Source organism: Oryx dammah, unplaced genomic scaffold (genome assembly GCF_014754425.2).
Source record: "Oryx dammah isolate SB20612 unplaced genomic scaffold, SCBI_Odam_1.1 HiC_scaffold_21, whole genome shotgun sequence".
NCBI classification, from domain to species: domain Eukaryota; kingdom Metazoa; phylum Chordata; class Mammalia; order Artiodactyla; family Bovidae; genus Oryx; species Oryx dammah.
Window position 1 is genome coordinate 4,492,529 of NW_024070205.1, and position 144,179 is coordinate 4,636,707.

General features: G+C 44.3%; 1 protein-coding gene and 1 long non-coding RNA gene across 2 annotated transcripts in view; one reads left to right on the forward strand and one right to left on the reverse strand.

Annotated features, from left to right (window-relative positions):
* Positions 1 to 32,019: 32,019 nt before the first annotated feature.
* On the reverse strand, positions 32,020 to 85,765 carry CRB1 (crumbs cell polarity complex component 1). The gene is made up of 8 exons (XM_040263780.1): positions 85,729 to 85,765; positions 84,367 to 85,326; positions 77,591 to 78,138; positions 76,208 to 76,373; positions 68,473 to 69,382; positions 65,872 to 66,000; positions 61,655 to 61,781; positions 32,020 to 32,797 (listed from the first exon to the last, which is right to left on the reverse strand). Exons 1-8 carry the CDS (start codon positions 85,763 to 85,765, stop codon positions 32,582 to 32,584), a joined length of 3,093 nt encoding a protein of 1,030 aa, XP_040119714.1. The 3' UTR covers positions 32,020 to 32,581.
* A 45,499-nt stretch (positions 85,766 to 131,264) lies between these two features.
* Positions 131,265 to 144,179, forward strand: part of LOC120880385 — a 21,984-nt gene continuing 9,069 nt past the window's right edge. Inside the window, exons 1-2 of the long non-coding RNA XR_005725026.1 lie at positions 131,265 to 131,352; positions 134,858 to 134,860. This is a non-coding gene — a long non-coding RNA (uncharacterized LOC120880385). The remainder of the gene's footprint in view (positions 131,353 to 134,857; positions 134,861 to 144,179) is intronic.

Here is a 144,179-nt window from a genome sequence, read left to right on the forward strand (position 1 = left end):
TAATAAACAAGATGAAAATAGACAACAGGAAAAGAGAGAGACTGACAACAGTCTCAAGAGCAGAAACAATCTTTCCAAATGATTGCCTCTGCAATCAGAGACACCCATCAGAATAAAACTTAGCTGAGGACTTCCCTGGTGGAAAAAAAAAAAAAAAAAAAAAGCCCACCAGTGCAGGGGAGATGGGTTCGATCCCTGGTCTGGGAAGATCCCGCATGCCTTGGCGTAACTGAGTCTGTGCAACACAGCTACTGAGCCTGTGCTCTGGAGCCTGAGAGCGGCAAAGCTGCAACGACTGAAGCTCCAAGGCCCTAGAGAGCGCTCCACAAGGAAGCTGCTGGAGTAAGCTGCCTGCACATCCCAACGAGAGGGTGTACCCCACTCCCCATGGCTAGAGAAAGCCCTCACAGCAGCAAAGATCCAGCACTGCCAAAAATTAATCAGCAAAAAGACTTAGCCAAGGTCCCCCAACCAACAAAAAGGGAAACAGCGAGGGGGGCCCAGCACTGGTTTCTGCTGCAGCTGCAAACAACGAGGGCACTGGAGTCAAGAATGCTGCAGGAAAAGGCTACCCCCTGAACAGTGCCCACTTGGTAAACTAACAGGGCACAGGAAGTGGGACTGTTCTCCCCTCGATTAAAGGGCACAAAGCCCCCTTCTGGAACCAGGGAACGCTCCTGCTAGGACCTCCTCCACCCCCAAGGGCTTCTACAGTCTTCAGATTGACAGGTCCCAACGCTGGACCTGGCTCTATGACATGAGACTGACATGGCCAAGCCACACGTAACTCTATCCTTAGCAGATAAAAAACCAGTCTAATTGATGTTGGAGTCACTCACTCTGCTCTTCCTGAATTTTCAGGTCCCTTGATTCCCTCACCATCATCAGAGGAGAAGGCAAACGTCAACGTGCTCTCCAAACCTCTGACTCACCATGCTCACTGGGAAACCAAGTCTTCTCACATTCCTTGCTCACCCTTCCCAACTGTCCCACCACCTCCAAGGCAGGGACTTTATGACCCGACTAAGGACTCCACTAATTCTCCAGTCAGAATTCTCCACTAATTCTTCCCTGGAATCTGAGGAGACTCTCCCTCTGATGCTTGGCCCTTCCCTCTCCCATCAGAAATACACAGTTTCTCTCAATTGCGTGGGACATTAACATCCCCGGAGGACCTCTCACCTGACTCCTGTCACTATCCCCAGGAGGGACCCCTCTCACTTTCCCCACGGCTCTCAACATCCTATAAAACGGGAAGATCTCAGAAGACACAAACCGCTCACTAAAAAATGTCTGAACGCTGGGCTCCTTAGATCCACCAACTCCCCTCATATCACCTCCTTCTACCCACGACAAAGGCAGGTGGCACCGACTGTCGAGTAGAGGCCCTGTGCCCGTTAACAAGGCAGTGGTCCCACCCCCCTCCAGCTGCAAATCCTGATACCACCCTCAGCTCTCCTCCTCCTACTCAGCTCTTCACTGTTCTGGATCTAAAAGATACTTTCTCCACTACCCCTCTCTCATGAGATTCGTAAGACACACTTGACTTTTACATGGGTGGACCCTGATGCTCACTGCTCCCAACAACTCACCTGGACCTCCCTCTCCCAGCGATTTAGAGATGGCCCCCACCTCTGTGGTCAAGCCCTACCTCTCATCTATCCACTCTAGTCACTCCTTATGCAATATGCTGATGACCTCCTCTGAAGCCAGGACCACAACACTTCCCTTACCAACACCACCGCCCCTCCTCATTTACTTTGCTTCATGAGGATACACAGTTTCTCCTTCCAAACCACAAATTAGTAAGATCATAGTTAAATAACCAGGATTTCTCTTGTCCCCAGTACAAGGATCAATTGCTACTCAAGATACCTTGCATGTGTACCTGCTAAGTCACTTCAGTCATGTCTGACTCTGCGACCCATGGACTATATCCCACCAGACTCCGTTGTCCATGGGATTCTCCAGGCAAGAATACTGGAGTGGGTTGCCATGGACTCTTCCAGTGGATCTTATACCTTGAGAAAACCATAGTTCAAAAAGACACCTGTACCCCAAAGTTCATTGCAGCACTACTTACAATGCCAGGACATGGAAGCAACCTATATGTCCCCTGACTGATGAATGGATAAAGAAGCTGTGGTACATACATACAGTGGAATACTGCTCAGCCATAAAGGTGAACTAATGTGTCAGCTGAACTGAGCTGGAGGAACCTAGAGCCTGTTATACAGAGTGAAGCAAGTCACAAAGAGAAAAATAAATAAATATGAATGCATATGTATGGAATCCGAAAAAACAGTACAGATGAACCTATCTGCAGGGCAGGAATGGAGATGCACATATAGAGAACAGATTACGCGGAAATCAACAGAGAACAGCGGAAATCACCACAACGTTATGAAGTGATTATCCTCCAATTGAAAAACAACCCAAAAACCCAGACAAACAGAACCAATTTTGGTCTCTCTCCTTCCATCTCATAGAAAAAAGGAATTTAGGGCCTCACTGGTTACTTTCACATCTGGATCCCCCACTGTGGGCTTACAACAAACCTCCTCATGAGGTTCTCCAGGGACCCAAAAACGAACCCCTGGAATGGAACTCCTCTCTGCGGTCGGCCTTCACCTTACTCCAGACAGCCCTCACCTCTGCTCTGGCCCAGCCTTCCCAAATGTAGATAAGCCCTTTGTATTATACCATATATTCATGAGTGACGAGGGATGGCTCTGGGACCCTTAGGAAAAAAATATGGCCCAGATTTCACCCCTCAAATTACCCAACAGGTGTCTCAAGCTTTAGACATTAAATACAGACTATATGCAGCTTGGCATACCCAGTCTTCAAGAAAAGTAAAAAGGCTCATTCGTCCCTTAAAACAGGGGTCCCTGACCTTCAGGGCCTCCAGTAGCCCTGCAGTAGCTTTAGATTAAAGTGCACAATAAATGCAACGTGCTTGAATCATCCCGAAAGCCCCAACACCCCACCCCTAATCCGTGGAAAAACTGTTTTCCGAGAAATCGGCACTGGTGCCGAGAAGGTTGGGTCCCAGGGCCTTAAGAGACACCGAGAGCGGCCTAGAACTCCTCTGTCCCTCTTCTGACTCAGAGCTGCCTGCAGATTACTCAGGAGGTCCCTTACACCTCAGTCCCTTTGAACTCATGAAGGACATCCAGCAATTCTTACTCCCTTTCTACCAGGAAACCTCCTCCTCTGGGCCATACGATCTCAGTCTCAGAACTAACGGCCAGCCTTTTACGGTCCCGTGCTAACAGGTACCCACCCCAAACTCAGGACTTGCTCCTATCTATAGTCCTACAACCTGGGGAGCAGGTTCTACTAAGGGACCTGCTTGGACATACCAAACCCCTCCCACCCCTCGGAAGGGCCCATTACAGCTCCGACAGCGATCAAGCACTCAGCACATCCACCCTGGAGCCACCTGTGCTGATGCTCATCTAGTGATCCCCTGCCGTATCCTCGACACAGTCCTCTCCCTACACCTGTCAACTGTCATCCGACACCAGCCTATGGATCCACTGGAACCCAGAGACCATCAGAGCCGTGAGCACAACTCAAGATGACTATGCCCTGGTGGGCTTACATGTGTCTTGCTCTCTGATTTCCCCTTCTCTTCTTTATTTTATAACTACAAACATAACCCTTCTTCCATCCCTGGAATGAAGTTCCTAGCCCCTTGCTGGACCAGCCCCAAAGACAGCTAACACAGAACGCTTGGTCTCTTTCTTACCTTGTACTTAATCACGTTCTTTCATACCAGCCACCCCTCCTTAAGTGCCACCCATCAACCCCATTTCCACACAGTAAAACAAACCACAGCCCTCCTTCAAAAGGCTAGCGGCTGACAACATCACAACCGCTGTTTATGTGCTAATATTGCCAGGACAGGCTTCTCAGGTTCCTAGAACCGCCTCTGGCATGCACAACCTTGTCCCTACTCACGGCTGCCTGGTTCGGGTCCCAACCCCCCAGGGTAGTATTTCTGGCCTCAGGCTGTCTCATGCGTCCAAAAGAATCTCTCTGACCCACTTATACCCACTTCCCCATCCATGGACCCATCTTCCAGGAGGTTTCCTCAGCCTCCCATCTGTGTTATGGCCAACATTAACTCCTGCGCAGTCCCCTGGCCTCACCACGTTTCGGTTCAGCTCATTTCAGTCACTCAGTTGTGTCTGGCTCTTTGAGACCCCATCGACTGAAGCATGCCAGGCTTCCCTGCCCATCACCAACTCCTGGAGCTTGCTCAAACTCATGTCCATCGAGTCAGTGATGCCTTCCAACCATCTCATCCTCTGTTGTCCCCTTCTCCTCCCACCTTCAATCTTTCCCAGCATCAGGGTGTTTTCCAGTGAGTCAGATCTTTGCATCAGGTGGCCAATGGATTGGAACTTCAGCTTCAGCATCAGTCCTTCCAGTGAATATTAAGGACTGATTTCCTTTAGGATGGACTGGTTGGATCTCCTTGCAGTCCAAGGGACTCTCAAGAATCTTCTCCAACATCACAGTTCAAAAGCATCAATTCTTTGGTGCTCAGCTTTCTTTATAGTCCAACTCTCACATACGTACATGACAACTGGGAAAACCATAGCTTTGACTAGATGGACCTTTGTTGACAAAGTAATGTCTCTGCTTTTTAATAAGCTGTCTAGCTTGGTCATAGCTTTACTTCCAAGGAACAAACATCTTTCGATTTCATGGCTGCAGTCACCATCTGCAGTGATTTTGGAGCCCAAGAAAATAAAGTCTCTCACTGTTTCCATTGTTTCCCCATATATTTGCCATGAAGTGATGAGACTGGATGCCATGATCTTAGTTTTCTGAATGTTGAGTTTTCAGTCAACTTTTTCACTCTCCTCTTTCACTTTCATCAAGAGGCTCTTTAATTCACTTTCTGCCATAAGGGTGATGTCATCTGCATATTTGAGGTTGTTGATATTTCTCCCAGCAATCTTGATTCCAGCTTGTGCTTCATCTAGCCCAGCATTTCTCATGCTGTACTCTGCATAGAAGTTAAATAAGCAGGGTGACAATGTACAGCCTTGACATGCTCTTTTGGAACCAGTCTGCTGTTCCATATTCAGTTCTAACTGTTGCTATTTGACTGGCTTACAGATTTCTCAGGAGGCAGGTCAGGTGGTCTGGTGTTCCCACCTCTTTCAGAATTTTCCACAGTTTATTGTGACCCACATAGTCAAAGGCTTTGGTGTAGTCAATAAAGCAGAAGTTGATGTTTTTCTGGAACTCACTTGCTTTTTCAATGATCCAGCGGATGTTGGCAATTTGATCTCTGGTTCCTCTGCCTTTTCTAAAACCAGCTTGAACATCTGGAAGTCCATGGTTCACGTACTGTTGAGGCCTGACTTGAAGAATTTTGAGCATTACCTTACTAGTGTGTGAGATGAGTGCAATTGTGTGGTAGTTTGAACCTTCTTTGTTATTGCCTTTCTTTAGGATTGGAATGAAAACTGACCTTTTCCAGTGCTGTGGCCACTGCCGAGTTTTCCAAATTTGCTGGCATATTGAGTGAAGCACTTTCACAGCATCATCCTTTATGATTTTAAATAGCTCAACTAACTGGAAGTCCGTCACCTCCAGTACCCCAACTTATGGTGACCTCTATCAGCTGGAAGTGTAGCTCCTTCCAACTGCAAGCAAATCTATACTTAAACCCCTCCTGACAGTGGGACAGACCAAGAAATGAACTATTATTCAAATAAATAATTTCCCCAACAACCAAATGTACCTTCCCAAATCAGGCAACAGCTCACTCCCATCCTCTCTTAGTGAACGGTCCTTTCATGGGACTGTGTGTCCTCTTGTCAGTTCCACTGACTGCGGCCTGGCCTCATCGATAGGAAACATCTGGCACCTGTCCTACACAGGTTAAAACAGGACCTGTCACAGAGACACCAGCTCTTTCCACAAAATGTGTGAGGCTTTGACTTTCAACAACAGTTTCTCACCTGGAAAATGACACCTCCAGCTGCCCAAAAGCTCCTGCCTGCTTAAACCCATTGGTGGAACTTGCTCCAGCTGGTACCTATCCCTTTACTAGGAGGGTCCAGATACAAACTTCCTCTTTTATTTTTTAAAGTTTTTAACTGGAAGATAATTGCTTTATAGTATTGTGTTGGTTTCTGCCATATGTCAACATGAATCAGCCATAAGTATAGATATGTCCCCTCTTTCTTGAACCTTCTGCCCACCTCATCCTACCCCTCTAGGTTGTCACAGAGCACCAGGTTTGAGCTCCCTACATCATACAGCAAATTCCCACTGGCTATCTATTTCACAGATGGTAATGCATATGTTTCCATGCCACTCCCTCAATTCGTCCCACCCTCTCCTTCGTCCACTGTGTTCGCAAGTCTTTCCTCTCTGTCTGCATTTCCATTGCTCCCCTACAAACAGGCTCATCAGTACCATTTTTCTAGATGGAGTCTGTGTTAATATATGATATTTGCTTTCTGTTTCTGACTGACTTCACTCGTATAACAGGCTCTAGGTTCATTCACCTCATTAGAACTGTCTCAAATGCATTCCTTTTTATAGCTGAGTAATATTCCATTGTGTACATGTACCACAACTTCTTTATCCATTCAGCTGCTGTTGGACATCTAGGTTGTTTCCATGTCCTAGCTATTGTAAACAGTGCTGCAATGAACACTGGGGTACATGTGCGTTTTTCATTTATGGTTTCCTCTGGGTACATGCCCAGTAGTGGATTGCTGGGTCATAGGTGCAACCCTCCTCTTTAACATGACTTAAGGCCTGCCTTCTCCCTACAGCTGGACTGCACTTTCTCTGTGGGACCTCAGCGTCGTCTCTGTACGTCGCCTAACCAGACTGGAACCTACACCACGGTACTCCTTTTACTCCAGCTGAGCATCTGCACTGGGCCCACGCTTCTCCCCCATCTTTTCAGCAAGAGCCTCTATCAGTCCTAGTAACTGGGCCACAGCTCTGGCTTCAGGCACCGGGACTGGGTTTATCACAGATTCTTCCACAACCACCATGCTCTGTTTCCTCCTTTTTGGCCTCTGTCTTATCTGGCTTCTCCCCTTCTTTCTCAAACGTCTACTGCCCTTAGCAAATTTTGCTCCTCTATCACGGGTCTTACCTTTCAGACCATTCAATTCCAAGACAGCCCACACACCCCTCCGCCCCCACCAGGTAGGGACAGCCCTGTGCAGCTCAGCAAGACATTATGAGAGAAGAGACTTCCACTCCAGTTTTTAAAAAGGGGCCGACTGGGCTCCATGTAACACTCAAGAAGAAGTTATACTCAGCGGGAGGAAGTGTGAACCCACTGAACACTGTTCACAGCAGAGTAGCACCTGTCAAGGGCCACTATCAAGTCTCTTTCCGACACCTAAGGACTGAGAAATTACTGAAGACGGCAAGTCTGTTCTCCAAAAAACCACACCCTGCACAGACACAGCCAGCCCAGATCCTGCCGTGGACCAGAACAGATGTGAACCCACCCCTTTTCCTGCACATTGCCCTTTGAAACTCAATATAAGACTCAAACCCTCACCCTTTGGTGCCAACACCATTCTACATGCCTGGCCCCTTTCCTCCTTTAGAAAGTGAACGAAAACTCTCTTCTCCTCCTCCTAATCTCTCTGAATTCTTTCATAACCTGTGTCGGCTAACCTACCACCACGACTGGGCATGTATCTGGAGAAAACAAATTTGCAAAGATGCATGCCATCCAGTGCTCACTGCAGCAATAAACACGACAGCCCAGACGGGAAAAGCAACCTAAGTGCCCATCAACAAAGGAACGGTAAAGAAGACGTGGCATGCATAGACAATGGAATATTACTCAGCCATGAAAAGAATGGAAGAATACCATTTGCCGCAATATGGATGGACCCAGCAATTGTCATACTCAGTCAGTCAAACAAATCTAAGAAATGTGAAATCTAAAAAGACGACGCAAAGGAATGTATTTATAAAACAGAAACAGACTCACAGACTTTGAAAACAAACTTGCAGTTCCAAAAGGAAATGTAGGGAAGGGAGTGATAAGTTAGGAGTTTGGGACAAAAATTTACCCACTTCTATATATAAAACAGATAAACAACAAGGACCTACTGTGGAGCACAAAGAACTCTACTCAATACTCTGTAATAACCTATGTGGAAAAAGAGTCTAAAAAAGAGCAGTCATGTGTGTGTGTATAATTGAATCACTTTGCTATATACCTGAAACTAACACAACACTGTACCTAAACTATATTCCAATATAAAATAAAAACTAAACTAAAAAAAAGGAAAAAAATAGTTAAGGACCTTGAGATGAGACTATCCTGTGTTACCTGAGAAACCCCAATATAACCTCACAAATCCTTAATGGAGGAGAACTTTTTCTGGCTGTTGTGGGAGAGTGATGTGATTATTGAAGATGGTGCTGGCTTTGAAGAGGAAGGACAGTGTCCTTGACCCAAGGCATGGGGTGGCCTCTAGAAGCTGGAAGGTCAAGGAAATACATTTTTCCTTCGAGCCTTCAGAAAAGAAGGCATTTTTGCTGATACCTTGATTTCAGCCCAGGGAGACCCATGTGGGACATGTGACCTAGAGAATTCTAAGATGATAAATTTGTGTTGCTTTATGTTATGTTTGTGGTATTTTATTAAAGCAGTAATAAAAACCACAATGAAAACACTTAATAAAATCACCAGACCTTAAAAATTGTAAGCAAAAAATAAATTCAGATTGCAGTTAGACTTTCCAATGACAATGCCCCCGAGGGCAGAAATGACAGGAGACAATGGGGTAACTTTAAAAAGATGCTCTGAACTTCCTGATGTTCAAGCTGGTTTTAGAAAAGGCAGAGGAACCAGAGATCAAATCGCCAACATCCGCTGGATCATGGAAAAAGCAAGAGAGTTCCAGAGAAACATCTATTTCTGCTTTATTGACTATGCCAAAGCCTTTGACTATGTGGATCACAATCAACTGTGGAAAATTCGGAAAGAGATGGGAATACCAGACCACCTAACCTGCCTCTTGAGAAATCTGTATGCAGGCCAGGAAGCAACAGTTAGAACTGGACATGGAACAACAGACTGGTTCCAAATAGGAAAAGGAGTACGTCAAGGCTGTATATTGTCACCCTGCTTATTTAACTTATATGCAGAGTACATCATGAGAAACGCTGGACTGGAAGAAACACAAGCTGGAATCAAGATTGCTGGGAGAAATATCAATAACCTCAGGTATGCAGATGACACCACCCTTATGGCAAAAAGTGAAGAGGAACTAAAAAGCCTCTTGATAAAAGAGGAGAGTGAAAAAGTCGGCTTAAAGCTCAACATTCAGAAAACGATCATGGCAACCAGTCCCATCACTCTATGGAAATAGATGGAGAAACAGTGGAAACAGTGTCAGACTTTATTTTTAGGGGGCTCCAAAATCACTGCAGATGGTGACTGCAGCCATGAAATTAAAAGATGCTTACTCCTTGGAAGAAAAGTTATGACCAACCTAGATAGCATGTTGAAAAGCAGAGAGATTACTTTGCCAACTAAGGTCCATCTAGTCAAGGCTATGGTTTTTCCAGTAGTCATGTATGGATGTGAGAGTTGGACTGTGAAGAAGGCTGAGTGCCAAAGAATTGATGCTTTTGAACTGTGGTGTTGGAGAAGACTCTTGAGAGTCCCTTGGACTGCAAGGAGATCCAACCAGTCCGTTCTGAAGGAGATCAGCCCTGGGATTTCTTTGGAAGGGATGATGCTAAAGCTGAAACTCCAGTACTTTGGCCACCTCATGCGAAGAGCTGACTCACTGGAAAAGACTTTGATGCTGGGAGGGATTGGGGGCAGGAGAAGAAGGGGACAACTGAGGATGAGATGGCTGGATGGCATCACGGACTCGATGGACATGAGTCCGAGTGGACTGTGGGAGTTAGTGATGGACAGGGAGGCCTGGCGTGCTGCGATTCATGGGATCACAAAGAGTCAGACACGACTGAGCGACTGAACTGAAGGAACAAAGTGTGAGACAGGATTTTATATCGTTACCAACACATGGTTAACAGCATACAAGTCCATGGTGAACACCCTTAAACCTTTCCTGAGGAGCTCTCCAGACAGTGAGCTTCAAAGAACAAAAATGACTAGAGACGCTGGCATGAAAACCCCTATGTCCTTAAAATTGAGACTGATAGCACGGGAGGAAAAAATGCAAATGTAAAATCTGAATATTAAAAGCAAGCTTGAGATAAGGCATGAAATATTTTCTCTTTAAAAAAAACAAGGAGTGTTACCTACTTCTCTCTAGTGAAAAGGAAAACAATGCCCAACCCAGGCGTGGCATATGCAAGTAGGACCCACACCCCAGCTGTGTCCTCGACCATTTCCTGTGGAGCAGAACCCCAGCATCTTCAGCAAAAAGGCTGTCCAGGCCCGGCGAGAAGTCTACAAGATGCCTGAAAGCTGCCGTGACCAGCGAGAAGTCTACAAGATGCCTGAAAGCTGCCATGATACAAAACAGCCATGTAGCTATCAAGACATCCAAGTACTTTCAGAAGATCTCAAGAGCCACATTGAAGAGCTTCCCAGAGGCTACAAAGATTTAATTTGAACACCAATGAAAATAACAGATGCATTGTATTGACAGACATTTATTCCCATGAATTTATTATAATACTCAAAAAAGAGTTAATTGATCATTAGAATAGACTAGGAACTAAACTCATTATTTTGGAAATGGGAACATGAAGAGCATCAAATATCTATCCTGCCTTTACTCCACTAACACACCACTGGATAACATATGAGTTTATCAGAGGAAGTTTCACTTTACAATAGTATTTCCACTAATAAATAAGGAAGAAAGAACAGAGCTAGACTATCGCCATGTTCTTCCCTAATGAACTACCTGAACTAAGATTTGAGCGTTAATTCCTGCTAACATCGCAGAAGAGAAAATCAGACATTTTTTGCCTTCTGATAGAATACCCCTCCACCCATGAAATTGTCTTGGAAACATATCTACTCCAAATCTGATCAAAACTCTAGATCCAACTATCAGTGTTCAGGATATATATTAATAGAAAAGACAGAAGGAGCTGTTCAAGAACATAAAACCATCTCTGTTTCTTTAACCACATAACCAAAGCAAGACATAAAAGAGGGTGAAAGACGTAGAGACAGAGATGAAAACCAACAATTAAAATAACCTTAACTGTTGGTGGGAATGTAAATTGGTACAGGAACTATGGAAAACAGGATGGAGGTTTCTTCAAAAGCTAAGAAGTTATCATATGACCTGCCAATCCCAGTCCTCAGCACAGACTTGCAGAAAACTCTGTCTGAAAAGATACACATGTCCCAGTGTTCACTGCAGCACTATCTACAACAGCCAAGCCACAGAGACAACCCAAATGTCTACTGGTGATGTGCCCGAGCACGTGGGTGGCTCAGCTGGTAAAAGAACCCACCAGCAATGCGTGAGACCTGGGTTCGATCCCTAGGTTGGGAAGATCCCCTGGAGAAAGGGATGGCAACTCACTCCAATATTCTTTCCTGGAGAATCCCCATGAACAGAGGAGCCTGGCAGGCAATAGTCCATGGGGTCTGAGAGTCAGACACAACTGAGTGACTAAGTACAGCATGTATGTGTATATATACACACACACATATACAATGGAATACTACTATTCCATTCACAAGATGGAAAAAGTAGATACATTGTAGGCAATAGAGTACAGTGGTGCATTGGCCAAAAAGTCTGTTTGGGTTTTTCCTAACAGGTTATGGTAAAACCTAAATAAACTTTTTGGCCAACCCAATAGCTACATTATAGGCAATGGGGTCTAGTACAGGAGTGGATAATTGCTGATGCTGTGTAACACGTTTAAGGGATTTTGTTATATTATTCTATCTTCAAATATGTTTGAAATTTTCAACAATAAAAAGGTATTTAAAAAATTCAAATAGTGATTGCATTTCTCCAGCTTTCTGATGACCATCTCATTCTTCGAGATTACTCTAAGAATAATGATGAATACTGAAATAGCATCATGAAGCACTTTAAGGTCTTTAAGAAGTTTGGAATATAATGTATATGGAACTGGCGACCTGCATACATGTAAAGTTCACTCTTCACCATGTTTCTTTCACCCCTTCCAGACTGAAGATTAGTCTATGGATGAAGAAGACAGAAACACAGGTTAGACGGGACCAGCTTATCCTGGTGCGCTTAGTCACTCAGTCGTGTCCAGCTCTTTGTGACCCCATCAGCCGTTGCCCGCCAGGCTCTTCTACCATGGGATTCTCCAGGCAAGAATACTGGAGTGGGTTGCCATTTCCTCCTCCTGCTTAGCCTTAGCCAAGGGTCAAAGGGAAGAGCTGTCATAACCCACCAGACCTCCAGGAATTTCACTTTTATGACAGGATACCCTTGAACCTAAATCCGAAATAGACATGGTTGATTTTCTTTCTACTTTAAGTAAACCCAACTTTCATTTGGGCCAAGAGGGAAGCTACATATAGATGCTGCAAATATTATAGTTTTAGAGTTCTTTTGCTGAGTCTGTTGCTTTGTTAGGATTGTGAAAGGGAAGTAGTGTTGGGCTCTTTGAAACACCGTAGTATGTAGCCTGCTCCTCCATCCATGGGAATTCCTAGGCAAGAATACTGGAGTGGGTTGCCATTTCCTTCCTCAAGGGATCTTCCTGACCCAGGAATCGAACCAGGGTCTCCCGTATTGCAAGCAGACTCTTTACTGTCTGAGCTACCAGGAGACTTGTTAGGATTAGGGATCCTTTATTTTGAATTTTAAAACCTGCAATGCTAGCTTTTCCCATTTTCATTAATATTATCTCATAATAAGTTTAAAGACATTTGACAGTTTTCTATACTCTCCAAAGTTCTGTGAATAATATTCCTTACGTGATTTTTGTGAAGAGAGAAAATGTTAAAAGGTATGCAAAGTTAGGTTCTGCTATCCCCTAGCTTGAATTGAAGAGTCTGCTATGAATATGAACTGTCTGAATCCCCAGGTCCTCCCCTCCTGGTGTAGCGGGAGCATACATCCAGCTGCAGGATAACACCGGCAAACACAGCGATGGTTTTCACTGGGAACCCCAAACACTGAATGCCTCGTTTTTCTTTTCAAAAAATCCCCTATCCTAGGAGATATGTGATGCCATTTGTGCCAGCTGCTTTGCATAATAACGGTCCCCTTCAGTTTTCCAGGCTCACACAGAAGAATCACTCAGGAAACTAGCAGTAACATCAACAAAAAAGAAAACTGCCCATTTTTTCACCAAAAGTGCTCTTATTTTGCTAGTGTTTTAAATCAATTTTATTTTTTTAATGTCAATTCTTGTAAGAATTCAGAAAAGATATGCAATTATTAACATTTCAGGTAAAATTATTACTCTTCATAATCTCTACCTTTTCCACGGAGCAGTCTTCTTTAAAAGAAATGTTATTACCTCCCTACTCAAGTGGGCCCTCAGTTCAGTTCAGTTATTCAAGATTCTGCAACCCCATGAACCGCAGCATGCCAGGCTTCCCTGTCCATCACCAATTCCCAGAGCTTACTCAAACTCTTGTTCATTGAGTCGGTGATGCCATCCAACCATCTTCTAATAAATGTCTACAGGTGGGACTCTGATTATAAAGGCAGAGTGAAATTAATGTTATTAATGTACCAAGGTGTGAAGTATGAACTTCAGCTGGGTTTCCATAAAGAACTGTTGATTACATGTTTGAAGCTAGAGATCTGTCTCAAATGTTGCTATTGAAGCCTTTTACGAGCTCTCATGCTAATCAGCGAGGAGAGCCTGCAGCTTTTCCATGTAACGTGGAGTCCGTGCTGACGAGCAGCTTATCAGCGCTAAGGATAACCACTGTGTTTTAGCAGCGGCATCAGAAGACACTCTCCACATTTGCCTTCTTCAGAACTGAGTACTTAAGAAAGTACCAGAATGTTGCCAGGAGCCTTGCCTACAAGCTGCTGCCTTTGAGAATGTTTGCAAGCATTTACAAGAGTAACCAGAATGCATTCCATCCCTTATGAATTTCTTAGTTTATGGGAAGGACAGACTTGTTAGGCGTCCTCCTAGGGACTGTTAGACATGTCTAATAGTCTAATAATTTTCTCCATATTTCTTAAGATTGTTACTCAGATTTTGAAGCATTACAAAAGACGCAGCTTTCAGGGCGCTGATGTCAAGCTACACTTGATCTTGACAAGAGGTGTTCTCAGTTAAAACTTTATAGCCCTCCTAATCCTCCAGTTCATTAATCCTTGCTAAATTTAGAAATCCTGACTTGGTGAGACATCATCAACCCCCAGATGTGGTCCCACTTATGAATCATCTGTCAATTCACTTACTCATTTAAGTCATGGGTCAGTATTATTTACTGAAATCTACTTTGTGCTATAAGCACTGGATTGCATTCCAGTCATGTACAAGTAGTCTGTGGAGGATACAAACACAGAAACTTTGATCAAGTACCTCCGGCAGCAGGGAGTAGTAGTAACGTTAGTTGCTCAGTCGTTTCCAACTTTCTGTGACCCCACGGATTGTAGCCTGTCAGGGTCCTGTTCGTGGGATTCTCCAGGCAACAAAACTGGAGAGGGTTGCCACTTCCTTCTCCAGAGGATCTTCCTCACCCAGGGATTGAACCCGGGTCTCCTGTGTTGCAGGCAGATTCTTTACCATCTGAGTTACAGGAAAGTCCAAGAAGAAAGAAAGCTCCTTGGGGCAGGCTTCCCCAGAGAATCCAGGCCTTAAACAATGAGGAGTCTATGAAAAGGAATACTGATACCTTTTACACTGAGTTCTTTGTCCTGCCAACCAGACATCTCCCTTGTCCTCAGGAAAACAAGTTAATTAAAATCATGACTGGTAACAATGCTTTGATCTTGGGTGTCAAGCAATTCCATCCCCAAAACACATACCCCAAAGTTCACTGCAGCGCTGTTTACAATAGGTAATACACGGATGCAACCTAAATGTCCATTGACAGAAGAAATGAATGAAGAAGATGCAGTATACATACACAATGGAATATTACTCAGTCATCAAAGAGTGAAACAAGGCCATGGGCAGCAACATTGAGGAATATTTATTACTCAGTCATCAAAGAGAGTGAAACAAGGCCATGGGCAGCAACCTGGATGGACCTGGAGACTGTCACATTGAGTGAAGGAAGTCAGAGAAGCAGAAACAAAAAGACATACAATTGAACTTATTTACAAAACAGAGACTCACAGAGGATGAACTTAGGGTAGACAGGAGGGAAGGATGGAGGAAGAGATAGCTAGGGAGTTTGGGGTGTTCAGGTACCCAATGTTATATTCAAAGTGGATAACCTAAAAGGACCTACTGTGTAGCACAGGGAACTTGCTCAATGTTACGTGGCAGCCTGGATGGGAGGGGAGTTTGGGAGAGAATGGGGACATGCATATGTATGACTGACTCCTCTTGCTGTCCACCTGAAACTATCACAACATTGTTCACTGGCCATCCTCCAATACAAAACAAAGAAAATTAATTACAAACAATAAAAATAAAGAAATCCCATCTCCAGAGAGTCCCTGTTAAAATGTGAAGGAGGTTGGCTCATTAACTCATTTGCCAGACTTGTAGTAACTGTTATATCACACAAGTGATACAAGGTTCAGCTGAGATGATATTTGGGAAATCCCATTCTTTGTCAATTGTAAAATATAGATCCCAGCAGTCGTGTATGGCTGTGAGAGTTGGACTATAAAGAAAGCTGAGTGCTGAAGAATTGATGCTTTTGAACTGTGGTGTTGGAGAAGACTCTTGAGAGTCCCTTGGACTGCAAGGAGATATAACCAGTCCATCCCAAAGGAAGTCAGGCCTGAATAGTCATTGGAAGGACTGATGCTGAAGCTGAAACTCCAATACTTTGGCCACCTGAAGCAAAGAACTGACCCCAATGCTGAGAAAGACTGAAGGCAGGAGGAGAAGGGGATGAAAGAGGATGAGATGGTTGTATGGCATCACTGACTCGATGGACATGAATTTGAGTAAACTCCAGGAGTTGGTGATGGACAGGGAAGCCTGGCGTGCTGCAGTCCAGGGGTCTCAAAAAGTTGGACGCGACTGAACTGAAAGTACACAGCAAGTGTTAGATATTTGTGATACACCACTGTTGTTCTAGTAAAACCATTCTTACTGTAATAAGGATTATTTTATCAGTTCTCTGGACTTTGGAAATATAACCTGGAATAAGTTGAGAAATACAAATAGATTTGAAATATTTTAATGTTCTGTCATAGTGGGTACTTCCAAGAAGACTTATCAGGGAAAATTTTGTCTTAAGTTTTGTGCTTAAGACAAGCTTGTGTCTCTCTTTTGTGCTACCAGAGAGAAAATAACAAATGGGCTAGAAATTAGATCTAGTTTAGAAATTACAACGACCTCCACCTGGGTTGGCCCATGCTGGCTCGGCCATGCTCCCGTGTTTCCGCACTGAGACTTTACCCTTTCTATGTCTCCACCCACATGGCACCTGCCACTCAAAAACTTTACCCAACAGCTGAGTGTAGACCCAGACCTAGGGTGCTGACAAATTGGGGGTTCCCAGACTATTTCTGAAGGATGACGTTTGATATTTCAATTAGAATCAAAATTAAATATTAAGACAAATACTCCGTCGCATTACCTTAGTCTTCATTTAGGAACTAAGGATCGTTTTATTGTTCCCATGTTTAAGGCTCCTGAAAGGTCTTCGACGCCCTACCTGGGAGTTTCAAAGCGCCTTCAGTTCCCCACGGTCCTAGACGCCCGGACAGGCCGGGGACGCTGTAGACCGAGGGCAGGGTGGACGGCTTGTTCTCTGAGCGTCTCCTGTGCCCTGAGGGTGACACGTGGGACTGGACCGACAGGAAAGGGTATTTGCAAACCCGAGGCCGCTCCTGGGCGTCGTATCCAGGAGCTTCCTGCCGGTTAGACCTCTCCTGTCTTCAAACAAACGTCCCGCATTGAAAACGGGCCCAGCCTGCAGCCCTCCCGTCTTCCCCACACCACGCGCAGGACCTATCCAGGGTACCCAGAGTGCTGAAAGACCCCGTTTCCTACCTTTCTCCTGGTCCGAAGCCGCTCCCGCCGAGATCCGGGGAGACGGGGCATCAGCCGCGCCTCGGATCGCCTAAATAAAGGGCCCACGTGCAGGTGAGCGGGCTCCGCCCCTCAGACGCACCTGCGCAGAGCGGGCAGGGGGTGGGGTTTGATGCTGGGCTGGAGGCGTCCTGAAATGCACACACTGGCCAATAGTTCAAAGGAGGGGTTTCCCCCTTTACGTTTCTAAGCTCATTGCAGCTTTTCTTAAAAAAAAAAAACCCACTTTCCTCGGGAGTTTCCCCCCGCCCGCCGCTGTTTTGCACCCACAACTGCTCCTCACCTTCCCTGGCACAATTCTCCCAATTCCGGCCGTGACTCGTGCCTCTCTGCCTGGTGTTTGCTCACTCGCTAAGTCGTGTCTCACATTTTGCAACCCCATGGACTGTAGCCCATCAGGCTCCTCTGTCCTTGGGAGTCTCCAGGCAAGAATACTGAAGTGGGTTGCCATTTCCTCCTCCAGCGGGGCTTCCTAACCTAGGCATTGAACCCATATTTCATATATATTCTGCATTGGCTGGCGGGTTCTTTACCACTAGGGTCACTTCCATTTGGTCTGTTATTTAAGTACAATGTATCTTTATTGATGGGGCCTCCGTTGTGGCTCCGGCAGATAAAGAGTCTGCCTGCAATGCGGGAGACGTGGGTTCGATCCCTGGGTCCGGAAAATCCCCTGGAGAAGGCGATGGCACCCCACTCCAGTATTCTTGCCTGGAAATTCCCATGGATGGAGGAGCCTAGTGTGCTACAGTCCATGGGTTGCAAAGAGTCGGACGCGACTGAGCGACTTCGCTTTCACACCATCATTATCTGTCTGGATGATCTGTGCATTGATGTTAGTGGGAGGTTAAAGTCTGCCACTATTACTGTGTTACTGTCAACTTCTCCTTTTACGTCTCTTAAGATTTGCCGATGAACGGAGGCGCTCCTCTGCTGGGTGCATGTTTGCTGCAATTGTTATATCTTCTTGGATTAACCGCTGGATCATTATGTCGTGTCCACGGCTCTCCAGCCCGCTTGCCTTCACAGCCAGACACTCTGCAGGCTCATTTCTTGGTGTAGGATTCCCAGCCCATGTGGGACTCAGACCCCTCGCCCCTTTGGAGGAAGCTCTGCAATCCTGATTGTCCCCGAGTTTGTGGGAAGCCTGCCTGAGTACATGGGTCTTGACCACACGGCGTCTCTGCCCCTTCCTACTTATCTTGCTGTGGTCCCTTCTTTATATCTTCAGCTGTAGGAGATCTCTTCTGCTAGTCTTTAGGTCATGCTCACCAACAGCTGTTGTGTAAACAGCTATAATTTTGGTGCACCCATGGGAGAAGGTGATCTCAGGGTCTTCCTACGCTATCGTGGCTACCTCCTGCTTTGTTCACCTTTGAATCTCCACTTCTTAGCATGACATCTGTCTCACTGTCAGTGCTTAATACCTTTGTGTTGAATGAAACTGAATAGAATTTCACTAATCAAGATGGCAGAATTTGGGAAAGACCTGATACCTCTCTGTTAACTCTCAAATGAGTCTGATAAATTACCTATCTCTTTCTTTGGAGATGGGCTATCCACTACATACTCGTACCAGGCATGCAAAACTGAAAATAGAAGGAACTGGTGTTGAGTTTAGTAATAATAAAACTAAAAGTCTCTAATTCTGAAGTTATGAAGTGGGATGGAATGAAGCATGTAGTCAGGAATATTTTTTTAAAACTCAAAGCCCAGGAGGAAGTTAATCCTGTAGTCATTTCTGCATGAATTTTGGGTAAAGGTTCTCAAATTACAGTAACAATTCAATTAAATCACTCAGTAGTGTCCAGCTCTGTGACCCCATGGACTGCAGCATGCCAGGCCTCCCTGTCCACCACCAACCCCCTGAGTTTACTCAAGCTCATGTCCATTGAGTTGGTGATGCCATCCAACCATCTCATCCTCTGTCATCCCCTTCTCCCACCTTCAATCTTTTACAGCACCAGGGTCTTTTCAAATGAGTCAGCTCTTCGCATCAGGTGGCCAAATTATTGTAGTTTCAGCTTCAACATCAGTCTTTCCAATGAGTATTCAGGACTGATTTCCTTTAGGATGGACTGGTTGGATCTCCTTGCAGTCCAAGGGACTCTCAAGAGTTTTCTCCAACACCACAGTTCAAAAGCATCAATTCTTCGGTGCTCAGCTTTCTTTATATTCCAACTCTCAAATTACAGTGTAGAAGGGTATTATTATATGTTCTTTGGAAAGATACACAAGCTAAAGGCTATTTTAACTATTTAGGTTGCCTCTCTTGGTTCAATGTCTGGGTAAATGTAAATTTTTTATTAAGCATATTGTCTTTCTTTACATATTTTTTGTCCATTAATGAATTGTTAACAGTAAAGATTATAGTGTATTTTCAGATTTGTACTGAATAATATACAAAGCAACTGACATTTGGTTTATTCTAACAATTGTTCCACACATTTCTTTAATGATTTTGAAACTGTTGGCATAATAGAAAAGAATTTAGAAGTCATTTAAAGCTTAAAGCTTATTTGTGCTTAATTATTTAATAGAATCCTGGCCATAGTCAATCCTTGGCACATTGTAAAGTAGGTTATGTTCTCATTTTTTGATATCATTAATACTTTAAATGATGTGGTCAGCAACATCAGAATTTCATCCTAATTAGTTGCATCTTATTTTGTGATTTGTCTTGGGTGCCCTTGATTGCAGGATGAACATTTTTTGCCAACCTTTCCCCTCCTGCCACATTTTCAATGTCACCAAGCCAATATTTATATAATTGGCGTCTCCCTTTCCACCCTTCTCTGTCCATTATACCTCCCCTCCCCCATATGAGCACACCTCTTTTGGAGCTCTGAGGCTCTTTTGTCCTGGACAACGAAACAGTCTCCTTTCAGAAATCTCTGTTATGTTCTCTGCAATCTTCTCTTCCACCACCATTTCTTCTCCCACATAAGATTTCAGATGCTATGTCAGATGTTAGTTAATTATGTTGTACTTGGCACCAGGTGCAAGATATTTGTTTTTTTTTTTTTTTTCCATTAAATGAGCAAGGTGAATAATTCTGTTTAGAATGAATGTGAGGAAGTGTTGTTACATGTACTGGATTTAAAGTCATATTTGTATGTTCCAGATATATTTGAATGATTCAGAAAACATGCATCGTGAGCAGCCTCACTGTGGACTGGGAGGGTGCCGACAGCCTCGGCCCCGTGTGCCGCTGTCCGTGAGATCACGAAGAGTCGGACGCAACTCAGCGACCACAACAACCCAAGCCTCGGAGGTCTAGACATCCATGAAACTCCCAACAAAAGAATGGCGTGGGCTATGGGGAGAGGAGGGAGAAACCCTCCAGGGAACATCAAATTTATATATTTAACTTCACTGAATCAGTACTTAGAAGGTGAGAGTTGTGGACTTTACTGGCGATCCAGGAATCACCAGCTAATCCAGTTTGACTCCTTATTTTCGGTGGAAGAAGAAACAAGAAAAAAACCAAGGATTGGATTTTAAGCTCAGAACAGAGGAACTGAGTTGAAAAGTCCTTAGTACCAAGGAAGAAAAAAGTCAGACATGTCCTGTCACAGGTTACAAAAGAGAATCCTGCTGATAAAGGAGAAAGTTAACTGGGACCCGGCAGTTTGGGGTAGAAATAGCTACCTCTTCCTAGGATGTTTATACTGCCTCGGCAGCTTCTTGCTAGACAGTTTCACCAGCCACACGACTATACAGGCCGTCAGAGGCAAGTGTGCGAGTCTATCTCGGAGAATCCTGGGCAGCCAGGCTCTTGCCCCCGTGTCCTGAGGCTTGGCCTTTGGGGCACGAGATGCTAGAGCTCTTGGACGGAGCTGCGACGTGTGCTTGGGAAGGGGCTTCTGGAACAGACCAGAGGACCATGAAGACAGCAGAAGGTGGCAGCGGGAGGGTCTCACCCCTCAGTGAACCGAACACAGTGGGACTTGCTGAGCACGGTGGGGGCTGGGTCGCGCTGTCCTTGCTGCGGAGGACGTGGGGTGGCAGAGTCCCCTGTGAGCTCCAGGTCGGGCTGAGGGGACAGTGCTTCTGCCCAGGGACATCGAGGGGCCACCACGCACGTCCCGCCGCTTCCTCCAGCAGCGGCCTCTGGGGGTCGGGGCTGCCCTGCAGGAGGGGCTGCAGCCTGCACACCACTCCTGACCAAGAGGAGACGCCTGGGAGGGCAACGCAGCCTGGGGAACCACGCGGACCCCAGCCCCCTCTCTCCTCCAAAGCGACATCCTCCAGGGAGGTGGGGGTGCTGCCGTTTATCTCAGCCTAAGAGGAGAGAGTCCAGATGACTGATGGGTATTTCTCCTTAAGATGGGAAAAAGCAGCTTTGCACCAAGAACAAGGTAGGGATTGGAGCTGCAGAGGTTCTCCATAGGGCTTGGAGCCGATGACTCTTTTCCTAATAACCAGGAGAATATGACCCAGAAAAGTAAAGTACCCTCTGACTGTGAGGGTAATCCCTCAGAAATCTAGTGAGAAACAGAAGTTACAACACACAGTTGGATTAAACAGTCGGCCAGAAAGTTCATACTTATGTCCAGGGATGCACTTCTTCAGTTATTGCTTTAAATAGTTAATGATCACAAATACTCTTTTTTTTAAAAAAAATAAGAAGAGCTGTTTCCAGAGAGAAATGACTGGCTGGCTGATGTCTTATCGGGCAGCTGAGCGCCGACACTTGGCCATCCTCCCATGCCTCCTGACTGGTGTCTGACAGCAGCAAAGAGAAATTGTTATGGTCTTAAGGAGCAAATAAACTGACTTCAGAACTGAATTTTGTATACCTAACTTGTAACAGTGATGAAAAATCCTGCAACATCCCAGTAATCTGTTTTTACTTTTCTGTGTAATCAATTCAATCATGTGAAGTCCGTTCCGTCTCTTGTCAGCAATGGCTTCCATGCAAGGTGACTGTTTGATCAGATTTATTCCTAAACACAGATTTATTCCTATCGGGATCTAGCTTGAATTTTGACCTAAGGATTGATCTACCATCTTGAAACATTTTCCACCTAGTTTTAGCGTCTCTAATTTTAATTTCAGGGTCGAAGGACACAAAAAGAAATATCCTCTGAGAATAATCCTCTTTAAAACAATAGCTCTCATTAAAACAAACTGAGAATATTTGTTATACAGGTTTTAAGATGAACTGGAGAAGGCAATGGCAACCCACTCCAGTAGTCTTGCCTGGAAAATCCCATAGACGGAGGAGCTTGGTAGGCGGCAGTCCATGGGGTCGCTAAGAGTCGGACAAAACTGAGGGACTTCACTTTCACTTTTCACTTTCATGCTTTGGAGAAGGAAATGGCAACCCACTCCAGTGTTCTTGCCTGGAGAATCCCAGGGACAGGGGAGCCTGGTGGGCTGCCGTCTATGGGGTCACACAGAGTCGGACACGACTGAAGCAACTTAGCAGCAGCAGCAGCAGCAGCAGCAAGACCAGCTACGCATGGCAACAGTGTGTTCGTTTTTACAGCCCTTCTGGGTCTTCATCTGAGACCCAGATAACCTGAGATCAAACAGTTGTCTCATTGCTGGACTGGGCTTCCCAGGTGGCGCTAGTGGTAAAGAACCCGCCTGCTAATGCAGGAGACATGAGCGACATGGATTCGATCTCTGTGTCGGGAAAACCCCCTGGAGGAGGGCATGGCAACCCACTCCAGTGTTCTTGCCTGGAGAATCCCACAGACAGACAGTCCATGGGGCTGCAAAGAGCTGCACTCAACGGAAGCGACCAAGCACACGTGCTCGCATCTTTGAAGTAGTAACCCTTGAGGGCCGGTGTTAGATCTACTGAAATGCATTTACTAGGCCAACACACTATTCATGTAAGTTACAAAACTCCATTTAACCCAAATAAATGTAATTTTATCACATGGATGTGTTTGGCTAGTTTCTTCAAGAGAGAGGGACTGGAATTAATTTGTATTTCATTTCAAATGATTTAAAGTGGCTTTCACCAATTCAGATGACAATATCATATTTTACTTTCTAATTGAAAACAATATTGTCTTTATTCTTTTTTTTTTTTTTTCCCATGACAAGGCCTCCCATTCTACCAAATGCTAAATAAGTTGACATAATTGGAATCTCCTCTAATCAGTGATTCTGGTCATTAAATGCTTCAGATACTTAATTATTAAATTGATCATCCTTATCCCTCTTCAATTCAGAACATTTAAGTCCTATTACTGCAGATTCAGTAATTGAACCGAATGAGCACTCAGCAGTGAAGGGGTATCGAACTGAAATCCATGTTCGGTTCAGATGTCCAGGCAAGAGGACTTTTTGACTTCTGTCAAAGAATTAAATAACAACGCATTCAAAAGTAGCAAAGACTTTTAGAAAAACCTGAGTTTGAGTTCACATGGAGACATCTATATCCTGTATCTCAGAGACTTAACCATTTTGGGAACCTCATGAAAGAAACCTTAAGAGTTAGATGTAGTCAAACTTTTTCATGTGACAAAGTATTTTCAAATTAAACCTCCTCTTGGTGGTTAGTATTTAGTTATTTACCTTTGTGCAAAATTAAGCATCCCCAAATTATTCAAATGAAGTGCAATTTTTTGGTTTTGCTTTTTTGGAAATAGGACTGGCCTGGCCAAATAAGCTTTCTGAATGATCTCTGGGGAAGCTCACCTGGCAGGTACCTGTGGATATGTGGCCTGATGGTGAAAGGCTTTCACTGTTGATTGGGTCACTGGATAAGCTAACCTATGACATCTCTAAATCCATGACTTGAGGCTCTGAGTCACAACAGGCTCTGGGAGCACCTATGCTTTTGGGACTTTTACCAACATATATACCTGTTTCCATTTGGTGTTTACTTTATTTCAGCCTGAATAAACTTCAGTTTTGGGGCCTGGAGCTCCAAACCATGAACCCCTCCAAGAAGTGCCTCTCAGAACTGGAAGAGGTGGATTTGAGAGCAGTTTTCAAGAAGTTGTCACCCAGCATATCAGGAGACCCTGTGGTTGGTTCCTGAAGTGGCTTCCCCAGGCAGGACTACCAAAGAGATTTGATGGATGTTCCCAGGTTCCTGGAACCACATAAAGCAGAGCCTGGGCACCAGATCACAGAAGCACGGGCTTAAATTGAAAACATGCATTTTTGTCATCGCTTTTCAGTGGATACACAGCAATAAAAGCTGCACTTTTGCTGGGAGCGAGTTGAAATGTGAAAGGTCAGATTCACTCCAGAATCAAGGAAAGTTTCATGCTTTGAATCATACCCCTGTCGAGCATAAAACCAGGGAAAACTGGCTAGCCATTTATCATCAAAAGGATGATTTAAACGAAGACATGAGGGGCAGTCTTTCTGGATGTGACGATCATGGGTGATTGTGATTCCTTAAGAAAAGTGGTTTAGGGATAATCCGAAAAGACTGGGTTAAAAAAGTCATCGCTGCAAAGCAAACCTTTTTTTTTTTCCCATTCTTATCGTCAGCTGTTTGGGGGACTGAGGCTTTTGATTTATTTTCTGACAATTTTATTGAGAACATATAGGTCGTCTGTCCAGTTTGTGTCAGTCTTACAGACGAAGTGATTTTTCCAGCTGGATGGGGCTGCCATCTCAGGGGTGATTCAGAGATATGACAACACGAAAAGGTAGTCTTTCTTTGTACAAAATCTGCTTATTTTAGAGACACAGCACAAGATGGGTGGGAAGGGGGTTGGGGGGCAGTTATCCCCGGGGCTGGTTTGGCAGATAGAGTAGGAGATGGGAGGAAACGGCACCCGTGCGTGTCCCCTTGACACTCTGCCTTCTCTGAGTGATTGTGCTCACTTGCAGTTAGTGTTTTCATGAGTAACTATTACAATACACCTGTGAGTCAGAGGGACGAGTACTGTTTTCTAGGCTAAGTTCATGTCATCTGGGCGGGGCAGACGAGGAACAAACCTCTCAGTATGCTTCCTGCTCTCCAAAGGCTCTTACTGCTGCTGCTGAGTCGCTTCATTCGTGTCCGACCCTGTGCGACCCCATAGGCGGCAGCCCACCAGGCTCCCCCGTCCCTGGGATTCTCCAGGCAAGAACACTGGAGTGGGTTGCCATTTCCTTCTCCAATGCATGAAAGTGAAAAGTGAAAGTGAAGTCACTCAGTTGTATCCAACTCTTAGCAACCCCATGGACTGCAGCCTACTAGGCTCCTCCATCCAAGGGATTTTCCAGGCAAGAGTGCTGGAGTGGGGTGCCATTGCCTTAAGGTAAGGATAAAAGTTCCTCTTTCAAAGAGCTGTCTTAAGGTTTCAGTGAGACGTGATGCACAGAATGTAGCTAACTGGAGTCCTGCTCCTTACCAAGAGCCTCCCCTTCCACACCAAAAGGATGCCTCGTTATCATTGTAATAACAGAAATGCTCATTACCGTAATGCCTTTCAGTTCTGCCTCTAGGTACTGGGACAATTTCTCTTCCGTGACTGCAGCTAATACTGGTCGGTAATGATAATAATTATGGTACCCAGGGCCAGACTCTGGGTCCACACCGTCCTCTGTCTCAGATGCCGGCCTGTTAAGCAGTGGTCACTTAGGAAGTAAACTAGGGCAGGCGCCACGGCCGGTTAAGTTACGGTTGTCATTTCCTGCTTCCCTTTGCACTGCGCCTCCGGGAGCAGCGTGAGAGGCCCTTTGCAGGAGCCTTCCTGTCCCTCCTCGTAAACACGCCCCAGATGTGGCCCTGGCTACCCGGTCAGGGTTCGCCCAGGGCAGGAAGCAGGAGGGCTGTGTCCACTCTGCACCCAGGCCCCCAGGGCTGCAGGTGGCTGTGCTGGGGGGGGTGGGCACCCTCAGCCGGTCCGGGGGCTGGGATCCAATGGACCCTCATCACATCTCCCACTCTGAGGGGACTCAGCATCCACGTGTCATCTTTTTTCATATTGGACTAATGACTGTCACTCTGCAGATGAATACTAAATGGCTCACCTGTTCCCGGGCAGTAGTTTCAGAAGCAGAGGAGTCCCTCCTCCTGCCACATTCCTGGTTTGTCTTGTTGGTGTGGACAGGTGTGTCTCAGTCATCAACCACTGTGTAGCAAATCAACCTGAAACTTAGTGACTTCAAACAATGACTTATGATTTCTCTTTGATTCTGTGGCTTGATGGGGTGGTTGCTCTGCTGGTCTCACAGGGTCACCATGTGGCTGTATCCAGCAGGCAGGGTGGCTGGGAGCCTGGCAGAACCAAGCCTCTGTTTCCAGGCGGTACGTTCACTCCAGATTTCACAGCATGGAAGTCTCAGTACCACCATCTAAGAGAAGGGGAAAAAAACCCTTGCAAACCTCTTGAACCTAGAATCATTTCCATGAGACCTCAGATGCTGTTGGTCAAAGGAAACCAAAAGGCCAGCCCTGACCCAGGGGATGGCAAGCAGACCCACCTCTTGAGGGGAGCAGTGGCAATGTTATAATGCAAACAAGGTCAACAGGAACTGTCTACACCATCACTAAACCAAACACACACAAATTGCAAAAGTACACGGGATGTGAAAGTTGCATCTTTTGCAAATATTTTCTCTCATTCCATATATATATATTTTTATTTTGTTTATGGTTTGCTTTGCTTTCCAAAAGCTTTTAGGTTTAATTATGTCCCATTTTTGTTTTTATTTTGTTAAGCTAGGATGTGGATCCAAAAAATATTGCTATGATTTATGTGAAAGAGAGTTTTCTGTATGTTTTCTTCTAAGAGTTTATAGTATACAGCCTTACATTAGGTCTTTAATCCATTTTGAGCTTATCTTTTTGTATGGTGTCGCAGGATGTTCTAATTTTATTCTTTTACATGTAGCTGTCCAGTTTTCCCAGCAGCACTATGGACTGTCTTTTCTCCACTATATATCCTTGCCTTCTTTGTTGTAGATTAATTGACCATAGGTGCGTGGGTTTATTTCTGGGCTTTCTAGTCTATTCCATTGACCTATGTTTCTGTTTTTGTGGCAGCACCATACTGTTTTGATGCCTGTAGCTTTGTAGTATAGTCTGAAGTCAGGGAGTGTGATTGCTCCAGCTGTTCTTCTTTCTCAAGATTGTTTTGAGTATTCAGTGTTTTTTTTTGTTTCCATACAAATTTTAAAATTATTTGTTCTAGTTCTGGGATTAATTTACAAAACAAAAAATTGCTCATACAGCTTAATTAAAAAAAAAAAAAAACACAAGAAACCCAATTTAAAAAGTGGACAGAAGACCTAAACAGACATTCCTCCAAAGAAGACACACAGATGGCCGACAGGCACGTGAAAAGATGCTCAGTGCTGCTAGTTATCAGACAGATGCAAACTGAAATGGCAGTGAGGCATCACTCCACAGCAGCCAGAATGGCCATCGTTACAGAGCTCGCAGACATTACAGAGCTCGCAGATAGCAGATCCCGGGTAGGGCGTGGGGCAAAGGGAGCCCTCATACACTGCTGGCAGGACGGTAAACTGGTGCCTTGCTGTGGAGAACAGTGTAGAGGTTAATTCAAAAGCTAAAAACAGAGTCGCCACATGATCCAGAAATCCCACTCCTGGGCATACATCAGAAGATAACTCTAATTCAAAAAGATGCATGCACACCAATGTTCATTACAGCACTATGTACAATAACCAAGACATGGAAGCCACCTAAATGTCCATGACAGATGAATGGATAAAGAAAATATGCTGCATATATATAATGAAATACTACTCAGCTATAAAAACAAGGAAATAGTACCATTTGCAGCAACAGGGATGGACATAGAAGTTATCACACTAAGAAGTCAGAGAAAGAGCAACATCATATGATGTCGCTTATGTGTAGAATCTTAAAAAAAATCACACAAATTAACTTATTTACAAAACAGAAATAGACCCACCTATGTAGAAACCAAATCTGTGGTCACCAAAGGAGACAGAGCTGGGGGAAAGATAAACTAGGGGACTGGGATTAACATACACACACTACTATATATAGAATAAACAGTAGGGCATAGTCTATAGTACTGGGAACTATATTTGCTGCTAAGTCGCTTCAGTCGTGTCCAACTCTGTGTGACCCCATAGATGGCAGCCCACCAGGCTCCCCCGTCCCTGGGATTCTCCAGGCAAGAACACTGGAGTGGGTTGCCATTGCCTTCTCCAATGCATGAAAGTGAAAAGTGAGAGTGAAGTAGCTCAGTCGTATCCGACTCTTATCGACCCCATGGACTGCAGCCTACCAGGCTCCTCCATCCATGGGATTCTCCAGGCAAGAGTGCTGGAGTGGGGTGCCACTGCCTTCTCTGGGGAACTATATTTAATATCTTATAATAACCCATAGTGGAAAAGAATCTGAAAAACTACATACATATATACACAGTGGCTCAGCAGTAGAGAAATCTGCCTGCCAGTGCAGGAGATGTGGGTTTGATCCCTGGGTCCTGGAGCAGGAAATGGCAGCCCACTCCAGTGTTCTTGTCTGGAGAATCCCAGGGACGGGGGAGCCTGGTGGGCTATAGTCCGTGAGGTCACAAAAGAGCCAGACACGACTTAGTGACTAAACAACAACAATATATATATGCACACACATGCATATATACATATGTGTGTATATATATTATGTATGTATGTATACATAATATCTGAATCACTTTGCTGTATACCTGAAACAACACTGTAAATTAACTATACTTCTATTTTAAAAAGTTAATTAAAGAAAAAGTTGCACCAACATTGGTGATGCAGATGCTAGACTTTTCTTTTTAAGATGGGGTTTTGCTGATGTATGACAGAAATCAAACCAATATTGTACAGCAATTATCCTTCAATTAGAAATAAATAAAATTTAAAAAAAAACATAAAAAGGCAAAAGAAAAAAACAAAAAAAAAGATAGGATTGATCTTGTTAGAGAGAGTTCAGTACAAATACTCCCCAGGGCTAACATGGCAGCATCCTCACATAAGACACTGTATGTACAGCTTGCTCAGATGCAGATCTGACTTCTAGGCTGGTCAGTAAGTAACTTCCTGTGTGTTTGGTGCATCCACATGGAATTATTTATTTATTCATGCCTGCATTCACATATGTGTATATATATGAGAGCATATTCCAATGGAAAGCCCTGGACTAGGCTCTGGAAGAGAGTGAACAGCCAGATTACTTAGACGTCTTTTCCAAACTTGAAATATTACCATCAAATGTCACCATTTTCTTCTTACCTGTCCAGCTTCTCCTCTGTGATTTTTTTCAGTTTGTAGTTTTTTTAAGTGAAAGTGAAAGTTGCTCTTTCATGTCTGACCCTTTGCGACCCCATGGACTGTAGCCTGTCAGCCTCTCTGTCCATGGGAATCTCCAGGCAGGAATACTGAAATAGGAGTCACCCCTTTTCCAGGGGATCTTCCCTCCCAGGGATCAAACCCAAGTGTCCTGCATTGTAGGCGGATTCTTTACCATTTGAGCCACCAGGGAAGCCTGTAGCATTTTAAAGTCAGCTATACTTTTTCCTTTAAGCAAGAGCTCTTTCTGTCCTTCCCACATAAGCCTCTGTTGAGAAGTTGTAGCTCTGATGGCATGTAAACATAAAGAGAATATCTTCTGGAAAACTCCAAACGCAGATACCCAGAGACACCATCTTCTGGGACAAACACTTAAAACAATATTAAAAACAGAGGGAAAGCCAAAGATTAAAACATTAATAGCTACAGAGCTATGACAGTTTAGTCGCTGGGATGTCCAATGACAAGTCACATAAATCTTGGGCACTTTGGGATTTTGCTGGTGGCAGGTACAGACAATACTCATTATTTGTTCACTTATGCAGAAAATATTGTGATTTTATTGTACGCTAGGCCTGTTCTAGGTGAGAAATTTTTCAGTGAAATAAAAAAGAGAGCAAAGTTCTTGTCCCATGTCCTCAGAGACCATGTGACTTGTCAGGGAAGGATAAATGGTACGGAAAAAACAAAGCAGAAGCTGGGAAGATGAGGGGAAGATAGCGAAGAGACGGAAATGGCTGAAACAGCAGGATGAGAGGGAAGTCAAGATGGGATGCTGTCCCACTGGGTGGCAAGGGTTTCAAGAAAGGAGTGACAGTTATTTCAGAGGTGGTAAAGTCTGAGGATGGGCTGCTGTGTTTGGCAATGTGGTCACTGGTGACCCTGACATGAGCTCATCCATGGGGTGGGGCAGGGAAAGGCCAGATCAGTTTGATTTCAAAGGAATGGGAAGAGAGGAAGGAGAGGAAGAGAAATATTAACCCCCTTTATGGGTGTGTTGCTGAAAGGTGTACTAAGGAATGGGATGGTAATTAGAGGGAGATGGGGCCACAGCGGGTAATTCTATATGGTGCTGTTGGAGAGGATCTGGTACGGGGGAAAGTTGATGGTGCTCAAGGGGGGAGGGCAGTGATGGCCTTGAACAGCTGGGGAGCATGGCTTGCTGCCAAACATATATAAGAAGTCATGTTATTAATTTCTTGAGCATATATCCAAATATATAAGCATATATTTAAAATTTGTATTTGTATGCTACTTTATTTTTTTTTACATTATACAAAAGATTTTATTTATTTATTTAATTGGAGGGTAATCACTTTACAATGCATTGGTTTCTGCCACACATCAACATGACCCGGTTATAGGTATGTCTCCTCCCTCTTGAACCTCCCTCCTTCCCCCTCAACCCCATCCCACCCTCTAGGTTGAGCTCCAGGTTGAGCACCTTGCATCATACAGGCAGTTTCTGCCGGCTGTCTATTTTGCATATGGTAATGTATATGTTTCAATGCTACTCTCTAAATTTGCCCTGCCCTCTCCTTCCCCTGCTGTGTCCATAAGTCTTTTCTCTATGTCTGAGCCCCTATTCCTGCCCTGCAAATAGGTTCCTCAGTACCATTTTTCTAGATTCCTTATATATGCATTAATATATGACACTTGTCTCTTTTTGACTTAGTTCAATCCGTAAGGCTTTAGGTCCATTCACCTCACTAGAACTGACTCAAATTCATTTCTTTTTATGGCTGAGTAATATTCCACTATATATGTACCACAACTTCTTTATCCATTAATCTGTCAGTGGAGATCTAGGTTGCTTCCATGTCCTGGCTATCGTAGCTAGTGCTGCAATGAACACCGGGGTGCATGTGTCTTTTTCAATTATGGTTTCCTCAGGGCATATGCCCAGTAGTGGGATTATGGTAGTTTTATTCCTACTTTTTAAAGAAATCTCCATACTGTTCTCCATAGAGTTTGTATCAATTTACATTTCCACCAACAGGGCAAGAGAGTTCCCTTTTCTCCACATCCTCTCTAGCATATATACATTTCACAACATGTAAAATTCTAATTAAATCTTCAGAGGAAAAAAAATACATAAATATAAGGCTATTTTCTCTCCATACCCCACAGACAGTCTTACACACATGCTCCTTTTTTAAATGTTCTTAAATTCTTTTATTTCATGTATTTATATACCTTACTTGTAGATTTCTATTCCATTTTGTTCCACACAGTCATTTTAAAACTACTTAACCTAATTTCATTCTCACTGACATTTCCCCCATACATTCTCAAGTTTATTTTAAAATGTATCTTTCTATATTATGCACACAAACATACCACCTATGCTCCTTGAAGTGTGTGTACAGTACTTGAAGGTTCTTACCTTCAGACAAGGTCACGTCTGACACTGATTTATCAAAAAGCAGTTGAAAGGAAAGAGCTTGGTCTTTTAGGTCAGAGAATCCCAGTGTTCCTTTTATCTTGCTCTTCTGTCTCAGGAAGTGTTTTGACCTTAAGCAGCACCTTATAAAGAGCAAGGACTTCAAATGTAACGCTAGAGGTGAGTTAGTTCAAAGGTTCTTCAAATGCTCCTGGAGGTTACCTTTGTTACATGTAATGTCACATACGCAAAAAATACTCAGAAAGAGGAACAGCCACATTTCAATTTTTATTAGTGGACGTTGGATTGCTTTTTAACCACAGGTTATTCCCATGACTTTCTCGAATCCATGACTGAAGGACAAACCATGTGCATCTTTGCATTGGTACAAACTAAAACCCTTCATCACCTGATAGGAAGAGTGAGGAAGGTACCTACTTTTTCTGTAGTTTTTGTATGAAACGATGCAGTTTCCAGTGAATGGGCAAACTAAAAACATGTCCCCAGGTTGCAAAGAGTAAAGATTGTAGACATCAGGCACTGGAGCTTTTCCCAGAAGACACGTCCTTTGGCAGGCATTTTTGCTAAATTATGAGGCTGAAACTATTGGCACAAGAAACATCATTCTGTGATTGGCTAATATAATACAACAAAAAAATGATTTCAACTTGGACCACTATGAACATCCGTATGGTGGTCAAGGGAGTTCTTCCTTCAGTTTCAACGTGGTCCTGGTGGTGAAGTGATGTTTCCAGCTGCGTCAGAAGAACTCTCGGGGGCAAGCGTCTCGTTCACAGGGCACGGGTCTCTTCCTCCAGGGGCAGAGTGGTCCTAGATCAGCCTCTCTGCTGCAGGGGCATCCATCACGCTCCACATCTCCACACGAGAGCCGTCCTTTTCCTGACGGCTCGGGCTGTAGGAGCCCTGGGTTGCCCTTTTGTTGGAGGCGAGAACAGAAGCCACCACTGCCAGAAAGAGGATCAGCAACAAGGCTAACATCACTGAACCAACGGCGGCGAACACGTCCGACAGCAAGTCATCCGCCAGCTGTGAGGGTGGAGATAATTGTGATGTGAGTTACAGAGCAAAGGAGAATGGCCAGGACAAGCAACTACTCTGGAATGAAAGTCAAGCAGAGCACAAGTGCCACCCTGTGCCTGAGAAAGACTAGATATGGAGGGACATTCAGGGGTTCTTATTCCCAGATCACGAGAATGGGACCATGTCTCTAGTGTTTAAGGTCTGGAGTCAGGAAGTAAGGCACAACATCTACTGTGTTTACCTTGTGTCTTAGTCTTGGTGACTGAGATCATTCATCTGACATCAAGGCCACAGGAGGAAGCCACACGTACCCATGCATGCACGCTCAGTAGTCCTGTCGGACTCTTTGCTGTCTCATGGACTGTAGCCCGCCAGACTCCTCTGTCCGTGGGATTTCCCAGGCAAGGAGACTGGAGTGGGTTGCCCTCTCCTCCTCCAGGAGATCTTTGCCACTCAGGGATCAAACCTGTGTCTCCTGCATTGCAGGCGGATTCTTTGCCACTGCACCACCTGGGAAGCCCAAACCCACATGTATATTTGTAAAATAGTTTTCCAACTATAGGATCCAACTGTTTACAGTCTTTTGATTCCTGTGCAAAAAGTTCTGATTTTGCACGGAAAGAATGGTTGTTTTACGGCCCTTCTTGGGAAATGAAGAAAATTAAATCAGTTGGGCCTCATGGGAAAGATCCAAGACAAAGGATGGGCTGCAAGGATGGGCTCTGGTTTCCACACTCACCACTTTGATTTGGATTCGATGTGACAACTGAACGGCTGTGGATACAGTCGTGCTCCGTGTGGAGCCAGACCTCGAGAAACAGGAAACTGGAGGAAGAGCCCCTCTTGGAGGAGCTGGGTCCGGGACTCTCAAGGGTAGGCCTTGGACAGAGGGGTCTCTCTGATGTTGACTGCATTGTGTTTGCCAAGCACTTTTTGTCAATGGATAAAAGACACTGATTGGGTTGCACAGAAATATTAAAGACAAGACATACTTGCTATTTAAATTTTTAACAGGCTTGCAAAGAAATATTTCTGTCAGGGTAAACAAAGCAGAAGTAGACCACCTTCTCATTTAGCTTTCCCTAGGACCTATCACCTGTCACCTAACCAAGTTACTATCATAAATATAATCTCTGTTACTGTAATATCCTAGGGAGTTTTTAACACTTTGGCTTTCCTTTGTGCGTACGTGTGTGTGTGTGTGTGTGTGTGTTGTTGTTCTTCACTGTGCTTTGGCTTAAATCATTATATGGTCAATATATTCCTATGATACTGTGTCTCTGCATAACTGTCTTGTATTCACTATGTCTTGTATTCACTTGTTCAAATGTGGTTCATTAGTTTCTTCAATCAACAATATTTATTGACTGTCTGCTATAAACATTGAACTGAGCTAGGAAATAAAAATCAAAGGTAAGCCAAAGTTTGATATCTGGAGCTGAGATTGTGGACGTGGGCAAATGGAGGACACACACATGCACACACACATAGATAATCATCGTATATCTTAAACACGTGTTACGGTAACGTCATAAATATCTACATGGGCTGTAGGTAGAATAATAGTGGAGTGATGCACGTGATTAACTTTGGAAGGATAAATGAGCATTCAAATATTTCAAGCAGGAAATTCTACTTGGATGAAACAACTTGAAATAAAAAGGGCAAGAGTATACAAAAGTCCTTAAGAGTATGGAGAAATAGGAAGAAATCTGACATGACCAAATGTATTGTCCATGAATGTGTACATTGGAGCGGTAAAGGATTTAAAGCGTTGGTGAGAGATGGGACTCTAAAGTAGATGAATCTTAACCAGAAATCTGAAAGCCACACTAAAATTCAGTCTTGGTCCTGAGGTCACTGAGAGCCTGGGAAGGTGTTTGAGTAAGGACATAATATGATCAGATCTGTGTTTTATTAACTTGGCTAGGGTAACAGGGTGGAGGGTGATGGGCGTGAAGGTGGGGCTGGAGATAGAGGAAACAGGAGTTTATTGTATTTGTCAAGATGAGATGATTTGGGTCTAAGTTTACCAGTGGAGTGAGACTCTCTCCAGGCAAGAATACTGGAGTGGGTTGCCATTCCCTTCTCCAGGGGATCTTCCCAACCCAGGGACTGAACCCAAGTTTCCTGCATTTCAGGCATTCTTTACCCTCTGAGCCACCAGGAAATCCCACATTGACTGGGAGAAGATACACAGGAGCAGAAACAGGGAGACTTTGGTTCAGGTTGGGACAGGCGAGTGTCAGTTTCCTGGACAGAGCTCAGGTGCACAGTGCTATTAGAGAGAAAGAAATAACTGCTCCCTTCTCTCCACATTATTGTCTAAAATTCTGGGTCTCAGCAGCTTTCCCAGTTACTGGAGAAAAGCAAGTAGAGTTTGACCGAAATCAGTTCCTCTTGAGAAAAATCATTCACCTCAACTCGAGGGCCCATCCTCTGGCCACCGGATGTGGCGGTGACATCCTTTATCAGGGACAATGACCGTGGACTTGAAGAGAACTGCAGACATGGCCTTGAAAGCTCAAGAGTCTGGGACTCAGAAGGGCAGATGGAGCCTCTGGTGTTCTCTGGGGACCTCTCCATCTTGCAACACTCGTTCCTAACTGCTGAATTCTCCTAATCTAGCCGGTAAGTGGCATGGTCTCTGGGAGTAAATGGCTGTTCTGCTGGTGAGGGAGTTGGGAGCGGCCACACCTACACGGAGAAGGGAGAAATCACTGGGTTTGCCTCTGTTTCCTCAACTTCTCTGGCTTCATCCCATTTGGCCTGAGAAGGACGGCATGCGGGAAGCTGATGCCTCCCTGCAGCCAGAGAGAGGGGACGTGGCAGGTGTAGGCGCTGAGCTCTCTCTGGAACCCCAGTTCTGAAAGAACCAGAGGACTGGTCCGCTCTACTCATCTCAGTACCTGCGGGGAACCAAGGCTCTTCTCCGCAGAGGCTCTGGGCTCTCAGCAACATGGACAGTGCAAGGGCCAGCTCTGGGCTGGGAGCAGCCCCCGGCCAGCCCACCAGCAATGTGCGGAGTGGGAAGGCTCAGCCTGTCCCCACAGGGCCCTGCGCTTGATCCAGCGCCCTGCGCCCCGCCAGTGTGATCAGCATGTCCTTCCCCACTGGAGACTCAGGTTTATCACTTGCAATGCTGGATCCGAGTGTTGACACCTAGGGACCAGGGTCAGGAGACACGATGGATGCAAAAGCCAAAAAAGAGTCCCTGAAGAGGTGCTCAGCACATGAGGACGTGAACCGCAGTGAAGGCGCTGTGTGCCCCCTCCCTGACTTTACTTCACTCTGAAAGATGAACGGGAACTCCCTTGATGCCTTGGGGTGCGACCCGGGAGCTGACCTACAAACCTAAGATTGCAATTCCGAGCTCCAGATAAAGCGCTGGCTGAAATGGCTGGCCTAACCAAATTAGCTAAGACTCATCACTAAACTCTGGAGGGGAGCTGAGGGCGTCGGGGTTTGAAACCACCTCTAAGAGGCCCTTTGCTTTTGAATTCCCATGGTGGAAAGGCCTTATTAGCTCTGCTATTCTTCAGCTGGGCTTAAAATACACAGCCCCGGAATGGATCCTTTGATAACGGAAACTGCTGGGACACAGGAACTGACAAGGCTGCCAAGTGCGGACCGTCCTGGAAAACAGCGGGAGTGCCAGGCCAGGCCTGTTTCGGTGGGTTGTGCTTCTAACGCTGCGCTTTTGAATAACCTTTCTCAGAAAAGACAGATTCCAAGCTAATTAAACTTTCATGTAAAATTACTTTTTACATGGCTTACGCTGCAACCTGTACTGACTGTTATGCTAACATCCTGTTTATGAAATGTACAACCTCATTATGAAATGTATGGAATGTACATCTTTATATGAAATGTACATTTTATATGTGATCAAATTAAATGGTGACGAGCTGAACTTCCTATCTGCAGAATAAAATAAATCAGTGTTTCATTTTTTTCCCCTGTAGAAGACTCGTTCTGAATTCCTGACTGGTTGTGGCTGAATGAGACCCAAGAAGGGGTGCACGCTGGCATTCTGAGAGAAACGGCCAAAACTTCCTTTGAACTGTCTTGCCTGGGGCTAGGCTGAAACACACTGGAAACATCTGAAGCTTTTCCCCTGAAATTCCAAAAGAGGAATTCTAACTGTGACTCTTCTGAGGGGAGGCTGCAAACAGAATGTGCTCGCTAAACAACCAGAAGTGGGTTTGAATCCAGTTTTGCCCTTGTATCCTTTGCGCGTCTCTGCTGTCTGCCCACCTGTGAAGCAGGGGTGACAGTTGTGTGTCTGAGACTCGCTCCGTGGCATAGAAAACATCCAGGTGTGCAGAGCTTCTCCGAGGGCAGGCCCAGAAGGGAGCTCAGTCCTGTGGTCACCCGTTTCTCACTCCCTGGACGGAACCTTCCCAGCTGATTTCCCCGGGTGTCGGATCACCCATCAGATGCCTCCACTCTGGTGCCGTGTCAGGACGCAGTGCCCAGCCTAGGAGCCAGGGGTGGGGCGGGCGCTGCCCTGGAGCTGGCCGGGGCCCAAGCCTTCCGGCCAGCGGGGCCCACCGCCCCCTGGCTAGCTGACTGCCGGACAGTTCATCTGTCTCTGAAAACACAGGATGAACTGGCTTGTCTGGAAAGGAAAAGAAACAAGACCGCTTCTGTCCTCAGCCCCAGAATCCGCCTGTCATAATATTTAGGGCCAATACGGAAAAATGTGAAAACAATAAACACAGAGGAAGGAGATGCTGTGGAAAAAAACGGGATATTTTCAGAAACTTGACCTTCTATTTCCAAGTGAAAGGTGGTGAAGATGTTAGAGCTTTGACTTGAAGTGAGGAAATTCTAGGACTAAGGTGGGGGCTACCCACCTAGGTGCATGTTTTTCTCAAGTACGTTTGTGGTTGAAAAAAGGAGAAATGATGGGACATAGAAATCGGCTCCTGAAAAACTCTAGGGTAGAGTGCATTCCCCAAATCCTTCTTAGAATTCAGTCTCTATGTCAGCTATGTGGAAATACATGGAAAATGACGAGTAAAAATGTTCAGATGCTTATGGGCTACATTCCAGCTTCCTTGTGCGAGTTTCTGAAATGTGTGTGTGTGTGTGTATAGTGTCACACAAGTACATAATGGTACATCAGGTGCTATTATGACCGTTATTAATTAATGCGAAAAACACTTTAGGGATGCTATGTTTTTTACAAAGCCGGTTATAATATTTACCTTCCATCTGGGTATCTAAAGTGAAACAAGGACATCTCCTTAATTCTCACAGTTCAAATTTCAGAAAACACAAAGAGAGAGTGCAGTGCTTGTGAATTACTATTGTGACCAGTAGGTCTTCTATTTGGTGGACTGTGAAACCCTCCCACAGAGACCTGGGTCCTTGAACTATCTCTTATCAGTGAATTGCTAGAAACAGCCGTTTCCATAGTAATATTGAATATGTGCCAGAACTCTGTTTTTAAAATGAATATTGCTGCAGTGGCCAATTTTCAACCACAAATACACTGTCCACTTTACAGTTATAAGGGCAGGGGGAACAGGGGACTGAGAGGCCAAAAGAGGGGCCTGGGCAGTGTCCAGGCCCAGGGAGTGGACCACCCAGCAGGGCTCCCGTCACCTCGTAATAGGCTCACGACTGGGGAAGGTGGCGGCCACACGGCGGGGGGACCCCCTCCAGGCAGCCCCCAGCCACCGGCTCCAGGGGGCTCTCAGGGGCACCTGAGCTGAAGCCCAAGGGCATCTTCTCCTTGGCGCCCCCATCTTCATCTGCTGCTTCTCCCAGAAAACACACAGGCTCTCGGAGGAATCAGTAGAGTCTTCCAAATCAATTCTTACCAAGTAGTTACAGTCCCTCACACCTCCACGGGGTGGGGCGGGGCGGCCTCTCGACAGCCTGGGACAGGCACACGGAGCTACAAGAGGAGGTTCAGGGCACCACCGCCCTGGGGGAGCTGTCCTGGGGAACTTCAGACGCGACTTCCACACCAGGCCCTGTTGCGGATGCTGGAATAGCTCCTGTGGAAGTCTGGCGTGGGTCCATGGCTGGCGGGGGGCTTCCCAGATGGCGTTAGTGGTGAAGAGCACGCCTGCCGATGCAGCAGACGGGAGAGACACAGGTTCAGTCCCTGGGTCGGGAAGGTCCCCTGGAGGAGGGCACGGCAACCCACTCCAGTATCCTTGTCTGGAGCATCCCATGGGCAGAGGAGCCTGGCGGGCCACAGTCCGCAGGGTCGCACAGAGTCGGCTGCGATTGAGCGTCTAAGCACAGCACACCTTACGCTGAGAGCTGAGGGGTGCTGAGACAGTGGTCCTAAAGGGACACGGTTCCTCCTGCCTTCAGCAAACGGTCCTTGAACACATCCTCTGAGTGAGCCCAGAGGCACCTGGGGTTTGGTGGGGAGCTGGCAGGCCCTGCCCCGTCCATCCAGAGCTGGGTCTGGAATCCTCCTGATGTCCCACGGGCTCATTCCGACGAGGATGCCAGATTTCCAGCAGAAGGACTGATGCAGCTAGGAGCCTGGAGACCTTTGCTTTCATAGCTCTCTCTCCTTGAGCAGGCGGTCTCAGTGACAGAATTACGCAAGGCCTTGTGAGTAAAACTTCTCTCTCTCTTTGCCTCATACAAGAACCGAATCCCAGTGGCCCCAACTCGGGTTTCATGATGTTGCCACAAACTTGCTGCGTGCAGATAATCGCGGCCCTTTCTCCGGTCGGGGAAAGGGGTCACCAGATGCTGTAGGCAAGGAAACGTCTAGCTGGTAGGTGGGGATCGTCGCTTCCTGTTGCCTTCACTGGTTGCCCTCGTTGACTGCTGCCAGCTTCGTCTCTCCCTGGCACGTCATGCCCCGTGACACCTACACAGGTCAGGGGTGTCCGCCCTCCAAGCGTGGAAGCTCCATCAAGGGGCAGCCCCATCCTTCTGCCTCCCCGGCACCTGAACTGGCCTGGGTCCCCCCCTGGGACCCCATGGCGAGCACCACTGGGAAGAAGGGCTTGCCCAGCACACAGAGCTTCCCTCCCGGGATTCCTGCAGGAGGATATCCTCAGCCTGCGTCCCGCGGAGGACGAGGCAGCCTCTCTCTGATTCTGCTGAAGGGTGGGTGAACCTCGGAGGGGCTGCGGGCAGACCCGAGGGGGCAGATCGGGAACCACATGGTCAAGGGGCGAAGGGGCCATGAAGACACTTGCTGACTCTTCCTTTCTGCGGAATCACCACAAACGACTCGTCTGTTTCCAGCTTCTCCTGTCCCTGGAGCCCAGACAGGAAAGTCATCAGGCAGAGTAACTAAGTCCAGGCACCAGTCTGAACTGTGCTCTGGAGTCCGTGTTCCATGACGAGAGCGGCCACCGCAACGAGACGCCCTCATACCGTGAGGAAGAGTAGCCTCCGCTCCTTGCAATTGGAGGAAGCCCACGTGCAACAGCGAGCACGCCCAGCCAAAAATAAATAAATAAATGTTTTTTATAAACCTCTTTTTTTAAAAAATTTGCTTCCATTTCCTGGTCAAGATCATCAGCTGCAGCCTCACTAGCACCTTGCTCTCCAGCAAAGTGACCTTCCTGACCAGCCCTTTTTTGAATAGGAACCTCCTCCCTGACCCCTTCTGCAGACCCCTCCTCTATTCAGAGCACCCTTGAGCTTGGCTGCCCTCTGCATGGCCCCTGAGGACCCTTCGGGGCCCCCTTCCTGGGGTCTGTGTCTCTGTCAGCAGAGCCTGGGGCTTCAGCAGCGTTGAGAAGACCTGCAACCCTGCCTGCCCGGCATGACCGGGCCCGTGCACTTGAACGTGTCGCCCTGATCACGAAGGGTTAGGCCCCCTCCACCCCTCCCCTCCGAACTGCAAGGATGGGAGTCCGTTTCCTCTGGAACTTTCCAACATGCGGAAGTGCAGTGCTTCGCACAGAGCGGCCGATGAATCGTTCCCGACTCACCCACTTGTAGTGTTCGTGGCTCTATTTAACGCGGCGATTCCATCCTTTCCAGTGGTGGGGAGCGTTCTCTACAGCGCGGAGCTCTGCTGGTGGGGACCTTGGTGCACGCAGCTGCTCGTGCACTCATTCACGCACTCCTGTGTGGTTACTGAATGCTTTCACCGTCGCAGGCGGTTCACGGGGTCCTGGACACACGGAACCCAAAGGTGCGGGCGCCGTCTTGCTAGAGCAGACCGTGGAGTGGTGGTACCAGGCGGGGCGGCCACAGGGACCACCGCAGTTCCCGGGGGGCTGGGGGCTCCGGTAGAGGCCGGCGCCAAGGAAAGGGAAAGGGGGGAGAAGGTTGACTTCCTGACATCTCCCAGTTTTCTTAAGGGGAGCTGCGAGGAGAAGAGGTAAGGAAAGGCGCCGGAAGCAGAAGGAAAGAGAGATCCTTCGAGAGAGGGGGAGCAGGTGCCAGCCTCTCCTGCTTGCCCGGGAGGCTGCTGGGGGGCGTGCTTCTTGCTTCTGTAGAGCCCCGCGTGAGAGAAGCAGCAGTCACGTGGCAGGAAGATGTCACCCAGCCTGGGCGTGGAACCCAGCCCGAGTCTGCTCCAGGAAGCTTCTCTCCCCTCCCTGGGCGAAGTGGAAGCCAGAATCTCAAGAGCAATTTCTGTATATTCTCTGTGGGTTCTTTCCCAGCACATCTGACCTACACCTCTTATCAGAATCGCATCAGCCTCACATGCCAGGGGTCCTCTACTGACCAGGGTTTTGTAGGACCCAGAAGGACTTAAATTTCTTTCTACCCCTTCTTTTTGCTATGGTCTATAGATTTTTAGAAGGTGACTGATAAGTATGCCAGTTGATTTTACACAGCATTTCAAAAGCAAGAGAATATCCAAGTTAAAAGGGCCTGGGGACTTTCGATATTAATTGATACTAAAATGACAACTAACAACTAAATGCAATGGACTGTATCCTGGATCAAAATAAATAAATAAATCTCAAGGACAACTGGGGCCAATTAGAGAAATCTGAACATGGGTAGAATACGAGATGGTCAATTTCACGAACGCTTCCTAGTATATGGACTTCTCAGACGGCACAGTGGTAAAGAATCCACCAGCCAATGCAGGAGACTCAAGAGATTCGGGTTCAACCCCTGTGTCAGGAAGGTACGCTGGAGGAAGAAATGGCAGCCCACTCCAGTATTCTTGCCTAAAAAGTTCCAGGGACTGAGGAGCCTGGCGGGCTACAGCCCACGGGGTCACAAAGAGTCAGGCACGACTGAGCGACAAAGCATTCATATTTAGTATGCAGTTGCAGAAGGAAGTCCTATTTCTTTGGAGACATTTGCTGAAATATTTAGTGGCAAACATAGGGTCACAAAGAGTTGGAGATGACTGAAATGACAGCATGCAAGCAAAATGTTATAGCATCTGCACCCTACATTCTAAAGAAGGACGTATCCAGAGGCAAGAAAGGGAACAAAATACTAAAATAGTTGCTGAAACTGGGTGAAGGGCATGCATGTGTTCACTGCATTTTTTTTTCTGAGTTTCTTTAACTTTCATTTTTTCCCCCCAAAATCATGGAAAAGTAATATTTTAAAAAATGATGGTTATGGTGAAAGTAATTCTCCTAAACCCCCAGTTTGCAGACCTTGCTTCTTTCACTGTTTGTTCCTCTGCTACTTCAGGTCTTGTTGATTTCTCTCTCTGCTATAATTTTACTTCCCAGTAAATCTTGTTCCCGTCAATGGTTTTATCTCCCCTGCCAGACACTGAGACACTCATGGATCACATCACACACCAGTTTCATCACAGAACTGGCCTTAACCACCCCCTGCTGGAACCTAACACGGTGCCAGGCACATGGTGGGCATTCATGGTCTTTCTCACCATCTCCTGGCACCGTCCTTCTTGACCTAAAAGCTGTTGTTGTTCAGTCACTAAGTCACATTTGACTCTTTACAACCCCATGGACTGCAGCACGCCGGGCTCCCGTGTCCTCCACCATCTCGCAGAGTTTGCTCAGATTCGTGTCCATTGAGTTGGTGATGCTATCTAAAAGCTGTACCTTGGCCATTTCCTCACACAGATTATGTCCTTCTTACCAACTTTCTTCAGTTGGTGAAAAGCTACTATTGATTCATTCTCACATTAGGCAGGAAAAGAGAGTGCTGAACCCCCTACATGCTTATGGCTTATCACATGTCCTTTCTTTCTCGGCAGAGGTAATCTAGTCTATGTCACCATATTTATTGCCCGCAAATCAAAACCAGTTGCTAGAGTAATGAAGGTCTATTGGTTTGTGTCGGCTTAATCCATGTCAGGGGGGCTTTAGGGGCGTATAAGGATAATTTGACCAGCAAAAGGAAAGCCATAAAAATGATCAAAAAGCTAACAGATATGCTGAGAACACCAAGCTTATTTTGCTGAGGATTTATGGCCAACTTATCAGAAAACTATTTGGTCCAAGTCGACATTCAAATCGCTCCCTCTGTAATTCAGCAAAGATTCCAGCCTCCGAAAAAAAAAAAAAAAAACCAGCCTCTATAATGAGATACCCTGGAAACCCCTAACTTGCAGCACATGGAGTTTAATTTTCAACAGTTGTGAGATGGCAGTAAATTCAGCTTTGGAATAACCAGCTCCACTGATGCCTCAGACCTGCATTAAATTAACGGAGCGCAGAGATGGACTGCCACGCCTCCTCTGACATACCCACATCCGCATTTATTCATCAAGTGGAGCTTAAATGTCCGGCCTCCCCCAGATGGCACCGGGGCCAGGGCCTGCGGGGTCCTGGCAGAAGTGGGTGCCAAGTCACTGGGCTCTGCCACACGACATCAGCTGTGCCCCGGGCCCAGCCCTGGAGGCTGTATTTTATTGACCAGACTCAAATTGGCTTCCCCTTGTGTAGGTGATAAAGAGTGGCGTCAAGTCACCCGTGTGAAATACATCACTTTAACTCTGACAGCTTGTCACTGAAGGCCTTGTTTATATAATCTATTGTGCCATTTACTCTATTCTTATTTTAAAAAGCAGACATAGAAATAAAAACCCTACCTTCCAGTGTTTCGTGGATGGATGTCCTGTACCTTCTCTTAAATAATCTCAGAAGTAGCTATTTCTATTGTCACCATTGGTTTACATCAACTGATCAGACTTTCAGAGTTGGCCTCACAGAAGATGAAAGCTGGATCTCGTGCTTTAATGAGAAGTCTCTGGGGGCATAGCTTCTCCCTTCAAAATCATTTGAGAATTGCTATGTCTAAACAGGCAAGAAGCCTGCCATGCTGAGGTTGGCCAGATCTGAAGCAAGCATTCTTAAATCTGTGAGCTTGTCACCGCTTAAAACACCAGGGTGTCTTACCACCAGCAAAGATAGAAATCTTCATATTGGGAAGGGTGGTTCAAGTAGTATTTAGTTTCAGAACACAGAGTTCTTTCAGAAGTCAAGAGTTCAGATTCCAAATAAGCCTTTTGGTAAAGTTCTATAGGTTTTACTGTGGGCAGAATTAAAACACAAGCATGAACACAAGAACCTTATGTCTGATGTTGCTAATAGTCTACCTAAATGCCTCTAAATGCATCTGGAGATAATGATCTGTTTACATTAGTATTGAGGCATGGACAGTCTTCCTTCTTGGAGAGACAAAAATAAAGTCTAACAGCATTTAACTCTTAGTCTAAAAACCCTGGCTTCCTCGGTGGCTCAGTGGTAAAGAAGCAACCTGTCAATGCAAGAGTCCCAAGTTTGATCCCTGAGTTGGGAAGATCCCCTGGAGTAGGGCATGGCAACCCACTCTAGTATCCTTGCCTGGGGAATACTGTGGACAGACGAACCTGGCGGGCTATCGTCCATGAGGTCACAAACAGTCAGACATGACTGAGCACCTAAACAACAGCTAAAAACCTTGCTGAACTACAGGACCCTATCTCTATGGACTAATATAGTATAGAATTTAAGAGCCCATTATAGAATGAGATCAGACTCTAGCTGTGATGGTTACTTTACATTTTTGGAGCTCTAAGTGTCTGGACACCTGATGCAAAGAGCCAACTCATTGGAAAAGACCCTGATGCTGGGAAAGATTGAAGGCAGGAGGAGAAGGGGGTGGCAGAGGACGAGATGGTTAGATAGCATCACTGACTCAATGGACATGGGTTTGAGCAAACTTCAGGAGATGGTGAAGGACAGGGAAGCCTGGAGTGCTGCAGTCCATGGGGTCACAAAGAGCGATGGAACAACAAGAGCAAAGTGTCTGGACACAGTAATTATGGCGTTCGACTAGCCTGCGCCACCTTTTGAAAAAACAGTCGAGGAGATCCTTGCCTGAGAAGCTCTCTGCCTTCCCTACAGAGGGCTCAAAGGACAGGCCACTCCCTTCCCTCCTGTTGCCACTGACTAATTTCTAGTCATGTCATGAAGGTAGCTCAGTCATGTCCGACTCTTTGCAACCCCATGGACTGTAGCCTACCATGCTCCTCCGTCCATGGGATTCTCCAGGCAAGAATACTGGAGTGGGTTGCCATTTCCTTCTCCAGGAGATCTTCCCAACCCAGGGATTGAACCTGGGTCTCCCACATTGCAGGCAGATGCTTTACCATCTGAGCCACCAGTGAAGCTTGACTAATTTCTAGTGATGTTTTAATAAAATGGAGATCAGATTCTCTGCTGCCTACCCAGTTCAGAGAGCTTTTAAAGAAGAAATAAGATAGCCCAGCTAATTTATTTAATTGCATTCTGGTTCAATAATTAGCTGTTAATATTCCAAGAGTGTAAAGCTCTTCTCTGGATTGTCTTTGCTGATCACTGTATTTTCTCATATTCTATGTCATATTGAAATTTTAATTATTTACATTCATTCCCCCCCCTCCGAAGTTTAGAGTAATTGCCCAAAGAATATCCCCCTTACTAACTGGAATAATCTGAAACATACGGAAATCTTGTTTGCTAAACCCCCAAAGAGACTGAGAACTGAGAATTCGGACTGTAAACTAAGCCTCTTCAGTCTGCTTGCTTCTTTTTCCCAGACCCTAGACTAACACTCCTCTCCCTCCCTGTAAAGGCTATTTCCCTTGAGTCTATAACTTTTCTGTTCCACCACCATTTAGATGACTTGTCCTCAGGGACGTGGCTGTGTTAAGAGCCCCAGGAAGCAAACCGTGATTAGTCGCCAGGCTTGTGAAATCCTCCCCGGTTCTGTTTACGAGCACGGCTGCCAACCCTCCGAAGGCTGGCTCCGCACCCATGTTCTTTTCAGGGTCACTCTGCCTGCAGAGCGCAGATTAAACACACAGCCTCGGGACTCTCATTGCTGTGAGGAGAAACATTTACATTCCACTGACAGCACGGGGTGTAAAAGGAAGCCATCTGCTCTGATTTAACGACTTCAGGAGTAGCTACGACTCCAAGATGAGAAAAAGTCATAGCACGGCTCACCCTCAGCCCAGGGCTCTTCTGTGAGGCAGACCTGGGGAGGAATCACCTCCTTGTTAGGAGGCATTTTCATCCTGAGAGATTCTCAGAGGTTGGCCCTCTACCCAATGGTTTCATTGTTCTCTTTTATTAATGGTTCTTTGCTACAGTTTTGTAGGGCTCTTTCCCTGGTCTTAGGAACCTGGAATAAATCTATTATTTCTAACATAAAGGTGACAATTAGGTCATTGATTATTTGTGCATGCCACCCAGGCAATTCACCTGTTTGATATCCAGTCCATTTTCTACAATGAGATCAGCTGTAAAATATTGATACTTCGGAAGGAAAAGGTGGGGTGTGTGTGCTCAGGCGCTCAGTCACGTCTGACTCTTTGCGACCCTACGGACTGTAGCCTGCCAGGCTCCTCTGTCCATGGGATTCTCCAGAAAGAATACTGGAGTGGGTTGCCATTTCCTTCTCCAGCTAAAAGGTTGTAAACAGGGGAAAAAGGAAAAGTAATTTAAACCTGAGGATTTAATATGTCCCTGGCCTCTGCCATGCCGTCTCAGTTTAATCTTCATGATTGTCTAAGGATACAGAGATCATTGCTCTTAATTAAAAGATCTTTTAAGCAATTTGTCCCAAGTAATGAATTGCTTAAGCAGCAGATCTGGTATCCAAATCGTCTGGGTTTGTTCACTTATACACAGATGCATCCTGGGTAGAGCACTAGGTAGATATAACCCTAAGTTTACCCTGAATTTCAACCAAGTTCCCCTTATTCGACATATTTACCCACTGAGAGATGAGTAATAATAGTTATTTTATATTCGGATCTCTTGCTATGGACAGTGCTTACATAATCAGCAGTGCTTCTCTGCTTACCGGTGTTGGTCTAATTGTTTAGGACTTTGCACGACAGAAAAAGCTCCGACAAAAGTAGGCTGATGGGTAGAAGCGTTTTGTCTGTGAGTTCTAGGAAGGTGCCTGGCACACAGCAGTTATCTGGGAGCAAAGCTGTCTCTCTAAATTCAGCAGAAGAACAAAGAAAGGGACCCCTAATTCACAACTTTCAGTCCTATGCTTTTAACAGCCCAGCATGTCTACCAAGAAACAAAGCAACGCAGAAAAATCTCCCAGGGTTGTTGCTTGTATGAAACAGCCCTGTGCTACCCTCCAGTTTTAACACAATGTTATCAGGCGATGATTAAGAAGGTAGCTGTTTTCTCGCTTTGCAGTGTCAGAAAACAAGGTATCAAGCCAACAACTGCCTTTGGAGGTGCAGCACTCAGATCGCAGCCAGGTATTGCTTCCAAGTGTAAATATTAACAGCGAAGGAGAGGAGGCGATCTCCTCTGGCTCTGGGCTGCCTGAGCTCAGCAGATTAACGTGACACTCCGGCCTGATTTGCTGAGATGCAGATAATTGAGCTTCTTGTTAACGAGTTTCTATGGTTGTTTTTTTTGTTTGTTTTTTTTTACTCCATCAGCAGGTTCTTGAATCAATGCCTGGATTAGGTTTGACTAACATCAGCACAGTTGACTCTGATGGAAAGTTTAAAATTTATAATTAAAAATTGCACATCCATTTGCTGGTTTCCAAGTAAAAGGAGTTAATACTTCTGGAAGCATTTATACCTAGTTTCCCAGAACATATTATTTCTTCTGCCTCTGCTTGAATGAAGGAGTCTGTGATGTTTTCAGGACACTGGGTAATGCTTAGGGGCAAGCTGAAGGAGGCCTCTCACGTTTCACCCATTGCCAAAGGATTTAAGGTCTTCATGAGTTTGGGTGAATGACAGTGGTTTTCATACTCCTTTTGAGGTGCTGGTAAAGAATCTGCCTGCAATGCAGGAGACGTGGGTTCAGTCCCTGGGTTAGGAAGCTCCCCTGGAGAAGGGCATGGCAACCCACTCCAGTACTCTTGCCTGGAGAATCCTATGGGCAGAGGAGCCTGGCAGGCTACAGTCCACAGTGCCGCAAAGAGTTGGACATGACTGACTCACATTTTTGAGACACTAAGTTTCAAAACTATTATATAGGAGCTCTTATTTTCCTGTAGATTTTTTAAAAATGGCCTCAGCATTGTTTACATGAAAACGTGCTTGCATCCTTCTCTCTATATAAAGTACATAAGCATGGCTTACAGTTCCTGTATTTAATAAATGGCTGTTGATGAGGAGGATGATCCCGGAGTCCCTCAAATGCACTTAAGCTGTCTCGCTGCAATGGCACGTTACTACCCATAAAAATCTGACACAAAATGTGTCCAGATGTGTCTCTTTGCAGCTCCATGGACTGTAGCCCTCCAGGCTCCTCCGTCCATGGGATTCTCCAGGCAAGAATACTGGAGTGGGCTCCCGTTTCCTCCTCCAGGGGAGCTTCCCGACTCACAGATGGAACCAGAGTCTCCTACATCACCTGTGCTGGTGGGCAGATTCTGTACCACTGAGCCACCTGGGAACCTTGTCCTACACTACCATGTACAAAATCAAGGATGGCAGCATTGCCCAAATACCAAATAGTCTACCTACTTTTGTTTATAAGAACGTACTCTGAATTTATGTGGCAAAAATTCTAATTGGCATATTCTTGGCTATGGACTCCTATGGTTCATCACACACTGTCTTAATGTGTGGTTTCAAGATCTATACTTTTGTATATTTAGAAAGCTGTATTCAAACAGAATATAGCATGTTCTTTTCTGTCAACTTCAAAGTTCATAACACATTGTAGTTGCTCAAATTCTTTTTGGCTGAGTCGACAAATTAGATAGCACTGTAAAACAAATGCAGAAGCGAACTCGACATAGGTGACGGGTAGTGCCTGATCTATCCAGGTGACACTCGGCTTACTTCTCAGGAAGAGAGCATGGCCTGGTTGGTCTGTGCATCAAGACTGACCTGGACCTTACTTTGAACTTGGAGAACTCAGCAGGAGCTGGTCATTGTGGCTGCAATCCATGACCACTGGGATATGGACAGTTCAGTTCAGTGGCTCAGTCATGTCCAACTCTTTGCCACCCGTGGACTGCAGCATGCCAGGCTTCTCTATCCATCACCAACTCCTGGAACTTGCTCAAAGTTATGTCCATCGGGTTGGTGATGCCATCCAACCATCTCATCCTCTGCTTCTCCCTTCTCCTCCCGCCTTCAATCTCTGCCAGCATCTGGGTCTTTTCCAATGAGTTGGCTCTTTGCATCATGTGGCTAAAGTATCGGCGCTTCAGCTTCAGCATCAGTCCTTCCAGTGAAAAGTCAGGGTTGATTTCCTTTAGGGGGAGCTGGTTTGAGGAGGACATCAGTGAACAAATCCTGAAAAGGGAACTGGACCAAGGACGGTGTCCTTGTCATATCCGCTTCAGCCCTCAAGGCCGTGTGAGTCAACACACAGGACCCAGCCAGCTCTTCCCTCCCCCAATATTTTACTTGAACAGGGAGCCACTCAAACGCGTTGCCCTCTGGAAAGGCACATGCCTGTGTGATGCTCACGAAGGGCCTCCCAGGCTCCTTACATCCCGGAACGCCTCGGTACAAAGGGGCTCATGGTAAGAGCCTACCCCCTGCCAGCCACACAGCCACTGTTACTGTCTCAAGGCAGAAGACAAATGGCACGCAGTGACACAGAACCTGGACCTCCTGAGCTCACCCCGTGAGGTGACTGGGAAGCTTAAATGCATCACTTAGGGCTCTGCAAATACAGTATCAAACAGGGATGCTTATATTGGTTACTACAATTCAAGAGCATCTATTGTGGTAACTTAAGTGGTAATTTAATGTGCATCTGTGCATGCTAAGTTGCTTCAGTTGTGTCTCACTCTTTGCAACCCCACAGACTATAGCCTCCCAGGCTCCTCTCTCCATGGGATTCTCCAGGCAAGATGCTTATCTTGGTTACTATAATTCAAGGATATTTATTTTGGTAATTTAAGCAGCGATGGAATTATCCCAGTTCAAACATATAGGACCATTACCCTCAGGAAGCTGCAAATTAGAATAATTTACATACTGCCCACTGTGAATATCTTTAGCATTCACAGGACTTAATCGTAAAAAACAAATAGGTTATTCTGGATTCCACGGGGGCCCCAGAGCAGATACTACAATCTTTGTTTACAAGATTTACATTTTTCATATTCTCCCTGGAAATGTTCAAAAAATTCCAGAGTTACCTGGGTAGCGTCTGTCTCGTGAAAAACTTGTGTTTCCGTAAGTTATATCTGTGCATGTGTGTGTGTGCTAAGTCGCTTCAGTCGTGTCTGACTCTTTGTGACTCCATGGACTGTAGCCTGCCAGGCTCCTCTGTCCATGGGATTCTCCAGGCAAGAATACTGGAGAGGGTCTATATATAATAACATCTGTTTCAAACCCCTATTTTATAATTAAGAAACGCTAACATCTCTAAACTATTCAGGTAGGGTAGTCTGCTGAAAACCAATCTCCAGATGTTGTGTTTATAAATTAGGACACTGAAACCCGAGGCAGTGTTTTGAAGGAAAACCAGTGACGAGTCTGAGTAAATCATTTAACTCGTCTGGGCCTTAGTTCTTGCATCTGTCAAGCATCAGTAACCTTCCTACTGATGTCAGGATTAAATGAGGTGCTGCCCACGGCACGCTTGGGGTCCTCAAGACAGCTCAACGTCAGAGAAGGCCCAGATCTCGGTGAAAGAGGTACGAGAGGGCTCTGGTCAGCTGGCGCCTGAGCCAGTGGGCTGCCCATGGCCCGAACTGCTAACTCTCCCTGGGCAGTTAACGGTCCTCTCTCAGAAATGTCTTCCACAGCTCTGAAGACAAACTACACCAAAGACATGCTCAAACCGCCTCCGTCTCGGGGCTGCCCTGGTGGCTCAGATGGGAGAGACCATCTGCAATGCACGAGACCCGGGTTCCATCCCTGGGTCAGGAAGATTTCCTGGGGAAGGGAAAGGCAAGCCACTCCAGTATTCTTGTCTGGAGAATTCCACAGACAGAGAGGGCTACAGTCCATGGGGTCACAAAGAGCTGGACACAACTGAGAGATGGGCATACCAGATCACCTGACCTGCCTCTTGAGAAACCTGTATGCAGGTCAGGAAGCAACAGTTAGAACTGGACATGGAACAACAGACTGGTTCCAAATAGGAAAAGGAGTATGTCAAAGCTGTATATCATCACCCTGCTTATTTAACTTCTATGCAGAGTACATCATGAGAAAAGCTGGGCTGGAAGAAGCACAAGCTGGAATCAAGATTGCCAGGAGAAATGTCAATAACCTCAGATATGCAGATGACACCACCCTCATGGCAGAAAGTGAAGAAGAACTAAAAAGACTCTTGATGAAGGTGAAAGAGGAGAGTGAAAAAGCTGGCTTAAAGCTCAACATTCAAAAAACAAAGATCATGGCATCTGGTCCCATCACTTCATGGCAAATAGATGGGGAAACAGTGTCAGACTTTATTTTTCTGGGCTCCCAAATCACTGCAGATGGTGACTGCAGCCATGAAATTAAAAGACGCTTATTCCTTGGAAGGAAAGTTATGACCAACCTAGACAGCATATTAAAAAGCAGAGACATTACTTTGTCAACAAAGGTCCATCTAGTCAAGGCTCTGGTTCTTCCAGTGGTCATGTATGGATGTGAGAGTTGGACTATAAAGAAAGCTGAGCACTGAAGAATTGATGCTTTTGAACTGTAGTGTTGGAGAAGACTCTTGAGAGTCCCTTGGATGGCAAGGAGATCCAACCAGTCCAACCAAAGGACATCAGTCCTGGGTGTTCATTGGTAGGACTAATTTTGAAGCTGAAACTCCAATACTTTGGCCACCTGATGCAAATAACTGACTCATTGGAAAAGACCCTGATGCTGGAAAAGATTGAGGGCAGGAGGAGTAGGGGACGACAGAGGATGAGATGGTTGGATGGCATCACCAACTCAATGGACATGGGTTTGGGTGGACTCCAGGAGTTCGTGATGGACAGGAAGGCCTGGTGTGCTGCGGTTCATGGGGTTGCAAAGAGTTGGACACGACTGAGCAACTGAACTGAACTGAAACTGAGCAACTAACACTTTTCATTTCCATCTTGGTCTATTTTATAAGGATTTCCATAGCTGGGACATTTTAAAAAGTGAGCAAATGCCTTTCTTAATTTTACATACTTCAAGATGATGAATGGTAGCCTTATTAGTCTATTGCCTCAAAGAATCTTTTCCGTGGTGCTGATCCAGGGAATTTGCTCAGTTTTTAGAGAAGGGAGACTTAATCTGATTAAACTTGAACCTCCTTAGACCAAAACATGCCTTTGGTCCTTTGAGAAAAAAGGGGGAGAGCATCACAGGCCTGAAAAATCCTCAATTAATGAAAAAGAACTTTAGAAAGATTTAAATGAAGTTTTTTTTGGGAAAAAAAAAGATGCTTAAAGCAAAACTTAGTAACCCAGAACTATGTCTAGAGAAATCTTTAATTAGCAGAAATCAGGTTAAAGAATATGTGCCTTTAATAAGTTAGAGAAAAACCAACCCCCCAACCAGACCTATTCAACAAAATTTTCTGCCCAAACAGCATACTTTAAAGAAAAAAAAAAAGGATATCTAGAACAAGGAGCAAATTCTATCAGTTTGAGTTCCAGTAGGAAAGAATAAGTCGGAGAATATCATTGAGGTGTTTCCATCAGTCAAATAAAACCATCATTAAAGAAAGGTGCTACTATTTTTGGTGGAAGGGAACCCTTTTAATCAGAGTGAGGGGCAGCCCATGGAAAATCACAACCTATTGAAAATAATTTAGAGGACGGCGTGGTGCCGGCCCAAATCGGGTTATTATGAAATGACTCTTTCCTGCTCCAGCTGGGTTTCAGACAGAAGCTGGACGATCTAATCTGTAATCTAGCCCTCGCTTGAATTTATCCGATTTTACACCCCACCACTTCCAGCATCCTTCGGCACCCCAGCCAGGGCTGGTCCCTCTCTATACCTCACGTCGTCCAGACTCGGTTCCCACCATCGCATCTTTACTCCTGACCTTTCTTCTCTCTTGAACGCTCTCCCATTTTCTGTTCTGCAAATAATCTTTCTCGTGTTTTATGGCCTAGTCGAATTCCCATAACCTCCTTGGAAACTCCCCCTCTTGGAATAACTCGCTGTGACCAAACTTCTGTAATTCATCCTGTGCTTTCACTCAGCGCCGTAAATCAGGGGCTGTTTTCAACATGCCTTGTGGCTTCTCCTTCCCCTCCAGAACCAGACTGCTCTTTTATTGGCACTCTCGGAGTAGGGGTTATACATCTCCCTGATGCCCTGTCCCCTCCCTCCCTCCCTGTGTCCTGTCCACTCTCAGGCACGGTGCAGAAACGCCTGTTTGACGCTGTGGTCACCTCCTTGACTCTCAGCGGGCAGAGACAGCAGCCACTCAGCAGTGCCCGGCCTCGAGGTGGGACTCGTGAAGCGACAGGACTCTGGGCTTCCTGCTAGGAGGCCCGGCTCATCAGCTCAGCCTGCAGGAGCAGCCTTGGAAGACGGAGGTGGCTCAGAGGCAGGGTGACCTAGTGGGGAGGAGAAGCTGGTGGATGGCTCAGCCCCTCAGGCTCAGCTGAACTCGGAAAGCAGGGAACAAGTGGAAATCTCTTCAAGAAGCTTTTCTGACAACCAGTGCTGTGAAAAACAATAAGCGTTGGTCTTGCTAATGGTGCTCTTAGGGCAAGTACAGGCCATTTCATCCATGTCCGTGCCCTCGTGGGGCAGCTGTCGAGCACCCTTCCTCTTGGGAACAGCTCTAACTCCTTGCTGGGTCCTCCTGGTCTCCTGCAACTGCCTGAATTTCATCCGCCCCTTTTCCTCTTTCACTGCTTGGGGCTCTTCAACAAGCTGTCCAGTGTTTTATCATCTTGTAGGGTCAGTGCCGTAAATCTCCTTGCCTCTCTCAGACCTCTAACCCTCCTCCCATGACCCCAAAGGAACTCGGTGCTCTGACGCTTGGTCTTCAGGGTTCCTTTCTCAGACTCTTGCAAATATCAAGACGCCGTTACACAAAGACAAACGCCTAATCATCTAGGCCAGGAGTATTTATAAACACATCGCAGCACATCTCACTGCAGAATCCTGGTGAGAACCTGGGGTTCTGAGCTCTCTGCTAACAGCACACAACTTTATTTGTGAAAATTTCTTCTATGAGAACCAATTTATTCAGCCCTTTGGCAACAAACAGTCAAACAAAACAAAAAAGGCGTCTGGGGAAAATGTGCTTTTTTGTGTTGCTAAGAAAATTCCTGCCCATTCTGTAAGACCTGGTCAAGGATCTTCTGGGAGAAACTATCCCTGCCCTCCCCTCCTCTGTGCAAACCACGTGCCACCCACCATTCCTTCGTCCATCCATTCATCCTTTCAGTAAGGAGTGAAGCACCTGCTCTGTCAGGCAGGGCTGCCAGGCCCAGACCTTACAGAGTTAAACAGCCTTCCAGGAGCTCACAGGCCGGAGGACTCGGCAGACAAATCAAGGTGTCTTCACTATTGCTCCCACATATGTGGGGCACGTGCCCCAGAACCTGAGCACGGGTCCTGCACCTTCTGAACTGGATCTGCTCGAAGGCACTTAACCGCGGACTTTGTGTTCTCATCAGTAACGTGGGAAAATTAATATCATGTAAGTCTTGGGACATTTGTGACAAATAGTCAACATAATGTGTGAGAAGCCCTTAGGCATAGTGGCTGGCTCCCAGGAAGGACTCTACAATTAATAACCTTCATCAGTGTTGTTATCATTATATGTTACAATGGAGGTGTATTTAGGAAGGTGTGGGAGCTTGAAGGCCCCCTAGTGTTGATGCGGGAGGGCAGAAGAGAAAGGAAGACTTGAGTGGAAGCTTTGAGAATATGCATACTGGACTTGGCAAAGAAGGATTACATGAGAATTCAAAGAGCAAAGAATTATATTTTCTTTAAAATGTCTTCTTTCAAAGTTGCAACTGTGGTCAGCTTGTTCTGGGTTTAGAAGAGGTGAAGGCACGGATTTTAACGATTCGACACACCCATATTTGAAGAGAAGAGAACTTACACTCCTCTCCAGAGTCACTGGTTTTGAGGGGCCCTGTCCAGCCTGCTGTAAAGGGAATGCTTTCCTAAAAGCAAGTGAGTGAGGGAGGGAGGGAAGGAGGGAGGTCGCTCAGTCGTGTCCGACTCTTTGCAACCCCATGGACTGTAGCCTACCAGGCCCCTCAGTCCATGGAATTTTCCAGGCAAGAGTACTAGAGTGGGTTGCCATTGCCTTCTCCAGCTGATCTTCCCAACCCAGCGATCGTACCTGGGTCTCCTGAACTGCAGGCAGACGCTTTACCGTCTGAGCCACCAGGGAAGCCTCCTAAAAGCAAAGAGGAAGTCAAATTAGATACAACCCGGAGGGCTGCCCTGAGACTGTGTTACAGGTGAGCGCCCATGTCTTTGTAAAGCTAAGCTTCCTCTGGGATAATGGTTCAGGAAAGAGCCAATTTATATCAAATTTCACTTCAACATGAGTAATAGGGTTTCTGTGCATTTGGTTCTTGGATGGAAATAATGTTCCTCTGTGGGAGAGTGTGGGCTTCCCCAGGGGCTCAGTGGTAAATAATCTGCCCGCAGTTCAGGAGATATGGGAGACTCAGGTTTGATCCCTGGCTCAGGAACACCCCCTGGAGGAGACCAGGGCACACACTCCAGGAATCCTGTCTGGGGAATCCCATGGACAGAGGAGCCTGGACAGACATCAGGCTACAGTCCGTGGTGTCGCAGAGTCAGATTTGACTGAAGTGACTGAGCACGGTGGAAAGAGTGGATCACTGATCCTCAAGAGCCTTCCACCACCAAAGAGGCTACTAACGACCAGCACTAGGCTTTTCCATTCTGCGAATCTAGTAGGAAAGCTGGACAGATTTTCGGTACTTAAACCATCATTTATATCTTAATAACTGTGGGACAGGCTTAATACACACACACACACACACACACACACACACACACATGGTTCTCAAAGTTAGAAAATGCCACTCTGAACTCATCTTAAAAACAAATCATTCGTTATATCAGTAGGTTCTTTAATATTCATTACCTACTATACATGATATATATAATGCTGGCTATTGAAAACTTCAAAGGAATATATGAGCTTTAAAATAAATGTTTTCTTGAGTTTTTTTTTTCAGCTTCCTAGGTGGGACAGTTGGTAAAGAACTTGCCTGTCAATGCAGGAGACTCAAGAGATCAGGTTCGATCCCTGGGTTGGCAAAGTCCCCTGGAGGAGGAAATGGCAACCCACTCCAATATTCTTCCCTGGAGAATCCCATGAACAGAGGAGCCTGGTGGGCTACAGTCCCTGGAGTTGCACAGAGTTGCACATGACTGAGCACACATTGAACTAGAGTGATTTCACTCATTCATCAAAAATTAATATGCAATTTGCCACTTTGAATAACAAGTATGTGGATACCTCAAATCTCCATAACACAGTCTTGCTATTCAGCATAGGGTTATCAAAAAATGTTAGGGGGATTGAGTTAAAATAACATTATTCAGAGTTTTATGTACAACTAAAGTCAGGCAGACAATAAAATGATCATATTCCAAATGACTAAATATGTTTCATTGCAAATAGCCTATTTGTTTTCAGAGGAGCTATATTTAGTATGTTACTTTCCTCTGTACAATTAGTTTCCACTAGATTTCCATACTACATGAAACAATCTGTGACTCAGTAATTACAAAGTGAGAAGAAGATAAGACCCATGATATTTTTATGTCCTTTCAGAAGGAAAGAATTCTTTCTATCAAGCTTAGGAAAATAATACTTGTATAATACATATATGAATCATGAAAGTTTAAAGTAGAAAATTTCAAGTCAGTTTTCTTGATATTTAAATTTGGTCAAATATAAAGTCCCCTGGAGTGGGCCTGGTTTTCTACATTTACTTTCACAAAAAAGATCAGCAATGGATTCAATGAGCTGCACCCTCTTTTCCCAAACCCAATGTAAGTCAGTCAAGAAGAAAATCCATATAAGAATCTATACATTCAATTCTTGAAAAAAATTGGGAGAAACTAAATTCATGTTATATTCAACTAGACAACATCGTGATATTCACTTGCATACTAACTGTTTTGTTTCATTAATCACAACTCTATTTTTAATAGATGAACCAATGTTAAAAGTTCTTCTTGAGTAAAAACCAACAGGAATAACTCAAGAAAATAATAGTTAACATGGTGTGATAAGCTTCATTATTCACCTTGAGTCTTTCGTTAAGTTAACTAGACTGTAACAGAGACTTGCTTTCTAAAGTGATCTGTGGGGACTTTCTTGACAGTCCAGTGGTTGAAAATCACCAGGCAATGCAGGGAGCGTAGGTTCAATTCCTGCTCAGGGAACTAAGATCCCACATGCTGAGCAGCTACTAAGCCTGTGCCCCACAGCCAGAGTCCATGCACCTCAGCAAGAGACCTCACACAAAGCCAAGAAGATCCCTTGTGCAATAACAACTAAGTCAACAGAATGAATGGGATCCTGCTATTTGCAACAGCCTGGATGGACTTTGAGGGTGGTGTTATTGTTGTTGTTCAGTCGCTCAGTCATGTCTGACTCTTTTGAGACCCCATGGACTGCAGCACGCCAGGATCCCTTTCCTTCACTGTCTCCCGGAGTTGCTCAGATTCACGTCCACTGAGTCAGTCACGCCATTCAACCATCTCATCCTCCCACCTTCAATCTTTCCCAGCATCAGGGTCTCTTCCAGTGAGTCAGTCCTTCCCATCAGGAGGCCAAAGTATTGGAGTTTCAGCTTCAGTACCAGTCCTTCCAATGAATATTCATGGCTGATCTCCTTTAGGATGGACTGGTTGGATCTCCTTGCAGTCCAAGGGACTCTCAAGAGTCTTCTCCAACACCACAGTTCAAAAGCATCAATTCTTCGTCATTTAACCTTCCTTATGGTCCAACTCTCATATCTGTACATAACTACTGGAAAAACCAAAGCTTTGACTATGTAGATCTTTGTCAGTAAAGTGATGTCTCTGCTTTTTAAAATGCTGTCTAAGTTTGTCACAGATTTTCCTTCCAAGGAACAAGCATCGTTTGTGGCTACAGTCACTGTCTGCAGTGATTTTAGAGCCCCCCAAAATAAAATCTGTCACTGCTTCTACTTCTGTCCTCTTCTGTACTCCTCTAGAGCTGGCACTGAGTTCCATCCTAACACTGACCCAGGAGTTCTTCTCCTCTGCCAGTCTACATCCTCAATGAGACCCTCAGCTTGTGGGCATGTGCTGTGTCTAATCTACAGTTGAATTCTCTAGTCCAGGGCATAGCACATAGAAGGTATTTATCAGCATTGGTTGAATAAATCAAAAAATAAAGTTGAGAAATGAAGTAGTCTATATTACTAGTGATTTTGGTAGTTGAGAATAATTTTCATAGTTTCTTCACTGGTATTCTTCCTAAATCACTAAACTCAAACTTTATGTATCACCATTCCCAGAAAAGACTCCATTTAAATTTTGCAAAATTAAAGCTGAACAACTTCTGCTGTAATGCTCAGATATGGTAAAGGGATCTTTAAACACAATTTAGTGAACAATTTGGAAGGTGAGAGATGTTGGTTGCCCTTACACTGAAAAATATGTATTTATGGAAGGCTTATCACAATCCCTGGCCCAGAGAAGTTTCTTGGAAGTGTTAAATTCGTCTTTCTATGCTGTCAAAACACTGATTTCTCCAAACCTCCCTATTTTCTCAACTTTCCCTGTTCTCCAAAAGGAAGGGTGATAAAAACCACATCCTCATACAGGAGAAAATGGCATGGCCAAAAATACACAGAGCCTTGTTTAGTTCAAATGCTGAACCTTAAAAATGAGCAAAATGAAACATTTCTAACTCAACCACTACAGGTTATGTTTCAGAGGCGGAGTCTAGAGGAGCCTGTGTAGATTTCTGTCACTCAGGTGAGATGGCCCCTTCTCAAGAGCCAGGTTAACCGGGGACACTGCATGTCCCCAGTAAGAACCATTAAGGATGTCATCAACTTGAGAATCCCAACTAGAGGAGTGTCTGGACATAGAGGGGATGTACATGGAGCTTTGACCTAGACGGGCACAGGCGTCTACCTGCAGGAAATGTCTGGGGGAAGAGACCACCATTCAGGGTATCAGCACAGGTTCTTCTGTGTGTGTGTGTGTGTGTGTCTGTGTGTGTGTGTGTGTCTGTGTGTGTGTGTGTGTCTGTGTGTGTGTGTCTGTGTGTGTGTGTGTGTGTGTCTGTGTGTGTGTGTGTCTGTGTGTGTGTGTGTGTACCTGCGCACGCACCAGACTTGTGGCCATCTTAGCATGCAAGACACAGTCTAGGCAAATGAAGACAGATATCAGAAGATGAGGAGTACAGACACAGAAACAATGGTTTTATTTTTCCGTGCAAATGTGCACAAGCTATAGTCACACACAATGCAACTGAAAATACAGAAGAAGACAGAGAAGAAGGACAGGGTTTTTAGGTCACATATGACAAGACGTGGGGAAATGGAAAAGCAACTGACAAGAGAACTGCATGGAGAAAGAAATGGTGAGTGACTCAGAAAGATATCTGGAAGGAAACGTGTTATATTTGGAATGACCTGTAAGTACATAATTACAGATATGCCCAAGAGGGAGTAGATGTGAAAACTGTATGTGTGGTCTTTGGCTATAATCCATTTTATGGTTACTTCAGATAATTTGGGAAAGCAAATATTGATAGGAAGGGTTTCTCCAGGTCTCTTGTCAGGAAATCTAACTTTGCAGCAGATCAGCTGAGATGGTGGGTTAGCACATGCTGTCGGGGGGTGAGGGGGTGGGGAGTAGAAAGGAAAGAAAACTTCAGCATGACTTTCTCCAGTTTAGTGCCTGCCAGCACTCCACAGCATAGAAATTTGCTGCATAAAAGCCTCTATAACTATTGAAAAATAAGATTGAGTTTACTTCCTTTGCTTTTATAGTATACTTTGTAGGTTTGATGTCATGCTATATTTAAATTTAGCTTGTAATTTCCACAGGAAAACAATTTTCTTAACAAAAAAAAAAAAAGAAGAAGGAACTAAATGAGTATTGGATACCACCCAATGGATAAAACACCCTCACATTTTCAAACCAGGGCAACTCCTAAAGACACGAATGTATTTACAAAATGATATTTGGCAGGCCTTTGCTATTATAGTTGCTGTCTGAATTAATTCATAAGATCAACCCATTTTCCCTTTAAATGAACACTAATCATGGCTCCTTGGGAAGGTATGTCCACACACAGACACTTAGCATAAACGACAGCAAGTCAGTGGAAGCAATAATAATACTAGTAAATAAAGTTACTTTCTAATTAATATATTATATACTGTACTAAAGCTAAGCAAGAATATATATTAATCTTTGCATACCTTATTAATTTACTTGGTAAATCCATCACTTCATGTACTTATTTATCAAAAAATCATAGTGCCAAATATATTTTGATTATAATATAGGTCTATGGGGTCGCACAGAGTCAGACACGACTGAAGCAACTCAGCAGCTGCAGTATGTTTTCTCTTCAGAAATATAGTTGAGAGGATAAATTTACTTGCAGATTTTAGAAAAATAGGCCTCCAGGAAATTCAAGTTTTATAAATTATATTTTTAGTATATACCTATAGAATAGCATTTCTTTCTTTTTAAAATATGTAAAGCAATTGCGATTAGTTCATTTGATAGGAAAGTCAATAAGCTCATAAATTTATAAGCAATTAACAAAAAGTTATTCATATAGAAAGTATTGCAGGAAAAAAGAAATGGAAAAAAGTTTTATCTGTCATTTTTTCTGAAGAAGAAAGGTTTTGTGGAATTATAAATTACACTGGTAAGGAGTAACTTGAGAACTGATACCAATTATATCAGAAAAGATTCCTTCTACATTTTGAGGGACTTCATGGGATTCTCCACTTTATACATATTTTTAACTTACCGGAGAACTGGCAACACAGCATAGATGGATAAAAATTTTTTTTTTTAAATCTAATTTTCAAACTGTTGTGTCCTGAATAATAGATGGGAATGAAAGGACAAGACTGACCGAGGATGAAGGTGAGGGAGAGTGACTTACACTATGAAGGTGCCCACAAGAGCCGGTGTGGGAGAAAGCCCCCTCTCACGGCAAGGGTCCTTCAGATACAGATGCGCTTAGAATGATGGCATGTTTGTGCTCAATATTCTCGTCAAGGAGACGTTTCTGCTTGTATTGAGAACAATATTGCTTTGCATTTAGAGCCAGAATAAGTAAATATTTGCTATACTCGTAAAGTGCTTTGCAATATGCTTAAAATAGGCCTTGAATTTAGTTTTCAAGGTGATTAAATTTCAGGGCATATCCTGAAAGTCGTGGTTTCAGGTTTGGGAGCGCTCAGACGCAGTCAGTAATCGTCCTGGTCTCCCCATTCGACCACGGGCTCATCATTCAGGCGCAGGATGAGGTAGGAGAGGAGCTGGAAGAGGTTCTGCCAGAGCAGCAGCGAGACGTAGAAGGAGAGGCCGCTTACGTCCAGCTCGCAGCGCGGCCCGGCGAAGGCCAGCGCGCACGTGCACCGGAACCCGTTCAGCAGGTCGTGACACCGGCCGCCGTGCAGGCAGGGGTCGGACGCGCACTCGTCGATGTCCTTGTCACACCTTCAAGACAGAAACAGCAGAGACCGGCCCCGGCTCAGCACACTGGCCGTGACACCACCAGGGAGGGAGCGCTTCGGCCTCACCCAGCGCAGTGGGACCGGCCAATCCCCAGGCCCTTCCTGTGTGTCCGACAGCTGGGAGACAGCCCTCCACATGTCTTTCACGGATTTTGGTTTTAATGAAAATAATGTGTATACACACACACACTGTTAATTAGAATGAGAAAACTGGTGCAAATCTTTAGAAACTAAAGCAAAATGGAGCCATGCACAGGTCAATTTCAGTTTCCCCCTCAAGAGTTAGTGTGGTTGCCACCTTGTAAAAGTTCGGTTCACTGGGGTACGTGGGGACCAGGAGAGGGAGCTGTTTTTTCAACCCAGCGTCCACAGAGCAGACCTCCACTGGGGCTGTGAGGGTTCTAAAGCATCGGTGTACCATGCGAAGGGGAGAAGCCCATAAGAAGCAGGAAAATGTATTTGGTGTATTCTGGGGGCTTTTGGATTATTTTCCTTGGGAATTCCATTTTACATATATACATGTATATATGTAAAATGCATGAGTGCTAAGCCACTTCAGTCATGTCCAACTCTTTGCGGCCCTGTGGACTATAGCCAACCAGGCTCCTCTCTCTGTGGGATTCTCCAGGCAGGTATACTGGAGTGGGTTGCCATTTCCTCCTCCAGAGGATCTTTCCAACCCAAGATCGAACCCGCATCTCTCGCATCTCCTGCATTGCAGGCAGGCTCTTTACCACTCATTCATTTGGCTGCACCAGATCCCAGCTGCGGCACATGGCTTCTTCGCTGTGGTTAGCAGGATCCTTAGTTGCAGCTGTGGGATCTTTCTGCTGCCTGTGAACTCCTAGCTGCAGCACATAGGATCTAGTTCCCTGACCAGGGATCAAACCCCAGGCGCCCTGCATCGGGAGTGCGGAGTCCCAGTCACTGGACCACCAGGGAAGTCCTGGAGATTCCATTTTTCACAAAAAGCCAAAGTACATAATCAGAAGATTGCACTTGCTAATAAATTGGTTTCGTAGCTAGATTGTAATCTTTCCAAGTCCAGGTAGAATGATTTTCAAAAGCCAAAATTTTCCAAAAACAAGTGATGCCAATTCTAAGGTGACTGAAACTGTCCTCTTCCCTGGAGCACTGTCACTTTTCACCTGATTTTCCATCTACCGAAATTGCTTTTCTGTGCATTCACTGATTAACTGCCCAGTCCCTTACTGAGTAGATATTGAGCACATGCCAAAACCTCTACTGGGCCTCAGGATAGAGCAGTAACTGAGGCATCTCCCTGACTTCAGGAAATTCATACAAAATCATAGCTTCAAAAGTCTCTGCAGAGCAGCTCATTGAGGTGAAGTCCACTCCAAGCAGTTTTTCATTCCCCACCTCTGAAGAGGTAAGCATGTGCGCCTGGGTCATCCACTAATCCCCAGGCTCAAGAAATGAAGAGAGGAGGCAGTGGGTGGGGCAAGGCCTCCGCAAGGCATAAAGAAAAAAGATTTCATCCCAGAAAAACAGCTCCTTATCCCGCTGGATACCAAGCCTAGCTGGGACGTTTTGTTTCCCTGCTTTGGCTCAGGCTCCCAGGCTGGAGGAGGCCTCTCTGGTTGGAGCAGAGCAGAGCTCAATGACTGGAGGGAGCTTGCCAAGTCCCCCCTGCCCTGGGTGGGCCGGAGCGCTCAGAGCATCCACCACGCACAGCCTGCCGGGGTGACGGCACAGAGCTGGAGGTCGGACCCCACGGCAGAGGAGGCGGTCTGTTACATGACAGCTTTCCAACATCTCTGGGCTTTGTGGAAGCCTCACGCCCTGGTCCTTGGGAGGCTGCCCAGTGCTTTCTGCTTTTCCCCTAGTTATCTTTCTCTGTTGCTTACCTACTTCTCTTTCGAACTGAACAGTACACAGCATACACACAGCAATCATTACTGGAGCTTTCGTTAGAAGCTATTAATGGGCAGGAAATTAAAAAAAATAAATCCATTGCCATCCAGTGAAATGACTAATGATAGAGAAGGACTTTGAAAGCATGGAATCCGTGGAACACCTGGGGACTATTTCAGAAATTCATTTTCAGTGGAGAAATTTATCTTGGTGAAATGATTCCTGGGAGAAGAAGGAGAATGTTGAGCTTGCTTTTCTTACCATATTTGAAATCAACAATTTGGAGGTTAAATGTCAGATACTCTTTTTTTAAAAAAAAGACAAACCATGTTGGAGGAAAGGGAGACGTTTACTGTAAACAGGGATAACGTGCAAGCAGCAGAGAAAAATAATCGAAAACTCTCTGGATGAGGTCTAAGCTGTCATCATTAAACATCAGTTAATCAACTGAATAATAACAGTACACATTAAACTGTGCCATCGAGGCAGAAGGGAACCAGCACTGAAATATACAAAGCATTGTTCAAATTTCTGGACAAGAAAATCTTTGCAGTATTTTGGAGATGGAATCAGAGGCCAACCAAATGGTCTCTGGGTTAACAATATTATTATGGTGCATGCACGGAAAAAACCGGTGCCGTGAAAAGCAGAATGTGACTTCAGATCACACCCCTCCATACACACAGATTCTCCAACCGCCTGTGCTGCGTAGAGCCAGCCACTGAGAGCAGACCAAGAAAGCAAGGACCAGCCTTGTCACTGAATGTTGGAGGGGAAAAATGCAGGTGTGGCCACACTGCCTGCTGTTTGCCAACATGGTGAAAGAACTATGTCTGTGTGGTGCCCGAAGCACTAGCTTAAAAAGAGAAAATTCCAGTTAATCCACACTGCAGTTGTCATGGGGCAAAAATGCACCCATTATTTTACTAACTACTCTTCTGGGGAAAATTAATTCGGTCAAAATCGTTTTGTCCAAGGTGTTGGATTTGATCTAATTTGTTCAATGGAGGAAGCCTGATCAGAGAACAATTTATCTAGCCCTGGACGGTATAAGAGATGGAGGAGAACTCTTTCCCTTTTCTTTTAGTTGCTGCAAGTAAAGATCTGGTCGTATGTTTATGCCAGAAACATCCTGGAGATGGGCAGAGGTTCTGAAGGTGGCCTGACCTGGCTGCAGCACAATCTGAATTGACACCTGACCTCTCCCTTAACCTCTCAGCTTCAGTTTACACAAATGCAGAAGGGATGTAAAGACAGTTAGAGACAATATTTGTAGGGTGCCTGGCAGAGCGCTAGACAAATGGCCAAGCATTTGTTCTCTGCTGTTACAGTGTATCTTGTAGTCTCGGTTTGTCACCATCCTGGGGACACTGATCCCCTTGGGAATCTGACAAAACCTACAGGGTGTGCACTTTTTTGGACTTCCCAGGTGGCACTAGTGGGTAAAGACCCCACCTGCCAAGGCAGGAGACATAAGAAACGCGGGTTTGATCCCTGTGTCAGGGACATATCCTGGAGTAGGAAATCGCGGTCCACTCCAGTATTCTTGCCTGGAGAATCCCATGGACAGAGGAGCCTGGCAGACTACAGCCTGGGGGGTTGCACAGAGTCAGACATGACTGAAGCGACTTAGCACACACACCTGCACATTTTTGCCCTTGAACTCACCTCACCAAGTCACATGCATATACAAACATGCCTGCATTTTTAGCAAGTCATATATTGACAGCAGTAATCAATTCCACATCAACAACCCCAGCATTAGGAACAGAGGAGACAGGGTTCCTCTGGGAACAGTAGAGTCATCTGGATAAGGTGTGTATACTTTTATTGTTCTAGGTAAGTCTACAGGGCAATCTTTAAGGTATATTTTATTTGACCTCAACAATACCCACGTTTGCATCATGTGCTAGAGTTAGTGGGAAAGAAACATGAATCCAGAAGTATTTCTAAGAAAGAAAAATATCACATTTCACATTTTTCAGAGACATATTTCCCTAGTTAAAGTCTTGGCTCATAAAGTGTCCTTGACTTTGACCTCAAGGGTAATTTTTCTTTTTTATTTTGACTCTGGCCAGACCGATACTAAAGCACAGATTTTCCTATGGGAACGAGAAAGCGGAGAAGAAACACACTTCGCATCGTCTCACTGTTGTCCGGCCTGGAAGGCCCTCCCGTAAAGCTCTGCTGCGACTCACCGTTCCCCTGTAAAACCTGGCCAGCAGGCGCACTTCATTTCTCCCTGGAACTCCGTGCAGTTGCCACCGTTGTAGCAAGTGAGGTTGGTCTTCTCATTCCCACAGAATGTGGAGGGTAATCGGAGGTATCTAGGGAGAAAAAAGTAAAAGTCACTGCGGTTCATCTTGTTCATTTCATTCAAGAACACTTTTTTAGAAAAGTCCGTGTATCTTGTCCGTGCCAAACTAATGAGGTGCTCAGGCCGACTGAGCTACAAACGCTGAACTGTGCTGTTTTGGACATGGATCACTCTTTGGTCCACAGGTCCTGCTGGAGGGCGCTGTAAGGAGCGTGCCTATCCATCTTCCATTTCTACCCAGTGCTCATTCATGAGATAAGATCTGTACCGGGGGGTGCGGGGGTGGTGGCGGCAATAAATTTAGTGTTGGAAAGAAACTCGCTATGGCTAGATTTGCTGCTGCTTGGCTAATAAATCACTTCAGGCCATAGGAAAATTGCATCTCTATAAATGTCAGGAAAGAAAGGCCGGGACTCTGGTACCCAAGCACTCGTGTGATTTCTCCGCTGCCTCTCACTGAAGCCGAACTCCGGTTGCCCTGCCAACACTTGCTGCCCTCATCCAATAATTCATGACTTAGCAAAAGGCAAGCCAAATGCTGTCCAGGAGGTCTGTATACAGCACTCAGTGGAAAGTACATGTGAATTCACAGCGTGGCTCTTTTGTTTAAAAACACAACTTTATATATTAAGGAATGCCTATAAAAGCCAGTACAAATTGTTAGATGCTAAGCAGAACTTTACTACCAGATAAAATCCAGGGCTGTGACGGGGCTGGTTAAAAAGACTTTAAAGTGTCTAGGTCCTTAACTACACTGTGTGTGTTATGCATGGAATCAGATACATAGTTAATATTCAAGAAAGATAAAATGAGTTTTATTTTGTTCTGCTCAGCAGACTGCAGCTAATATGGAGAAAGCAGCCTATATGGTAAGTGTGTCTCTTCCCACAAGAGCTAATCAATTTGACTTTAAAAAGAAAATATCATAAGGATTTTTCAAAAGAGCCAAAAACGTCAACCAGCTTTGGAAGAGGTCAATTAGCAATGCAAATAGGAAGCTTTGTATACATCTTAACGTTTAATAAACAATTTTTGAATCTTGTTAGAAAGTACTTTTGAATCAAAACTTTAATCTTTGAAAACTCGGCTTTGATGAATTAGGCAGTAAAAAATACTGGAGCACTGGTTCCTAGGCATATATGTGTCTTTTACTTATCCAAAGTCACCACAGCAGTACTATTTATTTTGATCCTGAATGTCTTTGCTGTTAAGCATTCAGTTACCTGTTGGCAAATGAGTAGGTTAACTATGAGAAGTCACGTTGTATTGGAATGTCAGTACTCAGCAGTCAACCTTGTGTCTTGCCTTCATAGGCTCTGAACAACAATATTATGGAGACAAAAATACATCTCCTTGTAGCTGCGACTACATATGTGTCTACCAGGAGATTCATCCAGTGAAGGTGTCACCTCTGAACTACTGTAATGTCTCCAGGCTGCCAGCCCACTCCAGGCATTCTTGTCAACATCCTGGAATCCATTACTTGCTGGAAATAACGGTCTCATGTTCCTACGTGCGTGCTTAGTCACTTTAGTCATATCTGACTCTTCATGACCCTGTGGACTGTAGCCTGCCAGGCTCCTCTGTCTATGGGATTCTCCAGGCAGGAATATTGGAGTGGGTTGCCATGCCCTTCTCCAGGGGGTCCTTCCAACCCAGGGACTGAACCCACATCTCTCATGTCTCCTGCATTGGAAGGTGAATTCGCTACCACTGAGCCATCACAGAAGGCCACATACATATATATTATACGTACATATTTATGTATATAATTGTATTGTCCTTTGACATTTTGATTTTTATCTTACTGGTTCCCTCATTAATTCATGACAAAGTCTTCAAAACATGCTCATTCTGAGAGTCATGAATTCCCATTTTGGAAACTATACTTTAACATAGACTTTTCAGAATTTTGTAACATTGACCTGCCTGAAGTGACCCAGGGCATTGTTTCAGGGATAGGAGTCATGCTTCCTCCTACATAACCAGAATTCAGCTCTTGTATTGGTTGCCACTGTATTTATTTCCTGCGGCTTTAAGGCTCGAATTCCGGGGCCCGTCGTTCCCAAGACATACGCTGCCCGAGGTGACTGAGAAGACATTTTGCTTGAAGGATGTGGTCCAAATTCTGTAGAACGTGCTGACAGATGCAATCCTGTCTTCACGGGCCTGCACTGTCATGGCGGTGACCGTGAGCCCCTGCTCAGCACACCTGAGTGCATCTGTGCACGTGCGCACACCTCCAGACACGCTCTATGTGGGTGTGATGCTCACCTGGCTGCTCAGAAGATAAAGAATCCGCCTGCAAGGAGGAGACGCTGGTTCCATCCCTGGATCGGGAAGACCCCCTGGGGAAGGGACTGGCTAACCCGCTCCAGTATTCTCGCGCGGGAAATTCCATGGATGGAGGAGCCCGGCAGGCGACTGTTCATGGGGTCGCAAACAGTTGGATGCGACTGAGCGACTAACGCTTAATGCTCACCTGCAGAACCTTCCCGTGAAATTTCCAGGACAGCGGCAAGAGTAGCCGTTGGCGTCACTCACGCAGGTGGCCCCGTTTGCACACTGGTGACGCTGGCAGTGGTCCACCTCCGACTCGCAGTTCACACCGGTGAAGCCAGGCTCACACCTGCAGTAATAGGCTGCCCCGCCGGGGGCGGAGCAGTTGCCGTGGACACAGGGGCTTGAAAGGCATTCATCAACGTCGAGCTCGCAGTGTGGCCCCGACCGTCCCGCGGGACAGGCGCAGCGGTGGGAGCGGTAGGTGTCCTCGCAGCGTCCTCCGTGCAGGCAGGGCCCGGAGCGGCAGGCGTCGAGCTGCAGGCAGCCCGTCTCCACCGGAGGCCCGGAGACTTTGAGAAACCGCTCCTCTTGAGGTCTGTTCATCAAGCCACGGACGTTTTCAAAGTAAGAGAGATAGAGGCCGCTGATTGCGATCGTGCTTAGACACCCTCGCAGGGCCTGTGTGCTGTCGCTAGCTCGGTCCCCCACATAGATGTCTGTGTCATCCTTCAGGAAGCTGAGGCTCCCGGCAGCGACTGCGCTGGTCACAGGAGGCGTTTGCCCGTCCACCTCCATCTGCCACCTGGAAGCCTGGGCCCCCGGGTCTGTCATGGAGATGGTCACCTGGTACCACACGCCGTCGCTCACGGGCTGCAGACTCGTCAGACTCAGCGTATAAAAGCTGTTGCCGCTTCGCAGCTGAAATAACAACCGGGAATCCCGAATGTGAATACGAAGGAATTCAGGCTCCTTCTCTGCCTGCAGTATGATCGCGTGGGCATCCCTCGTTCTGAAACCGAACGTGACGTTGGTGAGCTCTCTGGTGATGTTCCCGTTGCTCCTGAATATTATCTCACGGCTTTGTCCATTAAAAACAGCATTTGCGATACCTAAAGAGAGAAGGCAGTGCCAGTCAGCAACTTGACTAAACCTGTAACATTTGCTTCAGTTCAGTTGCTCAGTTGTGTCCGACTCTTTGCGACCCCATGGACTGCAGCATGCCAGGCTTCCCTATCACCAGCTCCTGAAGCTTGCTCAAACTCTTTTGCTTAATTAACTTTATTAACATTAATGATCAAGACATTATTACCATCATGTATTGATTGATATGGGCTAGGCACTCTGTTAGTTCTCTTTATATTACTTTTAATACAAAGTTCTTAAATACAGGTTTATTATTAATATCATTTCTATTTTATAGAATAATAAATTGAGATTCATAGAAGTTAAGTAATTTTTTCATGGTCAAATGGCTAATAGTTAATGAAGACAGTGTCAAACCTGGAAGGTCTGACACCAAAACCCGAATCATATATTTCTTTTCCACTGAAACGCTAATACATTCCAATATTATTTTACTTTGGTTCCCACCAATAAAGCATTGATTACCCATTTTATACATCAAGAAACTAAGCACAAAGCAATCTCAAGTCTAGCAACGGTTACAAGCGAATTAACAGTGGACACTGGCTTCTGAGTTAGCTGAATGTGTGCTCAGTCATGTCCGACTCTTTGCAACCCTATGGACTGTAGCCCACTGGGCTCTTCTGTCCCTTGAATTTTCCAGGCAAGGATACTGGAGGGGTTGCCATTTACTTCTCCAGGGGATCTTCCTGACCCAGAGATCTCACCCACATCTCTTGTGTCTCTTGAACTGGCAGGCAGATTCTTTACCACTAGTACCACCTGGGAAGCTGACCATGAGACTCTTAAAAGTAGCAGTCTAAATGATTGATTTACTATCTGCAAACTCCAATTAGGTGTCCAGTTACCAGTCTGTGCCTAACTAAGAGCTGTGAAATGGGCAAAATCATAAAACCATACCATCTGCTCCACTGTATGACATGTATACGTGATCACATATGACCACAGCACTGTGGGGCAATCTCACTGCATTTTTCTATTCAAGTGTTTTATCTCTTAAAATATCTGATGCTGTCAGTTTATGATCTCCTTTAATATGTTCTTCAGAAAACAAGAGAAAGAAGAACTGCTTCAGCTTTCCACCTAACCTGTAAACCTGGCAAATTTGGATCCACTCTGCTTTCTATTGTTATAATAGACTGTTGCTGAGTTGCTCAGTTCAGTCCTACTCTTTGTGACCCCATGAACTGCAGCACACCAGGCTTCCCTGTCCTTCACCATCTCCCAGAGCTTGCTGAAACTCATGTCCATTGAGTCAGTGATGCCATCCAACCATCTCATCCTCTGTCGTCCCCTTCTCCTCCCGCCTTCAATCTTTCCCAGCATCAGGGTCTTTTCCAGGGAGTCAGCTCTTCCCATCAGGTGGCCAGAGTATTGGAGCTTATATGGATGCATGGGATGCATATGGACGTTATAATGGATGCATTGCCTTTCTCATCTGTATAATAACAGAAAATATATCTACTGTTCTCTGCCCCTGGTTCCTAACCTGAGGCTCCGAAAATCCTGGTAAATTCCTAAATGATGAGAGCACGGCACTGGGAGCATGTGTGTTGTAATGAGATAACTCTGCTTGGGTTCCTGAATGGAGCCTGGATGCAGGCTGGTCATCAGGAAGACCAAGCCATGACTAGAAGCCTGAAACTCTCAGCCCCAGCCCATCCTCTAGAGAAGGACGAGGTTGGAAAATGGGCTTAATAATTAGGCATGCCTACATAAAGAAGCCTCCACAAAACCCCCAAAGTATGGCGTTCAGAGAGCTTCCAAGGTGTTCAACACAGGTACACTGGGACGGCCACGCAGCCCATCTCCTCAGGACAGTAGCTCCTACACTGGGGACCCTCCCAGACCTTGCCTGTGTATCTCCTCATCCAGATGTCCATCAGGGGCCTCTGCAGATCTCTCAATAAGCTGGCAAACCAGTAAGTGTTTCCCAGAGTTCTGTGACCTGCTCTCGCAAATTAACTGAGCTAAGGTGGGGATTGTGGGAATCTCAGATTTACAGCCGATTGGTCAGAAGCACGAGTGACAACCTGGACTTGTGGTCGGCATCGGAAACGGGGTGGGAGTCTTACAGCGGGACTGAGCCCATGGCCTGTGAGACCTCACACTATGCCTGGATAGACAGAGTCAGAGGTGCACTGAATTGTGAGAACTTGTAGGACACTCAGCTGGTGCTGCGGAATTGCCTGGTCAGGGGGAGCCTGCACACGTCAGGCGTCAGAAATGTTGTCAGTGGGGTCCTAGTGTCAAAGTCAAGGGGAAGCACACAGGAGGGGACCGCTGGGTTTTCCCTAATCGGGTGGGAAGCTGTAGGTTTTGCCGCATACACCCAGGCTCAGCTGTCCCGGCCATGCCTTGGGTCCCCTTCATTTCCACCTTCTACACGGAACCTCCCCTTGTACTACATCATCATTTTCCCTCCCCTTCTTTCATTTCACACAAATAGGCTGCAATTGCACATGAAAACCCGAGTCCTACCCTGACTCCCACCTACCCTCTTGCATTTTTCTCTAGTTCCTTCTCTGGCAAAGCTTTTTCCGAATAGTTTTATATTCACCTTGTCTCCACTTTCTCATCTCCCATTTCATTTTTTAACATCTCCCACTGAGCCTTTGGTTCCCGTCACGTCGCTGAAACCACTCTGGTCAAGGTCATGGAGGCAGCGGCGTGACCCGATCCAACAGGCAACTCTCTATGCTCATTGTCTCCCAGCTTTCCGTCGAAATGAACCTCCCAGCACTGTGTTTGCTCACACGTGGAGCACCACGCCCAACCTCGGACACTTCAGATGCAGACTCTTCCAGCTCTTCCTCAGTGCTCTGGTCTCTACTGCTCTGCAGAGCAACGCACCAACCACCCCTGAGCCTGAGACCCCACGGGTTACCACCACATCCAGAAAGACGCCCCAAGTCCCACACACGGCGGACAGAGTTTCTGTGACCCAGCCCCTGACCGACTCTCCAGCGCCAGTTCCGGCCACTCTTCCTTGTTCACGTGCTACAGCCACAAAAGCTTCTGCTGTTTCCTGAAGACAACACGCTTGTTCCCAAACTGTCTCTTCCCCTTGCTGTTACTTAGACGGGATATTGGGCCCTGCTCTTCCCACACCCGCCTCTTTCTCAACATAATACGTGCTCAAATGTCACCTCTTCTGAAACGGTTTCCCCAACTATCCAAGTGTTTCCGTCCCAAATCCACTCTCTTTTCAATTATTCTGCTTGATTTTCTCCATAGCATCTTCTAACTATTTGAAGTTACATTGTTAAATTTTCTTTAACAATCCAATTAAAAATAAACAAAATAAAAAATATAATAATATAATAGTGAAGTAGTGAAAGTGTTAGTTGCTGTCACGTCTGACTCTGTGTGACCCTCTGGACTGTAGCCCACCAGGCTCCTCTGTCCATGGGATTCTCCAGGCCAGAGTACTGGAGCGGGTTGCCATGCCCTTCTCCAGAGGGTCTTCCCAACCCAGGGATCAAACTTGGGTGTCCCACATTATGGGCAGGTTCTTTATATATATAAAATATACATTTAATATAATATATAAAATACTCATATGTATATATATATATAATAATACATAATAATAATAAGTAAAAATTTTCCTACTTGTTCCTGGTCTTTCCTCACTACAACATGAACTTTTATGAGATCTTGGACATTCTCTGTCTAGGTTCTCACTAAGCCCTGTGCCTGGAACACTGCCAGGCATAGAGTAGGTGCTCAGTAAATATTATTAAATGAATAATGTATGAAAGTCACTCAGTCCTTAATTCTGAAAAGTGAGATAATGATTAGAAACCTCAACATGAGTAAATTCAAGTGGATTATTTGACTGGATTAACATTGCTCTTGATTTTATTGCTTTTGACTGTGGTGGATCTTTTTTTTTTTTTTTCCAGCCAGGTTGTGATTAGGGAGGAAAAGAGCAAGAAGTGCCTCATTACATGCTTCAACATGTAACATGTTAACATAAATGTTAACATGACAAATCTCATTATTCCTCCAGCTCCTGAAGGAAGAGTGGCGTCTGTCACGCTGCATAACTCGTCTCACAGACATGCTGACCGTGCAGCAGTCACTCCTTGTTATCGGAGTTAGAACTGCCGTGCAGGTACCATTTATACTCTGCCTTCCTTCAGGGAACTTTATCATAATAAACACGTCTCTATCTAAGGTGGGTTGTAATTTTTAAGTCTCTTTCTTTTTATAGGATGCACAGATAGAAACAATTAGGTACTGAAGGTAAATTTGGGTAATGTACCAGCTATACTCTCAAAAGTAGTTACTCTAGCAGAACTATCTTTTCAGCACATCTCACTCGAAAAACATACCAAATGGTCACGAGATCACATACAACAGAGCAAAGGTGATCTAGGGGTGATATCTGTTGGATAGGAAAGTTCACCCCTCCTACTGATTTCCCTCCCCCTCCCCCACTTTGTTAAGATAGATCATACATCAAAAATGTTTCTGAGACTCTGTGAAAGGTCAGAGGCAAATTTCTCCTCTCTCCGCAGAGGCAACGCCTAGGAATGAAGAGCCCTCCATGCCTTTCCAAGGCGTCCAAGTCCTTCACATGAAGACAGAAGGCAACAATGCTCACCTGGGGTGTGGTGAGTGCCACTGTTTTTAGAAACCCTTTTCTTTCTTCTCTATGAAGGCATTCAGAATGATTTAAACCCTTTTGTAGAACATAACTGGGACAAACAACTTTAGTACTTCCATCAAAAGAGTAATAATAAAATGAGTAAGTAGTAAACTATTTTAAGCAAGGAATTCAGAGGGTCGAGCAAGGCAAAAGGTGGCATTAAAATTCTGCATCACATTTCAGGCCTGATCTCATTCTTTATGCAAATTCATCATGCTTTCTTCATGTGTGTAGCATACGTTCATGTGTGTGTGCTAAGTCACTTCAGTCGTGTCCCACTCTGTGCAACCCCATGGCCTGTAGCCCACCAGGCTCTTCTGTCCATGGGATCCTCCAGGCAAGAATACTGGAGTGGGGTGCCATGCCCTCCTCCAGGGGATCTTCCCGACCCAGGGACTGAACCCGGGTCTCTCATGCCTCCTGCATTGGCAGGTGGGTTCTTTACCGCTAGCGCCACCTGGAAAGCCCATGTGTAGTACATTATTTCTTAAATATGAAACATGAGGGTATGAGTATTCTTCAAGAAAAGCTCCCCAAGTATATACACAATGCAATACATTTCACACGTCACCTGATACGTTGATATATCATCTTAAAACACATAAACATCAAAGTAAACATATACTTGTCCTCAGTCATTTCCAGGCTCAGTTGTTAACGGGCCTGAGGGCCATCTACCCTCTAGCTCCAGACTATTATTTTAGTTCATTGTTTTACAAGGTATTTTATATATTTTTAAAATTGTATGCAGGCAATGTACTTTAAGTCTAGAGCAGTTAAGTGAAAATATTGAGTTAACTTGAAGAAAACAGATATTCATTAAACAAATGCTTACTGACAGCCTCCTATGTGTTTGGCATTGTTCTAAGTGCTAGGAGTAAGGTAGGAAACCAGAGTGAATACCTCCTTCTCTTTTGAAGCGTATTGAGGAAAAGATGATGAGCAAGTGAACAAATACATATAAAACAAAACATCCAAGGATGATAAGAGCCACAAAGAAAAATGAAGCCAGGGAAGAGGGCGTTTGGGTAGGAAAGGGAGTGAAGTGAAGAGGCAGCCTGTGAGGCTCTGGGCTGGGAGGGTTCAGGGTGGAGGTGGGGGGAGCCTGATTGATGGGGTGAAGGCAAGAAGAGTGGACAGTAAGACGTGAGGAGCGTGTGGAGGCCAGCTCCCGGAGGGGTTCTCCCACCAGGAAAGGGGCAGGAACATGGGAGGGAGTTGGCGGGGATGGGGGCAGGGGTCATCCCCCAAGGGAATGAGGGGAAGTAGTTTGTGACGAGGATTTGACAGTGTGTTTATATGCTGGTGGGAGAACTGATGCTGCTGCTGGCGGGCGAGAGAAAAATTTCGGAAGCAAAATCACTGAACGAGGCAGAGAGACGAGAGTTGAGTCCAAACATGGAGGGTTGGCTACAGACTGAACTGCGCATTGTCTCAAGTAGAAGAAAAGACAGACAATGAATCGCTGTGTTGCCAGTACGTAGACATGTCAAAATTGTGAGGACAGGGTTCAACGTGCTAACATTTGGGAAACTGTTGAGTAGCGCTGCATTCGGGCAGGAAAACTGTTCCGATTGAGGGAAATACTCTTTGCAAACCGGAATTGAGTGCTTAATGCGTTTGGCTGTCTACACACAAGGTCATACAATGATCACTCACACACACACACAGAGATTTATCTGCTTGTCCAGCAGACATTTTATCCTTGTTTTACAGAGGAAGCCTTAGATTATGGAGGCAGGTGAGCCACTGGAGGCCTCATAGCTAACCGATGGCAACAGGCTCACGCTGGTACTTTTGCTCTGCATAATCAGCAAGGAGGAAAGAAAAGCCAAATATCAGCCGGCTAGCTCTTTCTCTAGAAATCAGCCTTACACGATCCAGGATGTAGGTTTGGAGTTGCTATGGCCACCATCTCCCCACCCCCCTGAAACCCAGGGGTGGGATATGTCATGAGGTTACCCTGGTTTACTACACTTGTGTTAGGCTTGTTACACCACCCCTCACGCTGGGGGAAGCAACCACAAGCTTCTCTGCTGAGCTGGGTGTGTCTGTGTTCTTCTTCTGGGTCGACTCATCGACCAACTGAAACGCCCAGCTGGACTGGGTGGCAAGAAGTCTAAACTGCACTTACATTCGAAGCCTCGAGGCAGCTGCAGGCACTGGGCGCCGGGAGGACACGGGCCGAGTTCACACCAGCGCAGCTCCTGGCAGGCCTTCCCGGCTGTGTTCGCAGGGCAGGAGCAGGAGAAGTCGTCCCACAGCGGGTAGCAGACGCCTCCATGGTGACAGGGGTTGGGCTGAGTAGACAGTAAATCACAGGCATAAGGTGCTCTGGCAGCTAAATGCGGAAAGGAGCCAAGCAAGACTCTGTGAATCTGTTCATGTTAATTTCCTACTTATTTACGTATCGAACATTTTTATATCTGTTGGCTGGTAAGTAGAATAAAACTTACTGCTACCATCAAAAGGAAAAGGGAAATAAATAAAAATTTATAATATTGATCTCCTATAGCACAAGGAAGATTTTCAAAGGTATAATAATAGTCTCTGTAATTTACAAATTAGCAAACACTTTCGATGACACTAATGCACATTTGAGTTAGAGACTACCTCTCGTTTCTCCTGGTGAGGAAACTGAGGTCCCTTTCATTGTCCGAGATGCCGTGTGCTCGCGTGCCTGCTTCAGTCGTGTCTGACACTTAGCCGCCCCATGGACTGGAGCCCTCCAGGCTCCTCTGTCCGTGGGATTCTCTGGGCAAGAATGCTGGAGTGGGTTGCCATGCCCTTCTCCAGGGGATCTTCCCATCCCAGGGGCTGATCCTGGGTCTCTTATGTCTCCTGCATTGGCAGGTGGGTTCTTTACCACTGAGCCACCTGGGAAGCCCTTCCAAGATCCTATCAAAAGCCAAACAGAGAAGCTGGTACTTAGATCCTCTGGGTCCCCACAGAGTGACACCTCTGCCCTCCAGGAGCCCCGCCTCTGAGTCAGAAACATACTGTTATCACCTGAGTCCTCACAAGGTTGCTCACAAAGTAATCAAAACAGAAGCACTAACAAAGGAATTTCTGAGCGCTCCATCTGCATTTATGCCCATCACTCTATTAACATGTCATCTGGGGACTTCCCTGGTGGTCCAGCGGTCAAGACTTCACCTTCCAAAACAGGTGGTGTGGTGCAATCCCTGGTTGGGGGTCAAGATTCCACACGCCTTGAGGCCAAGAAACCAGAATATAAAACAGAAGCAATATTGTAACAAATTCAATAAAGACTTTAAAAATGGTCCACGTCAAAACAATCTTAAGAAACGTTAAGGAGAGGGTGGGATGATTTGAGAGAATAGCACTGAAACATACAGATTACCATATGTAAAACAGTCAGTGACAGTTTGATGCATGGCGCAGGGAGCCCAAAGCTGGTGCTCTGTGACAGCCTGGAGGGGCGGGGTAGGATGGCGGGGGGAGGGCGTTCAGGAGGGAGGGGACAGCATGGACAAAGTCCGTGGAATAATCCTACCTCACACAGGCTGTCTCCGGGACAGCCTTCGGTCACATTGACAAGAACGGCATTGTGGGCTGTGCTGCTTGTTGAATTTGGGAAGAATTCCAGGTTCTCGTTGTTTAGCCTTATATCTTGGATACAGCCTTTGAAGAATCCACCACTAACCTCAGTCTCTCGACTCTCAGGCAGTCCACCAACGTAGAGGACATCTCCTCTTTGGAGTTTCCACGTAGAAGCAGAAAGAAATCCTAGCTTTTGTGACAACTGATACAGTTCAATTTTATTTGGCTTGATTTTCAAAGATACCAAGCGGACGTTTCCGTCGCTGAGAACAAATGTTACTAGTAATTTGGGAGAACCTGGAATCAGCATTGCTAGCCTGCCGTGCTCTAGCCAGACACGGAGGTACTGGTAAGTGCTGTTTCCCAGAGCTAGGAGCAGACCGGCCGGCCGGCGTGTTCGAACAAACATGGAGAGCGTGAGGTCCTCTTCGTAATCCTTGTTGAGATGAAAAACAGCATATCCAGGAGAGTCATCTTGGCCAAATCTGCCTGCCACATACTCTTTAATAGCAAAATAGAGGAGGAGAAACCAAGAAGAAACATCTTAAGATTCACAAGTAAAAAGCAGCAAAAGATTATACACACACACACACACACACACACACACAATTGCAATGCAAAAATGTTGTTTATTCACTCAGTCGCGTCCAACTCCTTCGCAACACCATGGACTGTAGCCTGCCAGGTTCCTCTGTCCATAGGATTTCTCAGGCAGGCAAGAATACTGGAGTGGGTTGTCTTTTCTTTCTCCAGGGGATCTTCATGACACAGGGGTTGAACCCATATTTCCTGCATTGTCTGGTGGATTCTTTACCACTGAGCCATCAGGGACACCCATAATGAAAAAAAAAAAAAATATATATATATATATGTATATATGCACAAATACAGCCATAGTTTTTAAAGTTCATGACAGACTTATTCAACAGAATGACAATTTAGCCTGATTTTCCGGATTTGTGGGTTTACTTTATTCTGAATTTAGATTTCGGTGCACAGTTTATAGTCGAGGTCCACTGGTCACAAGGAGGAAGAGATTTCTGCACTGATGAAACTCCGTGCCTCCTCCTCACTGCCCTGAAGATGTGGGACTGAAAGGAGGAAGACCAGATACTACTCTGCTCCAACTTGGCTTGGTGAAGTCTGGGGAGCAAGAGCTCTTTCTCCAGGACATGTAAGCAGACTCTTTGAGCGATCGTCGTCTTTGCTATATGGGGAGCATCCTCAAGCAAGTGGCATTAAACCTAATTATTCCTTGCAAAGGAAAGAAATCAAGAACTAGATTGGCAAACCTTCACTTGGGAAGATAGCCCTGATAATAATAGGAGGTGAGGCAGCTGAACAAAGGAAGAGGAGGACTCTTCCTCCTGTGGTCCTTGGTGGGTAAAGGAAAGGCATGGAGCACACAGAAGTTGGACAAAGCTGAGTTTTGAACTCACCCAACATTTCCTGGGGACAGAGAGGTTTCTAGTGCACAGACGTGGCGACGCTATGGGTGTGCCTCACCACAAGAAAACCTTTGAGGGGCATGAAAATGAATGGAGGCGGACCTTCAAAAGCATCGATGATACAGTAGAAACAAGTTTCCATACTCCTAAAGCTTATATTCCAGCTGGGTAGAGGTTATGTGGCATGTGAGGTGGTGACAGTTTCTTTGGTATAAAATAAGTCAAGCAGACAACGGGATTAGAGAGAGATGGGGGTGGGAGTGGAGCTGGCATTTTAAATGGAGTCATCAGGGAAGAGCTCTGAGAAGGTACTATTTGAGCAAAACCCCAAAGAAAGGAGAGATATTATTGCAGAAATGCAGGAAAGAAATGACGGTGGCTTGGTGGAGATGGGGAGACGTGATCAGATTCTGGAAATGTTTTGATAGGACCAACAGGATCTTCTGGGGCAAGTTCATCTCCAAGGAGTTTGGTCTAAGTACCTAGAAGCATTGAGTTTCCATTTGCAGAGATGGAGAAGAAAACAGGAGGAAGGGATTTGGGTGGGGGAGGAATGGGATTCCATGTTAAATTTAAGATGTCCTATTAGATATCCAGGTGGAAGTGTCTAGTCAGCCGTTAGATACAGAGGTTCAGGGAAGACGTTTGGCGCGAGCCATAGTAATTTTGGATTTGCCAGTGTACACATGGCTTTTTAGCCATGAGACTAGATGTGATCACCAAGAGCATGATTGTAGAGAGAGAAGACGTCCAAGAACTGAGCCCTTAAGCATCAGACACCTGGAGGTAAAGGAGCCGATAAATGAGTAAGATAGAAAGAGAACCCAGAGAGTGATGCCCCCCAGGAAGGGTTTTCAGGAGAAAAGCAAAGCGAAAGTGAAAGCCACTCAGTCATTTCCAACTCTGTGACCCCAGAGACTATACAGTCCAGGAATTCTCCAGGCCAGAATACTGGAGTGGGTAGCCTTTCCCTTCTCCAGGGAATCTTTCCAACCCAGCGACTGAACCCAGGTCTCCCACATTGCAGGCGGATTCTTTCCCAGCTGAGCCACCAGGGAAGCCCAAGAATGCTGGAGTGGGTAGCCTCTCCCTTCTCCAGCCAATCTTCCTGTAACAGGAATTGAACTGGGGGTCTCCTGCATTGCAGGTGGATTCTTTCCCAGCTGAGCCACCAGGGAGAGGGGGTATTCGACTGTGGTAATGGTTGCTGAGCAGTCAAGGCAGGTGAGGACTGAAAATTGACTGCTGAATTTGGCAACCTGGAAATCACTGATGCACGAGACAGGGCATCACCTTAAAGATATTACCGTCTCACGTCTTCACATCCCCGTCCGACCCAGAAAAATGGCATATTCCAACGTATTTAAATGATGTCATATGGTTCCACTGAAGTTTGAACAAAGGTGGGACATATTTTAGTTTAGCTGAACTACAGTGAAACTTGCTCAGGCAACCGTCGTGTTTGAAGACCTCCCGCATAAAAGGCTGCATTTTCAGAATTCCGTCTTGATTTCTTACAGAATCATTACAGCTCGAATCTGCATTTGGAGACCACCCGCTCCGGGGAACTACAGGTGGCTTTCAAAGTGCGCCGTTAGATATAACAGTCCGTTTGAAGAGGCTAACATCTCTGAACACACAGCAGTGCTTTCATGTGAGATAAAATGTTTAATAAGGAAAGCTGGCTCTTGATGTTCCCGAGGTTTGGGAAAATGCACAGAACCGCTCAGCTCAGGGGTGGTCCCTGCTGGTCATCCTGGGACGCCTACAGCATCACTTTGTGGATCCAGATTAAAAAGAACACAGAGCGGTTTCTTTCTCTCAGAAGCTTGACTCTTCAGCAGTCTTGTTCATCTTCAGAAGTCACAAGCACACAGTCAGAGCACGTGATTTAGTACATGATTTTAGAAGCACCTGACGCCATACATGACTCGTCTGGGGACACGGAAAGAATGATTCTTGTATGTGTTGTTGATGTGTCCTGGAGAGGGATGACAAATACGGCTGAAAAGTAACTTCAAGTTTTAATGATTGATGGACTGCAACAAGAAGAAATGTATTGAGAATAAATAAAAGCCACTTGGGTCTAAACGCACTTCACTGGTTTAGGGTGGAAGAAGCAGAACTCTGCAGCACCATCGGTGAGAACAGCTCAAAGTGAGCCTATCCCAGAATGCGGCTGCCCAAAGGTCAGTGTGATCTTAGGCTGCAGAATAGAAGAACGTTCTCCAGAATGAGAAAGTCACAGTCGCATGGCACTCTGCACTCTCAGACCCAACTAGGAGCCAGATAAGCACATTTATTCCCAAGCAAGCAAGCAACCAATGGAGGGTCTGAAAATGAGCCCCTATGGAAAGTATTGGAAGAAGCTGGGTGTGTTTAGCATGATAGGCATGACGGCCTGGATAGTGTAAGACTTGTATCCAAATATTTGTGTTCTCAGGAGAACACATGTGAGCAAGATTGGCATCGGCTCCAAGAGTTACAATGCAGACAATGAATGGAAGGGTAGGTCATCCTACATTATTTCAGGACCAAGAAACAACTTTTAGGGGATTTCTAGGAAGACGAAGGATGAATGGGTTCTCGCGCCTGGCGGTGCATAAGCAGAGTTCTGGGCCACTACACTTGGCATGCACGGCAGTAAGAAATTCAGTCATGGAGTGAAGCGTATCCTATGCCTAAGAAGCTCTAATTCCAAGAGCATAAGAGTCTCAAAGTTTAGGTATATAACTGCAGATAAAACATATGTCAATCGCCTCTATTAATGAAACATCCTCTAGAAGGAAGGAGATCAGTGACATGTTATACTGAACAGTATCTTGGAAGCTCCCCATTCCTGGACACAGCCAGGATGAAAAGATAACACTGATATGGAGCATCAAAAAATGATGCCTAAGGAATCATGTCTATGCTTCTAAGGAAGCACAGACACTTGCAGACAAGTTTTGAGAAAATTTTCTCTGAACTCTTCTTATTGAGACACTTGATTATTTTTAAATGATCAGCTTTCCAATACAGGAAGCCCCTCTGTCTTCCATGTGTGGTCAGCCAGCTAAATTCTCCATCCAGTCTGTCTGTTCCTTGCAATGGGTACCATGTTTGGGAAACGCTGAGCCGGGATCAAGACCTGGGTGAAGTTCACCTTGTACTTTTCAGCACATCCCCTCCCTCCTGAACATCTATGTACAATGACAGAAAGATTCCAGGTTGTCCCATAGAGCTTGCAAGCATCTTCTGTGATAGGATAAACTCCCCAGCAAACATTCCTCAAAGATGACAGCAAATACAGGACACTTTGCTTCCCTGGTGGTGCAGAGGTTAAAGCGTCTGCCTGCAATGTGGGAGACCTGGGTTCGATCCCTGGGTCGGGAAGATCCCCTGGAGAAGGAAATGGCAACCCACTCCAGTATTCTTGCCTGGAGAATCCCATGGACAGAGGAGCTTGGTGGGCTACAGTTCACAGGTCGCAAAGAGTCGGACACGACTGAGCGACTTCACTTTGAGGCTTCCCAGGTGGCGCTAGTAGCAAAGAATCTGCCTTCCAATGCAGGAGACCTAAGAGATGTGGGTTTGATCCTTGGGTCAGGAAGATCCCCTGGAGAAGGGCATGGCAACCCACTCTAGTATGCTTGCCTGGAGAATCCCACGGGCAGAAGAGCCTTGCGGGTTACAGTCCATAGGGTCACAAAGAGTGAGGCTCGACTGAGCGACAGAATGCACACAAGGATGCTCTGAATTTATGACTAAGAGGTGATATCTGAAATATAACTTTTCTTAAACTTATACCAAGAAGTTCAGAAAGAGAAGACTTTACAGAACTTACTCCCTAAGGAGATATCTTCTGAAGCTTTTTCATGAGGATTAACCAGTTTCAAATAGTGGAGGGGTGGGGGCAGCAGGGTTGGTGGGGGGAGGAACTTGGAGGAAGACAGGGGACAGGTAACCAACCAACTCAGGAACTGGGTTTCAAGACTGTGAGTTTTCCAAGTTGGAAAAAATAAAGCAAACCAGAACCCACAAGACTGGCATCTCTTGAATCTATTTACCAGGACAGTTAGCATCACTGCAGTCAGTAGTAACCTCATGGGTCACCGCAATTGGAAGCTGGTCAAAATGACTCAGCATCTGTTTGTTATTTTGTATATGTAGGAAAAATATTGCCTTGGGTCAATTAGATTTTCTTCAAAAACTGAACATTGCTGCAGTATAATTTCTCCCTTTCTCCTTTTAAAAAAATCTCAAAACAACTTGCCATTCCATTTAAAATATTACTTAGAGCTAGTAGATGCCAGACCTCATTGTCAGGCAGGTCCGTGATTTGTAATGAATATTGTGGTCAGGGGGAGACCCATGAATAGTGTCTAATAATTCTCAGCCCTTCATACATGGAGTAGGGTATAGACCAAGGCTGGTTTCAATTTTACTTCATATAAAACACAGAAGACTATTTACCAGATGTCGTCCTTTTTCAAATAACTCTCAAATCTTGGGGTGAATTACAGCTGCACTTCAAAGCAGTCTGTTGCAATTACCTTTCCGACATTTTCAGTGCAAAAGAATCATAATAAAAAGAAACAGGTATATATTGATCACTATCAACAGCAATCTTTGGAACGATGTCGGAAGTAAGGCTTTTGAAGTGCATTTCAAACTCATCTGCTAGAGAAATTACATCAATTAGTTCATGGCATCTACCCAGTTTCCGTGTTATTACTTTTTAAAAATATTTTCTTTCTTGGACACGTAAGTAGAATACCTGTTTTCTTCAATGCAACTCTTAAAAATACACCTTTGAATAAAATTGGTGGTTTATAAAAGTGCTAAACTGAGGCACGATTTTGGAGCAAGTGTGAACTGCATAGAAAGGAGGGCAAGAAAGTAACTGTTTCTTAGGAAAGAAACACCTACTACGTATGAGCCATTGAGCTAGGACTTGGTATTGACTAGTTTCATAGCCTATTCTTCAAAAAGACTGCTTCCCTTTCAAGTAAAATATACAAGAAATTTCTGATACACCACAAATGATAAGATTATAGCAGCATTTTGTAAAGACCAAGAAGGAAACCTGCTTGGATGGGAGCTATGGGCTTAGTTTTCGCTCCTCTGCATGGCTGAAACCCTGGCGCGGGACGCATTCACTGAGACGGAGCTAGTGCACACCCCCAGCCTGCTCCGTTTCCCGTCGGCGGGCAGCCAGCAGCAGCGTCCTGCGGGGTCATCACTGCCAGGAGCAGCCTGGCCGTTAAGCCCCCAGCCCCCCAGCCCCCAGCCCCCTCACCTCCATGACAGCTGCGGCCGCGGTAGGGCCTGTAGCACTCACACTGGTGACCGAGCCACAGGTTGAGGCAGCGTCCTCTGTTGTGACAAGGCTGGCTCTCACACCAGTCCTTTCGGGCGCAGCCTGCCCTGACGTTCAGAGACTGGTTGGATGAGATGCTCTCTATGGTGATGGCATTTGAGTCCAGGTGCACATCTTGGAGGCAGCCTACCAGCGAAGGGGCGGATGGCATCTTATAGACGTTAAACAGAGCATCACCACTGTGGGCTCTTCCTTCTGGCAACCCCCCCAAAAAGGAGTTCTGGAGAGCACACGCTGATGACCCATCACTTTCAAATGGAGAAGGAGCCCTAGCGATGCATGTCCCCGTGCAAGAGTCGTCACGTAGGGCGAGGGTCACAGCCTCTGCAAACGTCAACTCCACCGCGTGCCACCCTCCGTCGCTGGTGTCGTGGGGGATGAGCAGGACCACCTTTGGCTGATCGCCAACTTGAACGGTCAAGTGGACGAAGCCAGCCAGCACCTCCAGCATCACAAACGCGTCCTGGTCACCCTGGAAGAGCAGCAGGGCCGCCGGCTGGACTGTCTGGAACCTGAGGGCTATGGTACAGCCTGAGTCCTGGGCCAGAGCTGAGCCACTTGAGACCCACAGGAAGCTGCTGCCCTCAAAGGACAGCGTGGTGACGGTTCCACACCGTGACCCGGTGTAGCCAGCAGGGCACAGGCAGTCGAATCCGTGCCGGCCGTTGTGGACGTGGGGGACGCATGTCCCGTTGTTTAGACACGGATGATCGGCACAGCCCAGGAGAATATCAGAGCAGTCCCTGCCTCCAAAGAAGACTCCAGAACGGGGATCAAATGGGCAGTGGCAAGTGTAACCCTCAGGAGAGTTCTCACAAGTGGCCCCATTGCGGCAAGGGCTGGACGAGCACTCGTCCACGTCCTCTTCACAGTGGACTCCTGTTCAAGGACAGAGAACAGATCTGAGTTACATACAGTCAGATCGAACACAGACACCTCACGTCATCTTCATGTGGAATCTTGCGGAGGGGCAGACGGGCTCAGGTTTAGGGCTGTGACAGAGAGAAGTGTGAATCATGACCGAGGGTGCTATCGTTCTGCCTGCGAGGTGCATGGAAGTGCCGTCACCGCAAGCCTGGAATTCTTCCTCTAGAAATTGGCTCCTTGCCATGTAGAGTGGCTGACTCAAATTATCACCAACAGACACATATGTGACACTGAATACCGTAACTTTTTTTTAAAGAGAGAGATTGCTATTGGGATCAAATCTAGATACAAACTATTTGTTTGGGGCCTTAACTCCCAGATATGGTGCATGCTGCCCCGGGCTGCTAATCTCACTCTGTTCTCCTTGGGAGCAGCAATCTGCGCTCTCCATTTTGGCAGCTCCTCATAATCCTAGTGGCCTCCCTGGAGGCTCAGATGGTAAAGAACCCGCCTGCTGATGCAGGAGATGCGAGTGTGATCCCTGGGTCAGGAAGGTGCCCTGGAGGAGGGCATGGCAACCCACTCCAGTATTCTTGCCTGGGAAATCCCACGGACAGAGGAGCCTGGCCGGCTACAGTCCACAGGCTTGCAAAGAGCTGGACACGACTCAGCAACTAAAGAACAAGAACGTAATCCCTAGACCCACAGACAGTGCAGAGGCCTCTCTCTGCAGAGGCTTCTGAGGAGAATAGAGGGGCCCCTCTCCTGCTCACCAGGATTCTAATATAAACCACGAAATCTGTCCAACAACAAGCCCTGGCTTCTAGCTTCTTCACTTTCTTTACTCTTCTTCCTGACTCTCAAGTCAAAAAAATTTTTGATACCTAATTAGAGAGCTCATTAAGTGAATTCTATTAGAATTCTTATAGGATTCATTTAATCCAAGTAACAAAAAGAAACATAACACTTTGTGAGAGTGATGGTTGCTGCTTTTTGATGAAGTTCAAACGCACAAACGGTGCTGACAGAAACTGCCATGCGTGTGGCACTCACACAGCGTTGCCAACACCGTCACCCACGTGATGTGCCTGTGCTTACTGAAAGGTCCAGAGGCTTTCAGGGCTCAGCTCTCTTTCACAGGCAGTTTCGAAGCTTAGAAAGACTGGTGTCTAAATTCCAAAGCACGTATACAATCTGGTTTTTAAAATGCACTTTCTCTTTTTAATTGATAATTTAGTGCATTCCTGCTTATTGTCACTACTAACATGTCTGTCTAACTTTCCCAAGGAACTCCATACCTAAATGCCTGCTTTTAAAATTTACTCAAAGGCTCCCATATTGATAAAGCTGGGTTTGAATCCCAGCTAAGGCAGTGAGCAGGTTACATTTACTTTTTGTGTCTAGGTCTTCTGATCTACAAAACAGGGCTAATAATAGTACCTGCAGCACAGGGCTTTTTAAAGATTGAGTTAAGACACACCGGATGCTCATAACATTGATCGATATATAAATAACTACTCCATACGTGTCGGCTGTAATTAAAATGCAGTAGCAAAAGGGATTATTCTCTCACGACAAAATCAAGTTGCACTTTCATCACTGAGAGAAGCTACTTAGAAAGGGTAGGCATATGGACTGACTGACAAATTGTACGACCCTCCACAATGAGAGGTTTACTGGGACAGCATGTTAGGCGGAGTCTCACTCTGCACGAGAGAAGGGAAGCTGTCTTGTTCGACAGTCCTTGTCTAAACCACGCGCGATGCCTGCACCATGTTTGGCGCTTGGAAACTAATTTTTAAATGAATTGATTTATGATGACCATTGTAAGCTGACTAAAATGTTCATACTGAATTTATCCTCATCTAATCCAAAGCCCAAAGTGCTCTTTTTGTGTCTATTTTCAGGTAAATTTATCCGATGTTAATCTGTGCCCCTGGCCACTTAGGCACCATATGTTTAGACCCTTGACTGAACCCTATTGTACTTACATTTTACTCTACTTGGATTGCTTTCATACAATTTTGTTAATCCAAAAGTATTTCAAGCTCCATGAAAAGAGGGAACATATCACAGTCTTAGGGTCTCCAACAGTCCCTGCACAGGGCTGAGCAGGTATGTGCTATAAAAGAAACTGGATGAGTAGACAAAGTAAAACGAAAGCAAACGGATTTGTTTGCTATAATATAGAATCATCCTAGATTTCCTCTTCTTGGGCTCTAAAATCCATGCAGATGGTGACTGCAGCCATGAAATCAAGGCGATTACTTCTTGGCAGGAAAACTATGACAAGCCTAGATAGCATATTAAAATGCAGACACCACTTTGCCAACAAAGGTCCATAATAGTCAAGGCTATAGTCTTTCTAGTAGTAATGTATGGATGTGAGAGCTGGACCAGAAAGAAAGTAGAACACTGAAGAACTGATGCTTTTGCATTGCGGTGCTGGAGAAGACTCTTGAGAGTCCTTCAATAGCAAGGAGATCAAAGAGGTCAATCCTAAAGGAAATTAACCCTGAATATTCATTGGAAGGACTGATGCTGAAACTGAAGCTCTAAGACTTTGGCCACCTGATGCAAAGAGCTGGCTCATTGGAAAAAACCCTGATGCTGGGAAAGGTTGAGGGCAGGAGAAGCGGGTGGCAGAGGATGAGATGGTTGGATGGCATCATTGATTCGATAGACAAAATCTTGGACAAACTCCGGGAGATAGTGAAGGACAAGGAATCCTAGCATGCTGCAGTCCATGGGGTCACAAAGAGTCAGTCATAACTTGGTGACTGAACAAGCAATCAAAAAATAATCATCCTTATAGGTAATAGAGAGGTGACATAGGAATTACAGGCTACATTCTAAAGGAGAGTTCTAATGCAAGTTCCATTTAACTGAACTTGCAAAAAGCTCTTCCAAAACTTTGTTGTTAGATATTTTACTTAGATTTGATTCTCGCAGGATTTTGAGCACAGAAAAAATTAATCTGCAAGCCTTTAATTAAGAGGAATACGGAACAACTCATGAGTTATAATCATATAAGCGAAACACCTTGCCCCCACCCATTGTGCCTTTCAACATATTTAATGGAGTCGGGGGTAAAAGCTTGGATAAAATCTCCAGCAGACTCCAAGTCTTTTCTGCTCAGCCTTGAGTAATAATAGTCTTAAGGTCATATTTTGAACACCGATGCTAAATAGTCCTAAGAACAGTGAAGTTTCAGTACATTTCAGAATTGAATCTTCTTCCTCCATCTGCTAGGTGGACTTCAGGCTGTCTTGGAAATGACTTGAGGAGTTCCCCCTTCTTTTTCCCTCCACTCCACCCCCCTACCCTTCTAGACTTCCGCCTGAGTGTCAGAAGGGTTCAGAAGGAATCCCCTGCCGGGAGCTGGCGGTGCATACTTCACGCTCCCTGAGCCTGGCAGGTGCCTCAGGGGGACTTATTCCAGGGGCTCTTTGCTGGGTCCTTGGTCTCCGATGCTCCGGTGAAGACCGCAGAGAGCTGCCAGCAGGCCTTGCTCTCAAGTTACCCCTCCACCAGCCCCTTCCCCATGGATTTCCCGAGGTTTACTTCACTTCACCCACTCAGTCCGTCCGTTGGCGTTCCTGAACCTTCTAAGATGGACCAGGACCCGTTTCACACTGGCCACTGGCTGCCACCCCTCCCGTGATTCCCTAAGAACCTCAGGTCCACGGGCTCTGCTTCACAAGTGGAGGGGAAGCGGTCGCTGCCCAGCCCAGCCCAGCAGCATCCCCCTCGCCCTCCTCTCCTTCTCCTGCGGCCCCAGGCACGCCCTTTCGCCTCTAGGTTCCTCGGGTAGGTGGAGAATCTAGGCTAAGTTGCCGCTCCTGCTCTTTCCACAAATTATGTGAGACTGCAGTCTCCTTGGAGCCACTCTGGCTGGTTGTGGTGAGAATGTAACCCCCAACCTGGCACGTGAGGGCTGGGCTCCAGCTTGGCATTGCGGCCAGTTTATCCAGAGAAATCTCTGCACAGACTTGCTCCTTCAGGCTGCCTCCTGGGAGCTTTCACAGAACCTTGAAATGTGCCTAAAGTCTGTCATCTGTCTTGATTTTAACATTCTGCACTATAGTCTCTCAAAATTCACGTTGGCTCCTGAAGCAACCATATTTTGACCCATTGTGATCTGCTGTGCTAAGTCACTCCTACTCTGCAGGCTGCTAAGTTTTGTCCTACCCTTTGCAAGGCTATAGCCTGTAGCCCAGCAGGCTCCTCCGTCCATGGGATTCTTCAGACAAGAACACTGGAGTGGGTTGCCATGCCCTCCTCCAGGGGACCTTTCCAACCCAGGGATCGAACCTGCGTCTCTTATGTCTCCTGCATTGGCAGATAGGTGTTTTACCACTAATGACACCTGGGAAGTCTTTTTTGACCCCTTAGTAGAAATTTTAATTTACTGTTTTCTTAAATTTATAAGATACCTATTCTGAGCCTCACAGAGGATTGTGAGAGACACAAAGCAGAAGACACAGGCCAGGCCTCAGTATGCTTACGGCATAACGGAATAAGAAAACTTGTATTTATGCAAATATAGAAAATGCTTTGCGTATAGCAGGTTCTCAAAGAATGTATGGATATTAAGTGAGGATCAAACTAGGGGAACATTTGAGAAGATTTAGCCAAGACAGACTTTATTTTCTTGGGTTCCAAAATCACTGTGGATGGTGACTACAGCCATAAAATTAAAAGACACTTGCTCCTTGGAAGAAAAGCTATGACAAACCTAGACAGGGTATTAAAAAGCAGAGACATCACTTTGCTGACAAACGTCTATATAGTCAAAGCTATGGTTTTCCCAGGAGTCATGTACAGATGTGAGAGTTAGACCATGAAGAAGACTGAACACCAAAGAATTGATGCTTTTGAATTGTGGTGCTGGAAAAGACTCTTGAGAGTCCCTTGGACTGCAAGGAGATCAAAGAGGTCAATCCTAAAGGAAATCAACCCTGACTCTTCATTGGAAGGACTGATGCTAAAGCTGAAGCTCCAATACTTTGGCCACCTGATGCAAAGAGCCAACTCATTGGAAAAGACCCAGATGCTGAGAAAGCTTGAGGGCAGGAGGAGAACGGGGTGACAGAGGATAAGAAGGTTGGATGGCATCATCGACTCAATGAACATAAATTTAAGCAAATCCAGAAGACAGTGAAGGACAGGGAAGCCTGGGGTGCTGCAGTCCATGGGGTTGGAAAGAGTTGGATATGACTGAGTGACTCACCAACAAGTCAGGTTTTAAGGAAAAAACATTGAATGAGAGATTGTTGTAAATCTTTAGTTGTGAAAACTAAACATTTTAAATCAAATCAATCAATAAATATTGATTACATATCTACTGCATATAAAATAACACTGTGGATAACATGGAATAAAAACTGACCCCCGTCCTCACTAGTTTAATGGAAAAATAAGACAAATGTGTGAAAAAATTAAATGAAATTGTAAATTAAGACAACATTAGAGAGAACACTGAACAGGATATAATGGGTTCCAAGTGAATCATATGAACAACGGCTGCTCTGGAGAGAGAGCGATCTTCAGGATGGGCTGGATTGGGAAGATTTTGTAGGTAGAATTTAAGATAGGTTTTCAAGTATGGATCAGATTGGCAAAGACACATGCAGACTTAGCCGAATCAACAAAAACTGTTTCATGGAAAACCATTAGACGTTTAGAGGTGACAGTGTGCTTGGCAATCTAGTTGGCATGGAGGATTTATGCAGGAAGAGCAAGTCAGAAAGATTAAATGTAGCCAGATTGGAGAAGGCCTGGCATTGAGGCTGTTTTGTTTCATTAATTAATTTTTGGAAGGCAATGGGGATTAAGCTGGTACTTATAAAGACCCATCCCACGGGATCTGTACCAGAGTGAAGTGGGAAGAAACCAGAGACAGGAAGGTGCGAGGCAGTTGTGAGAAGGAGGAGGGCCTGGAATCAGACACTTCCTTCTTTACATTACAGTCGCCTTGCATTTATCTCTGGTCAGCAAATAAGTACAGAGAGGGATATTTCTTTATGGTTGCTGACTGTATTTTATCTTGCAACTCTTAAAATTTATAGATTCAATCTTTCACAAAATAACTACCAATCACTTGATTATTATTAGTATGTGTTTCCTTTAAATATAAACAAGAAAAACTAGTTTTAGATTTTACTACCATCATGGGGAAAAAAGAGACAAAGTCTGGGTCAACAGGTCTGAAGAAAGGTCAATATTTAGGTCAATAGTCTGAAGAAAGTAAGAAGAATTAGATATTACAAGTAGAAAGGTAATTTATGCTTTCACTTTGCTTAAAATCTGTTCTATTGACATCTCCAACATAAAATAAGGTGAGACATATTTATTTCATGAACCTAGAAAATTAAAATGGGAAGAGAGACTGAAACTTCTTTTATTGGCTATTTGACTAGCTTGGCAAAGAATGTCTGCTGTCAATCAAGATAAAAGGATTAAGGGATATTGGTGGGATTACCTGTGTCATTGTTTTCTTACTGGGTATTTTAGTTGACAGTGAATTGGTTATTTAGGTCCTTGTATTTATAGAACAAGGTGGATTGCTTAAAGCTGTTATGTTGTTTATGTGAAGTCTATTCATTTAATTCAAAAAGGTCACTTCCTTTTATTTTTCTAAAATTCTTTTATTTGAATATCTGATTCTATGATAAGATTGTATTTAAAACATAATCAAGATAGGGAAAATTCATATTATCTGGAATACCCCATATTTACATAAGAATAAATTATATTCATGGATAAAAAGGACATAGAATTTATGTTTAATATAAATATCATGAACTGTTAAATGACCCTTTGCTATATTCCCACTTTACAGAAAGTCATAGCTAATGAAATATTTAACAGAAAATTATTTCTACAAAAACTTACAGACACGTTTCATCTTTATCTTAAATGACTCAGGTGTTTTCTTTATTTTAATAAATAGAAATCAAGAAAAAATTAAAGTCCAAGGACTCATTGCCTAAATATTCCCTGTACTCATTACTTTCTGTTACTCAAAACTCATAATTTTCAGTTGACAGTAATCTCTAATATAGCATTAACACTAGTTGCTAACTAACCATCTTAAACACTGTAACAAGGGTACCAATCACCTTATACAAGTAATAAGAAAAGAGTGAGTTACCTATGAGCATTGCCATTAAAATGTGAAAACCTTGGGTCCTGGCTCCAAACATTTTCCTGTAGAAAAAGGGGCATCCATCCAAACACCTACTAGGTTGACAGGACCAGTTTCTGACGGTTTTCTACCATTTTCCAAAAGTGTGTCACCTTCTTCCCTTCAGGCAGAGGCTGTGGGACTTAGTCTGGGTGCTGGATCAGTGGGGCTTAGTGTGACCCGTTTGTGCTGCTTACCAAGCAGACCTGTTACAGCCTTAGTCTCTCCTTAGTCCTGGCGCCTCCCCTTTCTAAGTCCCAAGAACAAATGTTAACAGGAACACCGCCACCTCTATCACAGAAGGATGCGTTTAGGGGCCTTGACAGACAGACTGGAATTTTTGGTAACTTCCATCATGGACCATTAGAGATCAATTTTATTTTTTCTTCACAAAAATGAAAATGGTTTTTGTTTTCATTTTTTCCCCTATTTTGCTTCTGAACAGCAGTTAGGAAATTTATGGCAGCTTTGAATCTATTGAACGTCTATGCAGGGCACTGGCAAAGAGAAACTATGGAAACAGCGGGGTTTTCATCAGACTTCCCAGACTGTGGCCAGTTATTTGTGTGATGCTCCCAGCCTTCAATTCCACTTCCCTGTGGAAAAAAAAAAAATGACTCTGCTCTGTTCGTCTTAAATATGATGGCATTTGATGCTGTGCAATAGGGCAATTTGAATAGGTGATGTGTTTGGGACAAACTTAGAGGAGCTGGTGCTTGACGGTTTTGTTTTGCTCTTTTTTTAACAGACCTGAGGATTTGCAGAGGTTTCACTCAGGCAAAACAGGCTGAGACCTCACCAAGCACCACAGAACTGCCTCGGGGCCTGAAATCCTTACCACTGGAGCAATTTCTGTAGGCTGAGGCCTGGTCTCTTAGAAGGCTTGAAAAGATGAAAATATTACCTGAGAAGGGTGGTAACTGTGTCATGAGGCAGGCATCAGTGCCTTCTCATGGGTCAGTATATAAGCCTAAAAATCTGCCAGGGGGCTTCTCTGGGGACTCGTCAGTGCAGGAGACAAGGGTTCAATCCCTGCTCTGGGAGGTTCCCACGTGCCACGGAGCAACAAAGTCGGTATGCCAGAACTACTGAACCTGTGCTCCAGAGCCCGGGAGCCGCCACTCCTGCAGCCCTCGCGCCTGGAGTCTGCTCTCCGCAGCAAGAGAAGCCGCTGCAATGCAAAGCCACAGGTCACAGCTACAGGGTAGCCCCGCCCCTTGCCACAACCAGAGACAAGCCTGCATGGCAGTGAAGACCTGGCAAAGCCAAAAACAAATTTTAAAAGTTATTTTTAAACAGTCTGCCATGGATCTGAGTCAGAGAGGCAGTGGTGGAAACCAGGTGATACAGAAAAAGTCATCGCAATAGTATATTCCTCCACTCGTTGACTATCTGCTCACCCTTTTAACTGCTGGATGAATGTGCATCACTCATTATTCATTCATCCTTTTAACAGGTGCTGGAAATAGGAAGTGAGCAAAAGGAGCCTTGGCTCTGCCTCACGGGAGGGAACATGGGTTACCCAAGTTCACAGCCCTAAGGAAGGCTGGGCAGACGGGGGTCTCGGGGACCACAGGACCGAGTCAGCCCACGGGGGCTAGAGGAGAGGGTGCGGTGCAGAGGAGAAGCAACACAGGCAGAGTTCTGACCTATGGATCAGCTCAGAGAGAAGTTTCTAGTGACCACCAGGGAGCCAGAATAATGAAATAGAATAAACAAAGAGTAGGAGCCTTGAAAACTGATTTTCAAAAGCCAACTTTGATACTTACTAGGCTATGAGAACTCGGGCAGGCTTCCCAGGTGGCGCCGTGGTAAAGAACCCACCTGCCAATGCAGGACACACAAGTGACTGGGGTTTGATCTGTGAGTCAGGAACATCCCCTGGAGAAGAAATGGCAACCTGTTCCAGTACTGTTGCCTGGAGAATCCCGTGGACAGAGGAGCCTGGTGGGCTGCAGGCCACGGGGTCGCAAAAGAGTTGAAGGCGACTGAGCATGCGCGCGCGTGCATGCAGGGGCGCTCAGGGGAGCCGGAAGCTCAGGGGAGCTCAGGCGAGCAGCTATTTTTTAAGCTAAAGCTAATGTATGAAGTGGGCATAATAAAGCCTATTACGCAGTTATTTCTGTGTGAGCAAAATGAGAACTATAAGTGCTTGGGGCATAGTAGTATTTCAAAAGAATTTCCATAATTTGTGTGTGTGTGTAATGGATAAGTAAACTTGAATATAAATGACTAGAACTAAAATGTAGAAGGCATGCTGACCAAATTTGCAGGCAATGTGAACTTGTTCAAGATAAGGACTCCTCTGAACCAGAAATGATGGGCCAACCCAAAAGTTGTTTCCCCTGCACATCTCACGCCCTTCCTTACGGGCAGAGCACACCTCCACCGTAATAGATGCTGAAGATAGACTCTCTCACATCCTCCTGGGTAGCTGGGCCACGGGCATGTGACTCAGTCCTGGGCAACGGAACCTGAGGAGGCTCTGCTAGGGGGCCTCTGCAAAGGGCTTTCCTTCCTAACATGAAAAGATATGCGGCCGTCCTCTGATATTGTCTGGTACAGCTATGCCCTGCGGCTGTCACAGTGGAAGATACTATCTAGGGCAAATAAAATGATAATCCTTCTGCAACTCCAGATTTCTAATGCTTTTAATCCTTTCAGTTCAGTTCAGCTGCTCAGTCACATCCAACTCTTTGCAATCCCGTGGATGGCAGCACGCCAGGCTTCCCTGTCCATCACCAACTCCTGAAGCTTGCTCAAACTCATGTCCATCGAGTTGGGGATGCCATCCAACCATCTTATCCTCTGTTGTCCCCTTCTCCTCCCACCTTCAATGTTTCCCAGCATCAGGGTCTTTTCCAATGAGTCAGTTCTTCGCATCAGGTGGCCAAAGTATCAGAGCTTCAGCTTCAGCATCAGTCCTTTCAATGAATATTCAGGACTGATTTCCTTTAGGATGGACTGGTTGAATCTCCTTGCAGTCCAAGGGACTCTCAAGAGTCTTCTCCAACACCACAGTTCAAAAGCATCAATTCTTCAGCCCTCAGCTTTCTTCACAGTCCAACTCTCACATCCATACATAACTCCTGGAAAAACCATAGACGGACCTTTGTTGGGAAAGTAGTATCTCTGCTTTTTAATATGCTGTCTAGGTTGGTCATAGCTGTTCTTCCAAGGAGCAAGTGTCTTTTAATTTCATGGCTGAAGTCACCATCTGCAGTGATCTTGGAGCCCAAGAATATAAAGTCTGTCCCTGTTTCCATTGTCTCCCCATCTATTGGCATGAAGTGATGGGATTGGATGCCATTATCTTAGTATTCTGAATGTTGAGTTTTAAACCAACTTTTTCACTCTCCACTTTTACTTTCATCAAGAGGCTCTTTAGTTCTTCTTCACTTTCTGCCATAAGGGTGGTGTCATCTGTGTATCTGAGGTTACTGATATTTTCACCCGGCAAACTTGATTCCAGCTTGTGCTTCATCCAGCCCAGCATTTCAAATGATGTACTTTGCATATAAGTTAAATAAGCATGGTGACAATATACAGCCTTGACGAACTCCCTTCCTCATTTGGAACCAGTCTGTTGTTCCATGTCAGTTCTAACTGTTGCTTCTTAACTCACATACAGATTTCTCAGGAGGCAGGTCAGGTGGTCTGGTATTTCCATCTCTTTCAAAATTTTCCATAGTTTTCTGTGATCCACACAGTCAAATGTTTTGGCACAGTCAATAAAACAGAAGTAGATGTTTTTCTGAAAATCTCTTGCTTTTTCGATGATCCAGCGAATGTTGGCAATTTGATCTCTGGTTCCTCTGTCTTTTCTAAATCCAGCTTGAACATCTGGAAGCTCAGGGTTCATGTACTGTTGAAGCCTTGAAGAATTTTGAGTATTACTTTACTAGCATGTGAGATGAGTATAAGTGTGCGGTAGTTTGAGCATTCTTTGGCATTGCCTTTCTTTGGGGTTGGAAAGAAAACTGACCTTTTCCACTCCTGTGGCCATGGCTGAGTTTTCCAGATTTGCTGGCATGTTAAGTGCAGCACTTTCAAAGCATCATCTTTTAGGATCTGAAATAGCTCAACTGGAATTCCATCACCTCCACTAGCTTTGCTCATAGTGATGCTTCCTAAGGCCCACTTGACTGTGCATTCCAGGATGTCTGGCTCTAGGTGAGTGGGTAGCCTTTCCCTTCTCCAGGGGATCTTCCCAACTCAGGGATCAAACTCAGGTCTCCCACATTGCAGATGGATTCTTTACCAGCTGAGCCACTAGGGAAGCACTTGAATCTTTTAATATGAATAAGTACACTTCATAAGGAAATCTAATATAAATCAAATCTTTGAAACCATGTTGTTAGAGAAATTCTTGAAGAAAATAGGGAAGTTTAACCGAGAGAAAAGCAGGTACTAGAGAACATCAGAAGGTCTGCATGGAGCTATAAGTCCAGCCTGTAAAACTGTCTTTTTCGTTTGGTGCTGCCAGGGAAAAGTGGCACCAATAGTAAGATGCCATAGGATGCTATATTTATGCTCACTGTGCAGAATCTCCTGGAAATCGATGCTGAGGTTCATAGAATCAGTTGTCTTGAAAGACAGGAAGTTTCCTGACCTTGAAGATGTGCACATTTAGAAAGGATCACCATGCAGGGTGAATGAAAGAACAGATGGGTTATAGAGTCCAGTGGCCTCTAAGGACTCTTCTAGCCCTGAGATTCTATCATCATTTACAAATAAAAGATGTGTTGTATGCATCACTGCTAAGTAAATAATATAAGAAGAGACTTCCTCAGCAGAGCATGCTTAATACAATAAACTTCAACATCTTCATAAGCTTGTCACGGTTTTTAGAATATGTTTAAAAGGAAAGAGTAGTAAATTCCTTAGAAGGCTTCTACCAGAATCAGTGAGATAGTTATTCTGATTTGATAGGTCCAGCTCCTACTGGGGGCTTATCCAACACTATTTATCTTGCCAAAACCTCTTACCTCCATTTTTACTTGCTTAAGAGAACAATTAAGTTTTTAAATATATATATATATACATAATTTATTCTATGTTGATTATAGTTCAATTACACTTTTCCAGAGGTCACCAGAAGTGATCTCAACCAGCCAGAACATAATCATGAAGATAGATTCTAAAAGTGTCTATGTTTCAAAAACAGAGATTGCAAAGTTAATTACCTGTACCCTCAGACCCTTGCTCACCAGTTATTATTATTTTGTGTTAGTTGCTCAGTCGAGTCTGACTCTTTGCGACCACACGAACTGTAGCCAACCAGGCTCCTCTGTCTGTGGGATTCTCCAGGCAAGAATACTGGAGTGGATTGCCAAGCCCTTCTCCAGGGGATTTCCCCGACCCAGGGATCAAACCCGTGTCTCTTATGTCTCCTGCATTGGCAGGGGGGTTCTTTACCACTAGCACCATTATTTTAGACACAATTATTATTTTAGATACACACCTTCTGATGTGCCCAGTACCTGCTTTTCTCTGGGTTAAACTTCTTTCCTTTTTTCAATACCTGGATTACCAGGTATCCGGAAAGAGAAAAGAGGACTCTACCATATATATTTTCAGCATCAAGAAATAATAGTTGAGAGCTGGACAGTTGAGTAGATGAAAAGGAATTTCTAAGAACCATGAAGGGTCCCAGCCCTGGGACAGTTTACAATTTCCACAATGACAGAGTGTGTTGCTTCTGTCATTTCAGAGAAGATGGAAGTGACTCCTGGTGGGTGTGACCGGGGCCCCCGTCTGCATGACTCCTGAGATGAGCCTATTCCTTCTCTTCTAAATCAAGTTGCTTCCAAGGAAAACAATGCAATGATATGGCATAAAATAATATGTGAAAGTAAGCCAGTTGGGAAATATTAAAAACAGGAGCAAAATCAATGTCTATTTTAAGGTGCACTCCATAGGACAATGACATTCAATAAACCAATAACATAAGTCATCAATAGAATCCCTAAGTGCATGCAGCCTTTTCCACCCAGAAATGCAATAAAAGTGTCATATATTTCTGAAATATTTTAATGCAAAATGGTGGAAAGAAAACACATTTTCCCACAAGAATCATACAAATGTTTTACATCTAAAGCTTTTTTACATGGGCCACCGCCAACCTTAGTGACATCAAAAAAGCAGGATGTTATTGTTGGTGATTATCTTGTTTATTAAGGTGTATATGTGTACAGCATCGAGCACGGGGCTGTTTCTTCACCATCCATTTTCCTTTGGTCTATTTCATTATTGCGCTATTCTAAAGTTTGACTCAAGACACATACACACACTCTCTAGACCTGACATTTGTTCAGAACCATACAGCCACTCAGATAAAAATACTGAGCCCAGAGGAAGATTTGATTCAGTCCATGTGTGAAGAGTACGGGGAGATATTCAAATGGAAGATGAAATAGCTGCACAAAAGCTTTGCATTTCAGGTCACTTGATTTTTGCACTTCAAAAGTCCCACTTTGAAGCCCAGTGGGGACGGGGGGAGTGATTTTCGGTTATTTTACGGACTATCAAGTGGAAAATGCAGCATTGCACACATTCACTCCTGTTGTCTTTACTTTGAAAAGTAATTTCAGAGAAACTCAATCCAGTTCGACCGGAGCTCTCCTAATTGGCTCCGATCAGTAAATCATCAGAGACGACTCTGCCCTGCTGAGTCCCTCTCCCTGCTTCTTGTCAAAAGTGCATGATCAGACACCCGGTTACGGGCAGTTACAAAAACCTGATCTGGGCTGGGCTCCACACGCTGCTATTCCACATGGTGTTTGCCTTCTTTCTGCCATGGCAGCAAGCGCCTTTCCTTTCATTGGTAGTGACGATCGTGCTCTCACACGTTTATTAATATTTGGTTCTGCAGGGCCACCAAGTAATGTCCGAGGCTGAGGAAATGACTGAGCTGACATTCAGGGCCCTCGACAATCTGGCTTTTATTTACCATCCCCTCCACCCCGCCCCCAAGCCCAACATGCCTTTCCAGTGCCCACCACAGAAAGGGTCTGTATTCACACATTTTTAGCAGAATAAAAATTGAAGCATATTCAAAGCATTCTCCATCTCTCCACTTATTCAAAATTTCAACTTTCTTCCCAGACTCAGCTTCGTGGGTGCTCAGGCCTGTGGAACGCCTGCCCTGGGCAGTCTCAGGACACCCTGCCCCCCAGCGTCCCAGACTTGTCTCGGAACAGACTAGGTTGTGTCGCTACTTATTCTTTAATATTTGTGATTTGCTTGCCTCCAGCTGCACTGTAAGCTCTGTGCATGTGAATGCCTCGGCTGTCACTCTCTAGCACACGCTTTACATGTCAGCGCTGTGCCCGGTGAACGGTACCCCACAACGCTACAGGGTGATGTGCCTGTCTCTGACCCAGTGCGTGCGGCGCGGTCACACGTTCCCAGAATCAAAGCTAACACGCACTCAGTCCTTCCCATGCATAGAAGAAGAGTCTAACATACTGGAACACAACTCTAGTCTTTACCTGAGGGCTCTGAATCTGGTGTTCACAGACAGCTAAAGCATCCATGAATGGACATCTCGGGTTTATGGACCTTTTGAAAACATACGAAATATTTTGTGATTTGTTATTATTGCATTTTCTGGGGAGACCATTCATAGTAGCAACTCTAAAATTTAATATAATAAGTATCACTTAAAAACTTGAGTAGCTTTGTTCTCCACCAGATGTTTGCTAGGGAACAAGTGAAAGTGAAGTCGCTCAGTTGTGTCCGACTCTGCGACCCCGTGGACTGCAGCCCACCAGGCTCCTCTGTCCATGGGATTCTCCAGGCAAGAGTACTGGAGTGGGTTGCCATTTCCTTCTCCAGGGGATCCTCCCGACCCAGGGATTGAACCCAGGTCTCCTGCATTGGAGGCAGACGCTTTAACCTCTGCACCACCAGGGAAGCCCTAAGTATCACTTCAGTTCAGTTCAGTCGCTCAGTCATGTCCGACCCTTTGCGACGCCATGGACCGCAGCACGCCAGGCCTCCCTGTCCGTCACCAACTCCCGGAGTTCACTCAGACTCACGTCCATCGAGTCCGTGATGCCATCCAGCCATCTCATCCTCTGTCATCCCCTTCTCCTCCTGCCCCCAATCCCTCCCAGCATCAGAGTCTTTTCCAATGAGTCAACTCTTCGCATGAGGTGGCCAAAGTACTGGAGCTTCAGCTTTAGCATCATCCCCTCCAAAGAAATCCCAGGGCTGATCTCCTTCAGGATGGACTGGTTGGATCTCCTTGCAGTCCAAGGGACTCTCAAGAGTCTTCTCCAACACCACAGTTCAAAAGCATCAATTCTTTGGTTCTCAGCCTTTTTCACAGTCCAACTCTCACATCCATACATGACCACTGGAAAAACCATAGCCTTGACTAGATGGACCTTAGTCGGCAAAGTAATCTCTCTGCTTTTGAATATACTATCTAGGTTGGTCATAACTTTCCTTCCAAGGAGTAAGTGTCTTTTAATTTCATGGCTGCAATCACCACCTGCAGTAATTTTGGAGCCCCAAAAAATAAAGTGACACTGTTTCCACTGTTTCCCCATCTATTTCCCATGAAGTGATGGGACCAGATGCCATGATCTTCGTTTTCTGAATGTTGAGCTTTAAGCCAACTTTTTCACTCTCCTCTTTCACTTTCATCAAGAGGCTTTTTAGTTCCTCTTCACTTTCTGCCATAAGGGTGGTGTCATCTGCATATCTGAGGTTATTGATATTTCTCCCGGCAATCTTGATTCCGGCTTGTGTTTCTTCCAGTCCAGCATTTCTCATGATGTACTCTGCATATAAGGTAAATAAGCAGGGTGACAATATACTGCCTTGAGGTACTCCTTTTCCTATTTGAAACCAGTCTGTTGTTCCATGTCCAGTTCTAACTGTTGCTTCCTGACCTAAATACAGATTTCTCAAGAGGCAGGTCAGGTGGTCTGGTATTTCCATCTCTTTCAGAACTGTCCACAGTTTATTGTGATCCACACAGTCAAAGGCTTTGGCATAGTCAATAAAGCAGAAATAGATGTTTTTCTGGAACTCTCTTGCTTTTTCCATGATCCAGCAGATGTTGGCAATTTGATCTCTGGTTCCTCTGCCTTTTCTAAAACCACCTTGAACATCAGGAAGTTCACGGTTCACGTATTGCTGAAGCCTGGCTTGGAGAATTTTGAGCATTACTTTACTAGCGTGTGAGATGAGTGCAACTGTGCAGTAGTTTGAGTATCACTTAGTGAGGGTTAAAATGTGTTTAAAAAGGCAGATTCCCAGGAAAAAGGATTACACAAATTTTGATGTGTAAAGGAACATGCCGATGACTTCAGGAGGCTACACTATGCTCGTGATAATACAGAGTAAAAACTTAGTTCCTGTGTGCGACATAAACAGAAACACATAACCGGTCTCCACTTTGGTTCCTCCCTAGACCTCCTAAGACTAGTCATTTCCTAAGTGAGGGGGTGATAGGAGTATCCCACACAGCGGTCTTAAATCCCTTGGATGATAACAGTGGCTTTTGTTCTAATGAGGCGACTTTGGGTGGGCTCCTGGATAGCTTTAGGTTGAGGGAAGGGTCACCAGAAAGACCAAGCTGAGATCAGAAGCTTGAACGTTCAGCCCCACCCCATATTCTCCAGGGGTTGTACCTACATGATAAAGCTTCCATAAAAACTCCTCAAGTACAAGGGTCAGAGAATTTCCAGGTTGGTGACCACCCTGAGGTGCTGGGAAGGTGGCCTCTTTTGAGAGGGGACCCAGAACCAGCCACCACCACCTCCGTGCCCCATGTTTCTCTTCCATTTTGCTGTTAATAAATTGCATCCTTTACGATAAGCAAAAACAAAAACACAATATACCGAGATTTATGGAATCAGCATAAACAGTACTAAGAAGGTAGCTTACAGTTATAAACGCCTACATTAAAAAACAAGATCTCAAATAAACAGCCTAACTTTACACTGCAAGAAGCTAGGAAAAGAAGCAAAACCTAGCCTGATGTTAGCAGAAGGCTGGAAAGAGAGATTAGAGTAGAAATAAATGAAACAGAGAATACAAGCCATGGAAAAAATTCATGAAACTTAGAATTGATTTTCTGAAAAGGCAAACAGAACTGATGAACCCTTAGCCAAACAGAATTGATGAACCCTTAGCCAGACGAATCACGGGAAAACAAGAGAAAACTTAAATAAAACCAGAATTGAAAGAGAAGTCTTTACAACCAACACTGCAGCCTCAAAAAGAGAAAAGGAAATCCTGCACGTGTGACACTGTGGATGAACCTGGAGGACATGATGCTGAGCAAAATAACCCAGAAGCAGAAAGACAAATGGGGCTTCTCAGGTGGCACCAGTGGTAAAGAACCCGTCTGCCGATGCAGGAGACATACGAGGAGGCGTGGTTCCATCCCTGAGTCAGGAAGATCTCCTGGAGGAAGGCATGGTAACCCACTCCAGTGCTCTTGCTGGAGAATCCCATAGACAGAGGAGCCTGGTGGGCTACAATCCATGGGGTCGCAAAGAGTCAGACACGACTGAGCAAATTAGCACACACAGAAAGATAAATGCGGCACAATCTCACTTACATGTGGAACCTAAAATAATCAAATTCACGGAAGCAAAGAGGAGAGAGAGGGGGCTGCGAGGGACAGGAGCGAGGCAGAAATGGAAGGTTATCAGGACAAAGCTTCAGTTATGCAAAGAGAACAAGTTCTAGAAACCTACTGTACAGCAGAGTGTTGATAGTCAGTAACACTGTATTTTGTATGTAAAATCTGCTAATAGTAGATTTTATGTTCAATGTTTTAATAAAATTTTTAAAAATTTTAAGAGGCTAGATTCCATGTTAAATGTTACTACAATAAAAAGTGTAAATAGTAAATACATGAAGACATCTAAAATGGCTAAAGCTGTGTTCAAAAGCAAGTCATTGAGTATAATGATTTATTCCTGATTTAATTTATTAACAAAAGATAAAATAGAATCTTGTAAAACAAAAAGCATGTCATAAAAAATAAAGTAAAAATAACTGCTGTTCAAATTTTAAGGTTTGGGAGTAGGAAATAATAGAGGATCAGAAGTGGTAAATACTGGAGGAAAAAGCATAATACACAGCAGAAACGAAAGATTTAAGACCATTTAAGACCCATAGGTGTTTATTTCCACAGAGGGGAAGAAAGATAAATGACACACTAGATTTACTCAAGAAAAAAATTTTAAATTAACAGCAAATACTAATATATTGTAAAAACAGATACAAAAGATATACAAAAGAATACCATTTATAATATACAGAAATACATCTTGAAAATTTGAAAACAAGCAGGCATAATTTTCTGGGAAGTAAAAATGATCAAACAACTAAAGGAAGAATAGAAGGAGATAACAGCTAGGAGAGCTTTTTACCACAAAAAGCTTAGGTGCTTAACAGTTTTTATAAATTAACAATAACCCTGATGTTAGACAATATCCTACAGAAAAAGATGGAAAGGTATTCAAAGCACAATATTTTCCTATCATAAAATCAACATCTAACTGTTAGATTATCCAAAAAAAAAGCATGCAAATCAACCTTATTCATGCATATTGATACAACAGTACTATTATGAATAGTACTATTGTGAATAAGATACCCCCAATTTTTTTTAAATTAAAAAAATTTTTTTTTCAAAAACGACTTTTAAGATGTGATCAAAGCTAACATCATTATAACAAGCCATATTGATAGACTGCAAGGAAATCAAACCAATCAGTCCTAAAGGAAATCACTGGAAGAACTGAATGTTCATTGGAAGGACTGATGCTGAAACTGAAGCTCCAACACTTTGGCCACCTGATGCGAAGAGCTGACTCATTGGAAAAGACCCTGGTGCTGGGAAAGATTGAAGGCAGGAGAGAAGGGGATGACAGAGGATGAGATGGTTGGACGGCACCACTCAATGGACATGAGTCTGAGCAGGCTCAAGGGTTGGTGATGGACAGGGAGGCCTGGCTTGCTGCAGTCCATGGGGTCGCAAAGAGTCGGACACGACTGAGCAACTGAACTGAATGCACGTGTCTGTCCATGGATAACTGGACAGACACATGTATTAATATGCACACAGCAGAATACTATTTAACCTTTAAATGGGAAAGAACTCTGACAGTCTGCTGATGTTTGAACCTTGAGTGCATCATGCTAAATGAATCAAGCCAGTCACAAGAGAAATACTGAATAATTTGAATTGTGTGAGGTTTCTGGATTAGTCAAATGCATAAAGACAGAAAGTAGAATGCTGGTTGTCAGAGCCTGGAGACAGGTTCCCTAGGAGAGTTGCTTAATGGGTGTATAATTTTAATTTTGCAAGATGAAAAGAGTTCCAAAGATTGGCTATACAATAATGTGAATGTACTTAATATTACTGAACTGTACACTTTAAAATGGCTAAGAAGATACATTTTGTTATGTGTATCCTATCACAATTAAAAGCAAAAGTAATAAAAGATAAGAATGAGGGAGACTTTTAAAAAAATTTACTGAAGGATGAAACTCAAATTTCTGTTCTGAAATACAGATACAATTCAATACTAGAAAACCTGCCAATAGTTTACATTAATAGGTATAATAACAAAAACATGATTCTTTCAACAGGTGATAAAAATCAGTTCAATAAAATCCAATGCCATTTCTACAAAATAAGATGCTGTCAGAATAGTGAGATGGAAGCATCTAAGATCAACATGGTAAGCATGTCTCTCTTTCACCAGATATACATGGAATGGTAAGACTAAGGTAAAATCAGGAACCCAACGTGAGTTAGCACTCAATTGTAATTAATTACACATCGAGTACTTGCAAGCTAAGTCAGTTCAGTCACGTCTGACTCTTTGTGATTCCATGGGCTGTAGCCCACCAGACTCCTCTGTCCATGGGGTTCTCCAGGCAAGAATTCTGCCGTGGGTTGCTGTGCCCTCCTCCAGGGGATCTTCTTGACCCAGGGATCTACCTGTGTCTCTTATGTCTCCTGCATTGGCAGGCGTGTTCTTTATCACTAAGGCCACCTGGGAAGCCCAATTACACACACAGTTCAGTCACTCAGTCGTGTACAACGTTTTGCGACCCATGGATTGCAGCACTCCAGGCTTCCCTGTCCATCACCAGCTCCCAGAGCCTGCTCAAACTCATGTCCATCAAGTTAGTTCATCTAAACACATAATTACATTTAAAATATACCTTTCGAGATTTGTCATTGATTTGGTCATTTTAATAAGAGATGAGAAAAACTGTAGGTATTAAAAAGAAGAGTTATCTGCAAACCAAATGGAATTCCTTTTATGCAACATTTAAAAGACACTCTACTGGGCCCTGAGCATTAGCTCGGTTTATCCTTTTGGAAAAAAAAAAAAAGTGAACGTGTTAAGTCATTCAGTCGCGTCCGATTCTTTGTGACTCCACGAAGTATATTTACGTATGGGAAACTGAGTCTCAGAAAGGTTAAGCTCACACCGTTCTCACTGGAATCTCGGCCCATAGAAGCCTCACAGTTACTTTGCTTCTTTCATTTCCCTGTTTGACGTGAAGGTGCAGCATCTCTGATTTACCAGAGCAGAGATTCAGTCTACCTGAATTATATTTTCAGGAAATACTTGTGAGGAGAGAGAGAGACGAGGGAACAGTAGAAGACATAGACCAAATGTTTCTGAGCGAGGGGTCAGGATGGTTTTCAGGTTTCCTCATTCTTTCAGTATTTTCCAAAATTTTCTACAATGAGCATACTTTACTTTGATTTAGAAAATATAACAGACATATTTCAGAAAGCGAATACGTCTTTGCTAAAGCATCCAAGTCCCTGGGAGCCAAAATTTTTTTTAATAACTTAAAGCAGGCCTGAATGAATATTTGAGTGAGAAACTGTGTACATCAAAGTGAGGCTGAATGGTGCTTTTATGTGTTTATTCTGGAAGAAAAAAGCAGGACAGGGTTTGTAAGGCCACTAGAGATCCAGGAGTTTTGTACGGTGCTTAATGTTTCTATGTTTAAGATGTACCCTAGTTTATTTTATCACTTTTAAATGCTCTTTCGTAATACTTCTGGTTTCTCTTGGCGGCTCCTGTGTTCAAAATCTCTGACCCGCTTTAATGACACCAGCTATGAAGGGTGTAGCACCATCTAGTGGAAACGCCCGCTAACTGCAGAACCGCTGATTTCATTCATTAGCTCGTTGACTCATGGGATACAAATGGTGGCTTGAGTGTGAGATATTTGCTAAACCTTTTGTTTTCATTGATTTGATTCTCACGCATGGTAGGTAGACTTCTAGTGTGCCTCTAAGATCCCCATTCTTGGTATCTATACTCTCATATAATCTCTTCCCCTTGAGTCTGAGCTGGAACCGGTGACTTGCTTCTAAATGCTAGAATGTGGCAGAGGTGATGGGATTCACTTCCATGATTATGTTGAAAAGACTGTGACTTCCAAAATGACTTGCTCTGTTGATGACCTTTGATCAAATTGCCATTGTTAAAAGCTGACCATCAGTGAGAACTGAGACCCTCAGTCCAACCCTCCTCAAGGAATTGACTCCAGCTGACAACTCCATGAGTGGGTTTGAAAGATTATATCCCAGTTAATTTCTGCTGGATTCTATGTTATCTATATTATGTCCTTTCTGTTTGCTTTGGGTTTAATTAGCTTCTTTTTCTGGTATCTTAGAAGCTTGGATTATTATTTGAGATTTTTCAGACTTTCCTAATGTAAGCAAATAATGATATAAATTAGGAATGGGCAAACTTTTTCTGTAAAGGGTGTGATGGCAGATATTTAGGCTTTGTGATCCATATGCCCTCTTGTGCATGCATGCTGAGTTGCTTCAGTCGTGGCCTACTCTTTGCGACCCCCTGGACTGCAGCCTGCCAGGCTCCTCTGTCCATGGGATTCTCCAGGCAAGAATACCAGAGTGGGCTGCCATCTTCTCCTCCAGGGGCTCTTCCAGACCTGTGTTTCTCATGCCTCCCGCATCGGCAGGCAGATGCCTTACCATTTGTGCCACCTGGGAGGCCCTTCTTACAACCACTCAACTCCGGGATAGAAGACGATAAATTTACAGATTTCCAAGAAAACTTCATTTATAAAAACAGGCAGTGGTATGAATTTCGTTGCTACAGTTTCCTAACTTTGCTATAAATTTCTGAGATTAAGTTTTAGTATTATAAAGATGTCACAGAAAGGCTGAAAGTCCACTAAAATTCCTCTCTTTTCTCCTTTGTAGGTAATCTCTCTTTTCTCTGCCTGACCACAAGATTTTCTCTTTCTGTTTAGCTTTCAGCAGTTTGAAAATGATGTATCTAGGAGTGTGTGTATGTGTGTGTCTGTGATTTCTTCCTAGGTTTCTCTGAGATTCTTTCTTTAATCTTGGGATTTAGTATCTTTATTATCATTTTTAGAGAATTTTTAGCCACTTTCTCTTAAAATATTTTGTTTGTTCCATCTCCTTTCTTGCTTTTGCATCAATTATAGGTATGTTAAACTGATATTGTCCCAAAGCTCCCATATGTACTGTCTTTTTTCTTTTTCTTCCATTTTCACTCTTATTTTCTGTTTATTTTTAGCTTGAATAATTTCTCTTTACTTACCTTCAAGTTCACTGACTCTTTCCTCAACAGTGTTGAGTTTACTGATGAGGTTGCAGACAAAACTCTTCCTTTCTGAGATTGTATTTAAAAAATGCATTCAAGTTATATGTGATGCTCATGGAATTTCCATCTCACGGCTGAAACTAGCAATCTGTGTATTATCCCTCTTTTCAGTTAGGACTTTCAACACACTGACCAAAGTGTGTTGAAAGCCCTGCCTGCTGCTCCCAGCGTCTGCGCCACCCTCGGGCCTCTTGCTCTTCCAGTACGGAAGTCATCTCTCTCTGCTCCTGCCTCCCTGGCGATGAGCTGTTGCTTGTCAGGTGCTGGCTAGACTGGTGCTGGGGGCAGGAGCGTTCTCTGTTGTCCTGGGGGAGCCTCAGTCTTGGGTAGGGTCTGAGTCATAGATCTTGGGGTTGGGGCTTTTGGGGACTCCTGTCCCTCCTCCCCACGGCAGCCGAATCCTGCCTCGTGTCCGCCGCTGATCCTGTGCAGGACAGAGGTTCAGGCTCTCTTCCTGCGGTGGGAGGTCTCCCATGATGTTGGTATTGGGTGCTGGACACAGGATTCTCTCCTGCCTCTCCTATAAGATAAGAAGCTTTATTTCTTCTGCTCTTCGCTGCGCCCTGGATGGACCAGATTTGCTGTCTCTTCCCCCGTGGCTCAAGAATTTGCTCCAGAAGAGAGAGGCTGGGGGTAGGGCTTTGCTCCTTTCCCTGCAGTGGAGACTGGCCCCTTCCTGCAGCCTGATCCCAGAAAGAAGGCAGCTCTCTGGTCTGTGACCCTGCTTCCAGTGGGGCTTTATTTCAAGATAATCTCTTCTGTTAATTTTTATATTCGTTTAGTGAGTAATATGGGCTTCTCTGGTGGCTCAGAGGTAAGGAATCTGCCTGCAATTCAGATGTGGGTTCAATCTCTGGGTCAGGAAGATTCCCTGGAGGGGGGCATGGCAACCCACTCCAGTAGTCTTGCTTGGAAAAATCCCATGGATAGCGGAACCTGGTGGGCTACAGTCCACGGGGTCACAAGGGACTCCAGCATAATATAGCAACTAAACAGCAAGTAATAATATGCAATCTCCCAAACAACTCAAAGTACGCACATAAGGTGGGAAAATATTTCTGGCTAATGAAACATTTGTTTCCTGCCTCCATTTACAGAAATTTTCAGAGTTCAACTAGTTTCAGATATAACATACATTACTTGGGGTCAGAAGAAACACTTCTAGAAAGTTATTTCACTTAGTTATCACTTGGAACAGTGCGGAAGCATATCAAGTTTGTGAGATGATTTTCATTGCTGGAGCTGGGAGAGTAATTTATTTTTCAATCATGTCTCTGCTGCATTTGCTCTGTAGACAGCCTCTGGTGGTTCTGTTCAGATTCAATCTTTATGTGGAAACTGTAACTTCAGGCAAGTTACTTATGGTCTGAGGCCCAACCCTCCTTCTCTCGACAAGGCTGATAATAATAACTGCACCCGAGGGTTAGGATGAAAACTGAATGGTGTAAACAATACTCCTCAGCCGCCTCGTGAGTCAGCTATTTATTTCTCTGGTTGCCTTAGGAACTAACTAAGGCATCAAACAGAGATACGACTTGGAGAAACCCCATCTCACTGGAGCACAGCCTAATGCATGTGCTCTTGTGACAGAAAATGGGATTTCTGTGAATGGTTTAGACAACCTACTGAATTAAAATGTTATCACCACCTTTGGAGAAATACAGATGGACAGCTAATCCTGTCACTGACCAGAAATGGTGCCTTGAAACTGACTTCAGTAAAAACGGAATCAATAGGATTCTTTGACACAAGAAGATTAAAGTCATTAGGATTTTTAAAATAAATTATAACATATAATTATAGAAATTCATAATTCTTTTTATTAATTGGTACAAAATAAGTAATTTCATAATATCTATACATATAAATGCAGTTACATATATAAATTCTAGTATGTATACATAAAACTTCCTAAATTTTATGGGAATTTTTTAAAAGGCTGACTATATACTATTTCTATACATAGTAAGATTTAAAAATTGGTCTTGAGACTATTATAGTTTTAAACAAACAAAAAAACTATTTCAAAAGCACATTTTCTTACTATATATTCACTTCTCTTTATTCTGTTTTCCTAATGCTTATTTAAATGCATTTTGTAGAGATAAGCATTTTGGAGAAAATAGAGTGAAAGAACAGACCAAAGTGACTTAATGTTCATAAAAATTCCATTCTTACTAATGGAAGCAGAGTTTGTAAGGAGCTAGGGTTGTAATAATATGTCATAATGCAAACATCTGAAATTTCATTGGCTGAAACATGATCTGGAGTAATAGTTTGAACCATTTGGGTAATATTTTTGTAAAAGTCTGATTACTTAAATCCTTTAAAGCCTAAGACCTTTTCAGTAAAATAATAGTTTTTTTTTTTTTCCTCATTGGTTTCACCTCTTAAGTAATGAATTTTTCTCCTTTGAAAAAATGACCACTTTTTAAGCGATCAGCAGTGCTGATAATACCTGGTGTAGTCATCTAGATCTGCCAAGGGAAACTGAAACCAGTTCAAGGCGATGGCACCCCACTCCAGAACTCTTGCCTGGAAAATCCCATAGGCGGAGGAGCCTGGTAGGCTGCAATCTATGGGGTCGTGAAGAGTCGGACACGACTGAACAACTTCCCTTTCCCTTTTCACTTTCATGCACTGGAGAAGGAAATGGCAACCCACTCCAGTGTTCTTGCCTGGAGAATCCCAGGGACGGGGGAGCCTGGTGGGCTGCCATCTATGGGGTCACACAGAGTCGGACACGACTGAAGTGACTTAGCCCGGTTCGCCCGCTCTGCTACTGCTGGATCTTCCCCTGCGGGTCTCCCAGCACTTTGTGGGGTTGGGATTCTGAAGCTAGTCGTTCAGCCGCAGCAAACCCAGCTCTAAGAAACGGTAGTTTATATTAGTGCCCATGACTGCATCTAGAAAGGCAGATGAAACATGGAGCAAACAGTTCTACTTTTGGCCGTGTGTTCACTCCTGTGTCTCTTTTGCGTGTGCTTTTAAATTTTAATCTACCGTTAAATCTGTATTGTTAACACTATGGGAAACAGTTGATTTAGAGTCTTAACTATATTTATGTTGTGAGAGACACACTCAACGTACTTAGCCAGTATGTGTTTGGATGCAACTACAGAGTATGTAAATTTATGCTCAGTTGGTAAAGAATCCACCTGCAATGCAGGAGACCCCGGTTCGATTCCAGGGTTGGGAAGATCCCCTGGAGAAGGGACTGGCTACCCACTCCAGCATTCTGGCCTGGAGAATTCCATGGACTGTATAGTCCATGGGGTTGCAAAGAGTTGGACACGACTGAGTGACTTTCACTTTTCACTTTCAGGGCAGCAGGCAACGCCACCCACCTCCCCCCATTATTTCACCAGGTTCTAAGTTTAAAGACAACCTGTATTTGTAACCTGATTCCCTACTTGGTTACGGGGGTGGCAGCTCAGAAAATGAAATTCCCAGCTCTTCAGCTCCACTTGCTCATTTCCAACAGGACTTAATTTCCTCACGAGGGCAGCCTTGCTGGTCCACTGCAGATCTGTCGAAATTTTATCCAGTTGCACATCTTATATTTGATCCGTGGTATTTTTTAAAGTTATATTTTATTACAATTTCTCTGTAGTCATATTGATTCATTTAAGCAAGGCTTTAGAGCTCTGTTGTTCTATGTTCCATGTTTTATGAAACAGTAGTTTCACAAAAACAATCCATCCCTTTCCCCTTTGCCCTTCTCAGTCTTTGGGTTCCTTCTTGGCATTCGACAGTATGGCCCTAGAGATTGGAAAATGGGTATCCAGTAATAGCACCAGGAGAAATAATTATTATGCTTGACTAAGAGGAGCTAACATTCCAAGAATCACGGGGAAATGTATTTATTTCCATTTGGACTATTTTCCCCCCAAATTTAATATATACCTTTTCCAATCCAGCCAACTCCCAAGTTGGTCTTATTTTCACATTGTGCTTAAGCAATAATTCTGTATATTTTTAATGCAACCTATTTCTTTTCTGGTAGAAAGGGTTGCAATATGGAAATTATGGAAGTAAATTATTTGTGTTTCATCACAGCTCCAGTCCCTCTAGTGTGGTGTTACTCACTCAGTCGTGTCCGACTCTCTGTGACCCCATGGACTGTAGCCTGCCAAGCTCCTCTGTCCATGGAATTCTCCAGGCAAGAATACTGGAGTGGGTAGCCATTCCTTTCTCCAGGGGATCTTCCCAACTCAGTGATCGAACCCAGGTCTCCTGCATTGAAGGCAGATTCTTTACCATTTGAGCCACTAGGGAAGCCCAGCACCGGTTCCGAACCATCTGCAATTATGATCCAGTTATCCTGCTGGTTTTCTCATCCTGTGCTGCAGTCTCTGAGGTCTTAGCTAGAATAAGGTAATAGGAGCTAGTTTTCTCACTTGCAAGTGGGAAAATGATATACATATACATTTTAAAAATATAAAAACCAAAATATATTTTATATTCAAAATTATATATATATATACATATGTGTATATATATATATAATTGTACATAAGTGATTTTGGTTGTTTTGCCTTGTCATTAGAGAGAAACATTTGCACTTCAGGTGTGGAACAAGAGTAGAAGGTGGCCTCAGGTGCTGGCCACACCATCCTTGCCCCTTCCAAAGCTGCTCGGATGTCTGAGCTCCCTCTGCCCTGGGGTGTGGGCCCCCCAGGATGCTGTGTCCTACAGCTGTTCAGTTGCTCAGCCGTGTCTGACTCTTTGTGACCCCATGGACTGCAGCACACCAGGCTTCCCTGACTTTCACTATCTCCCAGAGTCTGCTCAAATTCATGTCCATTGAGTTGATGATGCCACCTAACCATCTCATCCTCTGTCACCCTCTTCTTTTCCTGCCTTCAATCTTTCCTGGCATCAGGGTCTTTTCCAATGAGTCGGCTCTTCGCATCAGGTGACCAAAAGATTGGAGCTTCAGCTTCAACATCAGTCCTTCCGATGAATATTCAGGACTGATTTCCTTTAGGATGGACTGGTTGGATCTCTTTCCAGTTCAAAGGACTCTCAAGAGTCTTCTCTAGCACCACAATTTGAAAGCATCAGTTCTTCAGTGTTCAGCCTTCCTTATGGTCCATCTCTCACATCCATCTGTACAGGACTACTGGAAAGACCATAGCTTTGACTAGACAGATCTTTGTTAGCAAAGTGATATCTCTGGTTTTTAACATGCTTTCTAAGTTTGTCATGGCTTTCCCTCCAAGAAGCAAGCATCTTTTAATTGTGTGGCTGAAGTTACCATTCGCAGCAATTTTGAAGCCCAAGAAAATAAAATCTGTCACTGCTTCCATTTTTTCCCCTACTACTTGCCATAAAGTGATGAGACCAGAAGTAAGGATCTTAGTTTTTTGAATATGAGTTTTCAGCCAGTTTTTTCACTCTACTCTTTCACCTGTATCAGCCTTCAAAGCCCTCCCTGGCCTCACCCCTAGTTTCTTATAGCTTCTTGAATACATCCCTGGGAATAAAAGGTACCTTTAGGTGTCTTTGCAGGGAGACCCCCAAGTTTCACCTGCAAATTCTATAAGCAGACAGACGCCCCATCACACTTAGCCCTGGACCCTCTGAGATACTGACTTTATCCAAGACTTGAATGTGACTTGAGATCCTGATGTTTATTACTGTGGGAGGGTCCTTCCCTTCCTTCTCGACATTTTTCTTAATTCTTGCTTGTTGCACCCACAATCTGACCCACTAGCAGCTCTTAGAAAGCCTGTCCATCCTCGCAGTACACTTCTGGGAACTGGTTACATTCAACAGCCATGAACAAGAAGGTCAGCAGCTTGGTTGTGCAAAACCCAAGAGTGGAATTAATTATAAAGTTTCGGGACGCAACTATCAGAAGCAAAGATACCTGCTGGTCTGTGCAGTTATATATGGAGCTCACTTTGCTTGTTAACAGAAAACAATGAGCAACTGCAAGCACCCTTTTCCATTTGAACTCTTTCCAATGCAATCATCTTCCATTACAGTGACAACTTCACAGCAGAAACTTGGTTTGCTTTTCTATACTCCTCGAAATGATACCATTAAACAACTCTTCTGAAGGGATCAAAGAAATCAGAAGAAATTTATGGGACTCTGTGCGACTGTAGACCCTCTGCCCCTCCATCAGAGTTGGGTGAACCTGGCCTGCGGGATCAATAGTTATTATAGCAGGTGGACAGGCCAACAAGGCAAATGATTTCGTAAGGTTTCCTTCCTGAGGAGACCGCACTAAAAACAAATTTGTTTTCACTCCAACAACCTCTGAGGGAGTTTCAGAATGTTAGCTGTTTGATGAATACCACTATCGAGGGAGACTGGGAGGCTTCTAACAAGCCATAAAAGGAACTGTGATTCTGGTCTCCAGGTGAATTCTCTTGCTTGTTCTAATTGCAATCGGCAAGTAATCGCTCCTGCTGTCTGCTCAGAAACCGGTCCTGCCTTCAACTCTTGCCTGGGGAAATAGTTTCTTGGGAAAGTACTTTGACAATTCCTAGGAATTAAAAAGAATTTTTTTTGCTCCAATATATATGAATCTGCAAAGGATAAGTAACTATGCCTGCATAAGCTTATTGTCGAGTCCTGTCACAGCATATTTATAAAGGCCTCGGGCTAGAAAATGATAATTTTAATAGGAAGTGTCTTTATCTGAAAACACACCAAAAATCAAGAGGAGACTCTTCAGTTGTTATTTTTGTGAGAAAGGAAGGGAATTTAAATATTTTAATTAAGCTCCCCCCCTCCCCCAGCTTTATTGAGATTTAAATGATACACCTGGGGTATCTCCACTCCACCACTCACCACTCTGCTCCTGGGAGCTGACTGGGGCTCAGATCATGAACTCCTTATTGCCAAATTCAGACTTAAATTGAAGAAAATAGGGAAAACTGCTAGACCATTCAGGTATGACGTAAATCAAATCCCTAATGAATATACAGTAGAAGTGAGAAATAGATTTAAGGGACTAGATCTGATAGGCAGAGTGCCTGATGAACTATGGACGGAGGGAGGTTCAAGACATTGTACAGGAGACAGGGAGCAAGACCATCCCAAGAAAAAGAAATGCAAAAAAGCAAAATGGCTGTCTGAGGAGGCCTTACAAATAGCTGTGAAAAGAAGAGAAGCAAAAAGCAAAGGATAAAAGGAAAGATATACCCATTTGAATGCAGAGTTCCAAAGAATAGCAAGGAGAGATAAGAAAGCTTTCCTCAGTGATCAGTGCAAAGAAATAGAGGAAAACAGTAGAATGGGAAAGACTAGAGATCTCTTCAAGAAAATTAGAGATACCAAGGGAACATTTCATGCAAAGATGGGCTCGATAAAGGACAGTAATGGTCTGGACCTAACAGAAGCAGAAGATATTAAGAAGAGGTGGCAAGAATACACTGAAGAACTATACAAAAAAGATCTTCAAGACCCAGATAATCACAATGGTGTGATCACTCATCTAGAGCCAGACATCCTGAAATGTGAAGTAAAGTGGGCCTTAGGGAGCATCACTGCAAACAAAGCTAGTGGAGGTGATGGAATTCCAGTTGAGCTGTTTCAAATCCTAAAAGATGATGCTGTGAAAGTGCTGCACTCAATATGCCAGCACATTTGGAAAACTCAGCAGTGGCCACAGGACTGGAAAACATCAGTTTTCATTCCAGTCCCTAAGAAAGGCAATGCCAAAGAATGCTCAAACTACCGAACAATGGCACTCATCTCACATGCTAGTAAAGTAATGCTCAAAATTCTCCAAGCCAGGCTTCAGCAATACGTGAACCGTGAACTTCCTGATGTTCAAGCTGGTTTTAGAAAAGGCAGAGGAACTGGAGATCAAATTGCCAACCTTCACTGTATCATGGAAAAAGCAAGAGAGTTCCAGAAAAACATCTCTTTCTGCTTTATTGACTATGCCAAAGCCTTTGACTGTGTGGATCACAATCAACTGTGGAAAATTCTGAAAGAGATGGGAATACCAGACCACCTGACCTGCCTCTTGAGAAATCTGTATGCAGGTCAGGAAGCAATAGTTAGAAATGGACATGGAACAGACTGGTTCCAAATAGGAAAAGGAGAATGTCAAGGCTGCATATTGTCACCACGCTTATTTAACTTATATGCAGAGTACATCATGAGACATGCTGGGCTGGAGGAAGCACAAACTGGAATCAAGATTGCCGGGAGAAATATCAATCACCTCAGATATGCAGATGACACCACCCTTATGGCAGAAAGTGAAGAAGAACTAAAGAGCCTCCTGACGAAAGTGAAAGAGGAGAGTGAAAAAGTTGGCTTAAAGCTCAACATTTAGAAAACAAATATGGCATCCAATCCCATCACTTCATGGCAAATAGATGGAGAAACAGTGGAAACAATAGCAGACTTTATTTTGGGGGTTCCAAAATCACTGCAGATGGTGACTGCAGCCATGAAATTAAAAGATGCTTACTCCTTAGAAGAAAAGTTATGACCAACTTAGACAGTATATTAAAAAGCAGAGACACTACTTTGCCAACAAAGATCCATTTAGTCAAGGCTATGGTTTTTCCAGTGGTCCTGTATGGATGTGAGAGTTGGACTATAAAGAAAGCTGAGAGTGGAAGAATTGAACTGTGTTGTCAGAGAAGACTTGAGAGTCCCTTGGACTGCAAGGAGATCCAACCAGTCCATCCTTAAGGAAATCAGTCCTGAATATTCATTGGAAGGACTGATGTTGAAGCTCAAACTCCAATACTTGGGCCACCTGATGCGAAGAGCTGACTCATTAGAAAAGACCCTGAAGCTGGGAAAGATTGAGGGTAGGAGGAGAAGGGGACAACAGAGGATGAGATGGTTGGATGGCATCACCGACTCAATGAACATGAGTTTGAGCAAGCTCCAGGAGTTGGTGATGGACAGGGAGGCCTGGTGTGCTGCAGTTCACGGGGTGGCAAAGAGTCAGACATGACTGAGAGGCTGAACTGAACTGAAATGTTATACAAGGTTGTGTAAGTGTAAGGTGTACAAAGTGATGACGTGATTTATGTCTATACTGGGAAATGGTCACCACAAGAAGGTTAGTTAACACTTCTAGCACCTCACATACGCATGTGTGTGTTTGGCTTTAGTAAGAACTTTTAAGATTGACCCTTCCAAAAACTTTAGTCTTTCCTGGTGGCTCAGTGGTAAAAAAAAATCTGCCTGCTCACACAGGGAACGTGGGTTTGATACCTGGGTTGGGAAGATCTCCCGGAGAAGGAAATAGCAGTAACCACTCCAGGATTCTTGCCTGGGAAATCCCAGGGACAGAGGAGCCTGATGCACTGCAGTCCATGGGGTCACAGAGTCGGATGTGACTTTCACTTTCCTGTTCTTTCATTTCATAACATCATGGTTAATATTAATGAATACATATATATTGCTGTCAACATATTAATACCTTCTATTAACATTAATATTATATATAGAGTATGCATTGTTATAGCATAATATATTCTAATATACTTTTATTATTACTATTATAAATAACCTGTTCAAACTGGTACCCTGAAGAGTTGGAGTGATATAAGAAAAAAGACTCAAGAAAGAAGAGAAATCTGAAAACTTATTTCCTACTTCATAATTTTATGGCTCACATTATATACATATACTTTTCTGATAGAATATCAAAGAGAATTATAGAGCGCAGTTTCCAAAAACCCCTCATTTATCTATTTACATTTTTAAAAAGACATTTTTTTGGAAAAAGCAATCCTCCACTGCTTGTTCATTTAAATTACAATTTGGGAATCATTAACACAACTTTAATAATGATAACGCACATCTGATCATGTACAACCTGTACAACTAATTCAACAAATTAACAACAGCAGTTCATCGCAGAGGGTAGAATTTGTGATATGGGGAGGGGGGAAAGGTCTGCAATAGCAACATTTCAGAGGAAAATTCCCATTTTAGAAACCTGAATTAATGAGCTTAGCTGACTAAATCACAGCCCTCCCTCTCTGCAAACTCCTCAGATAGAAAATCCTTCAAAGGTTTCCGCTGATCCTCTGAAGTGCAGAGCAAGTCCCATTTTATTACAAGTCTCTCCACCTTTGATGAAGGAGATTAGCCTTCCTTTTACTTTTTTCTATCCAAGAATCTCTACCAGAGAGAAAAAAACAACTGACTGAGACAGGTGGTACCCACACCTCTCCAAGGCAGAGACTACTGCACGCCAGCAGAGGAGCAATATTAATATGCAAATGAGGTCATTCACATCCTCCTTACCTGTAAATGCTAAACAATTAAGCGTGAAATGCTTTGGGGGAATAATTTAGGTAAAACTGCATTTATGCACTGCAAGTACCACAGTGTAAGGTACGTCTGTGCTCATTTGCCCATTTTATTGTTCCGTTTTGAGGACTTCAAGGAAGTTCCAGAGGCCTGGGGGACTCATGAACGTTAACTGACTTCACGAAAAGGCTACACCTACAGAATGTGAAAAATACATTTAAGATGCAACTCCCCTCTCAAGACAATATGCTCTGAACTCGGAACCAAGGCAAGGGTCCTATACTGAGATGCCCGCTCACACCAGGTGACCATCTGCAGAGGCAGCGCTGTTTCCAGAGCCAGCTCCTGAGGCCAGGACTTTGCATTTCCCCTTGCAGGGCAGAGCACGGCCTGCCTGGGGGTGCTTGGCGCCTGGTGGTCTGGGCCCAGGTCCTCCGTGCCCTGTGCCTTCCGTGTGACCCTGGAAGATGAGTTCCTGAACCTCTCTAGGCCTTAATTTCCTCATTTGTGAAATTTGAATGATGACAAAGATAGGAGTTTTGAGAAGAGAAAAAAAATGAACTCAAGCTTCATGGCAGCTGAGACAAAAGAGAAATCACGATGACTGAAGTCCCTTTCTGAAGTCACAATGTCCCACAGAAGGTTCAACTTCGAAATCTAAAATTTCTTAGAAGTGTCTTTGTATAAGGGACAATTTGACAAAGACATGTAACCATTTAGCAAAGAGTAACTTAACTAGCAGTTCTGTTGAAAAAGTAGAGTTTCTCTGTGCCTGCGATCTCGGTCCTCAGGGCCGACCCTAGGCACCTGGTCCTGGAATGGTATTTGCAAGAAGCAGATAAAGAAGGGGGTAGCTGATTCAGATGCATCTGTCAGTGGTTATCTGACAATTCAGAGACAAGGCTTAGAAAAGCTCAAGGAAAGAACCGTCACTATGATCCCTATTTTACCTTTCCCAAATGTCAACAATTTTAGTTGCGGTTCATATGGACACTCATAGAGAGATAGGTATCTTATGTGTTGACTGAAAGCAGGTCCACTTTGCACAAACCAAGGAAGTGTGAGGCTGGGGGGAGGGGTAAGCACGTGAGAGGGCGAAGAACACAGGGATGGGGGCCAAGAATTCTCAGAATGTAACTTGGGGCCCATTCAAGTCCTTGAATGATTCTGAAACAGCTCTGGAATTCTGTACCAAAAAGAGTGGACAAATAACTTTAGCCTGAGAGATTTTTCAGGGAGGTCATCAATTTTCTATTCCAGCTATGAAAGTTAAATCTGACTCCTGCAGGACTGCAGCCTGGGAGGTCAAGAAAGCTTAAAATAGCCACAGAATGTACCTGAAGTAAGTTCTGTGTGTACCTTTATTTCCTTCTTCCCTCCCTAGAATGTAATTTGCACAAAGGCAGAGATTATAGTCTGTTTCGTATTTCCAGGACATGCAACAGTAGCTGGCACAGAGTCTGCTCTTAGTAACTGGCTGTCCAGTGCAGGATCATAACTGTCATTGCACACCCAGATACATACATGTGTGATAGTTCATTCAGTGACAGTTCTGGTTTGGGCCTATTTTTTGTTTTGCAGGTTCTGCTGGATATAATTGATAAACAGGTTCCTTTGACACTTAAAGCAGGCTGCTTTATAACACAGATGGTCCTCTGGAAAATGCCTTTCCATCTTAGAATGATTATTGTAACATCTTCTCTGAGATTTGCTTTCTTATGCCAATGAATAAGCAAATTATTAAATGAATGAATTAATTTGCAATGTCTTTCATGCAAGCTAAGTCACTTCAGTCATGTCTGACTCTTTGGATTGTAACCCGCCAGGCTCCTCCATCTATGGGATTCTCCAGGAAAGAATACTGAGGTGAGTTGCCATGCCCTCCTCCAGGGGATTTTCCCAACTCAGGGATCAAACCCGTGTCTACTTATGCCTCCTGCGTCGGAGGCAGATTTTTTTTGGAAGCCCTTGCAATGTCTATATATCACTAAAAGAAGTGTGACGCTGTCACTGAGTTCCTTCATTGGTCAATCAGAGTCTATCACATGCTTCACCAGTTATCAAGTCTGCATCAGGCACAGTGCTGGATATATGAAAGGAAATAGTGGGTCCCACTGTCACTGTCCTCAAGGGAGACACATGATGATAGAAAATATGTATACTGGGCTTTCGCTGCACCAGGAACTATTCTAGGCATTCTGCACATGTTAACTCATAAGTGAGAAACTAGACAGACACATTAGACTAATTTATCTTCACGCTGAGGAAGTCTGGCCCCACGGTCCACGCTTCCGATCACCACCACAGTTTCATTTCACTCGGCTTGGTAAAGAACCGCCTAGCACAGAGCCAGGCATGTCATATGTATTTGAAAATTACATACTGAGCCAAACTTCTTACAGCCTAAAGGAGGAGAGGCCATTTGGAAAGCCTCAAACCCATCCATGGTGAAGAGTTTACTCCCTGAAGCCCATAAATTATTCAGCTGCCTTACATTAAAGAGTGCAGAACACTTTTAAGGAGTTCAAGCATCTCACTGGTTGGTATGTACTTGATTTTGCCAATCAGTGTGTAAATTTCCAAAATTTTTCATGAGAGTAAAGAGGTTGTGGACAGTTCTAACGATGCTCAATATTGCTACTGTAATGAGTTACGCTGTCATCTGACAAATTGAAGGTTATCAGCATAACCTCTTGTGTCTTTAATGATTTTCTATAGATCTGTAGTTTGACCAAATCAATTATATACATTATAGCTAGATAATTTATTACAAAGGACAAAATTAATTATGTTTATTGAGGGAACCCTTTTAGTTACACGTACACAAATGAAACTGATCTCCTAACTCTCTATGGAGAAAACTTTTGTAAGATATCACTGCAAGGCCCTAGAGAAAATAATCATTTTGTGCATCTGAAAGAATATATTTATTTTCTCAGCATGCTTGCTATGATCTAAATTTGCTTGTGAAATATGTAGTAAACGGGGATTCAGCAGACAGTCTGAGTGAGGCAAGGAGAGTCATAACCTAGTCTCCTGGCGGCGCTTCCCTGGGGGCTCAGTGGTGAAGAATCCACCCGCCAATGCGAGAGATGCAAGTCTGATCCCTGGTTGGGAAGATCCGCTGGAGCAGGAAATAGCAACCCACTCCAGTATTCTTGCCTGGGAAATCCCATGCACAGAGGGGCCTGACAGACTACAGTCCATGGGGGGTCACAAAGAGCTGGACCCAGCTCAGTAACTCAACAACAACAACATTTTCCTCTCATTTCTCTATGATAAAATACTCCTTAAAGTCACTGAAAAATTCTCTTATGACACAATGTCCACTGCCTGAACAGGCCTAGGGGAGAGGAAACCCAGAATGGGGGACCCGTGTAACAGAAGGGGCCTGAAGGTGCTGGTGAGGTACTGCTTAAAGGAAGAGTCATGAGGCTGATAGTAATTAACCATCTGTCGGGATCCAAGAGGAGGAATTCGAACCGGAATGGCTGTCAGATGAGATAATGGGATCAAGAAGAGACATATATCCTCCGTGGAAACAGGGAGGCACTGAGGAATCTCTGCTTTTTTCTACTGCTGTGGGAGGTATGATGGGATGCTAAAATCTCTCACCCACAAGGACAGTTCAGCAAGACGAGATGTGCCAGGCACACAGCGTGCTGCCTCCTGGACCCCTCCATCCAGCTGGGCTGCTTTGCACAGCCTGCCGTGGTGGTGACGTGTTCAGCTGGCATGGATCAAAGTCCCCAAGCACCAACTGAGAGAATTCAAAGGCAAAGACGGCCTCAGATGATCTGGAAGGTGTCTTGGTGCAAAGCTCCCAGTGTTTTAATTTCTCGTAGCGTTTTGCCTTTGGGGCTTTGCAGAATTTAACTGTGGTTGAAGTTAAGTGCGCAGCTGGGTGCTCGCTTCTATCATTTTTCCTAATGAATGCACTATGAGAAATTGGATTATCTTACTTGGATTCTCTCACCGATTTGTCTAAGCTGTTTAAATCTTTTCACTGGAACAAATTCTCTGAGCTTCCTCCTGCTTCTGTGGGGGAATAAGAGATACAAGGATGCCCTTTTCTGCCAGATAAATCTAGCTACTTAAGTGAAAGACCACAGCTGGATGGCTGCCCCAAGAAATCGTAAGAAAGTGGGTTAAGAGAAGAAATATAGGGTCTTATTAACATTTCAAGGGCAATTGAGACAGGCAAGAGATAATGAATGGTACTGGAGTTTGGCCAGGTCAATGGTGTTAAAACTCATTCAAAGAAATAGATAAATTTGAGGCCCTGGCCTTTGTTTAAACTCCCATCCAAAAGATGATTCTCCTTTGCCAAAACTTTTGATGATATTCCAGGATATTTGTTTAGTAGGTAACTCAAAAGGAATGCTGCCTTCAGTTTAATTACCTTAGGCTCTGCAGAACCCAGGTGTGAAGTAGAAAATTAGACAGCTTCTATCTTTATTTGTCTTTTCTTCCTACTTACTAAATCACTGAAACAAAGTAACATGCTAAAACACTTAAATCACAAAATGAAGTAGCCACATATGGAAGAATATTAAAGAAACAAAGTTCTACATGATGAAAAGATGCAGAAAAATGAAATCTTAATTCTATTCCTGAGCACTGGGTACAGAGTTATAGAAAGAAAAAGTTTTACAGTCATCATCTAGGCAACATGTTTGTGTTAAAATAAAATTATGTTAGTTTCAATAAAAAGGGACATAAAAGAATTTCACTATGCAGCAGAACCAGCCCAAAGAATGGGATTAGATATAAATTATCAAATGAAACTTATTATTTTGAAACTTATTCTAACCTCTAGCAAGATGTCAGTGGATATAATTCTTAAAGTATAATAAAATATTCTATAAATATGGGAAACAAAAATCCCATCCTACTATTCTATGAAATTGAAAAGTCATTTTAAAGGGTATTCTAAATATCATCTTTATTATTAGAAAATGGAACGCCATTGTGCACATTTATAATTGCCTTGTGCTACTGCTATGATGCTGATCATTAGTTCATTTTTACATACTTTTTAGAGTTGGAAAGAATCAAAGAAGTCATCCAGTTCAACCAACCACTCAGTGAAGGATCTCATCCTTCCCACCCAGGAGCAATTCCAATCCCGCAGACCCTTTCTTCTTCGTGAGATGCTTGTGCCATTTGTAAGAGAGTTTTAATTGCTTGAAAGTCATTCCTTTGATTGAACTGAATTTTGCCTTTGTTGCTATCTATGCTGATTCTAGCTGCCTCCTTCAAGAGAAAGTAGCAAATATTTAATCATTATCTTGACCTGGATTCTGGATACATGAGTATGCTCCCTTTACAACAAATTTATGAAGCTATAAGTGTGTGACATGTGCACTTTTCTGCATGTATGTTATACTTTGATAAAATGTTTACAAGATGCAAAAAACAAAAAAAGGAAGAGGAATAATGATATCTGGATTGGTGTGGTTCTTTAGGAGAAGGAAAACTATAATTTTGGGAGGGTGGCTTCTAAAGAAAACCCATGAAGAAGAGAATTTATACGTGTGTGTGTGTGTGTACAGCTATAGCAGCAGAGTATCTGTGACATCTATGAAATGTTTCATGCAGACTTTCCTTGTCAGGGTCAGACCACCATGAGAGGAACTGAAAATTAGCCTGAAATAACTTCATTACACAACTTCATCTCAGAGGCCTTAAAAGTGAGTCTAGTTCCTCTTCTGTCAAGAAAGATTGACAGAATTTTGGATTAGGGAATCCATCATATAAATTTTAGTGAATTTATTAAGAACTATTAAAATAAGAGAGAAAAAGAGAGATATGAGCAAAAGCAAGACAGAGAGAGAGAGATTAAGAATGAAGAAAGATGGGAGTAAACCGGGCTAACCTACACAGTAAAACAGCTGTGAACACTCTTGAGACAGAAGGACAGAACTGGAGGCATCAGGCTCCCTGATTTCAAACCATCCGACAAGGTACAGTCATCAAAACGGGTGGTTCTGGCACAGAAACAGACACATCGATCACTGGAACAGAATAGAAAGCCTAGAAATAAATGCGCACGTTTGTGCTAAATTAATCAAAGGAGGCAAGAATATACCATGGGAAAAAGACAACCTCTTCCATAAATTGTGTTGGGAAAACTGAACAGCTAATCAAACTGGACCACTTTCTCATACCATACACAAGAGTAAACTCAAAATGGATTAAAAATGCAAATGTAAGACCTGGAACCATAAAACTGGAATAAAACACTGGGAGTATCCTCGACATCAGCCTTATCAACCTTAAAAAGTATTTTTGGTGATATGTCTCCTCAAGCAAAGGTGGCAAAAGCACAAAAAAACAAATGGAACTACATCTAAACAGAAAAGTTTTCACAGCAAAGAAACCATCAACTAAATGCAGAGGCAACTACGATAGGGAAAAGATATTGACAGATAATATATGACAAGGCATTAATATCCAAAATATACAAAGAACTCACACCACTGAACACCAAAATATAAATAAATAAAAATGGGAAGAAGACCTGAATGGACATTTTTCGAAAGAGATACAGATGGCCTAAAGGCATGAGAAAATATGCTCAACATCACTAATCATCTAGGAAATGCAAATCAAACCCAAACTGAGATGTCCCCCAAACCTGGCAGAATGGCTATCATCAAAAAGACAACAAATAACAGTGTTGGTGAGGGTGTGGAGAGAAGGGAATTCTCCTGAGATGTTGGTGCAACCACTATGGTATGGAGGTTGCTCAAAAACAGTTCTGGGTACTTTTCCAAAAAGTCCCTCAAAACACTACTTCAAAAAGATATATGCACCCCTATGTTCATAGCAGCACTGTTTACAATAGCCAAGAAATGGAAGCAACCTCAGTGTCCATTGATTGACAAATAGATAAAGAAGATTTGTAATATACAAAGAACTATTATTCAGCCATAAAAAATGACATTTTTAATGGCGCTTTAAGACATTTGTGACAATATGGATAAATCTAAAGGGTATTATGCTAAGTAGAATACATTAGACAGAGAAGACAAATACTGCATGATCTCATTTATTAGTGGAATCTAAAAAGCAAAAGGAAAACAGACTTACAGATACAGAGAACAAATGGGTGACTGCCAAAGCAAAAGGCAAGGCGGGGGCAGCTCAGGGCTCTTGGCAAAAGGCAAGGCGGGGGCGGCTCAGAGCTGGGCAAAAGGCAAGGTAGGGGCGGCTCAGGGCTCAGCAAAGGGCAAGGTGGGGGCGGCTCAGGGCTGGGCAAAAGGCAAGGTGGGGACGGCTCAGGGCTGGGCAAAAGGCAAGGTGGGGGCGGCTCAGGGCTGGCAAAAGGCAAGGTAGGGGGTGGCTCAGGGCTGGGCAAAAGGCAAGGTGGGGTTGGCTCAGGGCTGGCAAAAGGCAAGGTGGGGGCCGCTCAGGGCTGGGCAAAACATGTGAAGGGGACCAAGAGGTATAAATCTCCAGTTACATAATAAATAAGTCACAGGGATAGAAACACAGCATAAAAAATATGGTCAATAAGTACTTTGTAGGGGGAGAGATGGTTACCAGAGTTATTGTGGTGGTCATTTCATAATGTATGCAAGAGTCAAATCATTAAGTAGTACATCTGAAATCAACATAATATTGTACATAAACTATATTTCAAGAAAAAGATGGTATGATTTTTTAAAAAGCTATTGTAACTACCTGGAAAAATTCAATTAATAAGCTGATCTTGATCTAAAGTGTGAATCCAATTTATATAAAAAGTGACTTTGTGGAGAGCTGGCAACTTTGCTTGGATAGGTTTAAGAAATTTTAAACAATGGCTATCATCTGCATGATTGTATGATACTTGGAAAGGATTGAAGGCTTCATGTGTCAGAAAGGGCCTACTCATACATAGCTTTACCCTATCCCCTTCCCCCTCCCCTGCAGTTAGGAAGATAAATCAGGAAACTCAAATTGGAAAAAACAACTGCAATATTGCGTTAGTTCAGGTGTACAGCAAAGTGATTCAATTATACATATACATGTATCTATTATCTGCAAATCTTTAAATTATTGATAAGAAGTTGGAACTGAGGAACTTAAAGATAGGATGTTAAGATGTTAGAGTCTCCTGAAAAGTAAAGATCGATCAAAAATAAAGAAAACACATTTTTCAGATTATGAAATGTCAACTGACCTGGGACATTTAATTTATCAAAATTGGCCTAGACCGTATTTGGGACAAGAATTGTGGGTTTCAATTAATTATATTTAACTTAGAAGAATGAAAGACTTCCTAAGATTCACTAATGTTTTTAGCTGCCAAGGGCAAAACTTCCCCTGACACGGGGCTGATAAACTATACACGCCCGAGTCCTGAGATCTGGCTGAAGCTTCAGTCGAGGGGTTTCAGCGTTTTTATATTCAACAGTGGGGTGGGCACTGTGCTAGGTGGACTTCCCAGGTGGTGCTAGAGGTAGAGAGCCTGCCTGCCGATGCAGGAGACACGAGAGATGCAAGTTCCATCCCCGGGCGGGGAAGATGCCCTGGAGGAGGAAACGGTAACCCACTCCAGTGTTCTTGCCTGGAGAAGCCCAGGGACAGAGGAGCCTGGTGTGCTTCGGTCCATAGGGTCACAAAGAGCCGGACACGACTGAAGTGACTGTGCACACACACACTCACTGTACTAGGTCCCAGGCCCTAGTAATCAACAAGATATTCACAGTGTCTTTCATGGTGGACAAGTCTAGTCAGGGCTGGGAGTGGAAAAGGAAAAAATAAACACAAGAGGGTGTGCACACATGCTTACAATCAGATAGCAATAAACAAGAAGAAGAAATTAAGGAAATAGAGTATGTATATGCATGTGAAGATCCCATGGAGAAAGGGAAGGCTACCCTCTCTAGAGAATGCCATGGACTATAGAGTCGCAGAGTCGGACCCGCCTGAGCGACTTTCACTTTCACTTTTCACTTTCCTATGTAAGTGTTGGGACAGAGAGAGAAGCATCTTATTTAGCGAGGTCCAGAAATATCTCTCTGGGGAAGTGACATTTGAACAAAGACCTAAAAGAGGTAAATGGGGAGCTATGCAAAAACTTGGAATCTTTCAGGGAAAGGTAAAGGAAATACAGAGAGTTCAAAGCAGGAATGAGTTTGGCCTAATCAAATAATATCAAGAACCCAGTGTAGCTAAATAAAGAGTGAGAAGTCTGCAGAGCAAGTCCAAAGCCAGGTTATGTAAGGGGTCACAGAAAGTGTCAAGGAGCCATTAAAATGTGTGATTTTTATGATCAGGTGGACATTAAAAGTTTTAGGGGATCTGATGTAGGGATTCAAGGAAGAAGCACCCAAGAGCTAGAAGACCGTTACAGTGGTCAAAGTGAGACACGTTAAGTGTCTTGGGGAAGCATAGGAACAGCAGAGATTGTAAGACTCGGTCATGCTTGGGATACATTTTGAAAGAGAAACCTATGAAACTTGTAGATGAACTGGATGTGAGATTAAAGAAAGAGAAAAATCAAATATGACTTTTCACCTTTGGGCCAAACTGGGTGAATATGTTATTAACATCACTGAGCTGGAGAAGGAAGAGTGTCTTTGTTATTATCGTTCTGGTGGCTGCTCATTGCTTGTTGGGTTTGCTTTAGTTTTTGTGTTTTTTTAATTTTGGAATTCATGAAGAGGGGAAAATAACAGGTTTCATTTGGTATATACTATCTTTAAAAATCATTTTAGTTATCTAAGTGAAACAGTTAAAGGAAGATTATGAGTCTGGGCAAGAGATAAAATGTTGACAACATATACATCTATATAACATTTAAAGTCAAGAAAGTATGTGAAATTTCCTAGAGAGTGAGTGTGAACAGAAAAAAAATATATCTAAGGACAGCCTTAGAGATTAGAAAATAGAGGACACACTAGCAATAGAAAGGCAGTGAGCAGGAAGAAAAGGCGGCAGATGTCAAGAAAAGAAATTGTATCCAGAAGGTGAAAGAGAGCAGCTATAAAATGGTACCGAGAATTCAAGCAAGATGAGGCCTAAAAACTAAGCTTTGACTTGGCAGAATGGTTGATTTGGCAAAACTGTTATGAGGAAGTTTCCTCTGAGGCAATAGGAACAGTCTGATTGGAAAGAGTTAACAGGTAGTGAGAAAGTAGATTAAGAGTAGACAGCTCTTTGGAGAAGGCTGATATAGAGAAGTGGGGTGATACCTGGAGGGGGTTAGGCATTCTGGAGAGCACTTCTTTCCCAGATGGAGGATAGTCAAGTTGATGATGACTTAGAATAGAAGGGACATCAACGTGGAGAAGGAAATGGCAACCCACTCCAGTGTTCTTGCCTGGAGAATCCCAGGGACGGGGGAGCCTGGTGGGCTGCCGTCTGTGGGGTCGCACAGAGTCGGACACGAGTGAAGCGACTTGCAGCAGCAGCAGCACATCAGTGATGTAAGGTTTAGATGGGACAGAGGGAGACAGCAGGTCCTCACCACCTGCTGTGGCTTCGCATCATTCGATTTCAGTTTCGTGTGATGATTTGTGACTCACCCAAACCAACCTATAACATTTTGATGAATAGCCAGGTCCAGTTGCTAAAGGCAAGTCCCTGAGTCTTTAAGAAGGAACATACAGGTGGAGAGCCTTGAGTGGGAATACTGTAATGGGGGCAGGGGGCGGTATGCCAAATGTGGGCAGATGCTGGGGAGTGGTGAGTTGCGAGTAATAGGCAAACAGGTCAGCAGCAGAAATTCAGTCTGCCCTGGGGGCTGAGCATCACTGCACATTCTTGATGGGTAAACCAAGAATGCAGGACCCAAGCATTCTTCTCCTGGGCCAATACGTAGGGTTGGGTGTTGCAGCAAGCAGCTTTGAAGAATGAGATGACATCTCCCTTCAGGACAAAAATCAGGCTGGCTTACTGCTGGAGGTATGGGTCTCCTGCTTCCCTGTCTCACTCACCGGCCCACACCGTCCTTCCTAAAGTTGAGCAGTAGGCGTAGCATTGAAATAAACAGCCCTGGTGGGTGCCAGCTGTCTCTTGGGCAGGAGGAGGAAGGGGTGTCGTCCTGGCAACAGAGCAACAAGCACCACAGCTCCAGCCAAGAGGCAATGTGTCTGTGCTTCTGAAGAACAGTCAAGAAGAACTGGAAGCTGACATAGATTCTGTCAACAGTGAGGACCTGGCTATTCATTACAGGGTTTCAGATAGATCAAAATGTTATAGGTTGGTTTGGGTGAGTCACAAATCGTCACACGAAACTGAAATCGAATGATGCGAAACCACACCGGCTGGTGAGGACCTGCTGTCTCCCTCCACGGCCCTGGGTACCTCCCTCCCTCTGTCCCATGACCTCCGCACCTTGAAGAACAAATGCCCCCACCCATACAGGACCTCGAGTCACTATCTCACCCAGAGGTGGAGCTGCTCTTGCCTGGTGAGACCCCTTTGACAGGTCAGAGCACAGAGGGTAGGAATGAAGGGGCCTCCTGGTCCAGGGGCTCAGCAGCCATCAGGAGAGCCAGGGGAGGAGGGAACTCTGACACTTGGACTGCATCCCTGGGGTGAGGACCCAGCAGGGTGAACAGGTTTCTGGCAACCCTCCCCGCTCTGCCTCGAGAGCAAACCTGCCCCTGCCCAGCCCGCCTGCCCTCCCAGTTGGGGCCTGTGTGGTTTTCTGGTGGCTGTTGGTTTTACTAACTCACCATGGCTTCCCTGATAGCTCAGTTGGTAAAGAATCTGCCTGCAATGCAGGAGACTCTGGTTCAATTCCTGGGTCAGGAAGATCCGCTGGAGAAGGGATAGGCTACCCAGGCCAGTTCTTGGGCTTCCCTGGTAGCTCAGCTGGTAAAGAATCTGCCTGCAATGTGGGAGACCTGGGTTCGATCCCTGCATTGGGAAGACCCCCTAGAGAAAGGGAAGGCTACCCACCCCAGTATTCTTGTCGGAGAATCCCATGGACAGAGGAGCCTGGTGGGGTCGCAAAGAGTCGGACACGACTGAGTGACTTAGCACACACGAATGCACGTGACAGGTAGCCCTTTAGGGGGAAAAACACTTTATTTCCCATTCAGTTTAACTGCTTACTCAGCGAGGCCCTCCGCCCACAGAGACCAGGACCCTCTGATGCTTGGGCCTGCTGGTGTTTCTGGGAAAGCACTGGTCATCCAGTCCCAGCAAATGCAGAAGGCTGACTGAGGTACAGACTGGTCAGCACAGCGGCCTCAGTGGGAGCTGGTCCTCCTTGCCTTAGACAATCAATATCCTAAGGGCCAGGTATTTTGTTTTTATTACTACCTCTTGGGCTATACTTAATGATCTGCCGCTTGGAAGACCACAGGCTGGCCAGTTATAGATGCTCCTATTTAGGGCCTTGCATCATGGAAAAAAAATCTCAACCACCAATCAGACAGCTTGGTCCAATCACACAGATAACCAAGGGAAGGGCCCCCATTGTCTAATGAGACTGAATCAAAATGCTCATCAAGCCTGAGCCACTCAGGCCACTGTAAGCACTGTCTGGATCCATTCTCATACCAGACGAAACCATAGGCTCAACCCCCGTGGAAGACGCGATTGTGAGCTGGAAGGACCACTGCGTGCCAGAGCCTGACTCCTGCCAAAAGAGGCCCAGTGGTTCTGCAGTGAAGGAGACCACACTTCACAGAGGAGCGTCTTCCCTGTCTCCTCCTACAAAACTGACCACTGGCTCTCCGACCCTCCTTGGGGACTGATGTTGGCATCTTGTCACTTAGACATTTTCAGGTTATGCTGTGGCTATTACAGTCCGGTCAGCTGACTCTTGTTTTCAGCTTTCCAGAACATCTGCAATCTGACAGAGGCTTTTTTTTTTTTTTTTTTTGGTAGAGGCACCCAATAAGGGACAGCAAGTCAAGGTCAACAATGGACATTCCACACTTCTTCATTCTCTGATAAGGCTGCTTACACCATTGAGAGGTGGCATAGACTTTTTAAAAGTTGCATTGACATTATTTAAGTCCCAGGTATAGAGCATAGTGATTCACAGTATTTAAGGGTTATACTCCCTTTTCAGTTGTTATAAAACATGGGTTTTATTCCCTGTGTTATAAATATATCCTTGCACCTTATTTTATACCTAATAGTTTGACCTCTTTATCCCCTATCCCTGTGTTTCCCCTTCTGTCTCCCCACTGGTAATCACTCCTTTGTTCTCTGTATCTGTGAGTCTGTTTCTTTTTTTTGTTATATTCATTCATTTGCTGTATTTTATAGATTCCACACATAAGTGAATCCATACAGTATTTGCCTTTCTCTGACTTATTTCACTTGGCACAACGCCCTCCAAGTCCATCCGTGTTGCTACAAATGGCAACATTTCATTCTTCTTTTATAGCTGAGTAGTCTGTGTGTGCTGTGTGTGTGCTGTGTGTGTGTGTGTGTGTGTGCTGTGTGTGTATGTGTGTGTGTGTGTGTGTGTGTAGCCATTCATCTGTGTTGATGGATACTTAGGTTGCTTCCATATCTTGGCAATTGTGAACAATGCTGCTATAAACATTGGGGGTGCACATATCTTTTCAAATTAGACTTTTTGTCTTTTTTTTCAGATATATGCCCCAGGAGTGTAACTGCAAACCAACCCCAAATGATTCTGACTTTATCTCCATCACCTCTTCCTGGTCCACACACCTTATTAAGGCAGTTTGGGCATGAAAAGATTAATCCCTTGTAGGCTACCTCTTGGGTAATGATCAAGATGAAAGAGGTGAGGTGTTATATAAACCTAGTTTGAAAATTCATGATTCTGCCCTCACCATTAATGCACCTGAAGCCTCTTTCTTTCCCCTAATGACCAGCTTGCTTTGTACCCACTCTGAGTGGAGCTCCCCCACCCCAAAGGAGATGCTAAGGGACTCAAACTGAATTCCGATTCTTTCCTGAAATAACATTGTCCTACATCATAACGACCATGATGCTTGGTTGAAAACATTGCCCACGAATTCCTCCTACAGTAGTAGCCTGCTTGGGCCATATTGGAAAGTATAATGGACCTCTGCAGATTTTTAAAAATTACCTTTTCCTATTTACATATGACCCCACTCCCTGCAAGGAAATCAGCCCTAAATATTCTCTGGAAGGACTGATGCTGATACTTTCACCACCTGACGTGAAGAGCTGACTCACTGGAAAAGACTTTGATGCTGGGAAAGATTGAAGACAGAAGGAGAAGGGGACGACAGAGGATGAGATGGTTGGATGGACTGACTTGATGGACATGAGTTTGAGGAAGCTCAGAGAATTATCCTGTCCATCACCAATTCTGGTGTGCTGCAGTCCATGGGGTCACAAAGAGCTGGACACGACTGAGTGATTGAACCTTACTGAACTGAACCACTCCCTGAAAGATGTTGTATGTAGATGGTCAGAGACAAGGTAGAGTTACAGGTCCTGGGAAGACACTCCAGTCTTGGGGCCATGGAGGGAGAATCCCCCCAACCCCAGCATCTGAGGACCGACACTTCAGACCCCAGGAGGTTCGGGGGTGGGCACTTTGAGCTCACTATGCTTGTCCCTTGGACTCAGTGCCGCTAGCTGGCCAAACAATCCTATGGTCGGGTGAATCTAGCAGCAGATGCAGCTGACCATTTAACTTGCTACTGGGGTCATCATCCCTGCCTACATGCTGTAGAAACAGAAAAACTCCTTGGACACAGCCAGCTGGTCCTAAACTGTTCCGCATGCCTGACACCACCAAAGGTGGTTCCTGAACCCACCCCCTCTCAGCCTTGTATCTGTATAGACAAAGGCATGCATGCACAGGTGCTTGGTCATGGCCGACTCTTTGCAACCTTGCGGACTGTAGCCCACCAGGCTCCTCTGTCCATGGAATTCTCCAGGTGAGAATACTGGAGTGGGTTGCCATTTCCTCCTCCAGGGAATCTTCTTGACTCAAGGATCGAATCTGCATCTCCTATGTCTCCTGCATTGCTGGGTAGGGTCTTTACCACTGAGTCAGCAGGGAAGGCCCCCCTACAATCTTGTTTTGATCTTAATGGCAAAAATCCACATGCCTCTCCTGATGGCCAAGAAGCTCTGGATTGTCCTATACAGTAGTCGAGGCAGAAACTATTCAGTGATGCTCTCCAATGTACCAGTTAGCTAAACCATTGTAGCAATCATCTAAATCAAGTTTAACAACAAATTCCAAACCAGAGCAAACTGTGGTCCTTGATATTATGGATCTGTATGTGGGAGAATGTCCGCCTTTGGGGGCAAGTGTTACTCATCTTCTGCTCCTGTAAAAACATCAAAGATCTGCAGGTCAGTCTAAACTCCTTGTGTGGGTCACTGACTGGCTTTGGACTACATCTTAACTGAAATAAGGCCCACTGATGCCCTTAGGATTTATTCCCAGTTGGCTGAGTCCAGGACCTTGAAGAGAGGAACTGAAGTCAACACTGCAAACTGACCTCATCCTGTTTCCGAGAGTTCTGATGACAATATCCTTAACCAAATGCTAAATGAGGGAACTAGATCAGATTTGACCCCAGTCAGATTAATCAAGTTGGCTAGTGAAGTGGCATATTCAGACAAAACTTGCACTCACCCTTGAAAGTGTCAGACCATGGGATGGATTCCTGGACCCTGTGCATCCTTGTAGTCCCTTGCTGGGAAAGCCAAGAATGAAAGGCTCTGACTTCCCTTTACCCAGCCCATTTCTCAGGATTTGATGGTAGGAAGCAACTCTGAAGATGAAGTCATGTAAAATCTCCCTCTAGGACAAAGAACAGGCTCCACACTGCTTGCTATAGAAACAGTGAATTGTCATCTCAGTGTTCCCTATTTGCATCTGTGTAATTTTCACCTGGGCCCACAGTGTGTCAACCCCACACGGACTGAGTGCAAAAGAAAACAGTGTAAACACATTGCCCATGCTGACTGTTGTGCGTGCCTTTCTCCCCCTTACTCAAAACCCTTACATCTTCTTCCAGCATCCATGAAGCAGGAACATGCTAAACTATGAGCTAACTTGCAAGCAGGATAGAACCAAACCTCAGATCCAACAACAGATTTAGTGGAGGGAAGATGAGGTGGTTCTTCTCTGAATGAAATTAGATACCTGATAATCAATGGAGGGTAACAGTGAGGGAGGAGTTAATCGAAGTTTGAAGAAAGAGAAAGTATAAAAAGGTCATCTTGGGAAGTAGAACTCTTAAGGGAGTATTGTCTAAGGGCTAGGAAACTCCTTGAAATTTTTGGTCATAGATTTAAAGCAATATTTGTGAGTTGAGTGTTTGAGTTGTGAGTTTTTCTCCAGCCATGCTCAAATTGCTTGTAGGAGTGAAGAAGTTGAAGTGTGAAGTTTAATCACACGTGTACTTTTGCCAGGTAAGTACAATGGAGAGAGACAGGATCAGGGGAGCTGAGGTTACCCGCAAGGAAATAGTTGTAGGGTTAGACCATGAAGTCTTAGCTGAGACAGAAGGTAAGGCAATGAGTAGAAAATTGGTTGGAACAACTGACGAGGTGCAGTGAAAAAGTGTTGGCATGTAAATGAACTGGAAAAGTGGAGGCTGTGGTCAGAGAATAGAAGAATGGAAAGTGAGGTTTTGCATGAGTTATTGGTGACAATAAGGTCTAGATCATGACCACAGAAGTGGATGGAAGTAGCCAGGTAGCAGTCAGAGTCATTTGGAAACAAGGAGGTCGAATGACTGGGAAATGATGCTTGCAGGAGTATTCTATACGCGTCTCCAAGAATGAGGAGAGGAGTGAGATAGTAAACTCTTCAGTGGCTGATGGAAAGGTACAGGGGATGAGAGGAAAACCACAATAAGGAGAGGCTGCATGTACGTGGCTTCATGCTGCACCGCAGGCAGATTCCTCACCGTCTGAGATATCAGACACCAGCCCGTATATGAAGACACATCCTTTCAAATGAGTGGGGTTTTGAATGAAGAGGAAGGAGCAATTGCCTAGAGGTAGAAGTTGACTTTGGGAACCAGTCAAAGATGGGATTTTGGAGAAGAATAAAAAAACCCCACCATTTACAAGCATTGCAGAAAAATAGCATTCTGAGAATATAGCTAGATTGTAGCTAAAGCATGTAGGTGAAAGAAATGTTTGAAAAAGAGGTTATGGAGGGAGGTTGCTGGGTCATAGGGTAGCTCTATTTCAAGTTTTTAAAGGAACTTCCATACTGTTGTCCACGGTGGCAGTACCAGCTTACATCCCCACCGACAGTGTAGAAGGGTCCTCTTCTCTCTGCACCCTCTCCAGCATTTACTGGTTGTAGACTTTTGATAATGGCCATTCTGACCGTGTGAGGTGATACCTCACTGTAGTTTGGATTTGTATTTCTCTAATAATTAGTGAAGCTGTGCATCTTCTCATGTGCTTTTGAGCCTTTTAGTATGTGCTTTACTTTTTCAGTATGACTTCTCTGGAAAAAAAAAATCTCTATTTAGATCTTCCGCTCATTTTTCAATTGTTTGTTTGTTTTAATATTGAGCTTCAAGAACTCAATATTATATATACAACATGAGTTTGTGTATTTTAGAGATTAATCCCTTATCTGTTACTTCATTTGCAAATATTTTCTTCCATTCTGAGAGCTGTCTTTTTGTTTTGTTGATTGTTTCCTTTGTTGTGTAAAATCTTTTAAGTTTAGTTAGGTGCCTTTTGTTTGTTTTTATTTTCATTACTCTAAGAGACAGCTCAAAATTAATGTCAGAGTGTTCTGCCCATATTTTCCTCTAAGAGTTTTGTAGTATCTTGCCTTACATCTAGGTCTTTAATCCATTTTTAATTTATCTTTGTGTATGGTGTTAGGGGTGTTCTAATTTCACTCTTTTCCAAGTAGCTGTCCAGTTCCCAATACCACTTATTGAAGAGATTGTCTTTTCTCCATTGTGCATTCCCACCTCCTTTGTAGTAGATTAGGTGACCATAGTTGCATGGGCTTATCTCTGGACGTTAATCCTGTTCCATCGATCTATTACTGTAGCTCTGGAGTATAGTCTGAAATCAGAGCCTGATTCCTCCAACTCCATTTTTCTTTCTCAGTATCTCTTTGTCTATGTATGGCCTTCTGTGTTTCCATACACATTGTAAAATTTTTTGTTCTCATTCTGTGAAAAATGCCATTGGCAATTTGCTAGGGATTGCACTGAATCTATAGATTGCTTTGGGTAGTAGAGTCATTTTCACAGTATTGATTCTTCCAGTCCAAGAACATGGTATGTCTTTCCATATGTTTGTGTCATCTTTTATTTCTTTCATAAGTACCTTACAATTTTCTGAGTACAGGTCTTTTGCCTCCTTGGATAGGTTTATTCCTAAGCATTTTATTCTTTTTGATGTACACCTGAAACTAACTCAACACTGTAAATCAACTATATTCTAAAAGAAAATTCTTTTTAAGGAATAACAAAAAAGAAAGAAACAGACTCATAGACATAGAAATCAAGCCTATGATTACCAAAGGGGAAAGGGGTCAAAAAGAGATAAATTAGAAATTTGGGATTATCAGGTACAAAACTGCTATCCATAAAATAAATAAGCAGCAGATTTACTATAAAATAGGTAACTGTATTCAATGTCTTATAATAACCTATAATGGAAAATAATCTGAAATACATGTGTGTATATAGGTATACACACACACACACACATATATATATACATGCCAGAATCATTTTGCTATACACCTGAAACTAACACAACATTGTAAATCAATTATACTATAATAAAAAAATTAAAAAGAGGTAAGGAGAGTGATAATGGAGTTTATAATAAATGTTGAGACCTTTAGCATATAGTAGGCAGGTCAGAAAAGGATGGGAAATCAGGTGAAATTAGGCAATGTACAGAGCATTTTGGCATCAGAGACCAGGGCTTGCCTGGCCTGGATGAAAACACCTGGGGTGCTGGATGCCTATGAGTGCCAAATAAGTAGACTTGCAACTCATGGTGAGGAGCTTTAAACAGACTTATAACCAACCCTGACTCCAGCCTTCCCAAGAATACTTGCTCAATGACTGAGCAGGGAGAGGTGGAAGAGGACTGCTGTGGAAGGAGGGCTGGTTTTCACCAAGAGCAGGGATAAGAGAACCTTTTACTATAAAAACAGACCTAACTCCTTAGTACATTTGGTTGATCTAAGGTTTAATGCTGTCCTGGGGCCTGGGACCTGAGCTGCTCAGGGCTGGAGTAAACTCCAGAAAAATGTGTGTGTGTACATGGTTAGAGAAGGGTGCGTGACGGAGGAAAAGGTGCTTCTGAAGTATCTTCCATGTGCCTGTCGAGAGACGGCCTCTCAATACAGAACACAGCAGTGGCCTTTGGTTAAAGAGCTATAATCTTTGATGAAGTCAGGTGGAGGTCACTAATACTATTCTTTCTTAACACTGTTGTTGTCGTTCAGTTGCTAAGTTATGTCTGACTCTTTGAGACCCCGTGGAAGGCAGCACGCCAGGCTTCCCTGCTCTTCACCATCTCCTGGAGTTTGTTCAAACTCATGTCCATTGAGTCAATGATGCCAGCCACCCATGTCATCCTCTGTTGCCCCCTTCTCCTCTGAAGATTAGCATGCCTAAAGAAACTCTGGGGGAACCTGAGCAGCAGGGAATGAATGGATTGGGGTTTGCAGATAGCTGTCCTCACCAGCAGCAAAGCAACCGATGCCAGGCTGTGTGCAGGCATGCAGGGTGGACTCCCATAAACCCAGCTCCTAGTATCTTCAACCTCGTCTCTGAACATCCACTTCTAGTTCTTGCTCTAACAACACCTGGCTATTATTGGGGAGTGTAGCACCAAAGAATTGATGCTTTTGAACTGTGGTGTTGGAGAAGACTCTTGAGAGTCCCTTGGACTGCAAGGAGATCCAACCAGTCCATTCTGAAGGAGATCAACCCTGGGATTTCTTTGGAAGGAATGATGCTGAAGCTGAAACTCCAGTACTCTGGCCACCTCATGCGAAGAGTTGACTCATTGGAAAAGACTCTGATGCTGGGAGGGATTGGGGGCAGGAGGAGAAGGGGACGACAGAGGATGAGATGGCTGGATGGCATCACTGACTCGATGGACGTGAGTCTGAGTGAACTCTGGGAGCTCGGGAGGCCTGGTGTGCTGCGATTCATGGGGTCGCAAAGATTCAGACACAACTGAGTGACTAAACTGAACTGAACTGAACTTCCCTTACAGGTCCTATAAATGGTGGTGGCCCGCATTTCTCACACAAAAACAGAATACCAGTCGCACCAGTGGCACAACAATGTGGATTATGGAGAATTTAATTATGAACTTCAAGGTGAAGGATTTGCCACGGCTTCATTCTTCTGTTTTAGAAAGCTTTCTTTTCCTAATGCATGTTGGCCAGAATACTTGGAGAAGTGACATCTATCTGCTGATTATCCATTTGAGAGCTTTCCTTAGCTTGTTTCACGTTATGTCAACAAAATAATGCTAACCTAATAAAGCAGCCAAGGGCTTCCCAGGTGGTAAAGAATCCGCCCACAACCGCAGGAGGAACAGGTTCCATCCCTGGGTGAGGAAGGTCATCTGAAGAAGAAAATGGCAATCTATTTCAGTATTCTCACCTGGAAAATCCCACGGACAAGGAGCCTGGTGGGCTACAAAGTCCATGGGGTCACAAAAGAACTGGACACAACTGAGTGACTAAACAGCAACAACGGAAAAGCAATAAAGCCACAACCCGAGACACCGTTATTATCTATCTCTGTCCTGAGGGTCTCACAGATGCGGCCATCTCTGTATCTGGCCTGAATTTGACCGTCTAAATCATGACTGTTAATTTTCCCTACAAGATACCTTCGTAGAGAGTAGGTAGTAAGCATAATGAAGATGATTTTAAAAATCAATGGGTATATAAGGTGGTGACACGCCTTTCCTAACTGTTAGAGCTGAGACAGCTAAATTAAGAGTAGTACATGCAGAAATGTGCTCATACCTGTGCTATGAAGGGTTTTGTTCATAGATGTTAAAATTCATAGTAAAAGCAAAGGTAAATGAACTGGATGAATCTGTTGAAAATATTAATAAACACTTCATTAAGTAAATAAGGATGAAAGCAAACTGTGCTCTTCTCGGGTTACAGCTTTACATGTACATCTAATAGCTGTTCAAGTTATTTAGGACTTATAGTCTCAAACTTGGAATTATTAATTAGAGGAAAAGTACACCTCTAAGAACAGCGAGCCTGAATCAACAAAGGAACGAACTCTGTGGACGATTTCTCTGTGGGCAGGAGCTGCTGATGGCCCCATATGCTTGCTTCATCGCTTCACGAATATAGGAAGCTTTCCATGTTACATGTTCAGCCCTCTGTGTCTATTTTAGTTGGATTTGGGTAGAATGACAGGATTTAACTTTTAAGGAGAAGTGAACACTTCATTTTTAGCAACACTGTGTTGGAGGCGGATGAACCTGATCACGAGGGGCCCCGTGTGCAGTCACTCTGCCAGGTGGCTCTCATCGGGGTGTTCACTGTTGAGAACCCCGCTATTTCTGCCTGAGGTTTGAAGCCAGGACTTCGCAGGATTCCCTGCTGCACGGCTCAGTTCTTCCCATGCACAGAGCAGATGGGTGAGACAGAAGAAGATTCCCACCTCGGAGGCAACAGGAAGCATTCCAGAGACCAGCGACGGTGCTGCTCTTCGATGGAGGAGACGCTAATTGGAGGTGGCGAGTGAAAGTTAGAGCTGAAAATTGGACTTGGCTTATGAGCCGTTGGGAAACTTGTTAGAGGTTTTATCACCACATTTTGATAAACAGAAACAAAATGTTCACATTAAAAACATGAGTCAATTGTTTCCAATTTAGCTTAGAACACAGGCCTCAAGGGTAAGCACAGGGGTCACAACATCCTTTCTTAATGTTTAGAAGTAACGCGATCATTTGTATTAAAATACTACTAAGTCATCTGGATTCTTGGAATTTCCACTAAATTCTATCTGACATAAATAGCAGACATAGGTCTTCTTTCCTGATTTCTCTGGCTGTACCTTTTTACGGCTTCACTGTGGCAGTTACTGTATTGTCTTATATTCTTGTGCCTCTTTTTTTTCCTCTTGCTCTTTCACTTTCTTTTGGGAAGAGACCATGTATTTTCATCATTATATCCCTAGAACTGAGTCCAGTGCCCCAGAGTCAAAAGTTAAAACATGACAGAAAGAAGCAGCCAACATTCTTTCTAGCAGCGGTCAAGGATGGTCATACAAAATAAAGATAATTTATAGTTTTGGACTAAACTGAACAGTGTTTTTCAAATACAGGCCTTCCCCAGTTATAGATTTATTTAGTTTACCATTAAAGTTATCTATGTGGGTTTAAGTAAACAGACTTTAAATTAAGTCTTTATCCACCATTCTCATTACAAGTTGAGCGCTGCCGCTATAGGCACAAAATGGCTATGGTGGTATGTGAGGAAATTTTGCCGAAGAATATGTTTAATGGCTTTGAGATAATTAGAGAAGAGGAAAGACTCTGCCTGCAATGCAGGAGATCCAGGTTCGATCCCTGGGTCGGGAAGATTTCCTGGAGAGGGGGATAGCCATCCACTCCAATATTCTTGCCTGGAGAATCCAGGGACAGAGGCGCCTGGCAGGTTATAGTCCATTGGGTCGCACAGAGTCGGACACGACTGACGACTCAGTGCCAAACCTGCCCCTTTTGCCCGTGCCTTCTCTGTTTCCCATCCCATGGCTTGGAGCTCTCTTTATTTCTGTCTCTCTGGGAATCTCAGTTAATTTCTACTTTGATATATTTCACTTTTTTCATTATAGAAAGTTAGAAATTGCATTAAATATGCAACCATGACTATTTTCAATGTGGAATGTAACTGTACACGGAGTAAACAGCGAGAGATACATCCTTAATTATAATTTTAAAACCGGAAAAAGCTTGTAGCTATATTTAACAAATCTAATGGTTTCTTTGAATGGAGGGCTGTCATTAAATGTATTATTCACAATTACACTTTTCATCATGATGGAAATTTATTTTAATCTAACAAGTGATAGAACTGCAAACGTGTACAGCTTGCAAAAAGTAAACTGTGTCATTTATACCATCAGCAGAGATCCATGGGAGCCCAAGTGGCACCGGATGTACCAAGCAGACCAAAATAACACTGCCAGGACTCTGAAATCTAACTGGTCATTGGGCCTGCAGAGCCCACAGGAGTAGACTATGACCTGCTGGTCAAAACGAGGAATCTGACTGCCTGATAAAATTTTAAAAATTCAAATAAGACTAATAGTTTCCTAACATAATGCCCCAAATGTCCTAGATACAACTGAGAAATCACCCATCATACCAAAGAATTAGGAAAACTACAACTTGAGTGAGAAAAGAAAGTGAATTGATGTCATCAACTCAATCTGAGCTGAATCATATTTTTAAACTATCTGACAAAGATTTAAAGTACCATTATAAAATGATTTAATAAGCAATTACAAATTCTCTTGAGTAAAAGGAAAAATAGACAATATCAGCAAATAATTAGATGATAAAATATGGAAATTATAAAACTGGAAAATAAAATAGGAGAAACAATTCTCTGGATGGGCACAATAGTGGAGAGGAGATGAAAGAAAATAAAATCTGTGAATTTTGAGGACAGATCAATAAATTTACCCATTCTAAACAAAAAAGAGGGGAAAATTAACAGAAGTCAGGAATCTGTGAAAAAACAGGAAAAAACACAAAGTTTACGTTATCAGAGTTGCAGCAGAAGAAAGAGACTAGGGCTGAAAGAGCAATAAAGGAAAAACTTGGCTAAAGACATCCTAAATTTGGCAAAAGACATACATCCACAGATTTGAAAAGTTGAGTGAATTTCAAATTGGAAAAAAAAAATAGACACAGAGATACATTCATAAATAAAATTCTGAAAACGAAAGATAGAGCTCAAGGTGTTGTCACTCCATAACTGTTCTCTGCAAGGAGTCAGAGGAAAGATGCACTATCTACTGGGGACCATGAATTTCAAAGAGAGTGGACTTCTTACTCGAAAAATGGAGTGCAGAAGGGGGAGATGTATATTTCCTCAAATGCTTAAAGAAAAGAATTGTCAACCATGAATTCTATATTCAACAAACTATCTTTCAGGAATAAATGGGCAATAAAGACTTTCTCAGACATGACTGAGCGACTTCACTTTCACTTTTCACTTTCATGCATTGGAGAAAGAAATGGCAACCCACTCCAGTGTTCTTGCCTGGAGAATCCCAGGGACGGGGGAGCCTGGTAGGCTGCCGTCTATGGGGTCACACAGAGTCGGACACGACTGAAGTGACTTAGCAGCAGCAGCAGCAGCAAATGAAAACTAAAAGAATCATCACTAGCACACCAACTCTTAAAGAAAAGCTAAAGGAAGTTCTTTGAACAGAAAGGAACTAGTAGCATAAGAATCTTGAGGCACAAGGCAGAAAGAAAGAACAATGGGGAGGGCATGTAAACAGCACAGAACACCCTTCTTTTCATAAACTTTCTAAATTACATGTAATGATTAAAATAAGAATTAGAATAGCATCTTATCCTCAAGACAATGATACTTTAAAGTGGGGAAGATAAAGAGACCTAAATGGAAAAAGAGTTTTCCTCTGCTTCACCCAAAACTGTAAAATGTTAATAACAATCGGCTATGAATTACATGTGTACATTGTAATAGGCAAAAGAGCCATATTGTGTATATGAAAAATAGATAATACATCTAAAATAATAGAACTAAATCAAGATGAAAACCTTAAAAAATGGTCAACTATCCCATAGAAAGGTAAGAAAAGAGAAACAAAGAAATCAAAGAGAAAACAAATAATAAAATGGCAGAGTTTACCCCAACCACATCAATAATTATGTCCAAGTAGATAGTCTAAATATATTAACTAAAAAGCAGAGATTGAAAAACAGTTTTTAAAAAGCATGATGCAATAATACGCTTTTTTATTATGACATTTAAAAGAAACTCACTTCAAATTAAACGACAAAAGAGTTGAAAGTATAAGGATGGAAAAAGGCATTCTGTATAAATATTAATATTTTTAAAAGGCAGGAACATGATTGTTCATGTCAAAAATATGAAAGAACTGAAAAAAAAATCCTAGAACTAATAAATGATTATAGCACGGTATCTGACCACAAGGTTAATATATAAAAGTCAAAAGTCAATCGCTTTCCTACGTAACAGCAGTGAACACATGGAATTTGAAATTAACAACACAGTACCATTTATAGGGACACTCCAGAAATGAAATACTTAGGTATAAATCTAACAAAATATGTATAAGGTATTTTTAACAAATTATGTATAAGATGTATATGAGTCAGCTTACAAAGGGGCTTCCCAGGTGGCTCGGTGGTAAAGAATCTGCCTGCCAATGCAGGCGAGGAGAGTTCGATCCCTGGGTTGGGAAGATCCCCTGGAGAAGGAAATGGCAACCCACTCCAGTGTTTTTGCCTGGAAAATCTCATGGACAGAGAAGCCTGGCAGGCTATAGTCTGTGGGGTCGCAGAGTCAGACAGGACTGAGCGACTAGCATGCATGTGACCCTGAATCACCATCTGAAGGACAATTGATTCTGAGAACCCTCTTTGGAAGTCACATGAATGGAAAGTGAGTGAGGTCAGGAAGCCATACCTGGGGCAGCCCAGGACTTCTTTTAACTCATGTAGTCATTCTCAGCTGCTCCTCAGAAATCAAGGCCAACACACTTTCCTGGGGCATTTTATTGCCTCTCTTGTTTGGATCTGCAAATACATCGGTCAGCCATGTTCTTTTATCT

Excerpts from the sequence above, each read along its gene's own strand:
- CRB1 (XM_040263780.1), bottom strand. The coding sequence starts at position 85,765 with ATGGAGAGCGCAGATTGCTGCTCCCAAGGAGAACAGA. Across the intron at positions 85,327-85,728 it reads CTGCTCCCAAGGAGAACAGA|GAGTCCACTGTGAAGAGGAC; the intron begins GTGAGATTAGCA and ends GTCCTTGAACAG. Across the intron at positions 32,798-61,654 it reads GGCCGCGCTGCGAGCTGGAC|CTGGCGGATGACTTGCTGTC; the intron begins GTAAGCGGCCTC and ends CCACCCTCACAG.